We start from the raw sequence: 144179 nt of genomic DNA, 5'->3' as shown, positions 1-144179 counted from the left end.
ATAGAATGTTGTGGAGATATCTGCACCCCCATGTTGTAGCATGTTTATTATTTATAATAGCTGAGGCATTGAAATAACCTAAGCTTCCATTGACAGATGAATGAATAAAGAAGTTGTGATACACATACACACACCCAGGAATATTATTCAGCCATAAAAAAGAAGGAAATCCTACCATTTGTAACAACATGATATGCATCGAGAGTATTATGCAAAGTGAAATGAATCTGATAGAGAAAGACAAATACTATACAATCTCACTGATATGTAGAATCTTAAAACAAAACAAAACAACAAACTCACAAGAAAAAAGATCAGATGTGAGTGGCAGAGGCCAGGGATATGGGGTGAAGTAATTGGATGAAGGTGGTCAAAAGGTACAGACTTTCAGTTATAAGATGATTAAGTACTGGGATATCACATACAATATGAGGAATGTAGCTGACACTGATATATGATATTATATGATATTATATGATATATGATATATGAGAGTTATTAAGAGAGTAAATCCCAAGAGTTCTCACCACAAGGAAATAATTTTGTTTTTCCTGTTTTTTTCTATCTATACGAGACGATGGATGCTACCTAAACTCACCATGGTAATCATCTTACAATGCATATGAGTCAAGTCATTATGCTATACACCTTAAACATAAAAACAATTCTATTTGGGGGGAAAATATGTATGATTATAGGACTATGTGCTTTAACTTTTTTACAGCCTATGAACATTTCATTCTCATTTCACTGAGTATGATCAAAGGGTCACAATTATTGGGATATTTGATTAAACACACCAAGCGCAAAATGTCGGCCTCGAGTAATTTTATCTGAATAGTCTGCGTTACCTTACTGGTCAAATTAACTGGATACTTGCCAAATTTATGCCATTTAGAGATAGACCCTCTGCGAGAGGAGTAATATTTTGGCATTAATTTTTATAAGTAGGTAGTTGCTGATTTTTCTAAAGATATTTAAAAACTGTTGAATTTGTGCCTAGATAGTATAAAAAAAATCCCTTTCTTTGCTGTTACCTATCCCACCTTACAGATAGTCGTTAAAATAAAAAAAAAAATGAAAGAGTATAAAAGTCTTGGAAAATTTTCCGTGTGTGTGTGTGTGTGTGTGTGTGTATACACTTTTCTATTTTGAACAGATTTGATTTCTGTTCTGCATCCCATATCAACAGGAGTGTTGGAGTCCCTGTCACCAATGCTTTCCTTTTTGTTTGTTTGCAGTCACCTGGGCAGCCTCGTTACCGTTCTCTCCAGGCAGCATATGCGGTGGCTGTGGGACATCAGCGGACGGAAGCCATTTTGGATAGGCAAGTGTCTGCGCTGAGGAGGGAGGCAAGAACATGAAGGAGGCGTCTCCCTCCCATGGGCCAAATAATTGTGGTTTACAGTAACAGGCAACAGTTCGATGATTGGACAGTCTGTTTTTTCTTTTTTGGAGGGGGCACCCAGTGGATGGTCTGCCTTTTAAAACTCATTTTAGTTACACAATGCTTTCATTTTTGGACATCTATCTCAAAGAAATAATAAGGGATGTGGCTTGGATTATAGGTAAGAGAATTCAACAAATGGTATTTCTAAAAGTAAAAAAATTAGAAGCACTTGTCAATAGGGGATGGTTAAATAAATTATAGTATAGCCACAAGAAGGAGTATTTAATATTTAATGCTTTTGTAAGGCATAAAATATTAAAGACATAACAAAGTGCTTTATGTTTATTATTTCATTCAAGAAATACACGTTGGAAACATATTACATATAAAATACATAACGTATTGCATTTGTGGCAGGTGCTAAGTAAAAAAGCAGAGTCCACAGCGATATGAAGCAGAAAATAATTATGAGAAAAAATTTATATACATGTGATATATATATGCATATATGGTATATACATATGCATATATAAAGAAATACGTTAAAGAATTAGAAATGTTTGCAGCTATTGACAAGTATAGGCGATCTTAATTTTATCCTTTGTTTTCTGAAGTTTTAACATCTTCTTCAATTTTAACAAGAATACAAATCTCTTCAGATTCTATTTTTAGAAGTAGAATTCTCAGGGTGCTTCAAAGTCAGTATTTTCACCCTCTGACCTTGAAGGTATTGGATTTCAGGGAACTGTACTAAACCCAATCTTGGCTTCTCCGAATCTCTGTAATACTTAGTACATCTCGAAATTCTGAAATTTTCTGAGGGTATTAAGTTAAAGCTAGAGGAGACATTTTCTTCACTTCCACAATGACTGATTTCAAGGCTCTGTTCCCACAGAATACTTAGGCATAGCATCTTCTGATCAAAGATGCAAGGAAACAATCCGGAAGGAGATAGTTCATTTTATTCTACCCCAAAATATTGAGGGAGGCTCACTCAGGAGGTGATAGGTTATGCAGCTAAGACTATTTTCATGGTTAAATTTGGTTGGGAGATGTCAGATCATGGTGTTACAGGGGATTCTTTTCTGATTTTATTCTCTCTATTTCTATTATGAAGGAGAGTGAGGAGGAGGAATGTTTCTTTAAGAAAAATTACAAAAGCTTTGCAACACTGAAGTGTAATTTGTAAAATTGCCAGTGGGAGTAGAGAGGCAAGTTGAGAAAAGCTGCTTTTTGTTGGAATTATAGCAGACTGAAAAAAAATCTTACGTTCCAGACTAAAAATAATATCTAGTTAAGCTACTCTCGAATATGAAAACCAAGAGATTTAAATAGCAAAGAAGAAGAACTATAGACAAGAGTGTAACCTGTTTCCCTGGGATAGGAGTTCTGCCTGTGGAATAATACGAATAATAATTGCCATTTATTAAACATGCATGTGTGCTGTGAAACGTACATGCATTATCTTATTTCATACTGAAAATGGCCCTCGATATACTATTTTTATTCCCATTTCTTAGATGAGGAAACTAAAACTCAAAGTGGTTAAGTAACCTGCCCGAAGATGCTCAACTAGCAAGTGGTAGATCGAGGATTTGGATTCGGATCGGCCAAACGTTCTCAACTGTGTCTTAGGATTCCCAGATCCTATTCTGTGTTTCAGAATGTAGGCTCATGTTTGTACATGATTGCTGAGATTAGAGCAAGAGACTGATGTGATATACCCAAGCATAAATGTAATAAAATAATTTGGCACATTCTTTGGTTCACATCAGGTTTGAATGACCAAGTGCATGCTGGCCACTGGGAGTGGATTGGTGGTGAACCTGTCGTCTTCACCAACTGGAGGAAGGGCCCCCCTCCACGTTCAAAGCCTGGGAAGAACTGTGTTTTGGCTCAAAGACAAGGGAAATGGCAAACGCAGGACTGTAGCAAGAGCAAACCGCACAGTTACGTGTGCTCCAGGAAACTCGAAATGTAACTAGCCTTACAGGTGCCCACTTGGAATTTCTCACCTATTTATTTACAGGATTTGTACATGTTGTTCAATAGAAGACAAGGTGTCATGATTGACTGGGTACATTTTTTTTTTAAATCATAGTTTATGAGTGATTCTATCTGGTAAAAAAGGAACATAGAAGAAGAGTTCCAGGAAGATCGATCAATGAATATTTCTTTAGGGAAGACAGACAATTCTTGGATTTCAATACATTTCAGAATAAATGCCTGAAGTATTATATGGTCCAAGATTTGCTGATTCCAGGAGACTCCCATCCTGACCCCACTCCATATCTGAGTCAGTACCAATTTCATGGTCCTTGGATTTTTTTTTTTAATCCCAATATCTCAAATGAGCCCATTCCAAAATCTGTATTGCTGGTGCTTCTCCCACTTCAGTCTGAGTAAAAGAAATTCTACCGGTTCCTTAAATCACAGTTGAGGTGCCATCGTTGCTTTGCCCCTTTGGAGGTCTTTCACATGTGAAACCTAAGATAAGAGGCTGTGGATAAAAAGAGTATTGTCCGTGGTGGAAAAGGAAGGCTTTACATGGGAGAATCTCACAGATGGAAACTCATTTGCAAAGCTCTAGTTCAAGTGAGAATTCAGAGGCTACCTGTACCCCAGAGGTCTACCCATCACCACTCGTGAGACAGATTGCTTTCTTCAATGAAAATGTTGGCCTTGTACCATTCCAAAGCCAATCATTCCATTTCCCTGGCCTTACGGATTCATGAGAAATCTGAAGCCACACGAACCTCTCTTTTCATTTGTGTGTGTAGTACGCGGTGACATTTCTCAAGGACGTTTGAAATAGAGTATATGTGAATGAGGGTTACAAGTTGGGAGAAAAACGCTGCTTCCTCAGAAGTGTCCCAATGAACTATGTTGATGAACAAAGAAAAATAATACTGAAAACAGAGCCCTTGAAAACCTATATTCTCAGGAAGGATTTTGATATAATTTTGAGCCCTGAAGTCTTTAATATTTGTAGAAATGACACGCTAAGTTGATTCGCTAACATAAAGGTACCTTATTAATTTATAATATCAGCAGAACAAAACATTTTTGTACCAGTGAGACGTGTTGCAGCCTTACAAGAACTCCCATCTGAAATCAAGGTTTAATTACAGGAAATTAGAAATTTACTTCTGAAGCGTTCGCTCTAAATTTTCCTCTTCACAATCACTGAAAAGAACGGTTGTGCCAAATGTAACTTTCTCTCTGAGCACCGGTGTAATTTCAGCATCAAAATGGGGTTCCCAAGTAGACGAAAGCTGTGGTGCAGGTTTTATTATAATAACATGTTCAGTAAAACTAAAATAAACTGAAGAGATTCAGTCCGGTTTCTGGATATAACGCATGACCAGCTTGTCTTATTTCTGCTCATTTATCAAGATTTTAGTTATTAGAAGTATTTACAAAGAGCAGCTGGGATAAAGTTTAGGCATTAATGGCATCGCGGAGTCAGAAGGCTCCTTACCTTCGGTATCACGAGTAGTCTGGACTGATACAACATCCAGATCTCTTGTATGACACAAGCATTCTCTGGTATTTAACCAAAAGATTCAAAACCCACCCTCCATACCAGCTCCCATCCTTTCTGGTCCACGGGCCTCTGTAGTGCGGGCAGGTGAGATGCCAGTTAAAGAAACGAAGAGTTGTTTACCTAAAGAGGTCCATCCTAGGAGGGAAAGTAAAAGTTCAAGAAATGGAGAACTCAGGGGCCACTTCTTCCTACTAAAACCCTAGGACTATGTTAACTAGTCAAAACTGGGAATCCAGAACCATGGCTGTTGAGTAGAACCTGGTCAGTGCGGTAGATTTTATCATACTTTTCTGAAATGACAATGATATGTAAGTGTAATTGCAAATGTTAGCACAAGGAGAGGGTGTTTTGATTTGTATAGCAACTAGAAATACGAGAATAATATTTTTAAGTATTCCTGCTTGTGAAGGCAGCAATCAGGTTGTAATAGCCAAGTAATTGAAAGAAGATAACAAACAAGCATTTGGACAAGTTGGGGAGCTGGGCAATATTTATCATGAACTTATTCCTTTCTCATATTCCTTTCTCCATTCCCCTTTGACTCAGGGGGGAAAAAGAAGTAAATGATTGTCATCTGAAAAATAAACAGACAGACAGACACACACACACACACACACACACACACACAAGCAAAAAAAGGAGCGGGGGGCACCTAACTGGCTCGGTCGATGGAATGTGCAACACTTCATCTTGGTGTTGTGAGTTTGAGCCCCAGGTCGGATGTAGAGACTACTTAAAATCTTAAAAAAAATTTTTTTAATGTTTATTTTTGAGAGAGAGAAAGAGAGAGAGAGCACGAGTGAGGGAGAGGCAGAGAGAGAGGGAGACACAGAATCTGAAGCAGGCTCCAGGTTCTGAGCTGTCAGCCCAGAGCCCAACACGGGGCTCAAACCCACAAACTGCGAGATCATGACCTGAGCTAAAGTGGATGCTGAATCGACTGAGCCACCCAGGTACCCCAAAAAATAAAAGCTTAAAAAAAAGTAAATTATCGTCATGTTCTCTCTGCCAAGATCGGTCATTGTCACCTGTCAGGTTCTGGTGGGAGCAGGAAGGAAGGAAATGGTGTAATGGTAGAACAGAGAGGGGAGATTATAGGAGAAAGGAGAGAAGGGTTGAGCAGAAGAGATGGGACAGGTGGTAGCTAAGAAGGAGAGCATCAGAAAGAAAGACTTACGTGCCACCCGGCTCTTCTCCCCAGATTCGAGTACCTTAGGAAAAGTCCCCTCTACCCAAGAGCATCAACCCAGCTAAACAGTGTGTAGCTTTTCAGTATCCTGTGATGTTTGCTTTTTAACCAAAGCATACATATATATACATATATATGTATGGCATATATTTTGCTAAACATAAACTTAAAAACAGATGATAATTATTTCATCTCCTTCCAAGGAATGGTAAAAATGAACCAGGTGACCTTTATTTACATTTCCATTTTTGTATATTTTTAATACAGTCAAAAAGAACACGCACATGTTTTTTCATTAACACTATGGTTCTGTATAATTCAAACCAAGAACTGGTGCTGATTAATTTTTGCAACCAAGCCGCATGTTCAATGTACTGTTTCTAGCATTGTATCAAAATTAATAAAATGATCTTATTTCTACTTCTGAACCACTGTTGCTTTAATTTTTAACATTTTATATTTATTATTTCATTAAGTTTATTTATTTTGGGAAAGACAGAGGAAGTGTGAGTAGGGGAGTGGCAGACAAAGGGGGGGGGGGAGAGAAAATCCTAAGCAGGCTCTGCACGGTCAGCACAGAGCCCGAGGCTGGGCTCAACTCACAAAACTGAGATCATGACCTGAACCGAAATTCACTCAGACGCTTAACTGACTGAGCCACCCAGGAGCCCCTAACGTTTTGTATTTACTCTATCCACGGTAAGAAGGGATGGGAAAGAAAACTCAGCATGTCTTTTTTATCCTTACTGTTTAAAGCAAACTTTAGTTACATGGCTTTCATCCATCTACTCAGCCACCCATCCACTCATCCATCTACCATTTAGTCAACAAATATGGAATATTACGTGCCAATCCTACTAGAGATATTATTGTGAATGAGATAGGAAAATAAAAATATAAAAGTATAGCGTATACATGCAAATTTCTTTTTTTTTTAAGCGTGAAACTTTATCAGGGAGGAAGTCACAGTGAAAACCATTGATTACATTATCCCTTTTCAGAATTGAAGGGAAACACACCCCCATATGGAGAGTTCAGGCTGTCTTTTGTAATATTTCTCTCCTGATTAAGAAATTGGTATTACTTCCTGAGCTTATAATCAGGTCAAAGTGTTACGGAGAGCAGCTGTCCCAAATTTCCTGCCTCCAGATCAAGTTAGGAACTAAAGTTTTCAAATCTAGCCGATTGATCTTTGCAACAAGACAAGCAGTATGTGTCTCTGTGTCTTTAAGTTACTCAGAGGAACAGGATAAAGAGAGAACAATCATATCATCTCACCTAGTATCTTTATTGTAGAGCAGAGAACACTGAAGCCTTTAGAAGTTAAAGTGAGAGGGGCGCCTGGATGGCTTCTTCCGTTGAGCATCTGACTTTGGCTCAGGTCTTGATCTCGTGGTTTGTGTTCGAGCCCCGCGTCAGGCTCACTTTGGATCCTCTGTCCCCCTCTCGCGCTCTCTCAAAAATAAATAAAAGCATTATTTAAAAAAAAAAGATGAAGTGGGGAGAGATTAGCACTAGAACTAGAGATTTGCAAATTGTAGGCTGAATCTTTTCCAATTATTCAACCTATTCTAATTATTGCCACTCTGAACAAATGGTTTGCTTAAATTCAAGTACAATACCTTTGAATGATGAGTATTTTTGACATATGCTTGACAACATAACTTTAAGTAAAAGAAGATGGACAGGAAAGGTCTGTGTACTGCATGATCCATTCATATGAAATGTCCAAAGTAGGCATATTTATAAAGACAGAAAAGGAGCTTGGTGGTTGCTCGGGGGTGGGGGAGGGGGAAACTGAAACTAACTGCTGATGGGTACAGAGGCTCTTTTTGAGGGTATGGAATGATCTGGAATTAGTGGTGGTGGTGGCAGAACATAGTGAATATGCTAAAAACCACTCAAGCGTGCACTTTAAAATGTTGAGTGTTATGTTATAGGAAGTATATCTCTCAAGAACAGTGCTATTAAAGTCACCATGTAAAAATTTATTTTAGAAAGCTATAAAGGGGTTGATATATTTGCTGTGTGTTTATCTGATTCATCCAAGATACTTTTTCCAGTCTTTGCCTCATGTCTCACCCAGTTTTTTGTTTATTTATATAGTTGGTTAAGGGGAAGAGAATGTTGATTGGACATACTTTGTAACTTACAGTACGGCTTTATTGATCTTCCTCCTTTCTCTCCATTAATCACGGAGGGCTGTTACTGATGGCGGAGTGTGTCTGGATATGTGTAATGTCCAGAATGCCCTGATTTTCTAAAAATAATTCTACAAGTCTTTAGAACAGGATCATGCAGGAAATGAATATACCCTCCTCGTAACTTACACACATAACTGTTCATTTTGAACAGTTTTTATAGGTCTTATAGTCTCCTAGGCAATAAAGCCTAGTTTATCTTAAGACAGAAAGGAACAAAAATCAACCAACACTTCCATTAAGGGCCTTATGGTAACCCGCAATACTTTTTCCAAGCAACGAAGTATGAGTTCACCTTTTGCTTCTATCCCCATCTGTATTTTTGCTTCCCAAAGGCAATCAATCCCAACTTACTCTACAGAAGAAAAATGAAAAAATATATACTATCCCAAAACTAGTCAAAAGCAAGCTGAAGCAGATATATTAATAGAGTAGATTTTAGATCAGAATATCATCAAGGTTAAAGGAGCCTATTTTATCATTTAGGGGGTTAATACATCAAGAGGACATAATAATTCTAAATATTTATGCATCTAATAACCATGTTTAAAAATACACAAACAAAAACTGATAGAAATAAACAAATCTACAATTATATTAAAAATGTTAATACCCTTCTCAATAATTAATAGAACAAGTAGGCAGGAAATCAATAAAGATTGAGAAATGTGGATACTGTTAACCAAATTAATCTAACTGACATTGCTAGAACATTCCACCCAACAGCAGCAGAATAGATATTTTTTTCAAGTGCACAGGAAACATTGCTGGGATGAACCATATTCTGGGACATAAAATGAGTCTCAATAAATTCAAAAGGACTTAAGTTATACAAAATATGTTCTCTGATCATAATGGAGTTAAATTAAAAATCAATAACAAAGATATCCCTGGAAAACCCCTATGTGTTTGGAAACTAAATTAGAAACTTCTTCAACTCATGGGTTAAAGAAGAAATCAAAGGGAAGTTTAAAAAGTATGGTGAACTGAATAAAAACGAAAACACAGCGTATCAAAGATTGTGGGATGCATTTCTCAAGGCATTACTTAGGAGGAAATTTTATCACACTAGATGTATTAGAAAGAAGAAAGGTCTTAACTTTAGCTTCCACCTTAAGAAAGTAGAAAAAGAAGAGAGCAGAAATAAGGAAATAGAAAATATCAGAGTGGAAATCAATGAAATGGGAAAAAGAAACACAGAGAAAATCAATGAAACCAAAAGCTTGTTTTTTTCAGAATATTGATAAAATTGACAAATCTCTACCTGGACCAATCAGAAAAAAATGAGAGAGAACACAGATTACTAAGGCCCAGATAGCTTCACTATTGAATTTTACAAATATTTAAGGAAGAAATGGCACCAAGTCTACAAAACTCATCCAGAAAATCGCAAAAGAATACCTTCTGACTCATTCATTCTGAGGCCAGGATTGCTCTAATACCAAACCATTAAAAATATTATAAGGAAACTACAGACCAATATCCCCCGTGAATATAGATAGAAAACCTTTAAACAAAAATTTACCAATTCAAAGCCAACAATATATACGAAAGGATAATACATCTTGATCAAGCCACGGTTAAGAAAATGACAGGCCACAGTCTGGGAGAAAATATTTACTATGCATTTCTCTGATAAAGAACTTATATCCAGACTATATAAAAGAAACCCTCAAAAATCAATAAGAGTTTTATTTTATTAATTAATTTATTTATAATGATTTTTAGAGTTTCTTTACTAATTTTGAGAGAGTTAGAACTTGAGCAGGGGAGGGGTTGTCTCTCTCCTTGTCAGCACAGAGCCTGATGTGGACCTTGAACCCACAAGCTGTGAGATCATGACCTGAGCTGAAATCAAGAGTTGGATGCTTAAAGTGAGCCGCTCAGGTACCCCCACTAATAAACAAATTTTTAAATGGGCAGAAGATTTGAACGGATACATTACAAGAAGATCTATATAGATGGCAAATAAGTAAATGCAAATATGTCACCATATTAGTCATTAGTCATTAGGAATTGTAAATTAGGACACCCGGGTGGCACAGTTGGTTAAGCGTCTTGACTTTGGCTCAGGTCATGATCTCACAGTTTGTGGACTCCGGCCCCATGTTGGGCTCTGCACTGACGGTGTAGAGCCTGCTTGCGATTCTCTCTCTCTCTGTCCCAACCGTGCTTGTGTGTTCTCTCTCAAAATAAATAAAAATAAGACTTAAAAAAAAAAAAAGAAATTTTAAATTAAAGCCACAGTGAGATACACACCTGTTAGAATGACTCAAATTATGAAGACTGACCATACCAAGTGTTGGGGAGGATGTGAAGAAATTACAACTGTTATGCACGCTGGTGAAATATAAAATAGTCCAACCACACCGGAAAACAAGGTGGTGATTTCTTAAAAAGTTGAACACATGCCTACCATGTGATCCAGCTATTTCACTCTTAGGTATTTACCCAAGAGAATGGAGTGAATATTACCATTCACAGAATTATCTATGAATGTTCATAGCATCTTTATTTGTAACAGTCAAATAATGTCCATTATTGTGTGAGTGTATAAACAAATTATAGTATATCCTTGCAATGAAATCTCTCTCGAAATAAAAACAAATGAGATATTGCTACAACATAGATGATTCTCAAAATAATTACGCTGAGTGAAAAGAGATTGACAAGAAAGAACACATAGTGTATATGTACTTCATTTATAGAAATTTCTAGAAAGTGCAGACTTCATAGTAACAGGAAGCAAATTGGATGTTACCTGGGAATGGGAGAGGAGGATAGGAAAAGGCAGGGGAAAGGACTGAAAGGGGACAGAAGAAAACTTTTAGGGGTGATGGACATATTCACTATCTTTTTTTTTTTTTTTTTTTAGAGAGAAAATAAGCAGGTGATAGGGGCAGAAGGAGACAGAGAGTGAGAGAGAGAGAGAAAGAGAATCTCAAGCAGGCTCCCATGCTCAGCATGGAGCCTGATGACCCAGGGCCCAATCCCACAACCCTGGGATCATGACCTCAACCGAAATCAAGAATCAGATACTCAACCGACTGAGCCACCCAGGTGCACCCATATTCACCATCTCAATTATAGTAATAATCTCACAGATATACATATATATGTCTAAATCTATCAAATTGTACACTTTACATGTTTATTGTATGTCAATTATATTTCAATAAAGCTGTTTAAAGAAAGAAACAGTAAAGTAATTTCTACCACATGGAAATTTTTCAAACGGAAAGAGAGCTATAAACATAACGATATCTTTCTTTCAGGGCAATAAAATATTAGAGTAAAATTATATGACTTAAATATCCAATGACAGAAGAATGCTTAATGGAAGAGTATATTGTCTCCATTAAAGTGATAATTCTATCACATAATGTTACTTTAAAGTAGCAGAATATAAAATAATGTGGGCACCATTTTAATGGCTGCATTGAAAAAAGCAAGCTGACATGAAGGAAAAACATGAGGTGGGTTTATATCATAGTTCTATCATTTACTTGCTATGTACCTGAAATTCTTTAAACTTAGATTTCTCATCTATAAAATGGGGACAGGGGCACCTGAGTGGCTCAGTTTTGGCTGAGGTCATGATCTTACAGTTTTGTGAGTTCGATCTCTGCATCAGGCTCTGTGCTGATGGTGCGGAGCCTGCTTGGGATTCTCTGTCTCTCCCTCTCTCTGCCCCTCCCCGGCTTGTGCTATGTCTCTCTCAAAAATAAATAACTTAGGAAAAAATGGGGGGGGGGCACCTGGGTGGCTCAGTCAGTTAAGCGTCCGACTTCGGCTCAGGTCCTGATCTGTCAGTCTGTGGGTTCGAGCCCTGTGCCGGGCTCTGTGCTGACAGCTCAGAGCCTGGAGCCTGCTTCGGATTCTGTGTCTCCCTCTCCCTCTCTGCTCCCCTGCTCACACTGTCTCTCTCTCTCTCAAAAATAAACATAAAAATTAAAAAAAAAAAAAAAGATAAAATGGGACAACAATAACTTCCTGGAAAAATTGTTGTGAGAGAGAGAGAAAGAGAGAGAGATTCAAAGTACCTGGGAGAGAGTGACTATTTTAAGCAGTGCTTGTGCTTACCAGTAAACAGGGAAGGAGGATCTGGGGGTGGGAAACTTGGGGTTTTAAAGTTCCATATGACAAGTGAGAACTCTCCCACATGTTAGGACATTTGTGTTGAACATGGAAATGTTTCCAGTTTTTGGAGAAATCCAGATGACCAGGGAAGCCCTTTTTAAAACCCCAATATGCTTTGCTTTCAGACATGATCTATGATACACAAATCTCATTATAAAGAGTGACACGTTAGCAGATGGTTTTTCGCATGACAGAAAGAATTGTTTGTTGCTAAGGACTTGAGGGATAGTTATTTTCTAAGAATGGCTCCTCCATGGGAGCCACATTTTCAAAATTTCCTTTTGCATTCAGCATTTAAGGAACACACTTGTTGTATGTATGGAGGATCCATCATGCCCCCCAAAGAGCACATGAAAAATTAAATGGTGCTGAATGGAGAGAAAGGTGGTTCAGGTCATATGGGAGTCAGGAAGGATTTGGACCGGAAGTTAACGGACAGAAAAAAAACCCAGCAGAAACTGGCTCCCCTCCCAGGAAATCTCCTTGCCTACAGATTCCCTACCCACCAGAATCCTTGGGTCATTTTAGTGGCCAGCCTCAAATAACAAGCTTCCTGGAGTTTCAGATTTGAACGGAGGATTGAACTTCTGCAGTTGTGACTGAGGCCCGCCCAGCTCTATGGCCAAGTTGGGCCCAGGGTCAGGTACGCCACAGAAAGCAAGTCTTACTGGAGAGTTCTGCTTTGCCTTTGCATTTTATTGTCATGATTTTTCACAGTTTGTCTCATGTCACCTTGTTGCTTAATTCCCACACCTCGAAGGGAAAAATGTGTAATATTCTAATATTTATGTTACAGATACTTAACATTATGTTTCCGCATAGGTATTGCCAAGATAGTCAAGCCAACCTTTATTTATGGAGGGTAGAAAATATAAATCTGTCTAAAATCTTTCACAAAATGAAGGTCTTAATATTTCCAGAGTTGATTTTGGTGCCTACTCTTGGAGAGTCTTAGGAAAGGGTTGTCAATACAAGGTGTCATTGTTTTAGGTTTCCTATCCACGAGTTGCTTTTTTTTCCCCCCAACTTCCCTCTCTTTTGGCAACTTCTCCTAGCATTCTGTCCCACATTTGGCCCCGAGTCAGTTGAAAGCTTTGCAAGTTGATTTTCCATTCCCATCTGAATTTTAGCTTAGCTGTGGAACTGTTTTCCATGTGTTTTTAATCATTTGTCCATGTGTTATGAGCTTATAGGGACAATATGGTTCCCCCAAGCTGCCTGCATTGTATAAGCAGAAACTGGCAAGGTAGCCAGGAGGGAAACGGTTTTCAACAGATGCCCCCTACACTCATTTCTGTTGGTGACATACCACCCCCATCTTCCAACTGGAGGAAAACAATTTACAAGCTGCGTAAGTCACCTAACACAGAGTCCTCTGGCATGAGCTACCTTTTCTGGGAGTGTCATTATCCTCCAGGAGAAACTTGCCGGGAAAGTATGGCTGGTCTGATGAAGTTCAAAGGCCTCCTCAGAGGCTGTGGCCAGGCTGGGAAATAAAGAAAGTTTTCTTCTGAGTCTTCCCAGATTCCGTGGAAATTTGATTTTAAAATAGAGTCCGAGTGCAGAGAATGAAGGATAAGTTCTCCAGGACAAAGAGATACCTCTGAGAAAGTAAAGCCCAGCAAGGTCCTGTGTCAGAAGACTCTGTCCACCTTTTTATTGGATTCGGTAGATTAAAACAAACATCCATTAACCTCTTAGGTGTAGAACGAGGGGCCAGGAACAGAGAGGAAACAGAAAAACGCATTTAGCAAAATCCCTGTTCCCAAAGTCGCCATCTCAATGCCATCTCCAGCAAACATAGACCTTGCCTCCGAGGAACCTTCTCTCCCTGGCTAGGACACATGTGCACCGAAATCAAGCCAGGTCTGAAGAACTGCTAAATGGCCGAGTAAAGAAGCAACCTGGCTTCCAGAATCCCAAAGAAAGTCTGGTGGTCTGGATGAGATGGCTTTTTGTCAATGTTCCACCCCCCAGGGAGCTGGGTAGCCACTGGATGGCAGTTCTCTAACACTTAAAGCTTCAGGGTTTTCATAGCTGCTTTGCCCGCCCTGACCTCCCTTTCTCCATTTTATTTAGGACCAAATTTATGAGAAAGAGCTAAATGTTGCAGAGAATTTCAACAGCTGTGAGGAGGCCTGGGTGATCCTGGAAAGGAGGATTTAAGGATGTGCTGAATCAGAAGTCTGACTACAGCAGCTTGACGTGCAAGGGGACGTGAGAACGTTGAGACTGGGTTTGCACACTTCTTTCCCAAATTTGCCCGTGAAGGCAGGAGACAGCACCAAAGTGCAGAACCTGAAAACTTTTAAGAAACCAAGGGATGCTTTTAAAAGATTCAAAATAAGCAAAGATTGTATAAATGTAAGTGGGAGGCGGCCGGTGGCGTAGAGGAAGGTTGCTGATAGAGGGGGAGAATCTTCACTACAGTGGGTTGGAAAGAATGACATCCATGAGCAGCGTGGAAAGGAGGAATGAATCGGTATGGTATGGAGGGCAGATGGGAGGGAACGCCCCTACCTGGTGGCAGAAGAAGGGCTGAGATCATTTGCTGAAAATGATGGAAGAGGTAGAGCCATCAGAGGCTTGAGATAATTAGGGAAATTTTTAAGGAATCTATAGGGAAAATGAAGGCAGAGTTGAGTAATAAGAGAGATTGCTGGGCATAATTGAGGGTTAAGAAGGGAGGTAGTTACTGTCCAAGGAATCAACATTTGCTGCCACTCTGTCATGGTTTCTGCCAGCATTCCACAACCCAAATGTGGCCCGGGGAAGGTGACAGCTGGATGTTTCCAGAGTTGGAACGTTACTAGATAGGTATAAGAGGACAGAGGGGCTGGGAGGTTGGGAATATTGCAAAAGTTTGAAGTGATGAGCCGTGAATCCAACCTGGATAGGGAAGGAAGTGAAGACCAGAGAGCTTAGAGATAGTCATTCATTCATTTTTCTTTTAAGTTTATTTACTTTTGAGAGAGAGCAAGAGAGAGCACAAGCAGGGGAGGGGCAGAGAGAGAGGGAAACAGAGAATCCCGGGTAGGCTCTGAGCTGTCAGCACAGAGCCAGACACGGGGCTCGAACTCACAAAACCACGAGATCATGACCTCAGCCGAAACCAAGAGTCTGACGCTTAACCAACTGAGCCACCCAGGAGCCCCTCATTCATTCATTTTTACACCAGTATTTTTGAGCACCTACCATGTGGAAGGAACTGTTCTAAGGCCTGAGACGGTGATTACAAAAGACCTAGCCCTACTTTCATGGGCTTTAAAATCTAAAGTGGAGACAAATGTTAAACAAAATGGTCACAGAAGTCATCATTTAACTACAACTGTGGTGGTACGATCATGAAGACAAAGAAGAAAACAGGGAACAACTGTGTAGACCGGAAACAACAGAATGTTGTCATGAGAGTGGAATGTGAAATTCACCATCCCTGATCATAACAGCAGTCAACATGTAAGGGGGATGGGGAAGCCAGTCGAACTGGGGTCATCAGATTTCAGTCCAGGTATTGAATGGGACATCATATAATGCCAATGTCCTGTTGTTGGTCTGTTGTGTCCACATGGACACTGAAGTTACCCACGGTGAAAAGAAAGACAATGAGCCAGATGAGGAAGGAAGGGCTTTGCCCATGGCAAGATTTAGGAACCTGGAGGACCTGAGATTCTGTAGCTTACAAGCTGTAAGGCAGAATCAGGAATCAGATAAAGGTTTTCTGGCTTCCAGTCCAGAGTAACTTCTGCTTCTGTTACTCTCTGAGAGCAGCTCTCTGCAGAAGGAAAAGTGATCAAGGTAAATTCTAAGGATGGGGAAGAGGAGCATGACAGAGGCTTAGCATCAGTGAAGGCATCCTGGCCTGGCTGGCAATGGGGACGGGTGTGTGGGGGATGGGGGGTCACACGGTGAAGTTGCCTCAGCCCCCTTGACCTCCTTCTAGATTTGCAGGTGCTCTGTCTACAATCTGGGTAAGTGGATGATCACTCACACTGTCTATGACTTGTGCACGGTGATAGATACATCCCCGGTTGCAAAATAAATTTAAAAAATGCTTTTTTCATGGGGGCAGGAGTGTTTGGGACAGAGAGCAACAGATCACTGAAACTGCAAACGGAATAATCTGACCCTAAAAAGTAACTCGGGATCAGTGGGAAGGGGGAATTTTGTGGCATGTGACATCATTTGATATTTACCCCTTTGTATTGGCTACACGTTTCGTTCTCTTTGAATGTTGTATTAGTTTGCTGGGTGGGGGGGGGGGGGGGGGGGGGTACATAACGAAGTTCCACAGACTGGGTGGCTTAAACAACAGAGACTTATTTTCTCACAGTTCTGGAGGCTGGAAGTTCCAAATCTGGATGTTGGTAAACCTGTTTCCTTCTGGGCGTTCTCTCCTCGGCTTGCAGAGCGTTATCTCTATGTGTCTTTGCCTTCATCTCCTTTTCTTACAAGGACACCGGTCTTATTGGATTAGGGCCCACACCCTAATGGCTTCATTTTAAAATGGCTTCATTTTAAAAGCCTTATCTTCAAATATGGTCATCTTCTGAGGTACAAGGACATTGAGTCTATAGCATGTAAATTTGGGGGCAGGGGACTCAATTCAGCCCATAACAGATGAAATTTTATTTTATTTTTAAAAAATATTTATTTATTGAGAGAAAGAGAGAGAGAGAGAGAGAGAGAGAGAGTGACCATAAAAGCACTCCACTGAGAGCACGGAGTCTGTAGTGGGGCTCGATCTCCCAAACTGTGAGATCATAACCTGAGCTGAAATCAGTAGTCAGAAGCTTAACTGACTGAGCCACCCAGGCACCCCAACAGGTGACAATTTTAGAAGATGCAATATAGATAAGTTGCACACAGTGATTGCCTCTATGGCAGGACAGGAAGCCTGGGAAGGCATGGGAAGATTTCTCTTTAGTTGTACAATTTTTTGTCTAATTTGAGTGTTGTTACTACAGATATTCATGACGTCATCAGAAACAAAAGAGAACGAGTGCACATGTATTGCACATCCTTGCACTCAACACCTGTTTGTTGAATAAAATGAACATAAACACAGTGTGCCAGTCCACGGTGCCTTTGGAATTTGGATCCACTTGGAAGTCCTTGATTAGTACAGGAGTGGTGCCTGCCAAGGTTTTCCTTCTGTAACTTATCTTGATAAGCTAGTCTTTCCCCAACAGATTGCAAACTCCAGTGGGCCTGGGCAAGGACACCCTCACCATTTTATCCCCAGGACCTCATGCAGACTTGCTGCTCAAAAGATACGCCGTATGAATGAATGCATCAGTGACTCCAATGAGCAGAGCATCTTTGGGGAATGAGGTTCTTCCTATTGTCTTCTTTCCACAGAAAGTGGCAGGGAGGGGCGTGCAGGGCGGGGGGTGGGGGGGAGGTCTATGCTTTGAATAATTTAGTGAACTAAATCAAGATAAGGTTTAAGCAGAAACCACTTACCCTAATTTTCCCTATTCCCTGTTCTTTGGGGAAAAAAAAGAGGAAGATTCTGCCTTGTTTTGAGTTCTTTGAAAATAACCTAACTGCCCGCAACCCTATTGCTTTTCCATATTTTGGAAAGAGAGGTAGCTAGGAGACAGTGGCATGCACCCTAAGCAGATTTCTTTCTCTGATCCATCCACCCAAATTCCCTTTTTTGCCTCGCGGTTTACCTCCAATGCCCATCTGTGACCCAGCACTGCCTCTCACCTCTTGTTGTAGGTCTGGGGTTTTCAGGAAAGAACTTAGCCTCTTTGTTTCCTCTCAGAGGGCACTAGACCGTTCTCCCTTCTGAGAGTCTGTAAGAGGGACAGAAAAACGTGGCTGCTGTGTCCTCTCAGGCACGCTGGGATCTCCACCTTCCTGAAGGCATCGTAGTGCCCAGGAAGACTAGGTCAAGTTGAAAGCAGAGTTCAGATGATGTTGAGCACTGAGCTGCAAATTAGAACGAATGAATGATGAGATTAGCCTCTCTGACTCTCATGCGGGCCTGAGGTTGTCCCGGGAAGTGGACTTCGCAGGCGGGGGCCCGTGTAAGCTCAGGCCTGCCTCTCACTGCGGCCTTTGGTCCAAAGTACACCAACCACCTCTGGTGCTCTCTCCACACTACTGCTTCCTGCTGAGTCTGGAGGCCCCCTCCAGACCTACCTCCACTTGGCTCCATCCAGACTGGGAGGTGACCAGATGCCTGTATCACTGAATCCCCACAGAGGCGGTGTATTTTTGTTAAAAGCTACAAAATGTTTATGGTCTCAAGAGTGAGCTACAATGTATCACATACGTAGTTTTAGAATTGACCGAAGGACACAGAGGTCAAAGGCGAATGTCATCTCTGCCCTTAGCTGTGAAAGATAGGAGTTGAAGACAGACTTATGCTCTCACCACAGAAGGCTTTATTTTGCGAGCTTTATCCTTCAAGATATGTGTACATCTTCTCAACAGGTATGACAGAACAGCAAAAGCAAATTCTGCATGAGTACTATTCAAATGACCGAATACCAAAATTAGGACCAGAAGAAGAGGGGGTTAGGACTACAGGAAGGTTAAAAATGGATAACTGACATCACTACAGCTAATGTAATTAGATTACAGAATGCACAATACCACTAGACTCTCCTACCTGCTTGAAGGCAGGAACCAAGTTCTTACCACTTTGTCTTCTGCTCGTATCTAACATGATGTTTAGCCCGTAAAGTAAATCTTCCACAAATTTTTTTTAACGTTTATTTATTTTTGAGACGGAGAGAGACAGAGCATGAACAGGGGAGGGTCAGAGAGAGAGGGAGACACAGAATCTGAAACAGGCTCCAGGCTCTGAGCTGTCAGCACAGAGCCCGCCGCGGGGCTCGGACCCATGGACCGCGAGATCATGACCTGAGCCGAAGTCAGCCACTCAACAGACTGAGCCACCCAGGCGCCCCGAATCTTCCACAAATTTTAATGCAATTGTAATTATGTGAATTGTATCCTACGTGCAGAGCTGGGCAGTCTGAGATCTCTGAGTGTGATCTCTGACCTCTGTTTGGGGAAATGCCAGCCACTGTGATTGATGGCCTTGGAACTTCAGGCGCCAAAAAGTAAAGTTTAAAAGAAATCAGGAAACATAGCTGGCTTCCAGACTATATTTATAATTGGGGCTGAATGGCTAGCTCTGGAAAGCCTATTTCATTGGATAGCTGAGGGGAATCAAGAAATTCAAACAGCAGGCAACTTTTAAAAATACTTTAAAAGAAATGGCAAATACCAATGTTCATTTAGTATGGATCAGTTGTACCTTAATTAATACTAGCCCAGTGGAGGTTTGGTATAGGCAAGAGATATCTCTTCTGAGAGAATTCGGAAAAATGATGGTCCATTTAAAAATAGTTCATTATTGTGAATAAAAGAACTTCCTTTAGGCTTTACGCCACAGAAATCAGGCATGGCTATTAAAAGGAACACAAATGTCTGGAAAAAAGATCCTAACGGGTCACTTCTTGGAAACAAAGCTTCATCAGTACGGAAATGGGGACAATGTTCCAGGATGAGGTGTGTTACTAAAAGCAAGGAATATAGTAATTAAGTTAAAAGGGAAGAAATACAAGCAAGTATGGGATTCATTTCCAATGGAAATACTGTTCAAATGGTGCACAGGGTCAACTGGATGCAATTTTGGGGCTTCAGTGTTGTGGATCTGTTTCTTTCCCATACCCTTGCGTGATTCATACAAGTTTTGAATGATAGGCATCTAGCAACTTTTCCTTTGATTCCTGAAGATGCGTGTTTGTCTCCATCTGCATTTTACCTGCTCGTCAATTACTGTAGCATAAGGAAGACGATGTGGATTCTGTAAAGTAAAGAAGTGACGAGCCAGCTTCAGGCCCAGAGCTATCAAACCTGGTTCTCAGAATCCACGTTCTCAAGTCTGGCTCTTTGTTTAGCGAAAGAAAAACAATCAATAGGGTGGCTGGAGGGAGACACTTCCTCGTCTTCACTGAAGACTGGTGAGCAGTCAGGCTATTCCAGTGGACCCTGTTGAGAAGTTTGTGAACAATTGAAAAGTTTATCTGACGGCTGACGGCTGACCCGTTGTGAAATTTGGCATCGAGTGTCTGATTCTGCAAGTGAGGGGATTAATTTGGGAACTGTGAGTTTCCTCGAGTGGAAAAGGAGCATGTGTTCCTTCTACTCGGTTATTGTATGAAAATCAATAACCCCAACCACATCTAAATCAGAGGGAGAGTCCTCTGCTCATCAAAGTTAACATCTTTCTTTCTTCCTTTTCCTTCCTTATAATTTTGCTATACTTCTTTGGTTGCCTGTGTGTGTGTGTGTGTGTGTGTGTGTGAAGCCTAAAGGCTTGGGCTTTTACTAAATGTATGCCTTTAATTTTTATCTGATATACTTCTGTCATAAAACCATGTCTTGTCCTCTCTGTCCCTGTACAAAGCAGATGCACCACAGATGTTCATCGACTCTGGTCCTTCTTCTAATAACAGTGGTGGGAAATCCGGCGCGGTTGGGGAGGGGGGTTGGGGAAAGAATGTGTTGATTTCAGGAATAACTGCTCTGTAAATCAAGTGCCAGCTAATTACCCCCTGGGTCCCAGGCTTTCACTGGGGCCTTCTAAAACACACACAACTAAAGAGAAGGCAGGACACCATTAGCACTACATAATTCGAGCAAACAGTAAATGTGTTTACTCTGCCTGGCTCCTGACCACCTGCCTTTCCATCCCACAAGGCAGGTATCTATATATAGGCTCTCCTTGTTTGTTCCTGCAGAGAGTGAACCTTTCCTTTAGACCTCACCATCTGCGCATCTGAGAGAAGCTTGGGCCTTCCCAGCATGGGTCTCCTCTTCCTTCGGCTGCTGGTGCTCCTGCCTCTAGGGAAGGCTGCGCCACACCGGGATGGCCGCCAGAGTCAGACTTCTGTTTCCCCCGCCCTCCTAGAAAGGAGTCGCAGAGAGCTCCCCGTGGGCAACCACGAGGAAGCTGAGGAGAAGCCGGATCTTTTCGTTGCAGTGCCACACCTGATAGGTGCCGGGGAAGGCCAGAGGCAGAGGGAGAAGATGCTGTCCAGGTTTGGCAGGTTCTGGAAGAAGCCCGAGCGAGAAGCGCCCCCATCCCAGGACTCGGTCAGTGGGCCCTTCCTGTCTGGGACCCGGGCCCTCGCCCAGCCCAGAGACGGGATGCAAATGGAGAAATCTCCTCTTCGGGAAGAAGCCAAGAGATTCTGGCACCACTTCATGTTCAGAACGGGCCCAGCTTCTCAGGGGATCATCCTGCCCATCAAAAGCCATGAAGTACATCAGGAGACGTGTAGGACAGTGCCCTTCAGCCAGGTATCTGTTCTGGAGGGGGCGGGGGGGGGGGGGATCGGAGCTTGCAAGAAAGGGGCAGGCAACTGGGACAGGTGGAAAGGAGGAGGGAAGGCTGCCAGGGCCTCACCTGACTCCCAGATTTGGCCCTTGGGCATTCATCAGAGGCATTGGCAAAGTATGATCATGCTCCCCAGATTTCCTTCCAACTTGCCATGGTTTCTTGGTATTCTGGAAACTCTGTAAGAGTGATACGATGGTGTTGCCAATCTCAGTAACCATTCATATTGATCGCACAGACCTTTTTTTTATGGGCTCTTTATTTTTATGCTGGCGGGGATCAATCCAGGGAGATAAGTAGGACTGGACCCTCGGTTAGGAAAAGTGGGAACGTAGAGAAGTAACCAGAGCTGGTCTCCAGCTGTTCCCGTAACACTCTTTTGGGATGCAGATGAGCTGCTCAACTCCGCCCACAGATAAGGTGGGAAACACTGGACTCCTCCCCAAACCCTCTCATTCATACTATCTCAGTCTTAATCCCCGTATTTCACACCAAACTACTTGATAGGCAGTCAGGCAGAAGTGGCCACATGGTTTCTAACGTTACCGCAGCAAAAAATGATTTAACTTATTTTCTCATAAGCTTTCAAACAACCGATATCAGCGTGAAATCACATTTGCTGCCCTCAGAAGCAACACCTCCTGCTTCGTGTTGTGTTGGCTGATTTGTGGTTATTATGATTGATTCTGCACTGTTGAGACAAAGGGGCATTCTCCTTATCCGCTGCTTCCAGTCAGTCCTGGCAAGCCCCACACTCCAAATGTTACATGAAATCGAGAAACTGCATCAAGCCCTTAAACATGACGATACTGAACCAAAAGCAACGCAGGGTAGAGTAAAATTTTACGGTCCAATAATGCTACCCAATTAAGCAGGCAGTATTATAAGGTAATTGACTGTGTCAGGCAGTTAAGTATTCTGCCTGAAAAGGCAAGGATATGTAGCAGTAAGTCCATTATCAAATAATAACGACGGCTTTGTTGGCCACGTGCAATTACAAAATTGCTCCTAAGAATTGTGCAGTCAGATTTCCTTTGAAACTCTCATTTTAAATTCTAGGGCTAATTAAATTAAAATTCAGGTGTTTGACCCATATACCTTACAGGGCACACAAAGCCAGGCGAATGGGGTTAGAGGAGGCAAAGGTGATGTTAGATGGGGTTAGAGGAGGCAAAGGATGATTTGCAGACATAGATGCCATCACGAGGCCACGTGCAACTTCGTAGGTTTGAATGTACCACAGGCACTGCAAAATAGAATAGAATTAATGATGTTCTGGTCTGTTCTATGAACAACCGAACCAACACGGATGGAGGGTCTATTGGGCGTAATGCATTGTGAGAAGTAGAAAGATAAGGCACATTGCTTATATAGGAAGTTAGCCATTAGAGTTTTTTCAACTGCTAACATCCAATTAGACAAAATTCCTTAAAGTTTGACATTTAAGATGCAAAGCATTTTCTTTTTAACTTAGGGATTTCCTAAAGGCTAATGTATCAATATACTCAACACAAGAAATTTAGTTACGGTGGCTTTATACTTTTGTAGATTTTTTAATGTTTATTTTTGAGAGAGAGAGAAAGAGAGAGAGATTGAGAGTGGGGGAAGGACAGAGAAAGGGAGGCAGAAGATCTGAAGGAGGCTCTGTGCTGACAACAGAGAGCCTGATGCAGGGCTCGAACTCACAGACTGTAAGATCATGACCTGAGCCGAAGTCAGAACGCTTAACTGACTGAGGCACCCGGGTGCCCCTGCCCTTATAGATTAACCATCACTTGGATATTGTAAAATATCCAAAATTGGAAAGTTTTTGACATTTTAGTCTGAATTATCTTCAGGCTTACAGTCTATCGCTTCTGTATCGCGGATGTTAATGAGATGACTCATGATAACTTAATGGAGATGTTTGCCTTTTAGACGATCACCCATGAAGACTGTGAGAAAGTAGTCGTGCAGAACAACCTCTGCTTTGGGAAATGTGGGTCTGTTCGTTTTCCTGGAGCTGCGCAGCACCCCCACACGTTCTGTTCCCACTGCTCGCCTGCCAAGTTCACCACGATGCACTTGCAGCTGAACTGCACTGGCCTTTCCCCCGTGGTCAAGGTGGTGATGCTGGTGGAGGAGTGCCAGTGCAAGACGAAGACCGAGCATGAGCATGAACCCCTCCTCCAGGCAGGCTCCCAGGCGGAGTTCCATGCGCAGGATCCCTTCATCCCAGGATTTTCCACTTAAAAAGAGATCCCACTAGGACCTTTGAAAAGCAAAACCACCATAGTAAAGGTGCTGGTTATTCAGTGTGCAACTGGTTAGTGGGTGCATACTATTTTAAGGGAAAGGAGGTTTAAAAAGTAGTGAGATAGAACAATCTCGAGGAAATGGTATTCATCTAGTTATTGGTACCTATTCGGGTTCTAGTCTTGGCTCTGCCACGCTGGCAGGAGGGTGTTAAGGACTTGTAGAAGCTTTCTGCACCTTGAGGGCTTCATCTCTATATGACGGACTTGAACCGTCCATTCAAGAGGTTTGCCAGAGGCCTTTCCTCTACTGAGAGTCCATGATCTTGTGTCTTCCAGTTCTGGTGAAAGCCCTCCATCCGAAGTAGGAAAAGAAAGAAGGTAGACCATAAAAATTGGCTTCTTGAATAGCTTGTCAAAGCACCACCAGAAACATGTACGTAGTGTTTGTGGGAAGGATTCTTCATACTTGTAGGCAGATTTTGCATCTCAGACGGTGTTTTATTTGTCTTCTTCTAGCAAATGCATATTTTAGTTCCATAGATTTAAGGAGTAGCTTGCTCGGCTGCCTCTTTATTTTCGATACTCCCCATACAAAGTTCTTAATGTCAGGTCTCTGGCTTTGAAGAAGGAAGAGCAATGTTACTTTTAGTGGTTTACGTAGGGACATGGAACAATCATTGGTAGCTATGCAAGTGCCTAAATTACGGGGAAATAAAAATATACAACCAGTACCAGGCTTAAAGGTCAATCCAGAGATGCTAATGAAAGTAACCAAGGAATTCCAGTAGATGGCAAATTAAATAAACGGCAAAGGATTAAAAATGGAAACAGTTTACTGGTGAAATCCTTTATCCACGTGCATTTAGGATTAGGTAGTAAGTTAAAGTTCTGTGTCTGGATGACTGTTTTTTTTGTTTTGTTTTGTTTTTTGGGGGTTTTTGCTGCTGTATAAAAACTTCATATTATAAATTTTGTTCTGTAAATGCCACACTTGCAATTTCTGAAAATATTCTGAGTATTTTGATGTATTAAATTTTAGTGTGTGAAGCATTCTGGGAAAGCTCGTGGCATTCAATCATCTTAAATGTTATCCTTAATGGTTTTTTTCTGTCCCATTATTTAAGGGCGCTATCTGGAGATTACCTGCATAGGAGCATTTCTGAAATGGCTTCAGGGGCTAATGACAATGGCTCAAGCGTTTTTTCTGACACTTCCAGCAGTTTTCTGTTTACATAAAATCACTGTCTTTAGTGATTCCATTTCTCCTTCGGTATTTATTTGTATACATACCGTGTACGGACCTGGCATTCCCTAGTCGTATTTCTTTTCCTATAATCATTCTTTTAAAAACTCATCTTCAAATTATTTCAATTATTTGAATCCTATTACTTTCAGTACCACAAAAAAAGCGTTTCCTAGAATATTGATTTTTTAAAAGAAATCAATCTACATTTTAATTCTAGTTCTCTTTAGTCACACCATCTAACCTGGTGTTTCAAAGACGCGGATGCATTTATATTTAGTGTATATTCTACATTAAAGTGGTAGAATGTGTGGTATACGGATACACATGTGGCATTTACATCAGAATATATTATACCCTTCGGTGGTCAAAGACAGCCTAATTGGCCAAGATATGGTCATAAGGATGAAACTGTTAAGCATTAATGATATCCCAGCTGGTCAATATATTTTTGGTGCCAAAAGCTATTGAGCAGCTGTCTGGTTTGCAATTGCCTAACCCTGATTATGTAAACCTATCTCTGCCAATTGGACTGTCCTTCTCCTCCTTACTCGCTTGCAAATCCCTTTTATTTATCCTTGCAAATAGACTCTCAAGCCCAGGCCCCAAACAATCATCAGTCTTATTCAAACTCTGCTCTGCTCTTCCCTCGTGTGAATTCAAGATGAGACAGCGGATAGTGGTATCCGAGCTTACGTTCAGAGTCATAGTGTGAATCTCATGAAATTGGCCGCATTCGTCCATTTTTACTGGCAAAAACAAAACAACGCAGTTCTCAGTGGTTCAACATAACACATGGGAGCATAGGAAACCCAGAGGAAACACACAAATATCGAACATCTTAAGTGCCAGATACTATGCTGGGTCTCTTGCATAAATTATAAATTATGCAATTTATGTAATACGTATATACATGTGTTATACAATCCTCACAAAAATTTTATGAGGTGGGTAAATACCCTATTTTACAGATAAGGAAAATAAGCCTTAAAAAGTTGAAGCAACTAGGGGCGCCTGGGGGCTCAGTCGGTTAAGTTTCCGACTTCAGCCTAGGTCATGATCTCATGGTTTGTGGGTTCGAGCCCATGTCAGGCTCTGGGCTGACAGCTCGGAGCCTGGAGCCTGCCTCGGATTCTGTGCCTCCCTCTCTCTCTCTGCTCCTCCCCCACACGCTCTCCCTCTCTCTCTCTCTCACAAATAAATAAACATTAAAACTTTTTTTTAAAAAAAATTGAAGCGACTAGCCTAAGGTCATTTGGATCCTATTCTCTATTTGTATTAAAATATGGGGGCGCCTGGGTGGCTTGGTCGGTTAAGCATTTGACTTCGGCTCAGGTCATGATCTCACGGTCCGTGAGTTCGAGCCCCGCGTCGGGCTCGGTGCTGACAGCTCAGAGCCTGGAGCCTGTTTCAGATTCTGTGTCTCCCTCTCTCTCTGCCCCTCCCCTGTTCATGCTCTGTCTCTCTCTGTCTCAAAAATAAATAAACGTTAAAAAAAATTAAAAAAAAAAGGAAAAAAATATGATTAAAATATGTACTCATTCATTGCCCATCAGTTTAGATTGATCTCTTTGAGGGCTCTTGCCTATAGGCCTCACAACTCATTTCTTTTACCTCTTGCCCAGCTCTCATATTGAAGGACATTGATGTTACCACTTGAGAGAGAAATCATCCCTAGATCAGGTTCTCAGCCAAGCACTGCCCTAACTTGAGAGGTGGTCATGGTAACTCCCTGCTCAATCTTGGTTTCATTTTCTGCCCAGAAAAAATGAGGGTGATGATAGTTACTTCATAATTATTGTGATGATCAAGTGTAGGTAGCAACACATCAGAGAGCTTTAGATCCTGTAAAACTCTAAGGGTTTAGTTCACTCTTCTCCATTCAGAGGTTCTTTCTTTCTTTCTTCCTTTCTTTTTTTCTTTCTTTCCTTCTTTCTTTCTTTCTAACTGTTGAGAAATTTAAACACATAGAAAAGCACAAAGAATATTACAGCAAGCACTCAAATTCTCACCACCAGAATATTTAACATTTTGCCATCTCATGCTTGTTTATTTTTGCTAAAGAAGTAAACCATTTCACATATAAGTAAAGCGCCCCCCCAACCACCATGCTGTCTTATCCGCCACACCCCTGACTCCTCAAGAACCAGCCCCCCCCAAGATTCTCATTTCTACTTCCAATATCCTGTTCTATTTTTGCAAAGATACATATACATCCATAAATAATAAATAGCATTATTTGTCTATATATGTTCCTTTATTCAGCAGGTATGTATGTGTCTACCAGCTGTATGCAAGATACAGGTCTGAGTGCTGTGACTGTAGCAAGAAAATAAGTCAGACAAGATCCCTGCTCCCGTAGAGCTTGTAGTCTAGTTGAGGGAGACAAGTAACTTGAGAATCAGGCAGTTCATTAGCGAATCAACCACAGAGGCAAAATATCAGGTGGCTGTAAGTGGTAGGCAAAGAATTAACATAGGGAACTGTGCTAGAGGTTAGCTACCTTAGGCTGAATAGCCCCTGAAAGGGTGCCATGAAAGCTGTGAGGTTTTAATTATACGTGCGGTGTCCCGTATGAATTGTGCTACAGCGACTTTTCCTCCATACAGGGTTCTGCCTGGTTTTCACAACCGTTTTTAAAGGTTGTTTTTTTTTTTTTTTTTAATGTGTATCTTATGTTGATTCTAGAAACTTGGCATTAAGTATCCCCTAAAGAGAGTGGTTAACTTAGCTGTGATAACTTATTTTTTCAATGTACATAGTCTCTTTAAACTGTCAACATAACTCCTGGTTAAGGAAGTCGTGCATCTTCTTAATTTTTATAAGGAATTTATTCTATGCAAGACCCCGAGATAAGCAAAGATAAATAAGACACTTTTCCCATTGCCCTGGAGCTTACGACATAGTAGCAGGGATAATATGTGTAAATTATAAAGCAATAATGATAGTAATGATAATAAGAGCTACATATTATTGAGTCCTTACTATGTGTTCAAGTGCTTTCTATTCCTTATCTCCCTGAAATAGACATTTTATACACACTTTTTTTTTTTCTTGACAAAAAAAAATGAAGCTTTTCTGAAAGCTTCATTCATTCAATCCACCAACATTTATAGTTGTCTGTGATGACCCGGGTCACTGTGCTGGGTACAAAGAATATGAATAAAGGAATGCATGGTTATGTGACTATGATTCCTGACCGTAAAAAGTTTACAGTCCGGGAACAAGTAAATAAATGCATTTGTTTCTGCAAAGCTAGAGTAATGATCTTCCTACCACGTCCCCACCCCCAAATTGAAACTCCACATTCTCGGTGAAGCCTTCCTTAAGCCCTAGACAAAGTCAGCTTTGCCTCTTGCACAATTGCATGGTGCCTTATACCTTCACGTCTCAGCACGTGTTTCAGTTTATAATTATACCATTATTTGTGTCATCATTAGTCAATCATAAGCTCCATGAGAACAGGGATCATACTGGGTTTCTTTTACCATTATAATCAATACCTAGGAAAGTATCCAGCACATAGTAGGTATTCAATAAATATTTTTTTGTCTGCATAAAAGAAACATTATCAATAGATGCCATATGTTGAAGGTATATCATGTATCAGGCACGGGGCCAACCACTTCATATATACCCTTTCATTTAACCCTCATAAAACTCTACGAGGTAGGGAATATTGTATCATGTTGTGAATGAAGATGCTGAGGCTCATATAAGTAACTCTCCCAAAGCAGCCTTACTGAAGAGTAGCAGAAGGTGAACGACTCCAAAGTCCCAGATCTTTCCTACTATGCTATGGTGTTTCAAGGTAACAAAGATCAAAAATAAATTTTTGTGTATTTATATATGTACATATATACACATGCATATATATACACATATACATATATACATGTACGCATAGACTATATATGCATATATATGTGTATATATATACACATACACATATATACACATATACATATATACATGTACGCATAGACTATATACACATACACATACATACCGAGTTAAATTCCTGATTCATCCACTAGTCTATTCCTTTTCTGATTCCCAGAGCCCATTATCCATGCCTGTCTTAAGACACTTAATCAGTGAGGATGCTTTCAACTCATGTACCAGAAAATACAACTCAGAATGTATTAAATTATAAAGGGATTTAGTATTTCACTAACAAAAAGCATGGAAGGCAGCTAGTTTCCTGGTCGGTCAAGTTGGAAAGTCTACCATTCTGTCAAGGACGTGGATTCCTTCCATTTTTCTGCCCTGTCACCCTTAGTGTGTCCTCCACAAGCTAAAACTATTCTCAGTCACAACATGGCTGCTGCAGTTCCAGACATCACGTTTCATCACTCACGCACCAATGTCTATAGTCGACAAAAGGGATTATCTCCCACTTTGCATCCCTTCCAAGCTGCATAAAATCGGTTACACTGAGGATATTTAAACAATGGAATAAAACCTTTGCTCTGACAGCAAGGAATAAAGAGAAAATGACCCTCAAGTAGACAGCAGTGTCTGCCACAGCCTTTTGCCACTTTTTAACTTATGTTGTAATTATTTATTTACTTATCCTTACTTCTAAATTGTAAACTCCCTAATAACAAGTTATGTATATTTTACATCTTTGTTACCCCTCTGTTTCTGATATAATGTTCTATGTTTAATATAGTATATTATTTTAATATATTTTAAATACGTTGAGAAACTATTTTATATATATTACATACTTATATTTTAGTATTTGTATAAGTGCATATACATGTAAACATGAGCATATACATACAAGTAAAGTGTATAATTTTAATCTTTTATGTGAGATAAATGCTCAGTACATGTTAGCTAGAGGAATAGATTTTGGGAGCTGCTCTTGAAAATATACGTAGGTATAGATACTGTGGGGAGTTCTAATGACAGCCAACAAGTTTTAAGAACATATATGGTAGGCAATAGGGAGTTTTTGAAGGATTCTTATGGATTTAAAATAGTCACTCCAGAGGGGCTCACGAGCCCCCTGAAATGTGGCAGCCATGGACATTCTTCAGGGGAGAAGGTCCAGAATTCCAATGAGCTTCCCAAAGAGTTCCACGAGCCAGAAACCTTCACGGTGGGTATGACGAATTGGAATGGAAAGAAAGCACGGAGGGCTTCTAGAAACACTGGACAAGAAACCGTGGAAAGCATGTGCACAAACCTCATCCAACTAGAACTCAGGAAAGTCAGGTTTCCATCTTAAGAACAGAGGATGAATCTTAAATACACATCAGTGGGTCCTTCTCACCTGGCTTCAGAGAAAGCTCAGATTCAGGAGCTTGCAGTGGTGACATGTGTGACTAATAATACCTTAGCAATGGCATGGACTTTCCTGTAATACTAGTTTTCCAAAGCCAGGCCCCAATTATCCACCCACATTTCCAGGAGACAGCTCAGATTGTCATTTAGTCCCTGCCTCCCCCTGACTCATTTTGTTCCTATTCCTTTCCTCCAAAAGAAACAATCACCACTGATCCACCTGTGGGTGGAGACTCGGGTTAATATTTTTCAAAGAAATTATCACAACTTCCTCTTGTCTACCAGCTAAGGGAAACACACCCCTTTACGTCCAATATTTAAAGAACAAGAATTTCTAGTAAGCACTGTTTTGTAAGTCACAATTCTATTACTAAAAGGAACCCTGCATCCTTCCCAAAGGGTTCCCAAAGGAACCCTGCCCAAAACTCAGGCAAGAAATAGGTGAAAATTGAAATGGATAGATTTCACATCTTGCACCAGCTCAAGTAAGACACTCAAACGATACCCTCTTCGGGGGGCCTGGGATCCACAGGATTTAGTAGTGTCTTTGCATATAAGTGAATAATATTCTGGAGATTTTCAGGACTATAGGAACACAGCGAGAACCTATAAATGAAGAGGTTCCTGAATATGCAGATATCACACAAAGAGACTGTCTTCCCCCATTCTTCTGCTTGTCTGCAAATGAGCTTATGAGCCCAGACACAGCTCTAAGGAAAACTGGAAAACAGGTGGAATTTTCTTTGGTGTCTACTTTTCCTCCTTTCTGCCTATGATCTCTCTCTCTCTCTCTCTCTCTCTCTCTCATCTTCACTTCAGGATATTCAAATTATCTACAATTGACCAGAGCTCCTAATTCATGTCCATTTATCCATCGAGGCTGTCAATGTATTCATTCAACTAACATCTATTTAGAACCTATTAAGTGTAGGGGACTGTGCTGACCCCCCAGGGTATCAAGATGGCTATGAGAGTTTCCTGCACTTGAGACAGAATTTACCTGGCTGGAGAGTTTGGGCTTCAGCTTAACTTTGACTTGTGTGTTACAAGGATCTATGAACTTCTAAAATATAGGAATTCTGTTCCAGTGGGTGGTGGTAGGGGTCGGGGACAGCAGGCAATAGTTGATATATATAAAAGTATATTTATTCATTTTGAAAGAGAGAACATGAGTGGGGGGAGGGCAGAGAGAGAGGGAGAGAGAGAATCCCAAGCAGGCTCACGCTGTCAGTGCAGAGCCCAGAGTGGGACTGGAACTCATGAACTGGGAGATCATGACCTGAGCCGAAACCAAGAGTCGGATGCTCAACTGACTGAGCCACCCAGGGGCCCCACTGGTTGCTATAAATATTTTTAAAGCTCCACAGGTGGTTTTGCCAGCAGGCCAGATCATGACGAGGTGGGAGTCACTGAAGAATTCTGGTCACAGGAAGTCTGAGCATTTGCTCAGATCTCTTCCAGACGGAGAACATTACGCTGTTCTCCCAGCCCTTCTTCTAAGTTCTTTACATTTCATTTCTGTGCAACTCATGAGTCATATGGCTCTGGTCCAGTTAACAAAGCCTCATTTGTTGCTCAGAGGAAATAGAGGTGTTTAATTGAGTTGGTTTTTCTCCCCCCAAATAAATTGCTCTTTTTATCACATACCTATTGTACTTCTTCCTTCATTAGCATTTCGCACTATAATTCGATAACTCCTACATATCAGAACTTACTTCTGGTGCTCACAGGCAATGCTTTCTTGGTTCCACACCTAGGAAGTAGGATTCATTGGATTTGAGATAATCTTGGAAATCTGCATTTTAACATTTTTTCGTTATAAAAATTTCAGGAGTTCAAAAATACAAAAACGTTGAAAAAGCACCAAGAATACCTCCATCACTTCCACTTTAACTCAACAGTTGTTGACGTTTTTGCCTTATTTGTTTTACCTTTCAGTTTGTACAGATGTGTGTGTATGTGTATTCACTCCATAGTTTTAGACCGTTGAACCATTTGAAAGTAAATTGCAGATATTATGACCCTTCCCCCTTCGTACTTCAGCATGTATCCCTTAAGAATGAGGATATTCCAGGGTGCCTGTGTGGCTCACTTGGTTAAGTGTCTGACTTTGGCTCAGGCCATGATCTCACGGTTCGTGAGTTTGAGCCCTGCATTGGGTTCTCTGCTGTCAGCGCAGAGCCTGCTTGGGATCCTCTGTCTCCCTCCCTCTCTCTGCCCCTCCCCCATGCCTTTCTCTCACTCTCTCTTTCTCTCTCAGAAACAAAATAAACATTAAAAAAAAAAAAAAAGAAGAATGAGCATATTCCTACACAGTAAGGAGAATATCATCACTGCTAAGAAAATTAAAAGTATTTTCAAAATATCACCCAGTCGTTTGTACTTTAACAAACACCTTCTGGATGTAGTTCTCTGTGTCAAAATTATAGACGTGGAAGCTTCAGACATTACGGTAGGCTAACAGAGGATGCCTTTGGGGAGCAAGCAGGACTTATGGGACAGGCAAATAAGTCTGGAGTTAGTTCTGAGAGTTCACAAATCAGGGCAGACAAAAATGTCTCATCTTGCCAGGATATTTATTCTACTAGACACAGAGTTTACGAGAAGACAGACAGGTCATACAGCTGCGGGAATGAACCTCCACACACTAATTTTAACTATAAGGAAGCTGAAATATTCTTTCTTGCCCTGGGAAACTGCAAAAAAATCCTCTTGCTATCATTTTTTACGAAAAGAAAAGAAAAGAAAAATTCCTCTTGCTCTCATTTTTTACAATAGAAAGTTACATGGCGAGGGGCGCCTGGGTGGCGCAGTCGGTTAAGCGTCCGACTTCAGCCAGGTCACGATCTCGCGGTCCGTGAGTTCGAGCCCCGCGTCAGGCTCTGGGCTGATGGCTCGGAGCCTGGAGCATGTTTCCGATTCTGTGTCTCCCTCTCTCTCTGCCCCTCCCCCGTTCATGCTCTGTCTCTCTCTGTCCCAAAAATAAATAAAAAACGTTGAAAAAAAAATTAAAAAAAAAAAAAAAAAGAAAGTTACATGGCGAGTGTACAAAAAGGTATCTAAAGCATTAATGACGCACCTAGTTTAGAGGATAAGATTTGCCTCGGTGGAAATGATCAGCTGAATGATTCCCTGCTGTGACGAAAGAGTTAAAATTGTGGCCCTGCGTCCTGCTTCGGGAGAGGATCATGGGAGTTGTAGTGTGACACTTTTCCGTGCTTTCCAACGCTGTCTCCGTGAAACAGCATCAGCTGCGGTAGCACACGGTGTCATTTTAACATGATCTTTGAATATTTACACGGTGCCTGTAAAAGACTTCATGATGACAGTTGGTGATTCCCGTGGCAGTTAATGAATGACAGCACAAACGTGATCAGAGTGCTTTAGAAAAGAGTCTCTCAGAAGGCTGGCTTTCACAGATCCAGGCCTGGATCCCAAGTATGAGCTCGGGAGTGACATTTTTCCTTGTTAGGGTTACAGTGAAAGTTACTCCTTGACTGGGCACCTGGGTAGCTCAGTCCGACTTCAGCTCAGGTCATGATCTCAGGGTTCCTGAGTTCGAGCCCCACACCGGGCTCTGCACTGACAGCACGGAGCCTGCTTCAGATCCTCTGTCTCCGTCTCTGCCCCTCCCCAGCTCACACATGCTCTGCCTCAAAAATCAATATTTTTTAAAAAGTTACTTTTTTTAAAAAAAGAGAGCAAAGAAACAAAGATATCAAGAGAAATTAAGTGTGTGTGTGTGTGTCTTTGAGTTTGGTAGGCATCACTATGCAAAGCAGCACAGGTATTTAATAAACTCAAGAGATGGCTAGTGCATTCTAGGTAGCTGGTCAATTTTTCATCATTGCTTCCAGTGAATTCCTCAGTTATGTGTTTGCTTCCCCCATGCTGTTCTTCATCATGACCCTCTGAGCCTGTGGAATTTTCTCAGGCATCTTTATTTAGTGTTGCCAACCTCATTTTTACCAGCTAAGCCTGAGGAGGCTTCCTGCTGTGGCACCGCAGGGTGTCAAAGGATGAGATGTCAAGTGGCCTCCTTTTTTTTTCATCTACTGCATGGAGACACCATGAACCCAAAGCAGATCTGTTGAGTTAGCATATTCAGAAACCAACTCAAGTTAATTCTCCATAGTATTTTAGAGCCCTAAGGTATAGCAGAAAGTGCTATTTTTATTACCTCTGGTACCTGGGTTTTTCGAGAAGGACTCAGGTTATTTTATTTCGCTGGTCAACGTTACCACCACATGAGCCATGTGGACTGTCTCTTTCAGCAATCTTCGTCTCCTTTCCTGGTGCTGAACATGCCCCTCTGTCCTTTCCCTTTCTGAGAGCTCAGCACCTCTTGAAGCTGGAGGCCGCTGAATTTTGCTTCCCAGTTTCCCTTCTCTCCCCTTCAGAATATCCCTTTTGTGGGGTGCCTGGGTGGCTCAGTTGGTTAAGCATCCGACTCTTGATTTCAGCTCAGGTCATGATCTCACGGTTTGTGAGTTAAGCCATGTGCTGTCAGCTTAGAACTTGCTTGGGATTCTCTCTCTCTCTCTCTCTTTCAAAATAAATAAAATAAAATTTAAAAAATGCTGCAAAATATCCCACTTGCTCCCCCTCTGGCTCTTCTTTCGTTTCTGACTTTGAGAATTAAGTAACTATTTCTTCTCCTACCAAAGAGAAATCTCCTATTTAGACTCTTGATTTTACTGGCACCCCGGCCCCACACTTTATTTAAGCTCTAAATCCTTTTATTTTTCATTTTTTTCATTTTGTTTATTTAGTAATCTCTACACCCAATGTGGGGCTCGAACTCATGACCTTGGGATCAAGAGTCACATGTTCTTTTGACTGAACCAACCAGGCGCCCCTAAACTCTGAATTCTAACTTGTCTTCTTCTTCTCTATTTTTATGTCTTGGAGACAAACCCAGTTTCCTGCCCCCTCCACCCATCTCTTTTGCTCTTGTCTTTATAATAATAAAATCTCTCAATGAAAATCTCAATCTCTCGTCTTCATGCAATGAGGTCAGTATCATCAAAATGACCCTATTTTTGGGGCGCCTGGGTGGCTTGGTCGGTTAAGCGTCTGACTTCAGCTCAGGTCATGATCTCACGGTCCGTGAGTTCGAACCCCGCGTCGGGCTATGTGCTGACAGCTCAGAGCCTGGAGCCTGTTTCAGATTCTGTGTCTCCCTCTCTCTCTGCTCCTCACCTATTCATGCTCTTTTTCTCTCTGTCTCAAAAATAAATAAACGTTAAAAAAAATTTTAAAAAAATGACCCTATTTTTAATATGCTCTTTACATTGAACTAGGGCAGAACTTCTCATCACCTTTCTAGACCCGTTTTACTTCTCTCTTGGATCTCTGTTAAGCCCAGTTACCTTAGCTGTTTTCTAAAAAACACACTACTCACAAAAATGGATTTTAAAAGCACATTCTCCTTCTGCTTTCTACCTCAATCCACGTTTCTCCGAAAGATGAGGGATCAGGGTGACCCACTCAAAGCACCACTTCCCCTCGTGTTGGAAGAATCCACGTGTGAAACTGCTGAGTCTCGTTGCTGACAATGGCAGCTATTTGACTGCATTGACACAGAAGAGGAGACCTCTTTCCTGAAGAGCCCTGACTTTTGAAGCTCTGACAATGGACAGCTTTCATTATCAAATGGGTTGAATCTGAATCTGAAACTGAATCAGCTCAAGACTGCCAGGGACAAGCCCGTAGCCTGACAAAAATCAGATTTCTTGCCTTTCCAGGAGGGAGGGCCCTTCAAAGAAGTGCCATTAGACAAGTAGGAGGGGCGAGCTCAGTGTCAGTGGGTTTTCACTGGAGGATTTTGAAGATGGTCTAAGGGAAGCAGGGATCAGTTTGAGATTGGTTTTTGTTTTGAGGTGGGATTAGGAAAAGAGGGAATTCATTAGGAATTGGGTGCTGTCATGAGGTGAAGGTGGCCAAGAAATTGGGTGTCTCTAATAATAGACGAAAATAGCAAGTGGTCTAGGGCATTATTGGTCAGTAATCACCCAAAGAGGGGATCATTATAGTAATTTGCATCCACCGCATGACCTTGGCAGAAACGGTGTTTGTTATTAACTTTGCAGCTGGCTTTACCTGTGTCTCTCCTCCCAGCTTAATTAGTGGCTGGGCTTCTTCTCTCTTGTCAGGCCAAGTTGATTTTCATTCTTTTCATTCCAAATACATTTTAACTCTTGCAGCGTCCTGGATTCTAAATTCACTGAACACTCACCAGGATATGATTTCACACTGGCACTTAACCAACTGTAAGAATTTCGAGTTCATCTTGATTTAACGTAACAGAAACCTCCAGCACAAACACCAAGTGACCCTAAAAAGTTGAGATGAAGCCATGTGGCTTCGCTAATAGGTTCCAGTTTGGGACGTGTAGAACTTTTTCAAATGTTCTACCATTCTGCATTTTGATGATGCCACGGCACTCACGAATAAAGTCTGTCCAGGTTATCTTACTCCAAAAGCTTATTGGCTTCTCATTGGAAACAGCATGGGATTTGAAGCTCACCATGATTTGACTCCGTTCTACCTTTCCATTCTCTTCTCTATCTTTCCATGCATTTTACGTTTGAGCCACACCAGATGGATCACTGTACTTTCGCATCTCCGTGCCTTTGCATACACTTTCCCTTTCAACGGAGGGATCCTTTGTCCTGGTCAAAATCCTATTCTTATTTGGTTGATATAAGAACCTTTCTCCATGAAGCCACTCCTAAGCCCCTTTGTTGACACTACTAGCTGCTTCTTTAGCATTCCCATAGCACTTTGCTTGTAACTCTGCTTGGCATTGCTTTTGTTCCATCCCCTTAAGCACGTGATGGTTTTTAGAGTTATCTTTGATACTTGAAAAAAAAAAAAGAGTTTATTTTACCTACTCTCTGTATCCTACAGCAAATTCTTAACCTGGTTTTCGTGACTTCACTGGAGGCATGGGAAGGTGGGACAGCTTCTGGAACTTTATTTATAAATATATATGTACATGTTTCTACAATTACATGTGTGTGTGTGGGCATGCACTCTGTTGGGAAGAGGGTCCATAGCTTTCATTAGATGCTCAAAGGGATGTGTAACCCAAAAGAGGTGAAGAACAACTATTCGAATATTAGACTATTCTGGAATGGGCACTGTGCCACTCAAACAGATGGGGGAGATGACTATAAGCAACCAAGAAATCATGAATGTGCATCAAATGTGGGTGCTTAGGGCATGGTACCCAGCTGGGCAGGTGGAGAACGCCATCCACCCAAAGCTGCCAAGGGCTATTAGCCAGTGTTGATTAAACTCTGGACTGAGCTTGCACTGACTTTTGGAAATTGCAGTCAAATCCAGTCCTCCCCAGTCACGGCACAGAAGCACAGGAGTTGGCTGAGTTTATCCACATAAATGCCCTGACTGTGCCTTTGTTGAGAAGCTAAGTTGGCAGTGGCAGTAACGCTGCTTGTTCTTGTCTCGTTTTTCAATTCCCAGATAAATATTAGTTTGATTAATAATCATGTTCCAGTGAGTCATAGGAAGGATGAAATAGACTACAATTCTGGAAGGAGAATATGGTGTAGGACATATATCTTATCCCCATCCTTACAGGAAATAGAAAATCTCCTCAAAAAGATTACATGATGCCATATCTCCCTTACCATCTCATTATAACACAGGAGTCAAGTATGTGGGTTGCAATATGATACAGTCATGTTTATGAGGTGACCTTCAGCATAAGGGATAGATAGGCCCTTGATTATACTTCTTAAGTGCCCATGCTAAGAAGACTCATGATTTTGAGAATGCTTTTCCTGCCACTTCTCTCCTTCCATGTCTTTCTTTCTTTTTCTTCCTTCCTTCCTTCCTTCCTTCCTTTCTTTCTTTTCTCCTTTCTGTTCTTTCTTTCTTTCTTTCTTTTTCTTTCTTTCTTTCTTTCGAGTGCAAGTGAGCAAGGGGCAGAGAGAGAGGGAGAGAGAATCCCAGGAAAGGGCAGAAACGGGAGAGAGAGAGAAAGAGAGAAGCGGGGCTCGAGCTCACCTGACGCAGAGCTCAAGCTCTCGAACTGTGAGATCATGATCTGTGCCGAAGTCAGATGCTTAACTGACTGAGCCAGCCAGGTGCCCTCTCCTTCCATGTCTTTCTTAGAAAATCCTCCGTGGAATTGATTTGGCTGATAAGAGACAGGCTAACACGTGAAAAAAAAAAAAAGGGCACAAAAAATACATACACTTAACATTGTCACATGCATTTGCGTGCTGGTCAACTAATTCTCATTTTGGCGCTTGTTGAAATCATTTGTCGCATATTATTCCTCTCACAACAGAATACTAAAAGAGAGCAAAATAATAGGCAATTCATGTATTTGAATTGTGGAAGTAAAACCACATGTTTCCCCTTCTCCTGAAGTGACTAGTTATTTGTATTATTTCTTTTCAAACAAACCAAGTCACAAAAATCCTACTACATAAAATGCATTATGAAAATCAAAGACAATTCTTTCAAGAGCAATCGTCACAGCCTTCCAACCTTGCTATGCCTAAATGGAAGAGCCGGTTTCTTAATCTGAAAGGCGATAAAAACTTGCGTATAGTCAAATCAATCCCTACCACTGAGTTTCTTTGAGGGTAGAAGACACTATTCCAGGGCAGTAGTTCTAAAACTGGAGGGTGCATGAGAATCACCTGGAAGGCTCGTGAAACCAGATTGCTAGGCTTCACGCCTGCTAACGTTCCTAATACAGTAGATCTGGGATGGAGCTGGAGAATTTGGATCTCTCGCATTCCGGTGCTGGTGCCGGTGAGGACTTTGATAACAACTGATGTAGGTCTTGAAGGTCCTAAGGTGTTTGTAATCAATTCGCAAACCAGAACAGAACATGTGTAAAAATACCTAGCGATGCAAGGTCACCTGTTTCAAAACCCCTAGCGATAGAAGGTAACATAAGGGTCCAAAGCAGGATTCAGTGTGTGTGTGATCGAAGTGCGCTGGTGGGAGAGGTCTCTGGGCTGGCAGGATTTGAACTGACTCCCGAATCTAGATCAAGGTCATCAGAGAGAAGGATGAAGGGCATCCTAGGAAGGGTAAATGAACCAAGTTAGTTTGAGCTAGGGCTGGAGGGGTAAGCTTGTGAAGGGCTTTCAATACCATCCTGTAAAGAAGTTCGGATTTGATGCATCAAGTAATATTCTTCTATCCATACATTGTCTCTTCCTGTGGCATGCAGACACAAAGGCTTGGCTCTCTACATTACCGCAGGCATTGCAGTACTGCATCCCAAGTACTGTTTAGCTTAGGTGTGGGAAGAGAGGGGAGGTTCTAGTGTATGTCTGATGTTCGATAAGATACTAACAGACCGGGAGGTGGATTATTTACAATGTTGTGTCGACTTATTTTTCCTAGGTTGCAGGGGTGGGAAATCAGGCAACTTTTGAATGTCTCCTTACATACGGCGAAAAGCTTGTTTGGGTGTGGACTGAGGTCGCCCACAGGAATAGGAAACATCTTAGTTGGCTGGGGCAATTCCAGGTGTAGGAATCACCTGGAGATCTTGTTAAAATGCAGATACTGAGTCAGCAGATCCGAGGTTGTGCATTTCTAACAGGTTCCCAGAGGATGCAGGTGCTGCGGGCCGGGCCGCGCTTTGAAACAAGGTACCAGGGGACATCCAGAGCGCGTTAGGGGAAGAGAGGCCTGTTGACCATTATCCCTGAAGGAATGAGGATAGTTGCAATCCTTAAAGGGAGGCCTCTCTGCAGTTCCCCACATAGGGGGGACGGAGAGGGTGTGGGGACAAAGAGAAGGACGGCCAGGGCACAGCTGGGAAGGTGGCACCGGGGGAGGGCGGAGGCGGCGAGGTGCGTCAGGTACGAATGTTCCGGTGACGGCGGTCCCGCGGGGCAAGCGGCCTGGGGCCCGCGGCGCGCCTCCTCCCGGCCAAGGCGCGATTTCTGCTCTTTCGGCCCTCGGCGGCTCCCATCGCGGCTCCCGGGAGGGGAGCGGAGACCGCGACGGCGGCAGCCGGTGGCTCCGGCGCGCGGGCGGGCGCACACCCACCCCGCCGGCCCCGGCGCTCCGGCTCCCGGAAGCGGAAGGGGAGCGCGGCCCGGCCTGGGAGACGGCGGCGGCGCCGGAGGAGGAGGAGGAGGAGGGGGAAGAGCCGCTGGCGGCCGCGAGAGCACCGGCGGCGAGAGCCGAGCCCGCCGGCGCCGGTGAGTGTGTGCAGGCGCGGGGCCGACGCGGCTGCCCTCCCCCCCACGCCCCCCGCCTTCGCCCCGCAGGGCCCCGGCCGCCGCTGCCCGGCGCCCGCCGCCCTCACCTGGCCGCGCTCCCGCCCCGCGTCCAGCCCCTCCCCGCACCTGCCCCCCGCCCCGAACCCGGCTCGCCGCGGGCCCGGCGGGTCTCTCAGCAGCTGCAGCAGAGCCGCAGCCGCCCGCCAGCTCCCCCTCCCAGAACTGGTGGCAGGGGTAGGGGTGGGTTCCTGCTCCGGTCGAGGTGATTTGGGGTAGTATTTTTTTTTTTTTTTTTTTAATTTGTTAAATGTGTGTCCCGAGTTTATCGCCTGGAAACTACAGTTTTCCCTCTCTGCACCCCCGCCCAGAAACCTGCGCAGGGATCCCGGGTTTATTTATGCTACTACAGCCTTTCATTCATTTCCAGATCCCTGGTGTGGGGCTGCAGAGGACTAGCAGGAGCAGAAATAGTTTGCTCCTTTATTGACCTTCTGCCTCCCTCCCCCGGATCCAAGAGTGATTTTGAGAAAATGGCTCACGGATGGCAGCAGTTTGCGCTTGTTACCATTCGCTGTAATAAATAGGTCGCTGGATTTTAAGTGGGGAGTCCATTTAAAGTTGTGGTTTCTCAAGCTATATTTGGGTCACATCTTAAAATCCCTTGTGAGTCAGTCAGTGGAGGATGTCTGTATCTCTAGGGCTGAGAGAACCTGACCGGTTATTACTCGAAAATATTGCAGCATAGCAGTCCATAAAAGTACAAGGGGGGGGGGCGGGGAATCAAGGTCATTGTGGGTGGGTCATAAATCATAGTGTAAAGTTACAGCCTGAAAGACGACTGAGGATAATTAAGCACAAGTTGTGTCAAATGGATCCTCAGCCTAGGATGCTAATATGTAACCTTTAAAAAGAATTCACCAACTTCCTTGTGGTAGTAATAATAATAATAACAACGAATAATAATAGTTATCATTTGATGACCGCCTGGTATGTGCTGTCCCTGGCTTTTTTGTGTAATGTCTTGTTAAATCCTTCCATTTCGTTAGATTTTACAGATGAAGTCCAGAGCGGTGTTTTATTTTGCTTTAGTTGTGCAACCTCTTAATGGCCAAAAAGATTTTTGAAGAAGAGATGAGGTGAGAAATCAATGGGAAGGAAAGAACTAAATGAGATTTAGTGTAGTGGAAAGAAAAACGACATTCTAGTCCCATTGCTTGTCACAATCTAGCTCTGGGGTCATGGATAGGCCAGTGACCCATGCTGTTTTCTCAGCTATACAACTAAGGAGTTAGGCTAAATTCTTTAAGGCTTATTTTAGCTTTCCCATACTACTTGGCATATGCTACGTTTGTAATTAATTTAAAACCCTTTAACATGCATGTTAAAAGCACATTTTAAGCATATACCTGAAGAAGTATAGGTAAAATTATATCAAAATATAACTAAATATATATTTCCATACTTTTGGAATAGTACGTGGCCTAGTTCTAGAATTCCTCATTGGGGATGTAAAACAATGGGATTATATCAGGTCCCTTCTGTTAAACGTAACATACTTTAGAAGCTATAATTGGAATAAATGAAACAGAGCGTATTTTAAATGATGGTAACTGTCACACTGCCTATCTCTGGGGTATTTTATTTAATAAAATAAATGCATTTTAAGATGCATCCAAGTAACCACCGGCATAACAGGTAGATTCTAAAGAAGTAATAATCAGTGAATCACAAACTTTTTACTGATTTGCCCACTGCCCGATTTCTGTAACTCATAGGGATTGATTCCGAACCTCTGGATGAGTGCGTGGATAACATAACGTCACGTGTTAGTGAAGAAACTAATTGAGAAGTCTAGTATTGTCTCCATGGAGCTTTTTTCTGGGATCGAAATGGAGTGTGAGTCAATACAGCCTTTTTCAGCGTAGAACGCTTCATAGTCGTATCAGTATTAACAGGCATAACAGGGAAGGCGGAGGAAAAGCCATTTTTATTACCGGGGACTTGTTCCCCAAGCTCAGTTTTACTTTATATTAAGGCATAAAGGAATTTTATATTGCGTTAGTAAAACATTAGGGCTCAGATTCAGTTTTTCGAGTGCACTAAATATAAATGGCATTTTAACATCCAGTAGAATAATTAGTGCATTTATGCTTCTTATTGAAGTTGAAAATATTTGAACTGTTTTGAATCCGTGAAAAACACAGGTAAAAGACAAGAAAAGGTGGAAAACCCCCAGTTTTTCTTGTAGGCGGCATAGTGACTTTTTTGGTTCAGCATCTTGGGTAAATTGAATAAACCTAGTTATTCACAGATGTGCATACTCTCTCTGCACTGCTCTCTCTGGGTGTTATCTCCCCCAAAATACGTTAGTGTGATGGTAGTTTATTTACTTCTCTCCCTCTTTTGATGTACCCTAGGAAAAAGATGGGACTTTTCCAAAGTTTGTCGTTGGCCTTTTAGGTCTCCCATTTGTGCTTTTTCCCTCGGGTAGATTAACCTCATTTAAGAGCCTGAGCAGATATCTGCTCTCTCCATCTACCTGTTACCGCTTCCTCAAAAGGGCAGGTTAGGTAAAATTAGTATTTTACCACTCACTGATTAATTTTATTGTAGTTATAACTCAACACGCTCCGTGTGATCTCAACCAGGCTTCTGATTTTAAGCCTTTTATCCCATAATTATGGAATGAAACCTAACCTACTGCAGGGTGTTCAGCTTCAAGCAAGTCAGGAGTGATTTTTTTTTTTTTTCTCGTTTAGTGTTGTTATTTATTTATTTTTTTTAGTTTTGAGAGAGAGAAAAAGCGTGAGTGGGGGAGGGGCATAGAGAGAGGAGAGAGAGCGAGAATCCCAAGCAGGCTCCCCATCAGCAGTGAAGAACCTGATGTTGAGCTTAAACTCACAAACTGTGAGATTACGACCTGAGCCAAAGTTGGACACTTGACGAACTGAGCCACCCAGGCACTTGGTCTTTTAGTGTTATTCTTAAACTGAGCCTGCTTTGGTAAAGCTTGGTGTGAAAGACCTCTGATTTAGGGTTTTTTGTTTTTTTATCTTTTCAACCTATCTTGGTGTAGTGGGTGCTAGGGGTAAGTAGCTAGTTTCCCTTCCCCCTTGGAAGAACTTGCCAGGTTCATTTCTGGCTTTTACTGTATCCGAAGGGTTTCCTTGTGCCATGTTTGGAGCCAAAGCTTATCTGTTGTCTTCCGTCCCTGCTCTGCATTCAACTCCAATTCTTTTCTTGTCTTTCCTGACCCTCTCCCGCATCCCTGCCTTCCTACGTGAAGATTCCCATGCCGACATTTTGTACTGACTGAAGCAACGTTTGGTCTCTTTAATTCGTATCGTCCACACCTTCCGAGCTATTTGTACTTTCTGTTAGGAGATTCTGATGAAGTGTGTCCCTGTAGTGCAGTATTTTTAATAGAGATATTAACTTACCTTTATTTCTCACTCATGAAGCAGGTACACAGAGGAGTAATGGCTCATGTTCAGTTTTGCCTAGAATGGAGTGATTTGAAGACTTGTTCTAGAAGCGGGTTCGTGAGACCACTGGTGGCGCAAATGTGTTCTACTTTGACACCTCTGCCCACCACATTTTCACAGAGTCTTCTTGGAGAACTCAGCGTTGAGTCAAAGTTCCCGACTTCACTAACTCATTCTTCACCAATTCCTGAAATTGGGTCCTGATTTGCTCCCATGTTTCCGTCCTTAACTTACCAGCCCAAAGAGATTGGGTTTACAGGTTTTAGTTCAGTCTCTCTGTTTGAGATCAGATCTCTGTTTTTGGTTTTCTGCTTGAAGAGACCTCATGCCAACATGTGGAAAGAAAACTTCTCTCTATGCTTCTAGTACGATACCAGCTGAGCGGCTGGGTCTCCTGAGATTTCTCATCTTTGACAAGTGTTCCCAGATGTTAGCTTTAGAGGAAGTAGAGCTGGGGCGTGGTTAAGTTGTATCACGACTCGATGTTTAAAAATGGGGACCCAGAAACATCTGGAGTTTACAAGACTAGAAGTAAAACTTCTTTTTGTCTCTCTTCCTCTCCTATCCCCACTCCCCTTTCAAGTGACTATTTTGAGAGTTCCTTATCAGTTGTCAGGCAGTTTCTCGTTTAAGCGTGATGACAATTCCAGGAGTTATTTTTATCACCATTTTACAGATGGCTAAACTGAAGCTTGAGAAGAAACTGCAGCCTGGAGAGCTAATGAGCTGTGTGAGAATTTGAATGTGGCTCTCTTTTTCGTATCCCCACAGGGTTAATTTCCTACTCTGTTGGAATAAACTGAATACCTATGTGTATTTAAAAACTTGAATTACATCGTTGGCTAATTGTTAGAGACAGCTATAGTCTGATAGTCTAGGTAGAATTATTTAATGTGGCCAATTTTCAGAGTAGATAACATCAGAAGTTAAATGTCTGTATAAATACGTTTAAAAGTATATAGTTGTAACTTTATTTTCAGAAGCAGTTACAAGTTTAGGGGTGCCTGGGTGGCTCAGTCCGTTAAGCGTCTAACTTCGGCTCAGGTCATGATCTCACGGTTGGTGGATTCGAGCCCCGCATCAGGCACTGTGCTGACAGCTCAGAGCCTGGAGCCTGCTTCAGATTCTGTGTCTCCTTCTCTCTGTACCTCCCCTGCTTGCACTCTGCCTCTGTCTCTCTCAAAAATACATAGACATTAAAAGATGTTTTTAAATAAAAATTAAAAAAAAAGCAATTATAAGTTTAAATTTTATACTTTCACATATTAACCATCTCTCTTGGGAACTTTCTGTGGGAAGTTTTATTGTATTCTTTTAGAAATAGCAATGTTAAAAATATTTAATGACCCTTTATAGTTATGAAGCTTTGGTACGTTCTTTGTTACCCCAAAATTACCTGAAGTTTTAAGCCTCGCATTGTTTCTGTCCCACTTAGGTGAGATTTGATTCCGTGATGTCGGTGAGACTGTTGAATTAGATAAAATGTTTATCCCATTTGGATGCTATCTCTGGCTGCAGGGTGGCTGTAATAACTGTAAATGTAGGAGGTGTCCTGGAGTCTAAGCCAGTGAATGACTGCGGTTTGACTCATAGACGGTTGACTTGTGCTATTACCTAATAATACTGACAGGAAGTGCTGTTTTGCTGAAACATTAGGAAGCCACCCTAGAATCCGAGCCATAGCAGCATTATTGACTTAGGCCATGTTTCAGAACATTTTGTTGTGCCACATTTAATTCTGGGTGAGATTTTTCTCTAGAGGAAGATGAATACGTCCATTTGCTCTTAGAGTAGCAGCTCCTCTACTTTGTCATTCCATATTTTGTCTCTAAAAATCAAAGGTGCAGGCAAGGAAACCATTCTTAGCTTAGTTCAGAAAGTTAGAGTAGAAACAAATTATATCTGACCATCTGACAGTCATGGACCACAGAGTCATTGATGCTGGGAGAAAATACAGCTACAAAAATCTATACAGGGAATGGAAATGATAATGATTTTGGTGTATTTTTCACATCCTCAGTATGTAACAGTTTCCTTTTGCTTTGGTAAGCAGTATGCTTAACAAACTTGTAACTTGTTTATTTCCTGTCTTGGAGAATGGTACCACCCTTTACATAGTCCCTAAGCGGAAAACTTGGGAGCCATCCTACAGTCTGCCCTTTGATTCCAATTGATCACCAAGTTCTTTCAGTTTTACTTATTAAATTTTTTTAAGTTTATTTATTTTGAGAGAGAGAGAGAGAACATGCGAGCAGGGGAGGGGCAGAGAGGGAGAGAGAGAATCTCAAGCAGTCCCTGCTCTGTCAGCACAGAGCCTGACGCGGGGCTCGATCTCACGAATCATGGGATCAGGACCTGAGCCAAGATCAAGAGTTGGCTGCGTAACCAACTGAGCCACCCAGGTGCCCTAGTTTTACTCGTTAAATTCTTAATCTGCCCTTTTTCACATGCCCCCTGTCTTAAGTGTTCCTTCTTCACCCCCTCCTCTCCGCACCCCCCTTCTAAGTAACTGCTGTTGTGGCCTTATCATGTACCCTCCTTTCTCACCTGGGTGACCAGTAGCTTATTTTATATAGTCAGTTTTGGAGCACTATCCATCCGCCCAAGTCCATTCTTCATAGCATGGCTGTTCTTTCCAAGGTGCAGACTTTATCATGGTATTCTTCTCCCTGAAATCCTACAGTGATTTCCCACTCTGCTAAGTGCAAAGTCCAGACTCATTGGCATAGTTTAACAGTGTTTTTCACTGAGATCACTCGTTTCTTGTGGGTCATGAAATCACTTGAGTGGGCTGTGACTAGAATTATGTATGTATTTAAAATGAACTAGAATAAAATAGAAGAACAGTATCGGAGTACATCACGTATATTAAATAGACTTTTTCAATCATGTATTTCATATAATCAGAGTGTCAAACATTTATATTTCTGTGTGTACTGATGTTGTAATGAAATATATTTCTTGGAGTTGAGTGTGCTCAGAAGGTTAAACGTGTTTTACATCATTCTTCTATGTGCAATGACCAGGCATTTCACTTTACTAAGGTTTTCTCTGCCTGCTTTTGTACTTTTGCTTCTTTTGCTCCCGTGGTCAGAAGAGCCTCCGTTCTTTGACGAGCTAAGTCACAGGTTTACTCTCTCCAGAAACCTTTTCCTGATGGCAACTTACCATGAGAAATGCATTCTGTATTGCCACCTTGTATGCACGTAAATACTCGCACAACTGAAAAAAGTTCCATGAGCCAATACCCATCTTCTGTGAGATGCATTCTTGCCCTCTTGCCCCCTATCTTATGTTGTCTTACATGGTATCGATCTTGTCTGTTTACTAGTCCGTCTCCATTGAGGATGGGGCCCATCTCTTTTTTATCTGTATCCAGTGCAGAGGCATAATGTATAGTCAATAGATGTTAATTGAATTAGTGAAATACTGAATTGGTGTATGTATATTATCTAGAACTCTCTACAGTATTATTATTTAAGCTTGAACTATAGAAGCTAACTTTTATGGTTGATTCTCTTAACGGTTCATTATAGGAGGATAACTTTTCCTTACAGCATTTTAAACTAAAACTTGCTTCTATTTTAAACTCTTCATTTTATGTTTATCAGTTGCAATTGGATAGTTCTAGCCTCACATCTTGATAGACATTACATTGCATCTTGTCTCATGAGTGATCTCAGAATCTGTTGTCATTTTGTGCTTTGTGGTCAAGAGTTTGATGAAGCCCAAATGTTGGGCACAGGATACTAATTTGATTTTATGGGAACTGGGTGGTTTCAAAAGAGAGAACTTTCATGTATGATGGAAATCAAGTGCAGATTTTGGGGGGGATGGGGTGGGAAATGAAAACAAAGTCAGGTGAAATGGAGTTCTCTTACTTCTGACTTTAAAACCTTTGTAATTGACATTTTCACAGTCAGAATATTTTAGCGGCTTATAATTTTTATCTTTTGTGAGAGATCATTATTTGTTAAATCATTAATAGATTCTCATGGAGAACGGTTATTGAGGAGAGATCCATTTGTTGGGATGTAATTAACAAAAGAATGAATCAAGATAAAACCTCTAAATGCAAGTACCAGAAAAATTACAACACGTCTTGGTGAATTTCCAATTGGTAAGTCTACATTTAATTTTATGCGGGAATATGCTTCTGTATTATGTGTCTTAGTATCCTTAAAGTCTTATGTTTAGATACATTAAATAATTGTTCATTTCTAAAAATAACTGTAGTCACATTATGTTTATTTAAAACATTTCATATTAAATTTTAGACATTTTCTTAAATAAGAAATTTCTTTTTCCATGAGAAAAGTAATTTGTACATAATATGAATTTCAAAAACATTTTCTGAATTACAAATCTGATATGGCTTGCAGCTGATGCTTCTGCACTACATTTAAAAAAAATACTAATTTTAAAACCACTTAATATAAGGGTAATAAGTATAGTGATAACGAGAGACTTAAATATTTTGTGTATAAGGTTGTGGTGTCTAATCAGACTCCCTCAGCTTTCTTTATTTTTCAGTTGGTGGAAAAGAATTTATAAGTACATATGTTTATTAATAAACTTAGAAGAACCCATAATCCATACATAGAAAGTGAGAGCTTTCTTCTCACTACTGTGTCCTTCGTAAGCCCAGTGATAACCACTCGTGTTAACAGGTTGGTGGATGTGTTTTCTTCTATACTTTTTTACGTACACACACATGTTATTTTTTAAATAGTTTATTTATTTTGAGAGAGAGACAGGGAGAGACAGACAGACAGACAGACCCAAGAGGGCCCCATGCTGTCAGCGCAGAGCCCGATGCGGGGCTCAAACTCATGAACTGTGAGATCATGACCTGAGCCGGAATGAAGAGTCGGACGCTTAACTGCCTGAGCCACCCAGGCACCCCTATGTTTTTTTTGACAAAAAACAATAATGCCATACAAACTTTTCTGTAATTTGCTTTCCCCTGTAACATTTACATTTGAAAAATTTTAAACACAAGAGTTGAAAAAATTTTATAGTGTAACATCTGAATATCCCTCACCTAGATAATAACTAATGTTTTATTAAGCTTCGTCACATGCTCATCCATCTCTTGGTCCATCTGACAATCCACTTTATTATTTTTTTTTGGCTCCGTTTCATAGTAAATTGAAGATATCAGTACATTTCTTCCACTCCCTCCCCGATACTTCGGCCTGTGTATCATTAACTAGAATTCAGTATTGGTTTATAGGGTTTTTTAAAAGGTATATTTACATACCATGAAATGCACCAGTCTTAAGTGTACATTTGCTGACTTTTGACAGATTCATAACCTGTGTATCTCAGACTCCTATCAAGATAGAGATCTTTATGAGGGAACCAGAAAGTTCCCTTTGTGCCTTTTCTTGTCTATCATTCTCCTCCTCTCCTCCAGGAAACCCCTGTTAAGCTTTTTCTCATATAACTTGCATTCTTTCATTCAGCACTTTGTGGGGGTAGCCCTGTGCCGATCTAGATCTACCTCCTTTTCTCCTTTCTTTTTTTCTTATAAAATTGTGGTAGCTTGGGGGTACCTGGGTGGCTCAGTCGGTTAAGCATCCGACTTCGGCTCAGGTCACCATCTCACGGTTCGGGAGTTCGAGCCCTGCATCAGGCTCTCTGCTGTCAGCAAGAAGCCTGCCTCAGATCCTCTTTTCCCCCCTTCTCTCTGCCCCTCCCTTGCTCGCGCTCTCTCTCTCAAAAATAAACATAAAAAAAATTAAAATTGCAGTAGCTTGGAAATAGTCTACACCTTGGAGATCTCATAGTTTATTTGACCATCCCCCTCCCTCTTCGTGAACATCGAAGTTGTGCCATATCTTTACGATTACAAAAGGCACTGTGTACAACACCGCGAATGTATATCTACCTCTACACTCTGATGAGTACCTTGGTAGCTATGACTAGAAATAAACTACTGGGTCAAAGAGTTTGACATTTTAATAGAGACTGCTAAATTGCCCTCTGAAGATGATTGTATCAGTTTACATGCATACCAGCAATGGGTGAGAGTGTCCTCTTCTGTACTCTCTCTCAAGACTGGATAATCCGTCTTTCTAAAAGGTTTTGAATACAAGGGATGAAAAATAGGCCTAGTTATTTCACATTTTCCTCATCAGTAATGATAAGCGACTGAATTTTTTTCCTTTGTGAATTGCTTCTCTATGTATTTACTTCATATGCCTCTTACCAGTCATACGTTGTAATCTTTTTGTTTAATGTTTATTTATTTATTTTGAGAGAGTCAGAGAGAGATGGCACACACAGGGGAGGCGCAGAGAGAGAGAGGGGGAGAGAGAGAATCCCAAGCAGGCTCTGCACTATCAGTGCAGAGCCCCATGCAGGGCTCGAACTCCCGAACTGTGAGATCATAGCCTGAGCCGAAACCAAGAGTTGGATGGACAGTTAACTGACTGAGCCACCCAGGTGCCCTGTTGTAATGTTTTTTTAAAAGGGATGCTGTATCTTTTAACTTCGTCTTTGGTGTGTTTTAGGCTTCACAAATTTTAATCCTCATGTGGTTACGCTTCACTTATGGGTCTTGTTTGTGAAGGTCTTACTCATTCTGAGATTATAAAACCACTTGCTGTTTTCGTCTACTACTTTTGCTTTTTATTTGGCATTCGGAAGAGAAAAATCACCGTGAACTGAGGTGACAGGAAGAATTTCATAGGGAGAGTGAGATTCAAATTGACCTTGAATTATGACTTGAATTTAAATAGAAGTAAGCAAAATAATAGGGCCATTTCGGATAGGAAGAATGAGAGAAGGAATATTTTTTTCATATTCACGAACAGTCATAAGACCAGTGGCTGAGGCGGAGAGTCCTATAAAACTGGAAGTTTCGAGCTCACATTTCTAGATTTCCTGTAAATACTTTTGGCCAATTTTTATCATTTTCTGAAATGTGCATTTTGATGTTATCATTTTCTGTCATATAATAGTTTTCCAAATCCCTTTCTTTTCCAAGTGACTCGAATATTCTTCCCGAGGAAAATACATGGTAAAATTTAGTTGCCTGAAAAGGCAAGAAAAGAAAGGTGGTTTCCTACTAGAATGGCTTGAGTGTTGTAAATATTTGTGTAGTCTGGTTTATTAGAGTTGAATTATAATATCTTTTAAAAAAGTTTGTGCGGTAGTAATTTACATCATTATTGAAGTTAGTCACGGCACTCAAGTCGAGTTACCAGATAGCAATCTTCAAAAATGTTGAAGTACCAGTAGGTCTACTAAGTTACATCAAAGTTTGAGTCATGAGCTCACCATTTAATGTACCAATTAGCATGTTCGAATCTCTAGCTAATGAAAGTATTTTACAAATGCCACCCTGGAGACCGAACAGCAGCAGTGTGTTCAGTTCGGTTGTGGGTCAGGATGCGTAATAGTTTCTGTTCAGCCGGAAGCCACGCCTGGTGGATATTAAGCGAGTGGAGTGACCCTACAACTCTGCCAGTTACGTGTCTCTGGTTGTAACCTGATTTGGAGCTCTGGGAAGACTGCTGTTTGCTTCTGGACAGTCTAGGCTGTAAGGCTTATGTGGCACTAATTTTCGCTTATCAGGTATTTAAAAAAAACCCAAAACATTCACCATCTCATTCATTGTTTTCTTTGTCTATCCTTGGCTTACTTTTCCTTGGGGATGCTTATTCTTTTAGAGCTTGTTGTCTGTATCTTTTACATGCAGGAAGAAAAGACACATTTAACTATACTTTTCAGTATCTAGTATTTTCAGTTGTGAGAAATCTCTTGCAAGAAAAAATGTATTATTTTCTGGTAGAGGAGACTACAGACAGTTCAAAAAAATGAATGAGTAACAGTTCTGCTAGTTGTTTTGCTGGCTTGTCTGCTTTTCCGTTTCTAATATTAATACATTTAGAAATAAGTAATGAAAGGATCCTGTTCTCTGTAATTATTGGAATTCATGGTCTGTTTTCCAGTCCCGAATGGAACTGAAACATTGCAAGAAAGAAGGTACATGAAGTTAATAATATTGAACATGTTGAGAAACAGAGCCTTCTGTCATTTCTTTTAGCACTTGATGGTTGGCAAGACTTTAAAAATAAACATTGTTTTTAATGTTTCTCATTTTAACTACGTAGACAGCATACCATTTGTATTTGAGCTCCTTCGGTTTTTAAAATGATGATACCCAGTGTACTCTGTGACTTTCCTCACTTTAGTGATCCCGATAGGTCTTTTAATTTTCTAATTAAAAGGTAATGGGGTTCAACTTTTACTTTTTTAGGGCCTGGACACTTTTTCCTATTTTAGAATTCATACGTAAGGACCAGATCTGATTTAAACAGTTGGGTTGTGTTATATTTGAGTTCTTGCCTTTTTTTCTGTGGCTCCAGTATTTGCATGTTCTGAGGACGAGAGGATCAGGGTATTACTTTAAAATGAGCTAATCCTAAATCTTTTTTCCTAAAGAACATTGGCAAGACGTCTGAAGGGGTGGTACCCTGAGTCTCTTCATCTGATGATAGTAAGGGATGAAAATCTGGGAGTCATTCTGGACTCTCTCCTCTGTAACTCCTAATATCCATTCAATTAGTAAAACATACTGGGATGATTGTAACTGTTTTCTCACTTGATCTCTTCTCCAAACCTAATTTTGGCTTTTGCCCTTTCTTAGCCTCACTGATCTCTAATTTGATCCTCGACACTAGAGCGTCGATAATTTTTTTTTTAAGTATAAATGTCATTATGCTAACTTCCTTGCTTCAGTAGCTTTCCAGTGCCTAAGAATGAAGCGTCAGCATTGTAACATGGCGTCTTTATGCCATGATGTAGCCCCTTACTTCTCATCACTCACTCTCCACTGAGAGCTTTATGATTTGTGATGGCAGTTTGTAACACTGCCTACAGTTTTTGTCGTCTATACCTCCCGCTCTTCCTTCTGCTTGCAGTATTGTCACTTCTCTCTCTCTCTCTTTTTTAATTTTTAATTTAATTAATTTTTTGAGAGAGTGTAAAGTAGGTATGGGCAGAGAGAGAAGGGGACAGAGGATCCAAAGTGGGCTCTGCACTGACAGGCTGACAGCAGTGAGCCCGACCTGGGGCTTGAACTCACAAACCATGAGATCATGACCTGAGCCAAAGTCAGACACTCAACCAACTGAGTCACCTGGGGTCCCCTTAATTTTTTATTTGAGAGAGAGAGAGTGCGCGAGAGAGTGAGCAAGTATGGAAGGGGGGCAGAGGGAGAGAGAGAGAAGCCCAAGCAGGTTCCACACACTTAGTGTGGAGCCTGACGAGGGCTCAATCCCATGACCCTGAGATCAGGACCTGAGCCGAAATCAAGAGTCAAACGCTCAACCGTCTGAGCCACCCAGGGGCCCCTGAGTAACATTTACTCATCTTTTAAAACTGAACTCATATTTTACCAGTTACAGGAAGTCTTGCCCTAATTTACCTAGTCTCCATCCTCTATGCCTCTGGTGACATCTTGTCCACATCTCTGGAACTTAGCATGTTCTATTAAATCTTATGATTCTTTCCCCCACTAGGCTATTGGTTTCTTTAAGCAAAGACAATGTCTCGTTTATCACTGTACCTATAATAACTTGTATAGAGTGGAGGCTCCGTGAATAAATTTGTTGAACTGAGTTCAACTCCTTGCCCTAACGTTGAAGTCTTAGGGAAGCTTTTGGATCATCTGTTCCTCGAGATCGGTCAGCTCTATCAGAGACACCTGGGGAGCATTTTAAACCCTTTTATTGGTTTTTGAGCTTTACTCCATAGGAATTATGATTCAGTAGATCTGGAATGAGGCTTGTGAATAAGTATTTTTAAAAAGCTCCTCAGTTGATTCTGGTTTGTTTACAGGTTTGAGAAACATTGTCCTGGTTATTATTGTGTTATTCCATTGTATTTTCTATAAAAGGTGCCCCCTTGACCTTATATAGTAATTTATTGTTTAAGCTTATAAATTATATCTACTAAGGTAGGGATATATTTTACATCACTTTTTTGGTACCATAAATATTTTTAACACTCATATGAAAAAAGCCCCATTTAAATAGGGGTCTCTCTTTTTTTTTTTTTTTTTCCTTTTCAAATTTGTACTTAATTCTTGTTAGTTAACATACAGTGCAATATTGGTTTCAGGAGTAGAATTCAGTGGTTCATCACTTACATACAACACCCAGTGCTCATCCCAACAAGTGCCCCTTAATACCCATCCCCTCTCTAGCCCATCCCCCACCTATCTCCCTTATCAACCATCAGTTCTCTATCTCTAAGAGTCTCTTATGGTTTGTTGCCCTCTCTCTTCCCCACCCCCCTGCCCATGTTCCTTGGTTTTGTTTCTTAAATTCCACATAGGAGTGAAATCATATGGTATTTGTCTTTCTCTGGCTAACTTATTTCGCTTAACATGATACACTCTAGCTCTATCCATGTCGTAGCAAATGGCAAGGTTTCATTCTTTTTGATGGCTGAGTAACATTCCATTGTATATGTATGTACACCACATGTTTTTTATCTGTTCTTCAGTCGATGGACATTTTTGGGCTCCCTCCATCATTTGGCTGTTGTTGATAATGCTGCTATAAACATTGGGGTGCATGTACTCCCTTCGAATTTGTATTTTTGTATCCTTTAGGTAAATACCAAGTAGTGTAATTGCTGAATCATAGGGTAGTTCTATTTTTAACTTTTTGAGGAACCTCCATACTGTTCCCCAGAGTGTCTGCACCAGTTTGCGTTCCCACCAGTGGTGCAAGATGGTTCCCCTTTCTCCACATCCTTGCCAGCATTTTAAACAGGAGTCTTCTTGAGTTGATAGTAATAAGATTAGTTGGGCTTCGTTCCATGAATTTAAATATTTTTGGCAATTTGTAATTCCTTTTCGCTTTTCATTAAAATTTTTTAAAATGATTTTTTAAGCGTTATATTGTGACTTAAACTAAATTGCACAAATCTTAAGTGTACAGCTCCGTGAATTTTTACATGTGTATGTACCCTTGAAGCACCACCTAGGTCAAGATACAGAACATTACTAGCCCCTCAAAGTTTCCCTTATGTCCTTTTCTAGTTAGTAAACACCCCTCCCACCACAACATGACCACTATTTTGACTTGTGTGAGCATCTGTTAGTGTTACGATTAAAAGTTCTAAAAAATCTGGCACATATCTTTTGACCTGTGTCTCATTTGTCTTGAGTTAACCTGTGGAATTACGGGGTTCAGGACAGACTTGTGTTTAACTTCAGAAGGTATTGCCAGTTTACACTCCCATGATAGCCGATTCATAGTGGGAGCCAGAATTAAATTATGTGAAACTTATGGTGAAACTTGAATGTCTGAAAGTTCTCTGTTTTCCAGTGTGTTTCATTTTGTCAAAAATATGCAAAGAAAACTCCACGTCATTTTATAGTTGCCAGGAATGTAGTTTTGTTTTAGTCAAATGATTTTTTCTATATAAGTAATTTTTTTCTTTCTTACCTCTCCTTAGGGTCGTCTTCCTTGTGGGTTGGCAGGCAGTTGTAGGACTGCAAAATGGGTCTTCGGATTCACTTTGTTGTTGACCCACATGGTTGGTGCTGCATGGGTTTGATTGTCTTTGTCTGGTTATACAATATTGTCTTAATTCCCAAAATTGTCCTCTTTCCTCACTATGAAGAAGGACATATTCCAGGCATATTAATAATAAGTAAGTTTCTGATCTTTATTTCTTTTTATTATTAAAGAATTTTCTCATTGTGAATGTATTTGGAGTATAGTGCCACTATGATAACCTTTCTTTTAGTATTGGTGTTATTCATGTTATTTACTAAATTATGGAAGTTTTAAAAAGACTGGCTTTTCTCTATTTTTCAGGGTTAGATAAATGTGGTCATCTCCATATCTAACTCTGCAAAACATATGAAGTTCATTTTGTTTAAAATGAAACTGGCACATTACTGCTATTTTGTGTGTGTCTGTGTATTTTTAATGTGTTTCTATTATGTACTTATTTCAAATGTGGAAGGAGTTTTCATAATGAAGATGGTATATATTACAGAAACGAGAATTTCATGATGCAAAAATTATTACGATGTTGTTTATGATAACGCTTTGAACTTCTGGATAATGATTTTCTGCTCTAGTTCATTTAGTGCTGGCTTGCTTATGATTAAAAGAATAAGATTGAAAATGATATATTTTACATGTACATGGATGGCATTTACAGTTACCTCGTACATTATGTCATTTCGACCTCACAAGTGCTGTGGGTGATACGCTCTCTGTGGTACAAGGGATAAAACTGATCGGTACCATGCAGTCAGCCCTGGGGTTAGCGCTCAGGCCAAGTTTCCTATTACAGGTGCATTGCCTTCTCTTCACAGCCCCGCCCCCGCCTCCGCCAAATGCCTATTTTTTATTCATTTAAAAGGCAGAATTATAATGAATGGATCTATTTTTCCTTACTGCTATTTTTCTAGTTACTCTTAAAAACTCAAAATTTCTAGATTCTTTATTTTCACATTACGTAAATATTTTAAGATCTAGTGAAAGGAGCAATCGAATGTCACTAACTCAAGGTAATTTTGAAGCTAGCCAGTTGGAGGCATGAAAAAGTTTAATTGTAGGATAGGTTTTAAAATGCTGCTTTGATTCTGTCACATATAGTACATGTAGTAATTAAAAGGGAACCCATTCATTTATGCCATTATTGACAAGGAATTTGTTAATAAAAACATCTGATTTATAACAAGTTTGTCAGTTATTATGCAAAATAATATTTAAAGATAATACGTTTGAGAAAGTTCTCGTGGCAGTATTATTTGATGAATGAAATGAAATGGATCATTTAACTTTTCCATTTTAGTTTTTGAAAATTATCCTGATGGCATTAATGAAAATACACATTTAAACTTTAAATATGCTTCTTGATAAAATGTTTTGAAGAATAAATGCCTCATTTACTTACTTAACTTTCTTATTTATTTCAAAGTATTCTATGGCATTGCCATATTTTGTCTGGTTGCTTTAGTGAGGGCCTCAATAACTGACCCAGGAAGACTCCCTGAGAACCCTAAGATTCCACATGGAGGTACGATACTCTTCAGATTTATCAATTTGACTATACCTGCATTATTATCTTTGTGAATGCATTTTATAGCCTTTAGTATGTACTAATTACATATGTCCTCTACGAGCTCTCAAGTCTTTTCTCAACTGTCTCCGTTCTAGATTTCTTTCTTTATAGTTGTAAATGCCAGCTGACTCCTGTATCCCCTACTCTCTGACTCTTCTGTGTAGTTTACTTGTTTGCTTGTTTTTCTCTCCTCCCACACTACATCTGTATAGCCTGTGTGAGGGTGTAGATTTGTTATTTCGTTTTCTTCCTCGGTTCGGTGCTGTATCCTTAGTGCCCGTCTCTGTCATTTGGTAGATGCTGGGTAAACACTGGTGAGTGATATATAATTACCTGATATATCCTTATTTCATAAAGGGATCTTTTTGATCGTGTCCCTCACTTCATGCATGATATTATAAATAGAATATTGCTTAGAGTCAATATTTGTGGTTTAATGATACTATTGCCTGTGTTTTTCCAAGTTCTAACAATTTAGTGAAAAATTTGACAGATTTTATTCTAGTGTCAGTTGAAGGTAATTTAGGATCAGCTTATTGCATGATAACTGTTCGAACCACAAAAATGAATTGAAAATGGTGTTGCTTGTTTTATTGCGTGCTAGGGATAGTGACCCTTGCTTACCTTCTTTCCTCAGTTTCACTCTTTGGTCATTTGCCATATGAGCTTTGAGAACTCTCTATACTTTCTTCTAATGAGAAATGTATAGGACTTTGTTCTACATTAGAGAGCCAGAATACTTTTTCTAGTACTTCGGGGATTTCCAAACTTGCTGCACATTAGAATCCGCAGGGGAGATTTTAAAAATTTCAATGTCCTGATCACCTATGTTAATTTAATCAGAATGTCTGGAGGTGGGAACCAGGTATCAATATTTTTCAAAGATCCCAGGTGATTGCAGTGTGTCAAAAATTGGGGAGCCTATTAATTCCTTCTGAAATTAGATTAGTGACAAGTCACTTAAAAAATCTTCCTGAAGTCCCTGGTTGTTGTTTTTTGTGGCCCGTCATTTAGGGACATACTTGGCTTTGCAAGTTTGATGATTAAATGGGAATGATATGACACTGACGTTTACATAGCTGTGAGAGTTTCTGAGAACTGTGTCAAATATTTTGTTTCTATTAACTTATAGAAACAGTGTCACCATCAGGTTGGTCTGTGGGCACACATGCACACGTGCATGTGTGTTTGCGGGGGAGGGTGACAGTCGGCAGTTTGTACAGAACCTCTTTTCTCAACCAGCCCATACCGAAGGTTCTCTAACATCTTGATAAATGTGTTGCCTACTTCAACTCTAAAACCCACGGTTTCCAGAAAATTAGAGAAGCAGGTTTTTCCCAACCCATGACCCATTTCCTAGGAAATCTGTAATTTGCAGTGGTCACTCACACGCCTGCATGTATCAGGTACTGCAAATCAGAGAAAGGGGCCAAAAAGGAACTTGAAAATCTCATATCCACAGACAGCAGCCACTACTCAGCTACAGTGAAATTGTCACGTAGGCCCAGTATTCTTAGATCTTAGAATTTTAAAAGAGAAAACAGAGAATCTCGGTTTTTAAGAGAAATTTCAGGATTTGAAGACAATTGACAGCTAATTAAAAATTTAAAAAACACTGGTTTTAAAAGAGTGCTAAACAAACTATGTGAAACCACCGGGTTACCTTTAGCTGACAGGCCCCAGTGATGGAGGACTGCGTGGCATCCTGCTGCTGTTTGGATGTCTGCGTCCTATCTGGTCACGGTTGACGTGTGGCCTGTTTTTCTTCCCTGAGTTCCGAAGACTTATCTTTTCCCCAGTTGAAAAAAAATACATTCGTCATATTTCAGTGTTTCCAGAGTCTTTTCCTGTCTCCTCTCATCTGATCCTCGTGGCAATTTTATGAGGGAGGTAGACCGAATAATCAAGAGTGTAGACTGTCACACAGCAGGTTGTTAAAGAGCTACCGTGACATCCCAACACTTGTCTCCATCATCTTGTTTACCGTGTAACTATAGAGAGATGAATAATTTTAGCCCTTTATTCACCTTGGCTTTGATTCTGGGAAAAATTGAGGTTGTCATGTGCTTTGTGGTGATTTCCTGATTATTTTGTAAATCTGGTTTTAACTTACTAAAAAACACAGAATTTTAACAGTGAAAAAATAATATAGCATGACCAGCGAGTTGGGGCCATAAAAAGTGACATTTACTCATTGCTGTTTTAAGGTTGAGCAGTTTTATATAAATGGTTTCTTTAGGAAAGGAAATGTAAGCCCCAGAACTTTTACAGTTTTAACCATGTTTTAATTGAATTACTCCGAAATATTTTACATCCCTTTCTGTTTTTTTTTTTAAGTAGAATGAATTTAGTGTCAGTGTAACCCTCCAAATATATGAGGCAGTTTGAATATAAGAGAATGTTGCATTGTCTCTGCAAAGATTTCTCAGAATTTGATTCTTTTAAACTTTTTGGTGTGTAGATGAAATAGTCAAATGAAATCATTGTCAATTTCTATTACTTAAATTAATCACATGCATGTTTGAAATATATAAATATTGCTTTATATTACTTTCAGGTTTTATGAAATTATTTTATTCAATCTTTTTAAAAAACCGCTTTATTGAGTATGATTCACATGCCATGTGATTCACCCATTTAAAGTGTACAATTTAGTGGTTTTAATACGTCCACAGAGTTGTGGAACCATTACTAAACCAATTTTATGTATACATGTAAGTAAATAAATAAGTAAGCTCTATTCCCAATGTGGGGCTTGAACTCATAACCCAGACATCAACAGTTGCATGCTCTTCTGACTGAACCAACCAGGTGCCCCACCACAATCAATTTTAGAACAATTTTCTTTTAAAAAAACCTTTTTTTTTTTTTTTTTTAACGTTTTTTTATTTTTGAGAGACAGAGACAGAGAATGAGCAGGGGAGGTGAAGAGAGAGAAGGAGACACAGAATCCGAAGCAAGCTCCAGGCTCTGAGCTGTCAGCACAGAGCCCGATGCGGGGCTTGAACTCACAAACCCCAAGATCATGACCTGAGCTGAAGTCAGATGTTTAACCCAATGAGCCACCCAGTCGCCCCTCAAATGTTTTGATTGTCAAGTTCTTATCTTACATGTTTGACTTCAGTGTTTTTGTCGTTAGTAGAGCCACTTTGAGTAGAGCCGCCCTGTTACAGAGGAAAATCCTCTAAGTTTTACAAACTGTAGCACATTTAAAGTTTGTGTGATAATGTCCCTTGACATTTTACCCTGAGCTATAGGGATGCATATGCTATTAATGCTCAGGGTTATGAATTCACTTGTAGTTTTGCTCCCCTCGCATTTCTTCTATTGCTTTTTGAAGGAGCTCTGCAAGACACTTCCCGTCATTTCTTTTCTACTTTGGCAAGTGATTGTGTCAGGGAACCTCTGTGAAGAGCCAAATGTTGCATTGATTTTGGTAGTCTCAAGTTGTATTTTTTCTCCCTAAAACATTACTTTGTGGTTTGAAACGCATATTAGGCCCTCTCAATGACTGTAAGTCTTTTAAAAGGCTTAAATAGAAGGTTATTCCTCTCTCTGAGGGATAATTAAAACACCAAAAAAAACCCCTTCCTTTGTATTTATTCATGCATTTACAGCATTAAGGGGATCCCTGATAAACTGAGGGTTGCTGGAGGGGAGACGGGTGGGGGGATGGGCTAAATGGGTGGTGGGCATTAAGGAGGACACTTGTTGGGATGAGCACTGGGTGTTGTATGTAAGTGAGGAGTCACTATATTCTACCCCTAAAACCAATACTACACTGTATGTTAACTAACTTGCACTTAAGTAAATAACAAAAAATAATAAACGGACATACACACACGCACACACACACACACACACGAGGATCCATGCAAAACAATGTGATAATGTTCACTTAGGTTACTTAGGTTTACTCATTTTCTTTAATTTGTTTTATGTTTTGATTTTTCTCTCCTTAAAAAAGTCACTTCCAATTTTTTTTCCTTTAAACATTTCCTTTAAGAAAAAAATCAGTTTTTAATTTTTCTGTAGCTACCATAAATTAGCAACTGGATTCTCTCTCCTATAGGCTTTTTTTTTTAATTAAAAATTTTTATTTTCATCACTTACAAATTGTATTTTGCCTTCTGATTCTTTCCCATAGGCTTTTATTTTATATTAGATGGCTAGTGCAAAAGTCTTCAGACCTTAGAATATATCAGTCACCAAGGTCACATTTGAACATGAATAAACCTTAAAGAAGGAAAGTGAGAAGATCAAGAAATGGTTTATAGATATGTAGGATAGGTTAAGGTGGATAGATTTTTTTTTCCCTTGCCATACAAGGCCAAAACCTAGATGATACTTTAATTAAATTTCTAGATATTTACAGTAGTGCGTTTTTTTCCTTTGTTCCCCTCACACATAGGTGTGTATATGTGTGACGATGAGTTTTTCAAAGATATTTCTGACTTTAGATACTTATATAGTTTCTTAAATTTAACCAATTTAGCTCAACTCTTTAAGCAAATGTATGATCCAGACCATAGATTGGCAAACTCTTCTTTACTGTAAAGGGCCAGATAGTAAATATTTTGAGCTTTATAGACCATACAGCCCCTTAGCTCTGCTACTGTAGCCCAAAAGCCGCTATAGATAATGTGTCAATGAATGGGCTTAGCTGTGTTCAAATAAAACTTTATGTATGGACACTGGAATTCAAATGTCATGTGTTTTACATTTCACAAGTTCTTCTTGTTCTTTTCGATCACTGAAAATTGTAAAAACCGTTCTTAGCTCATGATTTGCCTGTGGACTGTAGCTTGCCAACCGGTGGTCTGGACTGCAGAATTACAGGCTTTCTCGGACTATAGCCAAATGCTGTCTTCTTTTCTGAGGTTACAACATTTCAATTATGAAAGAATTTTACTAAAGTATCAGATGCTGAAATGACCAATAATGAATACACCATATTTATATTTTAAGGCACTGGTTTAAGACATAATGTTTTTATGTTGTCTTTTAATGACAATCGGCTCATCAGGGAGGGTCTACTTTCTGACTCTAATCTTTGCAATATGTGAATTCAGGGTTTTTTAATATTAGGATGTTTGGCTGTTTCAGCGGCTAAGTGGGAAAAGAGGGATCTGCTTGTGATATTATATAAATTAGTTTTCATTTCACTCACAAAGAATACTAGTGTATCTAAATTAAACTTTAGTGTTGCTCTCTCGCATAAGTTTTCATTAAAATAAGAACTGTAAGTAAGAAGTGAAAAGATTTTATTTTAAAATGAAATTTTTGATGCAAAAGATACTTTCTCAACTTCAATAGTATTGGAACAATTAATTTGATACTATTATTATTGATGTCTTCTATAGCAGAATTTTTCATAATACTTCACTATATAAAATTATTGTATATTGATTTTACTCTTGTCATTAAACTAAAATAATGAAATTAAAATAGGATATCTTTTTAGAAAATTGAATACTACCTGGTATTATCTTCTTTTACTCATATTTAAAATGTTTCGTTTTTAAACATTTAAACTTTATACTTGAGCAGGTATTTAGTCATATGTGTGCTTGTCATACTTTGCATATACTGATAATTCATTCTGAATATTTGGAGTCAGGCTAATTTTACTATGCCCAGGCTTTTAACAAGGTTAGAGTGTAGTATAAACATAGGGTTGGAAAAAAATGAACCTAAGTGTTAAAAAAGGTTTAAGAATTCTGTAAAATTCCCTTTTAACAAATATTAAATAGATACATTCTGTGTCATAAAGCATTTGTCTTGGTAGATGACTTTCCTATAGTTCTTATAGATCTCATTAGAAAGACATATGCTGAAAACAAATGACTTTTCTCTTTATTTCTGTAAACCTAATGTTTTTAGCACAAAACTTAAATGTGTGCTCTTTAATTACAACTTAAAAGAAATTGCTACTTGATTGTAGGAAAGAGTTTTGTAAAGAACTCCCTTATTTCCATTAAATAGTAATTATCTTATAATCTTCTTTACTTCTGAAATCATTCTAATACCTCCAACCCTCTCCTATAAACACTCCCAAATGAATTTATTGATATTAAAGTATAGAAAGTTTGGGAGGTAGGAATGCTATCTCTGTTTTTCTAATGAGTTAATAGGATTAATTTTGATTTCTTAGTCTATGAAACCAGGATTCAGCATTATTTCTTTTTTAGTTAATAAAATTTCTAGAAATAAATTTGTTTACATAAAATTCTGTTTAACTATAATGATTTGCTGGGGTGCCTGGGTGGCTTAGTCGGTTAAGTGTTCGACTTCAGCTTAGGTCATGATCGCGCGGTTCGTGAGTTTGAGCCCCGTGTTGGGCTCTGCGCTGACAGCTCAGAGGCCGGAGCCTGCTTGGGATTCTGTCTCTCCCTCTCTCTCTCTGCCCCTCCCCCGCTTGCTGTCTCTCTCTCAAAAATAAACAAACATTAAGAAAAATAAATGAAATAGAATAACTGGTTATACTTGAGGGTTTTGTCATTAAATTTTACTGCTAGCAATTTATCCGAAACCCAGATGCATTACTTTCTATCATTTAGTTTGACTACTAATAGTGTCTTACTATTATAGTGTTTAAAATTAGAAGTGTACAGAATAAGACTTTAATAGAGTAGAGCAGCAATATTTATGTCAAACTCTCTTACAGTGAAGATGTAGAAGAATATTTTCTTGGATTTATCTTCCTATCTATCTATCTATCTATCTATCTATCTATGAAAGAGAGAGAGAGGGAGGACTTCCTATAAAGTCTTCTAAACTGTTGTTGCTAAATTTCAGCAGTACTCTTTTGCCTTTAGTAAATGGATTTTAATTTCCTTCTCTAGAACGGGAGTTCTGGGAATTATGTAACAAATGTAATTTGATGAGACCAAAGCGATCCCATCACTGTAGCCGCTGTGGCCACTGCGTGAGGAGAATGGATCATCACTGTCCGTGGTAAGAAATGGATAATTTACTTTTAGGAAGAAAAAAGAAAGAAACAGTGAAAAATAAATCTTAGGACTTAGCATATTTAAACAAAAGTTATATTAAAGTTATGCAGTTAAACAAAAGTTATATTAAAGTTAGGCAGTTTAAAAAAAAAAACCCTTTAGTGAGGACAATAAGGATACCTTTTTCTATCAGGTTCTATCAACTCTCAAAGTCCTTGTTGCACATTTTGCACATTTTGCACATTACATGCATGCTGGATATGTACAAGTGGTAGTTCACTGCTTCTGCTGAACTGCCAACATTTTTGGTCAATAGGGGGCTCTCTTGTAATATTTTAAAAAACGGTTCAGTTGAGAACTAGCGTTTTGAAAACAAATGCTGTGAGAATTCTGCATTGTATCTCATTTCAAAGCTGTCACAAAAATCTGTGAGCAAGATATTGTATTTAATTCTGTTTTCCTAGCATGGGATCTCTGTATAAATATTTAAACTAGTATAGCGTAGCACTTTGTAAATATATCTAAATACATATATATTTATGTTTGTACACTCATACATGCATATATACAAAGTTAACTGCACAATGGGCTTTTGAAATTTATAACTGCATTTATCTATAGTTGACTTAAGGGTGGAGTTTAGCTTTGACAATGCTGATCAATTTAGAGTTCCCCATATTTTTTGATAACTTACTTTGATAGCATCATTTAAGGTTGGTTACCAAGCTTTTAGTGAAAATTTGGTTTTTACTATAAATCTATTATTTAAATAGAAAGTATTTCCTGAGATTAGGGAAAAAATAAAAGCATTTTTTAAAAAAAGCATTTTAGATAGAAGCACTTGGTTACTATATAAAAAGGCTTAAAATTGTCTGATTCCATTGACGGGATAGTGTAGTATATTAATATATAGTTGATGTTTAAAAAATATGCTTTGAATTTAAACAGATTAATTCTCAAGTGAATTTCTAAACCTCTGTGATCTGTTTACAACTATAATAGTAATAGACTAAAAAGAAAAGGCTAGGTAAAACATGTATTATTGGGTAAGTGGTAATCACACTGAAAAACTCAACTGCATACCCTTTTTTAGAGTACTGTTTCTGATTAACTAATTAAATATGTAATAAATGTTCAAATTACAGCTGGATATTGATCCTTCCTTTGAAAGGAATGCATTATTTTAAGCTTTAAAATAATCAACCAGGAGATGTTTTGGTCCTGTAGAGATTAGCGATATTCCTTATTTTAAGGAATAAAGATTAACTTGGTGACAAAAAAAATGTGCTATTAACCTAAATTTTGAGATTGGGGTGAGCTGTCTGTCAGTTTCTTCTGTGGTTTTCGTCAGCTTCTCAGAGTCCTGGTGGGAAGAAGAGTGGAAGTAGAAAGAGTTGGAGGTAGGAAAGGAGGGCAGACCAGTGGCTTTAAAAAGACTGAGGGACTTTCCTGATTGAATTCCTTAGTAGAGCATTGCTGAGATAGTCAGAGGGTAAGGGCAGTGGACAGTGTAAATTGGAAGCAAAGAGAATTTTTGATATTTTCAGAAACTGCATTATCGTAACTGCCTAAGAGCTTTAGATTTGGAGGTCAGTTCTCAGGTCACCTTGAGATTTTCTCTGTTTCAGGCTCTGATTACTCTTTCTGAATAGCTTGTTACTGAAAGGACTCTTACATATAGACTGAGTACCTCAGTGTTTCTTAAAGCTCTCCGGTTAAGAAGAATGCCATCATCATAGCAGTTATGTCTTGAATTTGGGCAGGACGAGGAGAATGGGGTGAGCAGAAGTCATGGAAGCAACAGCTGGTGAAGAGTGTGTTTGAGATCACACATAAGCACGCTTCCCGCTTGTGAAAGAAAGCCCTGCTTGCGAGTAGCACAACCCAGGCATTTTCGTGTTTACAAAGCATGAGATCTTAAGTTTAGGAAATGCTTCTGCAGGTTTTCCATTTCATTCTATGTCTGATTTTAAAAAGTAGTTTCAATGATACACCTTTAAAACAACAATTTGTTAGGAACTGAACCTGTTGTATCTCCCCCCCACCCCCCAAACAATGGCAGTATAATGCTATAGTGAAATGAAAACATTTGTAAAAGTAAATTATAGTTTTGGACTAGGGTTTTTTGCTGGAGTTGTAAAATATTTTGAAAATTGGGGTATGATAAATAAATTTGGAACAATAAAATATTGAGTTTGCATTAGCCTTGAAAATGTTAGGATGATAACATTAATTATTTTTCCTGGTTATGGTTCACTATTGTCCTGGTGGAAGTGTAGCTCTGAGAATTTGTAAATACTTTTGGATATGTGTTTATTTCCAGCAACCAAGGGTGGATTTTAAAAGTAAGAAAAATTGCGAATGCTTAGCAGTAATGTCAAAGCGGCAGGTTTTAAGTTCTTTTGCTTCCAATCGTTCGAATTGCTCTCCACAGCTGGAATGCTGGAATGGAAGAGCGATATATAGAAGGCTCTTGTTTTCTTGGCTACTGTCTCTTCCTCTGGCAAGTGTCTTAACTCCTTTGTTCCTGCTCCCCTATCAGTGAAACGGGGAGACTGCCATCTGCTCTTCCTGCCACACTGGGTGGTTGTGACTTGAAGGCAGATCATCTCCACGGACTTCCTTTTTGTCAAGTAGAAAGTGCTTTACAAATGTGAGGAGGCATATTTGTAGTGTAGCTTTTCCTATGCACGGTTTGCTTTTAGGCTTAGGTGATGTTAGCATATCTCCGGGAAGTCCAGCATAATATGAAGTTGTTTGTGTTTATTTTTACCAGCCCCAAGATTAACATTTTATTAAAGTTTAAAATATTGTTTCTGTTTTCATTTTTTTCTTCAGGATTAACAATTGTGTTGGCGAAGATAATCATTGGCTTTTTCTGCAGTTGTGTTTCTACACAGAACTTCTTACTTCCTACGCACTGATGTTTTCTTTCTGCCACTATTATTACTTTCTTCCACTAAAAAAGCGTAACTTGGTAAGAAATGTTCATGTTCACTGATGTTAGAACAGCTGTAGCATACAGTTATTAACGTTCCTTTAAGTGCAGAGGATTGGAAACAAAAAACAACAAAAATATACTCCAAACTTGGTGAATTTGAGAATGTATTGGGGTTGAGAAAGTAGACTCTAATCTGACATTCCCTTTTAACCAAATCCATTTATGATTATTTATTAGTGTTGAGTGACTTTCTTTAAAAAGCAACATACGAGGTCTTTCAATATGTATGTTTTGGTTTAAGAATATCTACGATAATGAGGGAGAAAGTGAAAAATGTTAACTTCTCATTTCTTTTCAGGAATAAAAACAGACTTAATTTTTTAAAGTTTCTCAAGGGAATGTTAAGTTTTTGAGAAAAAGGACCTTTTTTCCCTTTGGCTTTAAACAATTATGATGAGCATTTGCAAGGTTCTGTAAAAAGTTATTGTCGTATATACCATCGGAAGGAGTGCTTTTCCCATTGTATACAGGAATAACGATAGATCTTAGTAAGACTTGCCCCAAATAGTGCTGCTTGGGGTGGTTAGCAGCAACACGGTTTAAGTACTTGACCGAGTACCAACACCATGCAGTGGGCATGTTGTTCCAATTCTCACTTTAATGCACAAAACAACCACGTGAGGTGGGTACAGTTTCCCCCAGTTTTGTAGATGAGCAAACAGACTAATAGAGATTAATTAAGTAGTTACTGAAGGCACAAAGCTAGTAAGTGAGTATTCAGCTGGTTTTAGTTGTAGAACTGGGATTTGAATCTGATCTTGTGTTTTTGAATCTTACCCTCTGTGTTTTGTGTATACGGTTGGTATTGAAGCCTGATCTTGTGCATAATTTGGACTCGGATTGTGTTTTGAAATTGTGTGTGTGTATGTGTGTGTGTGTGTGTGAGAGAGGGAGATACACACACACACACACACACACACACACACACACACACACACACCAGACCGAGAAAGAGGCAGACAGGTAGACAGAACAGAACGACAGCATGCACAAGGGTGTGGGTGCACGTGCACACGTGAAGAAGGAAGGTAGGGTAGAAGAAAGAGGAGAAAGACTACAGTCCTTGATGGAGAAGGGGAATTTTTCTTTCCTGTTCATGTCATTTCATACTGCTTGAATCTTTTGTATTAAATAATAACAATTTCAGTGGTGGTACATTTAATTAAGTTTTAGAATAAGGGAGTGGGAGGTCTTTCTAAAGAATAAGGTCTTTAAGTTCTGCGTATTTAGATAATGTTAGTATAGATGATCATTTTGTATAACTAAAAGGATATTTGCTATTGTTGCTTGGCTGTGTATGTTAGTGGGGCCTTGTGATTATGTGTATTTCCTATAGATTGAACAACTAAAATTAGATACTAACTGAAAAAAGTTCAAAAGGGAGAACTTTATGGGTGTTTGACTTTTTCACACTGAGAATTTAGTGCATGCCAGTACTGTAGTTTTAGACATGTTTCATCTTATTTATAGATTGATTTCTGGTATAATTGGCATTATAGTTAGACTATGTAAAAGGTTGAACGTATTCCTCCAAGAGTGACCTATCTCAAATAATTGAGCCTCGTAAGAAAAGCATTAAAATAAAATTTCCCAGTGAGGGGTGCCTGGGTGGCTCAGTCGATTAAGCATCTGACTTCAGCTCAGGTCATGATCTTGGGGTTCATGAGTTCAAGCTCCGCATCAGGCTGTGTGCTGACAGCTCAGAGCCTAGAGCCTGCCTCGGGATCCTGTGTCCCGCTCTCTCTCTGCCCCACTCCCGCTTACACTCTGTCTTTCTCTCTCAAAAATAAACAAACATTAAAAAGAATTTTGTTTTAGTTTCTCAGTGAGATTAGGGTCATACTTTTTTAAAGAGAGATAAAATTTAGTGGTGTTAATGAAAACCCAATAGGGGTTTTGCATTGTAGGAAAGTGGAGGGGATTGGCAAACTATGGACCTTGAGTTAAATTTGACCCTTCACCTGTTTTTATTAATAACGTTTTACTGAAACACACCTATTTACATTTGTTTCCATATTGTCTACATTTGCTTTTGGGCTACAACAGCAGAGTTGGGTAGTTGTGACAGAGACATTTGGCCCAAAAAACCTGAAATGTTAACTCTTTGGCTCTTTATATTGAGTTTGCCAACCCCTGGTAGTAGAATGATCTTGGCTTTGTGAGCAGACACACTTCAGATCAAAGCCTGACTTTTCTTACTTTATGTATAACCTTTGACACCATGTTTAGCTTTTCTGAATTGCAGCGTTCTCTTCTGGAAAATGTGAATAATAAGGAGATTAAATGAGATAACACATGTGAAAGTATGACATATAATAGACATTCAGTTTATGTTATGTTTGACTTCATAAAAGCTCTCAAAAAGAGGGAACAGCTTTTCTTTGGCCTGTTAAATTTTATGAAAATTTTACAGACCATTTAACAGTATTACTGGGAGACCAATGATAGACTAAAGAAATTTCGATAATCAAGAATATAATGGTAATGTTTAACGGAAGGATTAAGACATTTGAAATTACAAACTGATTTCCCTCTCCAGATGAAAGGTAGAAACTTTGGAAAATTTCTGCCAATTAGAGAAAGAATCACTTTTTTAAATGGGAAAACCGGTTATAGGCATTAATATTTGAATCCTTAGATATATATAAATATTATAGGTTACATGATTTTATTAAATAAATATTTAAATGCATACTGAATGTTGACAAAAGACCAGCAGAATAGTAAATGTTTGTTAGGAGATACAAAATGTAGGAAGAAAGTAGAAAAAGTAAAGAGAAGCTGAGTTGTGTATAAGATTAGAGGTATGGCTTCATTCTTTGCATGTGGCTGTCCAGTTTTCCCAGCACCGTTTACTGAAGAGATAGTCCTTTCCCCATTGACTATTCTTGGCCCCTTTGTCAAAAATTAATTGACCATATATGCATGGGTTTATTTCTCGGTTCTCTGTTTTGTTCCATTGATTTATGTGTCTGTTTTTACACCAGTGTCATACTGTTTTGACTACTAAAGCTTTTTAATATATTTTAAAATCAGAAAGTGATGCCTCCAGCCTTTTTTTTATTTCTCAGGATTGGTTATTCAGAGTTTTTTGTTATTCTGTACAAATTTTAGGATGGTTCTGTTTCTGTGAAAAAAATGCCATTGGGATTTTGGTCGGGTTTGCATTGAAATCTATCCATTGCTTGGGTAGTAGACATTTTAAGAATATTTCATTCTTCCAATCCATGAGCACAGAATAGCTTTCCATTTTGTTAGTGTTTTCTTCAATTTTTTTCATTGGTGTCTTGGTTTTTACTGTTTTTACAGATTTTTTACTTCATTAGTTACATTTATTCCAAGGTATTTTTTGATGCAGTTATAAATGGGATTATTTTCTTAAATCTCTTTCTGATAGTTATTAGTTTACAGAAACACAACCGATATTTGTATATTGATTTTGTATCCTGCGACTTTACTGAGTTCATTTAGTAGTTCTAACAGATTTTGGTGGAGTGTTTAGGTTTTCTATATACATCATGTCAGATGCAAAGAGAGAAAGTTTTACTTCTTTTCTAATTTGGATGACTTTTTGTTCTTGCTTAATTGCTCTAACTTGCAGTACTAAGTTGAATAAGTGGTAACAGTGGATATCCTTGTCTTTGATCTTAGAGCAAAAGCTTTCAGCTTTTCATTATTGAATATGATGTTCCTCTGGGCTAGTCATATGTGGCCTTTATTATGTTGAGATATGTTCCTTCTACACCTGATTTTAAGACTTTTTATCATGAATGGATGTTGAGTTTTGTAGAATGCTTTTTTTCTGCATTATTAAGATCATCGTGATTTTTTTTTTTTCATTCTGTTAATGTGGTGTATCATGCTGTTTTGCAGATGTTGAACCATCCTTGTATTCCTGGAATAAATTCCACTTGATCATGGTGTATGATTTTTTTAATGTATTGATGAATTCACTTTGCTTATGTTTCGTGGAGGATTTTTGCATCTATGTTCATCAGGGATTTTGTTGTGTGATTTTCTTTTTAAAAAAATTTTTTTGTTTAATGTTTGTTTATTTTTGAGAGAGAGAGAGAGAGAAAGAGATAGATCAGGGATCAGGGGAGGGAGGGAGAGAGAGAGAGGGAGACACAGAATATGAAGCAGGCTCCAAGCTGTCAGCACTGAGCTGGACGTGGGGCTGGAACTGGTGAACCACGAGATCATGACCTGGGCTGAAGTCAGGTGCTTAACTGCCTGAGCCACCCAGGTGCCCCTGCTTTTCTTTTCTTCTAATGTTGTCTGATTTTGGTAGCAGGTTAATGCAGGCCTTGTAGAGTGATTTTTGAAAGTATGCCCTCTTCAGGTTTTGTAATAGTTTGAGAAGGATTGCAATAGTTTGAGAATTCTTCTTTGAGTGTTTGGTAGAATTCACCAGTGAAGCTGTCTGGTCTTGGACTTTTCTTTGTTGAGTGGCTTTTGATTACTGATTCAGTTTCCTTACTAGTAATTGGTCTGTTCAGACTTTCTGTTTCTTCATGATTCAGTTCTGGTAGGTTGTATGTTTCTAGGAATTTATCTGTTTTCTTCTCGGTTGTCCCATTTATTGCTATATCATTTTTATAGTATAGTAGTCTCTCATGATTCTTATGTTTGTATGGTGTCAGTTGTAATGTCTCCTCTTTCGTTTCTGATTTGATTTGAGTCCTGTTTTTCTTTTTTAAGTGTGTCTAGCTGAAGATTAATCCATTTTCTTTATCTTTTCAAAGAATCTGCTTTTAGTTTCCTTAATCTTCTCTATTGTCTTTTTAGTCCCTATTTCATTTATTTCTGCTCTTATTTTCATGATTTCTTTCCTTCTCCTAACTTTTGGCTTAGTTTCTTCTTTTTCTAGTGCCTCAAGGTATTAAGTTAGGTGGTTTCAGATCTTTCTTTTTTCCTAATTTAGGAATTTGTTGCTGTGAACTTCTTTCAGAACTGCTTTTGCTGTGTCTCCTAAGTTGTAGTGTGTTCAGTTTCTATTTTCATTTTCCTCAAGATGTTTTCTTAATTTCTGTTTTGATTTCTTCTCTGACACATTGGTTGTTCAGTAGTATGTTGTTTCATCTCCACGTATTTGTGAATTTTCCAGTTTTCTTCTTGTAATTGATTTCTAGTTTCATACCATTGTGGTTGGAGAAGATGTTTGATATATTTCAGTCAACTTTATGAAGACTTGTTTTGTGGCCTAACATGTGATCTGCCCTGGAGAATGTTCTGTGTATGTTTGAGAAGACTATATATTCTGCTGCTGTCGGGTGGGATGGTCTATAAATGTCTGTCTGCTCTAATGTGTAGTTTCAGTCCAGTGTTTTCTTAATTTCCTGTCTGGATGTTCTATCCGTTGTTGAAACTGGAGTATTGAAGTCCCTGCCATTATTGTATTGCTGTCTGTTTCTCCCTTCAGGTCTGTTGATATTTGCTTTATGTATTTAGGTATTCCTATGTTGTGTGCATAAATATTTACAAATATTATATCCTGTTGTTGAATTAATCTCTTTATCATTATATTGACCTTCCTTGTCTCTTAATATAGTCTTTGGCTTAAAGTCTGTTTTTTGTCGGATATAAAAGTATAGCTACTTCTGCTTACTTTTGGTTTCCATTTACATCAAGTATCTTTTTCCATCTCTTTACTTGCAGTCTGTGTGTCCTTAAAGCCAAAGTGAGTCACTTATAGGCACCATATTGTTGAGCTTTTTTTTTTTTTTTTTGTGAAATCTATTCAGCCATTCTTTATCTTTTGATTGGAGTATTTAGTCCATTTACATTTAAAGTAATTATTAATAGGTATGCAGTTACTTTTTCCCTATTGTTAATTGTTTTCTATTTTATAATTCCTTTGTTCCCTTCTTCTCTTGCTCTCTTTGTGATTTGATGATTTTCTGTAGTTGTGTTGTATACTGTTGTGTAGGAATTGCTCAGCTAGTTTCTGGGTTTCTTTCAAAGAGAATTGTTCCATGTGTAGCAGTAGATCCAGTGTGTCTGTGAAAAGAGTTGAGTTCAGAAGCCTCACATGTCACCACCTTGGACTGGCACTCCCTTCTTTTTTGGTCTTTGTATTTCAGTTATTCTGTATTGTGCTTCACTGTCTTCTTTGCATCTTTCCTATTTGAGAGTTTATGTAATTTCTTGAAACTCTGGCTTGATGTCTTTCTTAAGTTACAGACCTTTCTTTGCCAGTATCACTTCAAATGTTGCTTCTGCCAAACTTTGCTTTTACGTTTCTGATTTTCTCATTTTGTGTACATGAGGTCTCACTGCACTGCATACCTTTCACAGTCTTTTTTGTATTTTATTTTTTTCTCTGTGTTTCAGATGGCTGTTTTCTACTGACCTTTATTCTGGTTTACTGATCAGCTCTTCTGCTCTGTCAAACCCCTCCACTGAGTTATTCATTCACTTAGAATTTTTCACTTTCAAAATTTTCATTCATCCCTTTTTCATAGATCACTAGTTTGGTGAAATTCTCCTATTTATCTTCTATACTTGTGCACATTTTAATTAAAGTTATTTTAATGTCTACGTCTGACAATTTCAATATTGAGATCTACTTGTGGGTCTGTTTCTGTTGACTTTCTTTTTCTGTCTCTCTTAGTTTCTAATTATTTGGTCCTTTCTTCTGGCATATCTGATAAATTTTGTTGGATGCCAGCCATTTTATATGACAAACTGTAGAAGATCTGTTTTATTTATTTATTTATTTTTTCAAGATAGGATATGCTCACTTTTTTTGGACAGGCAGTAAGAGAAGGCTCATCTTGGTCCAACGAAGGGTTTGTATGACAGATATTTCTAAGACTACATACTAGAACATTGGTCTTAATACAGCAGTTCTTTTGAAGATAACATTGCATTTATTGAAGTTTTGTAAGGATTTATAATTGCTGGGTTTGGTCTTTGCGAAGGACTACTTTCAGTTTGCCTTCTCTCTTACGATGTAGCCCTTCAGGAGTCTCAGTTGAAAACCTTAGGTGTTTACTGTGGATTGTACCTTTTCCTTGTTCTTTCCCCAAATGTTTTCCCTCACGGGTGTCATTGGCAGTAGCATTTTGTTTAAAAATTTCTTCCCAAGTGATTCTTATCAGTGTTGTCTGCGCGACTCCAGGAGATAACGCTCACATCCTAGTCTATGTGAAAGGTGTCCTATGGGGTTGTACAGAACAGTGCTGCTCTAGCCGCTGTGCTCTAGCACTGTTGTACTGTGGGGAATGAGACTTGGGATGGGCTTTCAGCATAGGTAGAGATTAACCAGACGAGGACATGAAGGAAGTCCTTGTTGAATGAGAGGACAACTAAAGGCAATAATGGAAACAATTGGTTTTAAGGTCAAATCTGCTCTAAAATACTAATAATACTGTACAGCAAACGTTTCTAAGGCTAAATAATAGAACCTTGTTCTTGCTACAACGCTTCTTTTAATGATGACATTTATTGTATTTTTTTTTTAATAAAGGTAGGAAAAATACCAGTAATTTCAGTGCAAAAGTCATCATTATTATCATTGACATTTAAAAAAAAAAAATAACGTTTTGTAGTGGACTATTTTTCGGACAATGCTGCCCCATCAATTTTTTTCTAAGTTTTTGCTGTGTCTTTTTTTAAAATTTTATTTATTTTTTATTTTTTTCAACATATGAAATTTATCGTCAAATTGGTTTCCATACAACACCCAGCGCTCATCCCAAAAGGTGCCCTCCTCAATACCCATCACCCACCCTCCCCTCCCTCCCACCCCCCATCAACCCTCAGTTTGTTCTCAGTTTTTAAGAGTCTCTTATGCTTTGGCTCTCTCCCACTCGAACCTCTTTTTTTTTTTTTTTTCCTTCCCCTCCCCCATGGGTCTTTTTGATTTTTCTCTAAAGCAAACGAACCAAACTATATCCAGCTCTTCACTTGGTGTGTAAAGCTGGCCAGATAGTGTCAGAAACCTGGTTAATTCACATTGTGACCCTTTCAGTTATTTGAGATGTGGAATAAACGTCCCCCAGTGTCCCTAATTATCTTTGGAGCTTGTATTAATGATCACTGTGTATCGTTCTTGTGGAAATATTAGCACAATTAAGGCATGCCATAGCCTTTGACCCTGTATTCTGTCAGCCAAAGAAGTGAAAGCTTTAGTCTGTGTTCTTCTTTATACCCTTTCGGGTTGGTAGATGGCAGCATCGTATCTTTGCCAGCCAAATTCTAAAGCTGAGTGCTGGTTCTCTGGGTGGGACAAGAAAGTGTTAACGACTCTTCCTTCGGTTTTTGTTTCGTTTGTTTGTTTTTAAGACGAGAGTGTTTATTAATTAAACAAAAGAAGAAATGAATTGTCATTTCAACTTTGTTGTAATGGCACTCCACCTGTATTCAGTAGAAAATTGGTACTGTTTTGGTGAAGCTCAAGGAAGAGAGCCTTGAGAGAGAAAGCATGCTGTTCACAAACTCTGGGAAGTGAAGGGCTTGGAACCCTGGTTTTCTTCCATTTCTCTTCTAGTAACCTCCTCCTGTCAAGAGAGTTCTTTCTGTGCTGGATTGTTTTAACTGCTTTGCATTTGCCCTGTTGTTTTTTTAGAGTAACAGTGCTTTTTGGGTTTCTTCTTAATCTTTAATTTTAAAATATCCACCTGTCATGAACTTTAAAAAATGTATATTTTTACTATGTGAAGCTTTGAGGAAATATTTCAATATATCCTTTAATGAGGGAAGGAGGTAGTAAGAACTTAAGGAGATAATTTATTCATCAGGAATCAATGCCCATAATAAGAATATATTTTTAAGCTGTAAATATTGATAAATATTCTAAGTTTTATACTAAAGAAGGCCTAAGAACCTAAAATGAATTAGTATTACTATTTTCTTTGTAAATCATAGCTAAAATAATCTCAAAATACTCTGGATAGACAAAAAATACATTTATCTGGAAAAACTGCAGAAACTTAATAGGTATCTTTCTAAATAAATGAAAATAAATTAAACATTTTGGTTAAAATCACAGAATCCAAAATCAATGAAGATCATAAGCTTTCATCTTAAACATTTTGGACAAGTTTTTCAAATGTTAGATGTCAAATTAGTTTGACCATCCTTTGCACTTATCATGCCAACATAATGTTAAATTTTACTTTTAAAACCCCTCTTGAAACTAATGTCTTACTTTAGTGATTGGGATGAAATCATTTTTAAAGATTTCAAAACCTGTAGATGAGGGGAATGATTTGGCATTTTAAATGCATACAGTAGATGGATGTTAAATTGAAATTTCTGTGACCAGTGTTCATATTTGACTTTTTCACATAGTTGTTTTTAATATAAGCACTTGTCATATGGTGTATTATTAAATTATAACAGTGTATTTCATTTTATTGTGTGTTAGCTTACCAAAACCAATATTAGAAAAATATAGCTTTATAATTAAATGTGAAGTATCACTATACTTAGTATGCTTTAAACAATTTATTATTCGTTGATTCATAAATATATCATTAGTCATATTTTTCATGAATTTTACGTGCTGTTATTCTGGAGCTGTAAGCATTTGATTAGTGGCAAATGTCAACTCCTTTAAAATATTCCTGCGAGGATAAGTAGCATGGTTCCCATTGCACCGATAAGGTGACTGAGATTCAGAGCAGTCTAAAACTTGTCCAGTCTGAGAGTTACCACTTGGCAGGTGTGATTTCAGCCCATTTCTTGCTGTCTCTAAGTCAGTATTCTTTCCAGGTGCTATTGTACTTTTTGTATTTTCCCCTAAGGGCATTTTTTTTGTCCTGACAATTTTATCGTAGCATTATTAATTTAAAAATGTACAGATTAAAAAATGCTGGAGTGTCACAAAATCTATTCTATGGAGAAAGCTCATTGAAATCTCCTGATTGGTGACTTCATATTTCGCTGTTTCATTTTTCATTGAGATATCCTATTTTTAATAGCTTATCTAATATGAGGACTGTCAAAATAGACCTTATTAAGGCATTTTAGTGGTTTAAATATTTTTAAAAATTTGTACCTACTTGCAGTCTCTTATTGTAGGCAATACTGTCTGCCTACGTGAGAAAATCAGAGGTTGTTTTCTTTTTGAAATAAAAAATTTGTAGCTATTCGTATAGAGATTTTGCAACTAATAATTTGTGTCATAACCACGTTAGTTCTAAGGTGACATCTTTTAAATTCTTTTTAGATGAAGTAGATTCACATAATTTCTAACTGGTTCTTTTATACCTATTTTTTTGCAAAGGCCCGAAACTAATCTATGAATTACATTCAAGGCTATGTATGGGGAGAGTGACAGAAGGGGGAAGGAAGGGAGAGAATTTCAAAAAGTGAATGCTTCCAATATTCAGAGAAGGAAAATAAATAATGTTTAGCAGTCCAGCTAACTCTTCGAGGAAGATACATTATTATTATTCCAATTAGCTCATATCTAGTAGCGTTGCTAAGGATTTGATGTCAGGTATAACAATGCCACAGGATTATTTGCCTAGCTTTTGGCTAACAAAGAATAGAAATAGCCAGAAGATTAGATTGCAGGTAGCTTCGAATATTGGTTAACCTCTTTGTAGTTTATCTTTCTATATAACCAATCTTAAAGTGTCCTGAATACTTTATTGCTATTTAAAAAATATTTTAGAATTTGCCCCATAACCTTTGTTTTTTGATGTCTATAAAGTCATATGGTCACTTTGGAATGGATAAAATTGCTGAAATATGTATTTAACTTTTTGGATTTGGGGGAAAATAGTTGAGAATAGCCAAGAATACTTTGGAATTCAGGATACAGTGAAATGAAAATGACTTTTAATGCTAATATGATGGTAATTGGCATTTTTGTTCATGGACCCTGAAATGGTAGTGGAGATCTCATCCCTTGGTAATTTTTTTTTTTTTTTTTTTTTTGGCTTGGAAGTTATAGTGGCAGATATACAATTAGTTTATATTTGTAGGGGGAACAAAAAGACAGTTTAAGAATGCCACGTCATCCTAACAGTTGTCAGTTCTGTGTGTCAGTATAGCCCTGTGCGTTTAGTGTTACGTGGAACACAGAAACCTTCTAATATATCTCGACCTTGCCCTGCAATACCCGGTCTACTGAATATATATCCTCAGGAAATTTGTTTTATACAGCTCATTATTTATGAAGATTATAGCATTTAGTAGAAGATTTAACCCTTTTTTATTTCTGTCTAAGACTGGTTCAGTCACTTTGAGTTTAAATGGTCACAGCCTGGCAGCAGCTTTATTGTCTTGTTCATCTTTGAAATCGTAAGTTAAGTGGTAAATGTAGCAAGAAAATAGGGTCTCTTGTGTTGTTTTTTATTAAATTGCTCCAGTTTTTCTGGAATTTTTACTGTCAAAATATGGGAAGGCAGATAAAATGTTTTTCTAAATTATTTTACCCTCAGCCATGAACCTGACAGGTACCAGTGCAGTTTGCTCCCTAACAAAACTGCAGTTATATCTTAATGTGTAATCCTGAATGCTCAGTGATAGCCATTAGTTATGTGTGAATAACGATTTTTTTCCTTTAGATATTAATTTCCATTAGGATTTAACAAAACTGAAAAGATGCATATTACTTGGGGGCTGGAGGTGAGAGAGGGATGTACAGAACAGTCCTGTAACTTCTTTGCCTGCATTTTGGAATATAATGGTAAAACTTAAGCCAAAGCTTATTCCAAAAAGTGCTGATGACCATTCAGATGTAACAGGATTTTGTTTTATACAAGAGTAATTGCCACATGAACCCGACTTCAGCATGTGAAATTGGTTATGAAGCCATTTTGAAAATTCAAGTCTGTATGCTTTAGATATCCCAGTTGTGTTCTAAGCCATTTTCATTTTTGGAAAATGGGAAAAACCAAGTCCCTTCGAGCAGTATAGTGGGCGAAGGAGGGAGATTTTGTCCTCCAGAGAACATTCGTTGGATAGGTCAGGAGACATTTTGGGTTGTGACAGATTGCTTCAGGCATCTAGTGGGTGGAGGCCAGCGATGCTGCTAAAACTCCTACAATGCATAGGACAGTCCCCTCTAACAAAGAGTGATTTGGCCCAAAGGATCACCTGTGCTGAGGTTGAGAAACTTTTTCGTAGGAGGAAGGTCATAAATACCTCAAATATTGTTCATTTTCAGACTGGTCTCATAAAAACACAGAAAACTACTTAAAATAATAGCCTATAAATAAAAATTGCTTCCTACTGATTGATATAAAAATTTATCGTTTTATAATGTAAAATTGTATCTGTATAGCATAGATGTTCATTTTCAAAAATTATGAAGAACACTCGTTTAGTCATTTAACAGATATTTGTTGAGTGTCTTCTGTGCACACTGGCCCCTGATCTAGGCTCTGACGATGCAGTGAATAAAACAAAGTTCTTGCATTAAGGAGCTTATATTCTAATTGGTGGAGCTAGGCAGTGAACAAATACATGCTATGCAAAATAAATATTCTGATGTAGAATAAAGTTGGGTAAGGGATAGACATTAATGATTGATAATACAGTCAGAGAAGTCCTTTCTCAATAGTGACACTTGAGCAGAGACCTGGAACGCAAGCAAGTCACTGATACTGGGAGGAAGAACATTCCAGGGAGAGGAGAGAACCATGCCAAGTCCCCCTGGGGTGGGAGCACATTTGACCTTTCCAAGGAACAGTCAGAAGGCCACTGTATCTTGAGTGGAGCCAATTGGGGAGAGGGTAGGAGGAGCCGAATTGAGAGCAGTGAGGGATGGAGTTGGATGTTGGAGGTGTTTTGTTGTCAGGATGTTTGGTGGTCGGGACTTTGGAAACGACTGAAGGGTCTTGAGCCTGGTTGCACAAAGGCGTTTACATATTAGAAAGAAAACTGATTGCTAGGAAGAATAGATTGAGGGAGCACAAGGATAGTAGCAGGAGGACTAGTTGCGAGACGATCAGAGTATAGTTCAAACATGAGATGATTACAGGAGTGGTGGAACGGTTGAGAAGTGGGCCAGTATAGTTTGGTAGTTGGGTCAACAGAGTGAGGCCCCACTGAGGTTGAGGATTTGTTAGCATTGACGCCTACAGGGAGTTGGGCATGAAAGATGGGAGGTGGTTTTCGGAGTGTGCCGTGCTTGAATTTGCATTTATGTTACGGGTACAGTTATGGGAAAGGATGTGATGCGGATTTAATTATAGAATTTGGATTGAGACTAGATTAGGATAGAAGATAAGATTATTGGAAGAAATGAGTTCAGGGAACTCACAGACCAAATATTAGAAGACTTATGCTAGATCATAAGTGGCCGAATCTGAGTCTTGGCTTATTTTCAGATAACTTGCATCAAGAGGCGATGCCCCCACTACCTTCTAGTTTTGTTAACATTTTGAAAGTTTACATGATATCATTACAAAAGATTACCAGATAGGAATATAGGAGTATTAGTTCATGTAAGTGCCCCTGTCTTCTGCCTCTGTTGGTTTTTGTGACATGTGTGTCTGTGTACTTGTTGCCTGTGTGTTTCTTTTTCTGTGTTTATCTCTGCTATTGGATGTGTGTAACAGTCTCTGTAAGTGGTACTCTGCCTCTTCATGTGTTGAGGGAGGAAATTCTGCTCTTTTGTCAGCTTTCTTCCTCATTTTCATTTATTCATTCAATAAATACTCATTGAGTACCTGCTGTGAGCTAGAGCTGGGTCTGGGTTCCAGGGACTCCTCATTGAACAACAAAAAGGGCAAAAGTCCCTATCCTCAAGAAATGTACATACTACTGAGAGAGACAGGCAGTATGTAAAGAAATAGATATATATCAGATGGAGCTAAGTACTAATGGAAAAAAATAAAATATATGAAGGAGATAGGGAATGCTGGGATTTTCTGTAGTTTGGGCAAGGAAAAACAAGCAAATAGGCCCTGGTTAAAAAAAAAAAAAAAAAAATCGTAGGGGTCTCTATCAAATAAGGTGATGTTTAGGGAGAGACCCGAAGACAGTGAGGCAGTAAACATGGATATCTGGGGAAAGAGTTTTCCAGGAAGGACAAGTGTTAACAGCCCTGATACGGGAGTTTGCTTGATGTGTTTGAGGAATAGCAGGGAGATCAGTCTGGTTGGATCAGAGTGAAGAAAGTGGTGGATGAGATCAGGGAGCCAGTCTGACTGCTGCTCTCTCCCTTTCCCCTTCTGTCTCCTAATACATCCTTTTCTAGAACTTACTTGACATTTTTTTGTGTCTCCTTTTACAGGCCATATTGTAACCAAATTTTATTTTACATTTTATTGTATGTATTTTAAAAGTTTTGTTTCTGTTTCTAAAATTAAGAAAGTATTTTTATAATATTTTTATGTTACGTATTTCATGATCACAACTTTCTGTATTCCAAAATACACATATAGAGGAATACACAAAAATAAAAACATACAGCTCACTGAATTATCACAAAGCCTCTTTGAGCAATGCTTATAAGATTTGTTCTTTTTGTTACATTAGATACAGTTCATTTTCATTGCAGTGAATATCGCTATAAATATTCATGGTGCAGTTGACCCTTGAACAATGCAGGGTTAGGGGAGCCCATCCCCTGCACAGTCGAAAATTCATATATAACTTTGACTCCCCCAAAACTTAGCTCCTAATAGTCTACTGTTGACAGGCAGCCTTACCGATAATATAGTCGATTAACCTGTATCCTGTATATGTATTACATACTCTATTCTTACAATGAAATAAGCTAGACAAAAGAAAATATTATTAATAAAGGCCTAAGGAAAAGAAAATACATTTACAATGTAGTAAAAACAAAATCTGGGTTAAGTAGACTGGTCCAGTTCAAACCAATGTTCAAGGGTCAACTGTATTTCATTTCCTATAGGACAACTTATTTGTCCATTCTATTGAAGGACATTTACGTTATTTCCAGTTCGAGGCTGTTACAAATAATGGTGCGGGAAAACATCCTTGTTCATGTCTCTTGCATGTGTGTGTCTTTCCCTTGGACTTATGGCTAGGAGTGGTAGTGTTCAAAGGATATATCCACGGTCCTTGAAATACCGTTAAACAGTTTTCCAAAGCGGCTCTATGAATTTAAACCCCCACTAGTAGAGAATGTAAGTTCAGGGTCCTTCACAGGCTCACTAATGCTTGTTCAGATCTTCCTGAAGTTAGTTAGCCATTTTGGCGGAGATGGTGCGGAACTTGATTGTGTTCTAATTTGCGTTTCTCCAATGACTAATGATATTGAGCCCCTTTTCACATGCTAACTGACTGCCTATTTTGTGCAGTGTGCCTGTTTAAGTGTTTTGCCTATTTGGTGGTTGGGGTTATTTGACTTTTTTTTTTTTGTAGGGCATTTTAGATTTGAGCTCTTTGTTGAGTATGTGTGTTGTAAATCTCTTCTGCCTTGTAGCTTGCCTTTTCTCTGTTGATGGTATTTTTTGATGAACAGAAGTTTTTAATTTTCATGTACTCCAACATCAATCTTTTCCTTTTTGGTTAGTGTTTTTTGGGTTCCATTTAAAAAGTCGTCTTCTATCCCCAGATCATCAATATAATTCTCCTACGTTGTCTTCCAAGTATCGTATTTTTTATATTTCCACCTGGAATTGATTTTTGTATTTCTCATGAAGTATGAGTCAGGGTTTCATTTTTTTCACAGATGGATAGCCAATTGATTTAGCACCATTTATTAAAAAGAAAATTCTTTCCACTCTGCTCTGCGGTGCCACCTTTTTCATAAACCAAGCTGTGTGTGTGTGTGTGTCTGTTTCTGGTTCTTTTCTAGTCCATCGGTGTATTTGTCCTTGTGATTGTACCGCTGTCATAACTATAGTTTTATAACAAATCTTGTTATCCAGTGATGACTCCTCTTTTTTCATTATTTTTGCTCCCTCAGGAGCCTTTTATGACATTTTCTCCACTTCCCTCTATGAAATCACATACTAAGGAATAAGATTTTGTCAGGTAGGATAGATTTGTGTATGGCCACAAAACTATTGAAATAAGGCGATCCTCCCCCCTGCAAGAACCAATTTTCTCCCTCCTTGGGGGCAATATGACCTATATTGAGAATGTATGCAGTCAACCAAACCCTCCCACCTTCCACTTTCTATATAGGAGTGGTATGGGATTCGTTGTGTTTTGTTTGTTCCTGTGAAATTTAGAAACAGCTTACTTAGTAATTTGTACAGATCAAAACAAAATTTTTAAAAAGCTGCCACCAGTAGACTATGTGCTCTGCTGGTGAGGATTTTTATTGGGATCGTATTAATTTTATACATCGGTTTGGATAGTTGACACCTTTAACAGTACTGAGTTTCCTGATTATAAGCATAGTATAGCTCTAAGAAGAAAATTGCTTTGAGAAGAAATGGGAAACAGGGGGAGTTCTATAACCATGAGTGAGTAGTTAAAACTTTTGCAAAGAATATTCACAGATTTACCAGTGAGTTCCAGCTCTGTCAAATATGAAGGGAAACAATAATTCCAGTCTTACACCAACTCTTTTAAAAGAGGAAACTCTCCCCAACTCATTTTATGTGGGTAACATATGTTGAATACAGAACGTAGCAAGGACAATAAAGAAAGAAAATAATAGGCTAGTCTGATTATGACCATAGGTGAACAACTTCTACACAAAATATTAGCAAACTGAATCTGATTCTGTGTAACAAGCCTGATCAAGTTGGGTTTATCTTAAAAATGAAAGGTAGTTTTACATTAGAAAATCAGTCAGTATTTTCGTTACATTAACAGATTAGAAAAAAAATCATGTGTATGCAGATAATCCTTTAGACAATGAAATTAATGCAAAATCATTAATAATAGAATCGAGAAACTGGAAGTTCCCAAATTAAATATGACCAAAAAAGTACAAGACCTCTAGGGGGAAAATTAGGAAGCTTAATGGAGACAATATATGTGTGTCTGTGTGTGATTGTGTATTGTAACTTGAAAAACTAATTTAAAAAATTTTCTGGAAATACAGATTATCTAGAATAACCGAGACATTTTTGAAAAAGAACAAGAAGGGATGGCTTGGTCCATTAGGTATGGAGACTTAGATAGCCATGGGAACTAAAATGTGCGGCACTGGTACAGGGACAAACAAAACGAGAGACCAGAATAGAGAGGCCACGGCAGACGCCTGCATGTATGGACACTTGACCTCTGATCACTGAGGAAGGGAGAGTTTTTTAAATAAATAAACCATCCTGGCACAATTGGATATTCATATAGTAAAAGTAAATTCAGACCCCTGTATTTCACTGTGCACAAAAGAATAAACATCAAGTGATTAGCGACCTAAATGTGAAAGGCAAGACTATAAAGCTTTAAGGCTTTGGATGATAATATAGGAGAATGTCATTATGACCTTGGGGTTGGGAAAGGCTTCTTAAACAGGGAATAAAAAGCACTAAAGGGAAAGACTGATAAATTGGACTAAATTGAAGCACTTGGAGTTACCAAAACACGCCATAAAGAAAGTGAAAAGGTGGACTCAGAGTAGAAGAAGATATGTGCACTCTACAACTAAAACATGGTAGTATCCAAATGGTATGAAGAGTGAGTCCGTAAACTTGACCTTCAGGGTAGGGATGAGGGAGAGAATGTGACGGGGAAGGAATGCGTAGATGAAAGCTCTGTATGGTTTCAAATGTCCTCTTTCCTGAGAGGGTGCTCTTACCTTTCTCTAAACTGAACTTACACCTTGGGCGTTTTCTGGATCTAGCCACATTTCTTAACAAAAAAAATGGGAGAAATGAAAACAATTAACAAACACAGTTACTATATCAGTTTGCTAGGGCTACCATAACAAAACCCCACAGAATGTCATTTTCTCACAGTTCTGGAGGCTAGAAGTCGAAGAGCAAGAAGTCAGCAAGTTTGGGGTCTCTGGAGGCCTCTCTCTTTGGCTTGCAGATGGACCATCTTGTCACTATGTCCTCACATGGTCTTTCCTCTGTGCTCAGGCGTTCCCTAGTGTGTGTCCGGGTTTCTATATTTCCTCTTATGAGGACACCAGTCAGATTGGATTAGTGTCTAGTGTAAGGGACTTGTTTTAACTTAGTCACCTCTTTAAAGGCTCTGTCTCCAAATACTGTCCTGTTCTGAGGCACTAGGGATTAGGACTTCAGGATAGGAATTTGGGGGGAGACCTATTCAGCCATAACACTGACCGTGTAGTAAAGGTCTTGAATAGCAGATGGGCTCTTGTGATTTGGATAAAGTTTCCTAAGCCAATTTTTAAATCTCAGAAGTGCTTCATCAAAAAAAAAAAAACAAAAAAAAAACAAAAAACAAAAAAACTAAGTAAAGATGTTGTGTTCTGAAGAACTGTGCTAAATGACTACGATCTGGGTTTAGTACTGAAGATGTTAATTACGTGTATGTAAACTTAGAATGCTATTGTATTTTGAAAATGTTAAGAGTGCTAAAAAGAAATTTCTCCAAATATCTTACTGTTTCACACAGATACTCTTAAATGTAAGTGTGCAATGAAGTGAGTAGTAAATGTAATGTTAGAATTACATCTTTCAGTTTCATCATCCCCAACATTTATCAATTGTAGTTGGCTGGCATTTTTTAAAAGCTCACTTTACTGTGCAGAAGTATACAATGGAGACCAAAAGGCTTATGGGAAAATGGAGGCACAGCCCCCAGAAACTTTGTCAGTGACACTCAAAAGGGTCAGAGCCTGATAAAAACAGCAGCACAGTTTCACACACATTAAATAGTTAAGAAATACGTAAGTACTATGTTGAACATGGCAAGGTCCCTTTTAAGGACCTGCCATGTTGTTGTGGAGGTGGGCATCAGTACTGACAGAAGGGGAATCATCTGGAGTTGGAGGGAAAGTTGTAACACCGGATGTGGATGAATGTGGCCCGTAACACAAACAACTGAGGTAGATGGTAGGTGTTCGGGTGTGCGCGTGTATTTTGTGTGTTCCCATATGCCGTGATTTAGCTGGGTGCAGTTTTCCTGCTCATCTAGGGGTTCCTCCCAGATGAAATCACACATAAGCAAAACCAGAATTCTTGCTGCGCTCTCGTTGTTGCTTCATGTATCAACCGTGTTGGAACAAATTTGTGTTTTCAAACAGCATTATAGCAGAATTCACTGCACTTAACGTTTTTAGATCTTGCATAGCTCTACCTTTTCATCTTTGTCTGTTTTGTAAGGACTCTACATGAGGCTTTTTTCACCGTGCTTTTGAAATGACTGCCTAACATGTGACTGCTACACGGCACCTAAAATGTCTTGGTGAATTTAAGTTTCTCCAGGCTAATGAGTTAAATGGTTTGGGTGTGGAATCAGACTTTTGCTTGAGTCTGGTGGGTGGTCACTGTGATGCACAGAAAAGCATCAGTTCTTTTGTGTCAAGCAAGCTCGTTACGTTTGGTGACCTCCCTGTTTTTGATGTTGCTACCAGGATACCTTTAAGCCTTAACCTGAAGCAGGTTTTAAAAAGCACGTGGGTATAGGTTTTGGGGGTCCTTCCATTCTTCTGTTGCTTCTATCCACTGTGACAGTATTATACCAGAGCTTAGCAGCAGCAGTAGGTTTCTAGAAGTCTTTGTTCCTTCGCTCCCTTTCACTCCTCTGGTCTGTCTGCTTGGTATCAGAGTGCATGAAATGCTTCTTGTTTTCCTGTCTTTCCACCACTTTCTTGGGTTCACCCTTATTTTATGCCCTGAGCCAGAAAATCCATGGTCCCTCACAGCATTTCCATTTCTCCTTTCTGTCTAGACATTGCAAGGTGTTTCTGTAGTCTTCTGCATGCACCCCCGTTATAGCATGTATCACATTGCTTTGGAATTTTGCAAAGTTGGGTTCTGTCTCTAAATAAGCTGCAGCTTCTTCCGGGCACGGACCTATCTTTCTCATTTTGGCTTTTCTATTACACAGTGCATTGCTCGGCAGTGGGGGTCGGGTGAATGGATGGATGAATGAATGAAGTGGGCTTAAGAGCTGGTCCACATGATCCTATCACTTGTGTTTCCCCTTATTTTGCCTAAGTGACATCACCTCTAGGTGTCTTGGTCACTTGAATTTTAATACTATGAATCAGGCTTGTGCATTCAAGCTTTTTAGCAGTATAATAATAACATTTTCTTTTGTATAACCAAAGATTGTACAACATGGTTTTGTGTTTTTTTGCTGCAAATAGTAAATGAGTGTGACTAATTTGCAACTTTAGGTTTGAGGTTTTTTGACACAAGAGTAGTAAAAATCCTATTTTTTTCAACTTGCTACTATGAGTTAAAACAATTATTTTTGAAATTTTCAAATATTTATATAGAAAGTGGAATAAACTCAGGGGAGAATATTGTTAAGATAATAAGTTAATTCGTTGTTAATTCTTGACTGTTACTGCAACAATAAATAACTTTTCAATTTGTTTTTAAGGCTTCCTTTTTTCTTCTTCCTATAGGACCTCTTTGTGGTTAGGCATGAATTGGCCATAATGAGACTAGCTGCCTTTATGGGCATTACTATGTTAGTTGGAATAACTGGACTTTTTTATACTCAACTAATTGGCATCATCACAGTAAGTATCTATTTTTTAATGTAATGTATTTATGAACATATTCCCTACTTATGAACTTAATTCCAAGAAGCTACAAAAAGTTTAGCAATTAAAGGAGAAAATTACTCACAGTCATTTATATGTTTTCATTTCCATATGCCTATGTAATTTTAAAGTAGTTACAATCAGTCTGTAGAGGACATATGCAATTTGTATCCTGGTTTTAAAAATTAACGTATTTCTGTGTGGCTACAGACTTCGTGTTTATTGTTTTTAGTAGTTGGATATACTCTGTTTAGTGAATATACAATATTTTAATGAATAGTTTTCCTGTTGGTCAGCATCTAGTGTATGATCATTTTTTTCTGTATTACAAACATTCCTTTGAACATTTCTTTTCCTCTTCAAACTATTTATTTACGGTAAATTCCAAAAAATGGAGTTGCTGGTAGAAACATTTTATTAATAATTAAGTCTTATTTTTTTACATGCATTGATTAACCGTATAGGATTTATCACAGCAGAAAAGTTCAAAAAGTGAGAAAAATTATATTGAGTAAGGATTTAAGTTTGGTAATACACTGTATTGTAGAAGATGTGGGTTAAGGTTTTCTCATACATTGTTGGTGGTGATGTAAATTCGTGTAACCTTTTTGAAAGGTAAATTGTCATTGTGTATCATACTTTAAAATGCATAGTCCTTTTGATCAACCTCTACATGTTTATTTTGTAGAAGCTATTTTATTCATATGTGTGTACATAAACATGTATGTTAAAAAGATCTCCTTAATACTATGTGTAATAAACATGTATGTTAAAAAAGATCTCCATTATGCATAACATATGTATTGTGTATGAAAAGTGTTTACCAGATATGTTCAGTGAAAAAAATGTATAGTAAAAAAAATGTATCAAGACTTACTATAAAGTAACAGTAATCAAGAAACTGTGGTCCTGGCACGAGGATACACATATAGATAAATGACATAGAATTGAGAGACCAGAGCTGTATATCTGTGGTCACTTGATTATCAAGAAGGGTGCCAAAACTATTCAGTGAGGAAAGGAAAAGTCTTTTGAACAAATGCTGCTGGGATAATTAGATATCCACATGCAAAAGCATAAAGTTGGACCCTTACCTCATATACATATATATGCATATACATATACATATATTAGTTCAAAATGGGATATAGACCTAAATAGTAAGATCTAAAATTATAGAACACTTAGGAGAAAACATAGGAGGAAATTTTGGAATAGGAAATAGTATCTTAGACATGATATCAAAAGTGCAGACAACCAAAGAAAAAAATGGATAAATAAAAAACCATAAACTTTTCTGCTTCAAAGGACACTATGAAAAAAGTGAAAAGGCAGGTCATAGAATGGGAGAAAATAATTTATAAATCATCTATCTGCTAAGGGGGTTTTATATCTAGAATAAAGAGCTCCTATAAATAATAAAAAGCCTAATTAAAACATGGTGAAAGGTTGTGAATGGAGATTTATTCAAAGAAGTTATCCAGTGGACAACAAATACATGAAAAGATGCTCAACATCATTAGTCATCAGGGAAATTAAAATCAGAACCATAACGAGGTACCACTTCACACACACTAGGATGGCTATAATAAAAAAGGAGGGGTGCCTAAGTGGTTCAGTCCGTTAAGCGTCCGACTTCAGCTCAGGTCATAGTCTCACGGTTCATGGGTTTGAGCCCCGCGTCGGGCTTTGTGCTGACAGCTTGGAGCCTGGTTCGGATTCTGTTTCTCTCAATCTCTCTCAATCTATCTCTCTATCTCTCTCTCTCTCTCTCTCTCTCTCTCTGCCCCTCCCCTGCTTGTGCTCTCTTTCTTTCTCAAAAATAGATAAATTGACATTAAAGAAAATAAGGTTGGTAAGGATGTGGAGGAATCAGAACCCTCACACACTGCTAGTGGGGATGTGAAACAGTGCAGATAACAGTCTGATAGTTGTTTTAAAAGTTAAACACAGAGTTATCATTTCTCTTATCATTCCACTCCTAGGTATATACCCAAGAGAAATGAAATCTATGTCCATGCAAAAAATTATAGGTGAATATTCATAGCAACATTATTCATAGTAGCCCCAACCAAAAGCAATTCAGGTATCTATTGCTAATAACATTTTGTATATCCATACAGTGGATATTATTTAGCCATAAAAAGAAGTCAAGTGCTGATACATGATATAACATGGATGAGCCTTGAAAACACTATGTGAAGTGAAAGAGACCAGTCACAAAAGGCCATGTATTTGTATAATTCCATTTATATGAACTGTCCAGAATGAACAAGTCCGTAGAGATGAAAGGAGATTAGTGGTTACCTGGGGGTGGAGAGCTAGTGGGGCTGGAGATGATAGCTAAACGGTTCAGGGTTTCTTGTACGGGATGATGAACATGTTCTAAAATTGATTGTGGTGATGGCTGCATGACTCTATGAACATACTAAAAAAAAAAAGTTGAAATGTACACTTTAAATGGGTCAGCTGTATAGTGTGTGAATTATATGTCAATATAGCTCTTTCCAAAAAAAGCCTATTTCTAGCATAAGTTAAATGTTAATTTTATTCATTTTGTATATGGTTTGTTGATGTCCTTTGTTTTCTTAAGGTGTCCTTTTCTCACTGATCGCTAAGAAAGGTTAATAAAAAAGTTAACTTTCAAAAAAAAGAAATAGTGCAGGAGATCGCTGTCTCTCTCTGTCCTACTGGCTGTATTCAGACTCCTTTGGAAAGGCACATTAGATAGCAGTTCTGGTAGTGGCCTCTGAACGGGAAGGATGCAGTCAGATATGGAAGGAAAACATTTACTGTATAACCTGTGTTTGCGTATTTTATAAGGTACTCATAGTAACCTTTTTTCCCTGGGTTTTATAGGAAACATTTTTAATTTTTTTTTTTAACATTTATTTATTTTTGAGACAGAGAGAGACAGAGCATGAGCGGGGGAGGGGCAGAGAGAGAGGGAGACACAGAATCGGAAGCAGGCTCCAGGCTCCGAGCCATCAGCCCAGAGCCCGACGCGGGGCTCGAACTCACGGACCGTGAGATCGTGACCTGAGCTGAAGTCGGACGCTTAACCGACTGAGCCACCCAGGCGCCCCTATAGGAAACATTTTTAAACACACGGGAACTTCTAAGGAATTTTACAGTGAATACCCAACCACAATTAACATGTTAGAATACTTTACCTCATTTCATACCATCTGTCAATCTGTTATATGTTTTAATACATATCCGAATAAATCACTGGCATCAAATTGTTCACCATGCAAATCATCCACTAGAGCTCAATGCTTGTTTACATGTTTTTCCTATGAGGCCAAATTTCCATACAGTGAGCAGCATACAGTAAGTGTTACTATTCGATGAGCACTGACAGAGGCGCACAGCGCAACCCAAAGCCTTTTTACAACGCAGAATATTACCATCACCTCACAGGAGTTCCCTCCTGCCTCACATCAGTAAGTCCGCAGAGGCACCACTGATGTTATTTTGTTCCCCACCATAGATTAGTACTGGTTGGAGAATTTCATATGTATCCATTTATGTAGATCTTCTTGTGCTCAAAATAATACTGTTTTCATCCATACTGTTGCATGTGTTGGTAATTCCTTTTTGTTGCTGAGTAGTATTCCACTGTATGACTAGGCCACGAGTTGTCTCTCTATTCTATTGAAAGAGGGCTGGCTTGCTTCTAGATTGTGGCAGTTACGAATAAGGCTCTGAATATTTTTGCTCAAGTCTTTTTGTGGAAACCTATTTCATTTTCTTGGGTCAGTGTCTGGGAGAAGAACGGCTTTGTCACTTAGGAGAGGCTTACCTTTTATTTCATAAACAACGGCCAGATCTTTTCCCCAAGTACCAGTTGCCCTCTCCCCAACAATATATGAGAATTCTGGTTGTTCCACATCCTTGTCAACATTTGTTGTCATCAGTCTTTAACTGCAGCCATTCTGGTAGGTTTTAATAGCATCTTGTGTTCATTTATATTTCCCTGACGACTGATGATACTGAACACTTCTTCCTGTGCTTATTGGTTGTTCATGGATCGTGTAATGTCTGTTTAAACATATTTTTACTATTATTCAGCTTGAAATATTTTCTAATACCTCTTGTGATTTTTCTAATGATGATGATAAATAACATGGTATTAATAACAGTGGTGAGGATGAAAGTAGGTCTTTGCCTAAATTCTTTTTTCTCTACTTTTATATTAATTCCCAATTACTTTATAGTCTGTTCATCAGTCACGTCAGAATTGCCAGATTGTACGTGCATTGTTTGAATTTTCACTTTTGGATTTACCGAAATCACTGGTGTATATTTTTATCCCCTGGAAGGAGAATTCTCAGATTTTTCCAATTTCTTATGATGAATGACTGAAAATGGACATTTGGGACATTGCTGCTAAGAGTACAAGCTACTTATGAGGGCCGTCAGGGGTTTATAGCCGAGGGCAGCAATTTCTTTCTTACCTAGCAGCCCCAGAAGCTTCAGAGGGGAGGGTTTGGCAGCAAAGCCTTCAAAATCTTTTAAGAATCCCTACTTTAAAATTTTAGCGTTCACTTCTGAGTTGGCCATAAAGTTATTTACTGAATTTGTTGGTGTTTGAAGGATGTGTAATATCAAATTCTGTTCTGACTCTGTTCTGTATTGCTGACATGTTAATGTTTTTCAAATTGTATGATTTTTTTCTTTTGCTATAATACTGAACAACATTGTCTTTAGAGAGGTTGGTTCTGATGTGATGTTTCTAAAACTAAGTAGAAACCACGGTGGTTTTTTTTTGTTGTTTTTTTTTTTTTATATATAATGCTTCCTCCAAAAGTTTCATTTCTTTCTGTATATGTATAGTACCCTCTCAGAATACTCTGTACTGGACAGTTCTGATGTCTGTAGAAGTTCGACATTTGTGAAACATTCAAAAAAGAATGCAGCGTTAAGAGAATACACTGTATTTGCTAGTCTAGTCTTTACTCACCACTCACTGTACCTCCTCTTGAATCCCAGTACTTTAAACAATTACAGTAAATTTTAACTCCATTTACCTGGGCTTTCATAGTGAACTTCTAGCATCACTGTTTTTGGATGAAAAACATTTTTTTTTTTTTTTTAAGGTTTCCAGAATGCACTCCTCCTCACATTGATTTAAGGCTCTTTAAGGCTTCATAATTTAAGGTCATTTAACCTCAGTATTCATTTTAAATCTAATGAATAATTAGTATTTAAATAAAGTAGAATCTAATATTTTAATTAAAGTTAACATACAGAGATCATGCTTACTTTTTAAAATACAGTATGCTTGCTGTTTTCATCTTATGAAAAATTTGAGACTACCCACAGGAAATGTCACACCTGGGTGTTTTTGTCGTAATTTGAATCCGTGCATCTCTCACAATGGGAAAGAAGGTGATGAATTTGTCAAGTAGTATAAGAAAGAAGAGGAGGAGGAGAAGTTACAGTAAATTTAATCCTTCCGCTAAAGTCTTCCTCCTTCCCCTATTCCTGCACCCCAGAGACCAAGAGGCATTTTGGGAAAACACTGGTAGGAGTATTATTTCGTCATATGAACTGTCATTACGTAGCTTGAACGTAGGCCTGTTGGACAACAAATACACAAGACATATGCTATCTTTTTGAGGTTTAGGTTGAGATTTTCAGGAAGCGGTACCTCAGTTTTCAGTAATTTTTTTCCCATTATTTGTTCTTACTTGGAATAAATACATCATTTCTCTCCATGTAAGAGGGAAAATCCTGTCTTCTTATTGACAGTAGAAGGTAACAGGATAATCACAGTAATGATAATCTGATGTCATGTTAGATTTAGCAAGAGCAGATTATCTGTGACCCAGATAAAATAACTAGAAATTAAATTTAAAAACAGTGGGTTTCTAATCTCATTTCCAAGGTTAAAAGATCTCAACACAACCAGTTGTTTCTGTGGAATAGACTAATCTTAAACCCAATTTTAAGGGATTACCTTTGATTATTTTTAGATTTAACTGTAGGCATATGTTTATAAGTTGGTAAATTTTTAGTAAAATCAATATTGAAATTAAACCGTTTTCAAAGCAATCTGCTTTGAAGCGTTCTTTATTTAGGGAACAGATTATTCTAATTATTCCTTACTTAGCCTGGTTAGCCTTTTTCTGTTTCTGTTTCCGAATGAAATGGATAGTGATGTTGTTATTAATGTAATTGATGTTGTCAGAATTTCTTATTGAGCAGTAGTTCGCACACAGCCAAGAATAATGTCCGTTCTGATGAGCACCAATCCTACCAGTGCTGGGTGATTGTGTCAGTCATGTTTTCAGTCACCGGGCTTGGAGAGAGTTCATCAAGAAACGCTAGAACAGCTGGTACAGCGCCTTCTGGTGAGGTTCTGACAGTGAGCTATTGTATACCGTGACACTGCTCTGACAGTTTATCTACATTTTGTATACAAGCATTTTTGTTTTCTGGGCACCGTGGAGTGTATATAATAGCTTAAGCTTTTGATGGCGTCTCTGGAGCATAGTGCTTTTCTCAGTTGCGGTGAGGGAAGATGTATTTAGCCGTGGTTTTGAGCTTTTAAACTCTCAAAGAAGAAAAAGTGAGCTCTTGCATTTGTTCGTAGGTACTCTTGTGGGACTCTACTTGAATTACTAGAGCTAGCTTAAAGGAAAGCTTTTCAAATTAAGAGGGAAAATGCTCCCCCACGCCCACCCCCCCCCACCCCAAATACTGACCCATGGTTCCTTAAATAAATACAGAAAGAATCACAAACGCAGGGTGATTTCAGTTTAACTGGGTTATCTTATGCAGTGAAAAGTATCTTATGTTCAAAATGTTAAATTAGTTTAAATGAGATTATCTATTAAATAGCATTCTCCTTAATCAGACAATTAGTGGGCTTACCTGCCTTTTACTATGTATCCAGAAATGTGTCCTGAGATTATTAATCCTTATAATTAAATTTTGCCAAGTATCCCACTGAATCAATGTGGTGAATTAGCGGCATTCAGTACAATCTGTGTACAAATTATGTTTGGTTTACTCAGCTCTAAATCAGCATTGCAAATATGGAAATTATTGCTAATTATGCAGAACCCAACTCACTTACATTTCTACAAAGGACGCTCTGTATAGCATTTTGTTTTCCTTTCTGAATTATATTTTTTGTTTAATAAAAACAAAGTGTATTTAATGGAATACCTCTACTTGTAATATTATATGACATATCTTCTCAGTAGCTTTAAAAACCTAGAAAAGTCATTACAATTTAAAATGTCATTTCTTTTATGCTTTTTAATATTACATACTAATATTGGCTAAGTATTATTTCTTTGAACTGGAATACATAGAAAACTCTAGAACCTGGGTTCCCCTGTGCCAAAGAATTAGTTTAAATACATACTAAGTCACATTGCATGGTATATAAAAAGCATTCTCTTAAAAAATGCCTGCTAGCATCAAAATTATTATGTGTGGAATTATATTGCTCTTTAGCATAATATGTTCCTGTGTGAAAAATGTATATATATTGCATCATCTGTCTGCTCAGTGTCATAACTTCCCTGTATATCTGATAACGTTAAAAGTAATTAAAACTATTTAAATCTATTTCTAGAATTTCTTCCATAGGAATACTGCATTTTAATTTTCTCAAAGCATTACTAATTGCTTGAGTGATTAACTCAATGCTTTTTTTTTTTTTTTTTTTTTTTTTTGGTGAAAAAGTTAAACATTTGTGAGTTTTCATTTTACTTGCAATTTTCCACGTTCACTTTATTTTCTCATGTTCTGAATCTACATGCATTTTTTAAAATCTGATTTAAAACATTACTGTAGAATTGGAGAAAACACTGAATCCTGTATTTACGGTTAATTTGTAGATCTTTTCCACAATGATTCATATGCTTCTGTCACATTCTGTCAATACGTTAGTTACTCCCTAAATCTCAGCCAGAGAGGCCCATTACCATTAGCCCATCTTACTTATTATGCTGGTAACCAAAAATCTTTTTGAAAGTATAATTTTGTATTAAAAATGTAAGAGTAGTTGACAGGGAGTGTTGATTGCAAACATAGTTTCCAGCTGTTTCAAATATTCAGTTATAGAGCTTACTTATATAGTATGTTATTGCATATAACCGTTCTCTCTGGCATTCTCTGTATTTTCTTGTATAGTTATCCTGTATACTTGACCACTTTCACTAGACTGTCAAGCTCCTTGATGCTAAGGACCGTGTTGTAATAGGTCCTTAGTAGATTTTTGATAAATGGATAGATGAGTAAATGAGTCGTGGTGTATGTTACATAGTACTTATTTTCTCAGCTGGATTGTAAGCCCCTTGTGGACATTGGATTTTAGCTGTGTAAAATAGGCCCAGTCATTTTATTGTTTGTTATAAAACCCACTTTTTTTTTTTACTTAAATATGTTTTTTTAAGTTATATTCTGATGTAATTGAGATTATATCTCTAAGCCCTCTCAAAAACAGCATAGTAGGCAACATCAGTAAAAGGTAGGACTGCTGTTTATTGAGGAGTTAAGGGTTCTAACATATACCGACTCATTTAATCCCTACAAAAATCTATGAATAAGGAATTATTATTTGAAAATTACGATACTGAGTTTTAGTCACTTTCCTAAGGTTTTATACAGCCAGAAAGTAGCTTGATGAAGAGAAGTACAGGAATCCTATTGGAAAGAAATTTTCAGTGACTACACATGTAAGATCTACCACCTTCTCCTTTGGTTCCGTGATTGATTAAATGTTTCTGTGAACTTCAGATCTCTAATGAGAGATATAGCTGGTCCTCTCTTGGTGGATAAATGCTTAAAGTACCGGTTATTTCACATGAAGAATATAGTGAGTTCTGGCTTCACAGGAGGAGAGAGAGCTATGATTCACGGGAAATGTTCTCTCTTTGAATTCCAAAGGAAAAAACTAAGGAATCACGCTGTTTCTGTCCATGTTCAGTTAGTTTAGTGCTGGAAACATACATCGGGTACCCACTTGGAACCACGTATGCTGCTAGGTGCTGTGAAAGACGTGAAGTTAACTGAGCTCCTGTCCGTTCATTGATGAGAGGTGCTAGGAAGTCAAGCCAAAGTCTGTCTTAGAATTAGTAGTAGTAGTAATAGATAAAACAGGTATATAATCTCTCGTTGTGAAGAAAGTTCCTGAGTGGTTTTTAACTCCAGATTCAGTCAACAGTCATTGAATTAGGTATGTGCAGCAGACCAAAGGAAGAATAAAGTGTTCAGGTGATCATCGAGGTTACACTGAGCTGTCTTCACGTCTTTGTGATAGAATGCTCTTAACTTGCATCGAGTTGGCAGTTCGGCAGGTCTAGAAACTCCATTTTGGAAATGTTTCCAGAGTTAGGCCCAGAGATCGCGACTGTGCCTTCCAGACTCAAAAGCGTTGGTCATATAAACCAGATTGTTTGTTCCCTCATGTGGAATTGTCAGGCGTGCCAGAGGACTTTTGGCATATTCCTTGTCCTGCACAACAACGTACGTGGCAGCGTTGCTTGGTGAAAATGAACCCAAAGCAGGATGAGTCAGTTGAATGGATCGGATTGTCAAGCTGTCTGTTCCGAGAGGGCTAGTTGTCTGGTGATAAATTCTTGCTCTTTGTCCTCCACTCTTACTACTAATTTTTCCAACAGACAGTAAATACTTTCCTATCCCTTTCTGTTAGGAACCCCCCCCCCCCCCCCCCCCCCCCCCACATAATCTTACTAGTATCTTAGACTGAACCTGATCGTTAGGGTAACATCAGCCAGCAGGAGAAGATAAAGGATCGGTTGATGAAATAGGTAAGGTCCATAGAAGTCCTGCTGTTCCTAATTTATTCCTTTTTAGAAAATAAACTTTCAGTTTTTAAATATAGGAAAGCATTCTCATATGTCTCTTAGTTATGCAGACTGTTGGAAGTCTTAGATATTTAAAAAAAATTTTTTTTTAATGTTTATTTATTATTTTTGAGACAGAGAGAGACAAAGCATGAATGGGGGAGGGTCAGAGAGAGGGAGACACAGAATCCGAAACAGGCTCCAGGCTCTGAGCTGTCAGCACAGAGCCCGACGCGGGGCTCGAACTCATGGACCGCGAGATCATGACCTGAGCCGAAGTCGGCCGCTTAACCGACTGAGCCACCCAGGCGCCCCGAGTCTTAGATATTTTGATCATTAGACCATCAATGTGACATAAATATTTTTCTGAAGATAAGATATCCTGATTGAAGATGACCTACTATAAAAACTTGTGTCTTATCATTCCTTGAAGAATGAATTTTTCTGGATAGCTAGCTAGTTTTATAAAGCACTAAGAATTTATAAATTATACTCCTTGAAGATTATCTTACAGGTCATTGGCGATTTTCTTATTGGTCATTTCCTGATGGTCACTAAAGGTATTGAATCTTTTATATTGAATTAAACTGTCTGCACCAAAATCTATTTTAAATGCACTAAAAACGTTGGTTTTATTTCCCAGCTTCATAAAACAAAAAGTATATTAGGGGCATCTGGATCGCTGTCAGTTAAGCGTCTGACTCTTGCTTTCAGCTCAGGCCATGATCTCACTGTTGCTGAGGTTTTGCCCCGCTCGAAATCCACTGAGAGCGTGGAGCCTGCTTAGGGTTCTCTCTCTCTGCCCCTCCCCCACTCGTGCATGCCTGCTCGCTCTCAAAAATAAACCTAAAAGCTATATCAAACCTCATTTGGCACTTTTGGAAATAACTTACGGCTTCAGTGTTCCTGCCGGTAGTAACCTCTCTGCTCCTCTAAGTTTGCAGTTCCTGCTGTGTTTACGAATGTGATGGTGTGATAACTTGTGTTGTTCTGAGTACGCTCTAGAAGTGCCAGTGACATGTTTGTGACCTGTTTAGCTGTTCAAGTACAAATTGCACATTTTTCTTACAACCGTATGCTCGATAGCTGGGTTTCAGAGAGTTATGCATTTGCTATTTCTAGAGGGAAAAGAGTGGCCTTCTTTGTCTAGCCTCACAAATCCTATTGGAAAAGTCACGGCAAACGTCACATTCGTGGATAGAATGACCGTCTGTTTATGATCACTTAGGAGGTAGTATTCTACTTATTACTTGAACCAGTTTCTGGGAAGGTGTCAAAAGCACTTGCAAATAAAAGCTTTTCCCACATGAAGTCTAAATCCAGAATCTTTGAAGATGAATCTTTTATCGCCACAAATAAGTTCCTCGGAGTCTTAATCAAATTGTAAATTTATGCATAGTAAAAAATTTCATACAATACTAGCTATGGTAGTCTGACTTTGTAATTGCCTTCCCTCTCTCGAAATGGTTTTTAAGTATTATCCCTTTGCATCCGTTTATTTACCTGTCCTAAGAACCCTGACAGATTTCTGTCCGGTCGTTTCCTTTGCATTTTTGCACAAGTTGCCTTCAGTCTTTTGGGGCATCCCGTCACCCATCCGTGCCAGGAAACCGTTAGAATGACCGCCTTCACGTTCTCTACAGATGTGGAAGCGGAGGCCCAGCCTTCCTCTAAGCCCGTGATCAAGGTTCTCATATATTTGCAGACTGTGTTGTCACAAAGTAAAACATTATTTTGAGGAAATTATACAACAGAACTGAGAAAAGTTAGTTATAAATAGGCTTGTCATTGGATACCATGAATTTCAAAGCATGATAGGAAAACTGATGAATATGGAATATGTGGCTAATCTACCATCTTGTCACAAATCCCTGGGAAATATGGAAACGGAACACTGCTATTGGTTACTCTGTCATCTAAAAAAAAAATAGGTTCACTTTCTCGTATGTGGGCCAACCGTAGTTCTTCAACGGTTCATACGTTAAGGACTTAATATTGTGAGATGTTGATGTAACTTCTACAAAGAGATTTTTAAAGTCAAAGTGTTTTTTTTACCAGTATCGTTGGGAGAGAGTTCTACAACTAGATGTTCCTGGAATTGGAGTTGCCGTCCCAGATTGTGCATGCATAGTGCTGCTTAATAACAGTCCAGTTCACCTGCCATATGTGAGCAAGCTATCAGAGGATAAGAGGGAAAGTTCGCTACCTCTTTTGCATATTTAAAAGAACATATTTCCTTTTGTACTACTTTGAAATGTGTCTGAAACATTATATTTGAAAGAAGATCATGTAATTTGTGTTCTGAGCATTTGGCTATTATTTATCGCAGTTTCTCAGTCTAGTGATAGGATTTCTGTATATATGAATGGAACCAGCATGTCTAGAAGCTCTCTTCTCTTTGTTGACTTCCTTTGCTTACATATTTGCAATATTAGATAATATGTAATACATATTTGTAATATTAGAGCTTTATGGAAAACATAGAATGAGAAATTGTATTATTAGGAAGATACTGGTTTTTCTGTTGAAAAAAAGAAATAGTTTCGCTTTACCTTTCAAGGTAATAGATGCCGTAATATGGCAAATGCATAGATTGCCTTGTTGAATTTGTGTTTGTTTATAGAAATCCAGACCCAGTAGCACTCTGGCTCTTGGCAGCTTTCTGTTTATTAAGTGCCTTTCATTTGTCACTTTGGTATTTATTTTGTAGCGCATATTCCCTGGCAGTTGAATTAAAAATAGATCGTAGACTTTTAAAAGAATTATCAAAGAAAGCAAATGTAATAGGTTATATTTTAATAAAGTGAGACTCCTACAATTTTTGTGAGGTTTTGTAACTGAATACATTTTTTTGGCACAATGTAATGTTCGTTCTGTTTTTGTCAAGGGAATTTCAGCAATGTATGCAGTTAATTTAAAATTCTTAGTACCCATATGTAAACTGTTGAAGTCTTCGGAATAGTCTCTGAATATGATGAAAAGCATCATAAAGTAGATACAGAATAGAGTCTTGATAACCTTGTTACATCTGAGTATAATTTTTCTTTAATTTTTAATAGGATACAACATCTATTGAAAAGATGTCAAACTGTTGTGAAGAAATGTAAGTATAAAAATGAAATCTGTAGTGCTCTTATTTAAAAATGGAAACAGCTGGCCACATTTGAAAAATGTGTGCATGTGATGGAAAGATAACATAATGATGGCTTTTTCTTGGTGCCTTGTCTAAGGCCTGAGCTAGACAAGCATAATCCAGTCTTACAGTAGGGGTCTTCAAGCCATGAGAGTTTCCCAACAAAATAAGTACTGGTCGTTCTTGTTCCTTGTCTCACTAAAGTAAGTTAAATTATTTGTCCCGAAAGTACATCAAAAGAGATTTGCTACTGTGTCGTTGACCCACGCTCTGTTAATCCTGAGATTCTCCTCTGCTTCAAAAGTTCCCCTAGGTTGATTGACGACACAGATACAATATCTGCTATCCAGAGTTAAAACTCAGCTGCATGCCATAATGAAAGAAAAGCTGTATTTGTGATGCTGGGACACAATTCATCAGAGTCCAGTAATGGATCCCCAGCCAACCTGCATTGTTTTAGCTGACTGAAGTGCACCATGGGAGTGCTGTCTTTCACTAATAATGCTGTCTTCTGTAGATCGAGGCCCCGAAAGCCATGGCAGCAGACCTTCTCAGAAGTTTTTGGCACTCGTTGGAAGATCCTGTGGTTTATTCCTTTCAGGCAGAGGCAACCACTGCGAGTTCCCTACCACTTTGCCAATCACGTCTAAACAGATGGATGGTGGGCACAGATGGGTCCTCCATGCTGGAAATGCGTTACAGGTTTTCTGATAATAGAACTATGACAGTCTTCAAGTCAATTAAAATCCACCCACCAATCTTAGGCGTCATAATGTGCCCCAGGCTTTATTTTAATAGTGATCTTGAATCCTGTTGTGGGACTAATACAAGATCTATATTTAAGTTTTAAAGCATGTTTACTTTCAAATTAGCTTTCCACGGGGATTTCTTGAAATGCTTTTGTTATTAAACCCAAAAGGCAGTGATTGAGATAAAATAATTGTACATAATTTTTTTTCTTTTTTTTTAGTACTGACAATGTTGCCGATTTTAATTTATGGGAAATTTCAGATGTTTATTTAAATTTTTCACTCTCAAACAGTACTAACCAAATCTGAATTTAATTCTTCAGGTTTATAAAAGTTGATACACCTTATAGTATATGCAAATTTTCTTTTTCAAATGCATAATAATTTAAATAATACTGCCTTTTTTATATGCTGCAGGATTTTTTTTTAATGCAGCATAGAATCGAACAATAAAACAACAACAGAAAAAGGGCAGTGTTTTCTTAGAAGTAGCTTTCTAATGTTTTCTGTTTTTCTCTTCACCAAAAGCAAAATAAAAACGCCACTAAAATAAAACACCCAACTACCTACCTTGTTTTTAAGGCAAGATTAATTTTTTTTCCATATTAACTTTTCCATTTCTTTTCCCTATACTGATGTAATTGTTGGTTGTTGTTCAAATAATTACTCCAAGGTGAAATTTTTGACCAAGCGGGCATGTATATTCTATTTTACCCTAAGATTTTGATGAGCAAAAGGGTAGAGAATTTGCAATAATTCCACAGACACCTTTTCTAGTACGGTTATATTACAATGCGTATGTTTTTAAAGTGCTAGTATAACTAGATAATATATAATGTACAGTATAAAGAGGAATATTGTGCTTTTGAAAAACAAATATATACTTTTTACTTTTACTTACCTACTAGTAGATCTAAAATGACACACTCAAGGTTTGTATGTAATAGATATTGGCCAACTAAGAATGAAATCTTCGTTATAGGAAGTTGCTAGTAAAAGTAAGTTAATTTTTGTGCACCTGTAATCACCCAAATTGCAATTGGCCAACTATAAGTTTGGATTGAGAGACCTTTTGTACTTAGTACCTAATGTTAGGAAATGACCTTAAAATAAGAAAACGTAATGATCTACATGATTAGCTTCTACAAATTTAAATTGCTAATGGTGATGGTCTCTTGGAGAGCATAGATTTGTGTGAAAAGACATTTTAGCATGCTTTGAGAAAAATTCAGCTTTTACACTTTTTTCCATTAGAATACTGCAAAATCCATATATCCTTGTCAACAATTTATGTCCTCACAGTCTTTCCCTTGAAGAGAAGATTAAAGGGGTCCGCTGTTCTTGGAACATACCAGTATTTTCCTTTTAGTTAGTGTTGAGAGGAAGGAGTCAAACCTGAGAAATCATGAAACAGAAGATTTCCATTGTCAGCCAGTGAACTCTACTGTAGTTAGTTCTTTCAGGAATTGTAAATATCTTCTAAAATAACTGAATAAGCTGTTCTCAGAGATACAAATACCATGTCTTTCATGTTCTGACTACAGTGCTTTATTATTTAAAAATTTGGAAATGGCAGATGAAAATATTTATTGGTGCTGATAAGATGCATAGTAAATGTAATATGAGGAGTATATTTATAGAGCTTAGTGAACCACAAAATTGGTATGTTTGTTTGTGTCCGGCACCTGGGTTGGGTTTTGTGCAAGCTAACATAGTGACCACGTTTGGTCTGTTGACAGAACTGTTAAAGGGAAGTAACGTGTAGATATGTAGATATATATCAGTCAAATGCCTCATGCTGTGTACATTTCTGTCAAATGAGAACCTTGAGAAAAAACGTAGCCAACTGTAGACCCGCTAAAGAGCTTTATGGATGTATTTACGCTTCACGTAGTAGCAGTAGCTGCCTTGAAAGGTATATACCTGGGAGATCCCCATTGCCGATCTCTGTCTCAGTAATGGGAGCCAGAGATGGTCCTTTCCCTGCCCTGAGGGTTTTTGTTTTTCTTAGATTTACCACTTCTGGGCACATTTTCCTCCCTCTTTTCTCTTTTAACCTCCCTGTCCTGTTCCCTCTACCTGATTGCTCACAGTCATTGGGGTACAAACTGATACACTAGGCAAGGCATATATTTATTTTGTTTGAATGGCAGAAATGCTACGTATCAATCTATATAAGAATCTATATTAAAGCCTATCTGTATACACTTTTGCTGTAATTTTCAGTGTGCTCAAGTCAGCACACCTAACTGTGTTTACAACTCTCGAGCGATGACTTGAAAGAAGCCAACCGGCAGTTTCCTGGGACGCATGGAGTCTAGTTGTGTTCTCTCTGCGCCCTCTTTTGGCTAACTAATGTAATTATACTGGTTCTAGAGATTTATTGCCCCACAGTTCATTATTTGTATGGCCTAATTCTGAGCATGCCAGAGGTGCAAACTTAGGGGAAGTGTTAAGTACAAAAACGTAAGAGTTTATGAAAACCAGTGCATTCCCGTTTATGATGGCAGTGTCTGGATCATACAAATATGATAACTGCTTTGCTTCATCTGTGTATTTTATTATACTTTTTTACTATCCATTAGAAATTTATATCAGATCAGGGTAAACAAATGTAAACCATTTCATGAATAATATTTTAAACCTTATTTCGGCGAATTAAGTGCTTAGAATTAGGAAGGCCATTACCTAAAATTACCAATTCATTACAAAACACAGAAACTTACTGTAGTTACATTGGCAAGCAAGTATCTAATGTGTTTTAATGAATATCTAAAAAAATACATTTAGATTTTTTAGTCTCAGTTTCAGAATGATTTTTTTTACTGATTTTATTGTATTCATAGAATAATAGATTAATAATTCTTTCTATACTTCATTCTTTTTAAGAGTATAAGTTATACTCTTATAACTCCCATTCAGAATTATAGCTATAACTTTAGTAGTCATCATATTATGGGTTTTGGATAACTGTGAAAATGACTAATGTTGAGCCTTATTAGAAAATAATTACAAGCAGTGAAATTACTGATATAATCTATTTCTTGGATGAAGTATTTCCTTATAAACATTCCATTTTGTTTTAAGCAAAATATATGTTAAAGGATGCTTTGCATCAGCAATTCTTAATTGGGCTCTGGAAGTGAAAGATTTTTAGCCAGATATTCTGAGTTACCAGTTATATTTGTTGTTGTTCTCTTCTGTAAACAAAAACGCTTATGGGCCCAAGATTGTAGGCAAAAATGGACTGAGTTCAGAATCCCCCAGACAGCAAGCCTCAGTTTAAAGAGCTTTTGGTACTTTGTAACCAAGACTTCTAGTTTAAAAATACAAAGTTAACTGGTGTTCCATTATAAGAAAAATACCGTTTTGCTTAAGAATTGTATTAAAAGTACTTCATGTAAGAGGTAACCATATTTAAAATTTTAGTTAACGTTCTAACCTCTTTTAACAGAAGAAAGCATAGTTTACTTTTAATAGTAATGGAAGTACGGAGCATAATCAGACATAATGCTCCATATGACAACTAAGTTAAAACTTCTGTCGGACTGAACAGCAGTGACTTTTTGCCGATGCTTGGAGGTATTTTTCTCTGCGGATGCTGGCTGATTATAGCTATTCATTGTCACACTTTTAAGTCACTTCCATAAAAGTTGAAGGTGTGATTCGCTCAAAAGGGTGTATTATTTCTGAATGCTAATCAGAAAGACTTAGGTTAGGAGGACACTTCCGACTGGGAAGTGTGAAGTCATTTAGAGTATGACCACACGGTTTCCTATGTATTAGATCACAGGGCAGTTCGTGTGTTCTCGCGTGTGTTGCTGTAAAATCGCGGTGTGTCCGGCCCTGGTGTACAATGGCATTAATGTTAACAGAGCTGCTAGTCTCTCTCTGGACTTTTCTCTAGTCTCTAACTACTTCCCTCGTGCTTCATGTATGAATAGATTATCTAGCTCAAGTTTACTAAACGAGTGCTGCTTCATTAAACAAATTTTTGACATCACCTCAAATGTAAGTAGATATACCTAGAATTTATTTGGGAAAGCTTATACTTACAAACATCAGATAGTTTACTAATAGATACAAGGTTTAGCTTTTTTTTACCCAACCTGTTCTTGCTTTTGAAAATGTATGTATTGGCAGATGTAGTCATGCACATTTAGTATGTTCTATTTGCTAGTGTTATTAGCCATATAATTAACAGCTGAACGAGTGTATTATTTAATGTCATTTGTTACCTTCTACTCTAAGAATCATCCTCAGATTTTATCTATAAATCAACAATTGCACTGTGCTCTGAATTTAGCCATTTTCAATTGAATTCTAGAATATTCTGCAGTAGAATGTGAGAAAGTAATAGAAGCAACTTGTTTAAAGTATTTTGAACCCGTGTTGTTGTTTTATATATCAGTCAGTATTTAGCATTTCCGCTGCCTTTGAGATAATGATGGTTTAATTTCAGGAAAGTGTTTTCTCTGATGTCTCCTTTCATCATCATTGTGCAGTTTTTAACAACGAAATTTACTGCATTTTTGTCTGTTCTTCAGATGTTGTAATACTTCCTGCTAGTGCTAATTTGCAACAGAAATAACAGTGGCATTTATGGTTCTTAAGGTGTTGATATTACCAGTATTTTCCATTCTCACTATATATATTTTTACTATTATATGTCCTTTTCCCTCATCCACCATAGAGGGCAGATACAAATGAGCAGTGAGTAGCCAAAATTGGGTAAAGATATTAGGGAAACTTTCGAAGATGGGAAGAAGGCTAGACGGGACATGTATAAGCAGCATCTCAGCAACAGGGTTGACGGGAGATAGTCTCTGTGACATCAGGAAATCCCCAGCTGTAGTCATTTTAGCCTTATCTCTTGTTGATAATCATTTTAATGTAAGAGTTGTTAATGCATGGGAGCATTTAGTTAGAGTTATTTATATTGCTGATTCTCATGAGTTGGCCAGATGCCTTTGAAAAATTATTTTAAATTTTAAACATTATGATTATGTAGCGTATGCTAACCTGATGTGTTACGAATAATGTGAAAGCTACGGCTATTTAATGGAGACTTGGGAAATGAATAGGTTATTGAAAGTTTGATTGGAAAAATTGGGACCTTTTTTTTACAAGCCACCTATTGCAAATAAAGGATACAAAATATTATAGTAAATTTGCCACTAGAGGGAAAATTAGCAATTTGTGTATAAAAGGTGATTTTCACTTTAAAATTTGGGCTATTTTGGTCCCTCCAAGGTCACTATATCTATTGGTATTGTGAACACCTGTAACATGTAATGTAGCACTTGCCACAGTTGTTCGACACCTGGATCTTTTTGGTATCGATAGCTTTATATATGAGCAAAGGTATGGACAAAACAGCAACAACAAAAGTTATGCTTCTTTTTGTGGCTTCGCTTGCCTGTTTGACTTCGTACAGGGTTTCATTGCATAGGCTGTTAACTAAAGGGAAAGGTTGTCCGCATATCGCCAGCTCTGTGTTCTTGCCAGTGTGCACTGGGTGATCTTTCAACCTACTGGTGCCTGAAGTTAGTGTTTTACAGCCTCAACAGCTAAAACATACTGGTGCTACTCACTTTAGCATTGAGTGACATTTTTAATTCCTGTACCAAAGAATTATTTATTTAGGTTTTTTGTTTGTTTTTTTTTTTTTGGTTGACTGGGACTTTGCTTCTCTCATCCTTCTAAATAATGTCCCTAAGAACAATTCTGATGAACACATTTGAGTTTTTGCACACTTCTGCCTCAGTTTAATTGGTTTTAAATGTCTCTCCTTTGGACTTTTTTTTTTTTTTTTTTAGGCATATTAGTATGGTTTTTCAGTCTGTATTTTAATATAGATTGGCTACTTTAAAAGGTAGTTTAATAGGTTGAGGTTACAAAAGATAATTGAACACTTTTCACAAGATTGTATTTTATTTCTGCAGGAATAAATGAAAAATAATAAGAACTCCTTTTATTTCTATAAATGAGCTATACATCCTATTGAGCCCTTTTAGTGAATGCTGAAACAAAACGCTAAAATGAAAAGTTGTAATGGGCTCATTCTGATTATAAATGAAGAATTCTGCATCTGTCTATGTATGGGTGTGGGGGGATTATTTTCCAAATAAAAATACAATTAAAGAACACCTTTAAAAAATATATATATCTATACACACACACCACACACACACACGCGCACACGCGCTCCCCAAGAGGAAATGCAAATGTACCTTGATTTAAGCAAAACGATCATAGAAAATTGAACTTCACCAACACACACACACACCCACAAAAGGTGTCTGGATATTGCTACTCACTTTACATGAAACTTAGAGTAAGATTATTTTCAGAACTACTTCTGCTTAGTGATTCATTTTGCCAAAAAATGGGGGGAAATGCCCTTTCGAAATACTTGCAATTGTCCAAATGTAGTACGGCTGTCGGGGTACACTCTGCCGGTTCCCTGTTTTTTCTTTTTCCATAAATTTTCAAAATACTTATTTAGTGTCCTTAAAACTGCAACTGAAGTGGTTAAAATTTCTGGCAAGAAGATAACTGTTCGTGTATTGGAAAAGTTGACAATCACATTTGAGAATGTTTTACATTATTTTCAGTCAACCGAAATCAAATTTCTCCTTGAATGTAGATACAGTATATGGTTTTGCAGTGATTTCTGAATGGAAAAAAAGAGTCAAGTCTGAAACTTAAATGGAATATGACATAGGATCATTTGAATTATATATAGAAATACGGATGTACATGCCATTAGAGGTAACAGGGCAATTTACTTGTAATCAAAATGGGAAGAAGCAACATTGTGTCTCTAATTGTCAACAATATATTTCCCAGGTTCTGTTGCTGCAGTATCGGTTTTGAGTTATTTGGCTTGTTTATTATTTAAAGTACTGTGGGTGAATGCAGTTGCTTGTTCAAGTTATTGGTAGTGGATAGTTCACCACTATTTGTTGTCCTCCAGAGATGAACATTAAAAAGAAGTTCTTCTTTAGTGTAGGCAGAACGAAACAACTACGATGACCCGATAGGAAGAAATTCCTCCACAATCCGAGACCAGTAAGTTGCGAGTCTAACACAGGGGGTGCACGATAGCCGTTCGGAGGCCTGAGCACAGATAACCACGCTTGTATGAGCCGTGTGTCCCCGAAGCAGTCTTTTTAAAACTCTGACTGGCAAGTTGAATGGGCAAAATCTGTGACATTTTGGGGCTCCTAAAATTTTGTGTCCACCTCAAACTGTGTCTAATGTTCTATCCTTAAAATAAAAGTCTTTTAATAGTGGGGTGTTCCAAGTGCCATAAAGATCCTGTTTTCGAATGTGTCAGGCGTTTTTTCATTCAGTGCATATGTTTAAATCTGAGTGCTGTTTGGCTGCATTGTCTGTTTTACCTTGTCTGGTCCCTCAAGAGCATTTAAAGAAGATCTTCACTAACATTTCTAGTGCTAATGGTAATAGGGAAAATAATAGCTGAGAGCTGAGACCAGACTGAAAAGAGAGAGGAAGCCATGTATCTGAGATACGCTTGTTTAAGTGAAAGATCTACACTGGTTCTTAAAATGGAAAACCATGTATCTACCTTAAGAACAATGTTTTGTGGTTTTTTTTTTTTTAATTTATTTCAGTGATTTAGTTTTTATTCCTGTAATATTTGTTTTTCTTTGCAGATTGTTTTTAATTTAAATTGTGGAATTTTTACTTCTCTTGAAATGTATTATGTACTGTATTTTTAGAAATCTTATTTTTAAATAAATATTTTTCAAAAACATAAGACTGTTTTTCTCCCCCACCTCTTTATTTATTAAAATCAACCCAAATTCTAGATTTCAGGACCAAGAGATGATAGGCCACTTTTTTTAGTTTTACGCAATTTGGATGGTTACTCATGATTAGTAGCCTTTTTAGGACACTGTTCTACCGTAATCCCATAATTCATCACACATCAAGAAGAACTAGGTACACATACTAGGGTTGACATTGACAAACACAATATTTGCAGTCAGACATTTTTGTCTTAGAGATGACCCATATGGCTAGATTCAGTCCTCCAGTTTATTTCCCATTTATTGTGCCAGACACTTTTATAGAAATATTTTTTTTTGAGGAATAATTTACGTAAAATGCAGAATATTCAGGTATACAACTAGACATTTTAGAGCTAGGGATATTGAATTCCTTAAAGCCTTTGCTCTCATGGAGTTATATTCTAGGAGTTTCTGGATAGCTTTTTATTGACAAATTTCCAAAGTCTCAACTAACCGCTTTACTTGGCCATGCAAGAAGTCACAAAGGAGAAAGTATATTCGTGAATATAAATTGGTCAAAAATACCATCTGAAAATCCGTACGTCTTAGAAACCGTGAAGGACTATGAGCTGCCCTGAGATGGAAAGATACAGGCTTAACTTTAGTTTTAAAATTCTTAAGTTTTTATTGTCATAAAAATTATGTTGATAAATATCCTGGATTAACACTTAAATGACTTGGTAGAATTGTAGATAAAACTACAAACTTACTGCGTTGGTGAATGAAAGCAAGTTCAGTTGCATTCTGACCAACTGAAGGATTCTAAAACTTTAATCTTGTTTCATTTTGTTTCCTTTGCTCTGATTCTAGGCAACATTTACAATAATTGTACTTCCTTAGTGATGATCAATTACAATGATTCTATATCTCTTAGGTCATAGGACTCCTTTACATTCGTAAAAATTACTGCAGGCCCCAAAGAGTTTTTGCTTATTATGTAGGTCGTCTTAATTACTATTGGCTGTATTAAAAAATTAAAACTGAGAAGTATTTTAAATGCTTATTTATTCATTGGAATAGCAATAATAAGCTGATTGCATGTTAACATAAGTAATGTATTTTTATTTAGAGACTCAAGAGTTTTGGTTGTTTTTTTTTTTTTTGCAAAGTTCTAGTATCTACCTTCATAAAAGAAATTTGAAATCTCATACTGTTTCTGCATTTAATCTGTTGCATTGTTATTTTGGTTGAAGTATCTAGAGAAATCTGGTCTTATGCAAATAGTGTAGTTGTGAAAAAGAATAATGTTTTCAAGTGGCTGTTCATAATCTTTAATACTACACAAAAACTCAGCAAGTATTGGTTTCCTGAACTTGCAACGTGGAACCAGAAACAATACCAAGAAACGTTTTTAAAGTTTTTAATTTTAATTCCAGTTAGTTAACATGAAGTGTAATATTACTTGCAGGTGTACGATGCAAGGTGATTGAACACGTCCATACAACACGCCGTGTTCATCACAAGTGCACTCCTTAATGCCCATCACCTATTTAATCCATTCCCCCACTTACCTCCCCTCTGGTAACCAGCGGTGTGTTCTCCATAGTTAAAGGAGTCTGTTTCTTGATTTGCCTCTCTCTTTTCCTTTGTTCAGTTGTTTCTTAACATCATATGGTATTTGTCTTTCTCTGACTTGTTTCACTTAGCATTGTACTCTCTAGCTCCATCCATGTCGTCACAAATGGCAAGATTTCATTCTTTTTATAGCTGAATAATATTGCATGGTCTGTGTGTGTGTATGTATATGTGTACACACACACACACACACACACACACACACACATCCTCTTTTTTAAGTTTTTCTGAGAGCAAGCAGGGGAGGGGCAGAGAGAGGGAGAAACAGAATCCCAAGCGGGCTCTGTGCTGTCAGCGAGGAGCCCAAAGTGAGGCTTGAATTCACAAACCACGAGATCATGATCTGAGCCGAGATCAAGAGTTGGACGCTTACCTGACTGAGCCATCTAGATGCCCCTATACCACATCTTTATCTATTCACCAGTTGGTGGACACTTGAGCTGCTTAGCTATTGTAAATAATGCTGTTATAAACATAGGGGTGCATGGATCCCTTTGAATTAGTGTACTTGTATTTTTTGGGTAAATACCCAGTAGTGCGATTATTGGATCATAGGGTAGTTCTATTTTTAACTCTTTGAGGCCTTCCATAGCTTTTCCACAGTGGCTGCGGCAGTTTGCATTCCCACCAACAGTGCAAGGAGGCTCCTTTTTCTCCATGTCCTCGCCAACACCTATTGTTTTTTTGTACTGTTGATTTTCACCATTCTGACAGGTGTGATATCTCATTGTAGTTTTGATTTGCATTTCTCTGATGATAAGTGATGTTGAGCATCTTTTCATGTGTGTATTCGCGGTCTTCTTTGGAGAAATGTCTGTTCATGTCTTCTGTTCATTTTGAACTGGATTATTTTTTGAGTGTTTTATAACTCCTTTATGTACTTTGGATACTAATCCTTTATCAGGTATGTCATTTGCAAATATTTTCTCCCATTCTGTCGGTTGCCTTTTAGCTTTGTTGATTATTTTCTTTGCTGTGCAGAAGCTTTTTATTTAATAGTTCATTTTTGTTTGTGTTTCCCAGGCTCTGGAGACATAACTAGAAAAATGTTGCTATGGCTGATGTCAGAGAAGTTACTGCCTATACTCTCCTCTAGGATTTTTATGGCTTCAGGTCTCACATTTAGGTCTTTAATCCATTTTGAATTTATTTTTGTGTATGGTGTAAGAAAGTGGTCCAGTTTCATTCTTTTGCAAGTTGTCTCTACTTTTTCCGACACCATTTGTTGTAGAGACAGTCTTTTTCCCATAGGATATTCTTTCCTGCTTTGTTGAAGGTTAATTGACCATATAATTGTGGGTTTATTTCTGAGTTTTCTGTTCTGTTCTATTGTTCTATGTGTCTTTTTCTGTGCTAGTCCTATACTGTTTTGATTACTACCGCTTGGTAATATAACATGAAGTCTGGAATTGTGTGTGATGCCTCCAGCTTTGCCTTTCTTTTTCAAGATTGCTTTGGCTATTAGGGGTCTTCTGTGGTTTCGTACAAATTGTTCTAGTTCTGTGAAAAATGCGGTTGGTATTTGATAGGGATTGCATTAAATGTGCCGGTTGTTTTGAGTAGTATAGATATTCAACAATATTTGTTCTGCCAATCTGTGAGCATGGAATGTCTTTCCATTCCTTTGTTTCATCTTTAGTTTCTTTCATTAGTGTTTCATAATTTTCAGAGTATAGGTCTTTCACCTCTTTGGTTAGGTTTGTTCTCAGCATCTTACTATTTTTGGTGCAGCTGTAATTGGGATTTTTTTTTTTTAATTTCTCTTTCTAATGCTTCATTATTGGTGCATACAAATGGAAGAGACATTGATTTTGTATCCTGCGACTTTACTGAATTAATTTATTCTAGCAGTTTTTTGGTGGAGTCTTTTGGGTTTTCTCTACAGAGTGTCATGTCATCTGCAAATAGTGAATATTTTACTTCTTCCTTACTGGATTGGATGCCTTTTATTTCTTTTTGTTGTCTTCTTTCTGTAGCTAGGACTCCCAGTACTATGTTGAATAAAAGTGAGAGTGGACATTCTTACCTTATTCCTGACCTTAGGTAAAAATCTCTCTCAGTTTTTCCACATTAAGGATGATATTAGTTGTAGATTTTTCCTATATGGCCTTTATTATGTTGAGGTATGTTTCCTCTAAACCTACTTTGTTGAGGGTTTTTATCAAGAGTGGATGTTGTACTTTGTCAAATGCTTTTTTGGCATCTATTGAAATAATCATATGGTTCTTATCCTTTGCTTATTGATGTGAGGTATCACATTGATTGATTTTTGTATATTGAACCACCCTTGCAACCCAGGAATAAATCCCACTTGATTGTGATGAATTGTTTTTTAAAATGTATTGTTGTATTCAGTTTGCTAGTATTTTGTTGAGGATTTTTGCATCCATGTTCATAAAAGATATTGTCCTGTAGTTCTCATTCTCTCTCTCTCGTTCTCTCTCTCTCGTTCTCTCTCTCTCTCTCTCTCTCTCTTTTGCTTTTGTGGTGTTTTTTTATCTGGTTTTGGTATCAGGGTAATGCTGGCTTCATAGAATTAACTTGGAAGTTGTCCTTCTCTTCTGTTTTTTGGAATAGTTTGAGAAGAATATGTATTAACTCTTCTTTAAATGTTTGGTAAAACTTGCCTGTGAAGCCATCTGATCCTGGGCTTTTGTTTGTTGGGAGTTTTTTGATTACTGAATCAATTTGTTTGCTGGTTCTCAGTGTGTTCAAATTTTCTTTTTCTTCCTGTTTCCATTTTGGTAGTTTATATGTTGCTAGGAATTTATCCATTTATTCTAGGTTGTCTAATTTTTGGTATACAGTTTTTCATAATCTCTTATAATTGTTGTATTTCTGTAGTGTTGATTGTTTTTCCTCCTCTCATTTGTGATTTTATTTGAGTCCTTTCTTTTTTTCTCCTGATAAATCTGGCTAAAGGATTATCAAATTTATGGATTTTTTTCAAAGAACTAGCCCCTGGTTTCATTGATTTTTTTTTTTAACTTCCTATATCATTTATTTCTGCTCTAATCTTTTTATTTCCTTCCTTCTTCTTTTTTGTCTTTTTAGGTTTTGTTCTTTTTCTAGCTCCTTTATGTGTAAGGTCAGGTTGTTTACTGAGATTTTTCTTGATTCTTGACGTAAGCCTGTATTGCTATAAATTTCCCTCTTAGAACCATTTTTGTTGCATCCCAAAGGTTTTCAACCATTGTATTTTCATTTTCATTTGTTTCCATGTAATTTTTTATTTCTTTTATTTCCTGATTGACCCATTGATTGTTTAGTAGCATGGTATTTAACCTCCATGTATTTGTGGTCTTTGAGGTTTTTTTCTTGTGGTTGACTTCTGGTTTCAAAGTGTTATGGTAAGAAGAGATGCACGCTATGATTTTGATCCTTTTGAGTTTGTTGAGGCTTGTTTTGTGGGCTAATATGTGGTCTATTCTGGAGAATGTTCCATATGTACTTGAAAAGAATGTGCATTCTGCTTTAGGATGGAATGTTCTGATTATAACTGTTAAGTCCATCTGATCCAGTATGTCATTAAAAGTCATTGTTTCCTTGTTGGTTTTCTGCTTGTGTGATCTCTCTACTAATGTAAGTGGGGTGTTAAAGCCCCCTACTCTTATTGTATTATTATTGATTAGTTCCTTTATGAATATTAACTGTTTTATGTATTTGGGTGTTTTCATGTTGGGTGCATAAATATTTACAATTGTTATATCCTCTTGTTGGATTGTTGGATTGTTCCTCTTGTTATATATTGTCCTTTCTTGTCTCTTGTTACAGCTTTTGTTTTAAAGTCTAGTTTGTCCGGGGCACACTAACTGTGTGCTCAGTCAGTTAAGTGTCCGACTTCATTCAGCTCAGGTCATGATTTCATGGTTCATGAGTTCGAGCCCCCACACCAGGTTCTGCACTGGTGGTGTGGAGTCTGTTTGGGATTCTCTCCCTCTCCCTCTGTCTTTCCTTTGTTCCTTCCTCACTTGTGCGCGCTCTCTCTCTCTCTCTCTCTCTCTCTCTCTCAAATGAGTAAACTTTAAAAAAATGAAGTCTAGTTTGTCCAATATAAGTATTGCTACTCCAGCTTTTTTCTTTTTTTTTTTTTTAAGTTTGTTTGTTTTGAGAGAGAGCAAGAGTGAACATGAGTGGAGGAGAGGCAGAGAGAGAGAGAGAGAGAGAGAGAGAGAGAGAGAGAGAGAGAATGAATCCCAAGCAGGCTCTGCACCATCAGCACAGAGCCCCACGTGGGGCTTGAACTCACAAATAGTGAGATCATGACCCGAGCCCAAATCAGGAGTCAGTCACTTATCCAACTGAGCCACCCAGGTGCCCATCCAGCTTTCTTTTGACATCCACTTACATAAAAATGTTTCTCCAACCCTTCATTTTCAATGTGCAGGTGTCTTCATATCTAAAATGAGTCCCTTGTAAGTAGCCTATGGATGGTTCTTGCTTTTTTAATCCATTCTGATGCCCTGTATCTTTTGACTGGAGCATTTAGTCCATTTAAATTCAAGGTAATTATTGATAGATAGGTATTTACTGCCATTTTATTACCTGTTACACATTGTGGTTGTTCCTGAAGATTTTCTCTGATTCCTTTGTCTTTCTCTCTTTCACGTTTTGCTGGTTTGCTTTAGCGATACATTTGGATTTCTTTCTCTTTATTCTTTGTATATTTATTAGTGGTTTTTGTTCTGTGGTTATCACTAGGTTTGCGTATAACCTCTTCTGCAAATAGCAGTCTATATTAAGTTGATGGTCATTTAAGTTTGAACCGATTCTTCTTTCCTTTTAGCTTTTTGGTTTAGGTTTTTGGTTTTAGGTATTTGGTGCCATATTTTACATCCTTTTATTTTGTGAGTTTTTGACTGATATTTTCAAAGAGTCCTTTTTAGTATTTCTTGCAGGGCTTATTTAGTGGCCCTGAACTCCTCTAGCTTTTGTTTGTCTGGGAAACTCTTTATCTCTCCTTCTATTGTGTAGACAGCCTTGCTGGATAGAGTATTCTTGGCTGCAGATTTTCCCCATTTAGCACTTTGAATATATCATGCCACTTCCTTCTGGCTTGTAAGTTTCTGCTGAAAAATTCACTGATAGACTTATGGAGTTTCCCTTTATTGTAACTGTATTTTTTTTTTGTTTTTGTCTTACTACTTTTCAGATTTTGTCTTTAATTTTCCATTTTAATTGGATCTGTTTTTTGTTGATTTTGTTCGGGGTTCTCTGTGCCTCCTGGATCTGGATATCTGTTTCTTTCCCCATATTAGGGAAGTTTTCAGCTATTATCACTTAAAATAAATTCTCTGTCCCCTTTCCTTTCCTCTTCTTCTGGTACTCCTGTAATGCAAATGTAACTACATTTGATGGAGTCATTTGTTCCCTAAGTCTATTCTTGTTTTGCATAATTATTTTTTCTCTCTTTTGTTCAACTTATTTTCTATTACTCTGTCTTCTGGGTCATTAATATGTTCCTTTGCCTCTTCCAGCCTGCTGTTCATTGCATCAAGCATGTTTTTCATTTAGTACATTGAGCCCTTTATTTCTGCTATGTTATTCCTTATCTCTCTTTTAAGGGTCTCACTCATGTTTCTGCTCTTCTCAAATCCAATGAGTATCTTTATGATCATTACTTTAAATTCTTTATCGGACATGTTATTTACATCTGCTTCTCTTAGATCTCTGGCCATGCCCTTGTCCTGTTCTTTCATTTAGGACAGATTCATCTGTCTTTCCATTTTGTCTTAGTCTCTGTGCCTGTTTCCATTTGTGAAGAAAGTCAGCAGCATCTCTCATTCTTGAGGGTAATGGCCTTATGAAGTGTCCTGAAGTGTCCTGAGTGTAGTATCTCCTGTTCCCCAGGACCTGGCACTTATGGGAGTGTCTCCAATGTGCACAGCGTGTGCTCTGCTGTTGTGTCCTGGCCACATTATCCTTCAGGCCAGTTGTCTGCAGGGGCTCTTTTTGCCTGTTACGAGCAGTGTTTGGTTCCTGGCCTGAATGTGGTGTGTTTTAATTAGGTGTACCCTGGTCCGCTTATGAAATGGGAACTGTTGCAACTGCCACTGGAACTAAAGCTCTGCAGAGCTTCCAGGTCAGGGGATGTGGTGTGGGCAGGGGTTTGGGCTGGTCTTCTGAGGGGTCTGCCGTATCGGGACTGAGGCAAACATAACTGGGAAGGGAAGTTCTTTGGGAGTTTGTGGGCGGGGGGGGGGGGGGGGGGGGGCTTGGTAAAGCCAGTTAGGTAGTGAGTGCCTACACTGCCCTGGTTACTGAAGTGGTTCTCAGCTTATGCTGAGGAGCAGGGCAGAGAAGTAGCACCTGCCATTTTCTTTGTTCTCTGCGAATGCTGCCTCTCTGGGACAGGCTCCGAGATGAACAAATAACCTCCCCATTGGGTGCCCAAGGAACTTTCAGATGGCTGTTTCCACGCTGTATGTCTGCAGGCTGTTGCCCTGCCTTCTGTCCAAGAGCAGCCCCAATGCTCTTGGGGCTCTACCCAAGCCAAGCCCACTGACTTTAAAACTCCAGGCTTTAAGCCCCATTGGTTATGAGAACTCAACAAAATTCAGCCTCTCTCGTTTTCTAAGCCAATTTCTATGGGAACTCATTTTCTCTGTGCACTCCCGTGTGTCAGTCTGTCTCTTGTCCTTCTCCATGGCCACAGCTACCTCCCTACCACAGCAGCCACAGTCTGTTTCTCTCCCAAACTGAGTCTCTGCATTTTCTGCCTTCTTCAGTGTGGCCTGTTCTTTACCTTTAGTTGTGGAGTTTGTTCTGCCGGTCTTCAGGTTGATGATCTGGGGTATTTAGGATGATTTGATAGTTAACCTAGTTGTATTCATTGGAGGAGGCAAGCCTAGCATCCTCCTACTACACCTCGATCTTCCAGACTCTCCCCAAAGAACTTCTCATGTTTTGTTACATTGAAATCCACTGGTCTCTTTTTTCCCTTTGGAAAGTTCTCTTTTTTTTTAAATTTTTTTATAAATTTTTTTTTTAACGTTTATTTATTTTTGAGACAGAGAGAGACAGAGCATGAATGGGGGAGGGTCAGAGAGAGGGAGACACAGAATCTGAAACAGGCTCCGGGCTCTGAGCTGTCAGCACAGGGGCCCGATGCGGGGCTCGAACTCACGGACCGCGAGATCGTGACCCGAGCCGAAGTTGGCACTCAACCGACTGAGCCACCCAGGCGCCCCTGAAAAGTTCTCTTAACTACTACATGATTTTGTGACAGCATCCATTGGTCATTTGGAAAATATTGGAATAACACAGATCTTCTAAGTGTTGATACATTTAACTCTATAAAATTAAATTAAATTAAAATAATTTAAAAACTTAACTTCTCTGACAAGGTCAGTAGTAATGTTCAGTACTAGAAAGCTGTTAAACTCATAATACATTACATTTTTCAAAATTCTGGTTTTTACTTGAAAACTTGAATTTTATCATTGGTAACCACATACTGTCAGTAGTTTTCCTTGAGGTGAGAGGAATGCTTCACTTACTTTTGAAAAAAAAATGGTCAGATACCTACATCTGAAAAGCCATAGTTGGTCAGTTACTCTTTTAATAAAAAATAGTGTTTCATGAAAAACATGGCTAGTTCAGCTTGCAACTCAAACAGGTACAACCTGTGCTTTTCCTCAAGAATAATCATATTTGGGATTGCAGGTGAAATCCTTTATGTGTACTTCCCATATTGTCAAGCAGAACATTAGAAATGCACTCCAAGATCAAGATTTAATAAAATTAATTATTTTTACTGATACATCAAGGGCACTATTAGGTGAAGCTGGCTTATTCTCTTTTTTGAGCTAAAGTTTATTTGAATCTACTCAATTTGGCTCTTTTTAGGGAAAAAAAAGCAATGGAGGAAGATAGGGCAGAACATTATGTGTTTGAGACTCAAGTTCATTTATTCTGTATCTGATAAGTGAAAAGGAATGTTAGCTGCTTAAACAGTTTGCATTTGTATATTCCTGCTTTTGAAGCACTTAAAATATAGCATCCTTAAAGATTTACATCTATTTAGTCTTGTTACAAAGAGACAAAAACTAAAAATGCATGATAGTATTATAATACTGCAAAACCATTTGAGAAGCTGCCAGATACTGTAGATGAACAAATCCATACAAATGCTGCTCTAGGCTGACCAATTACCCATATGAACAGCAATTATATTAGCGTGCAAGGGCAATTGGAGGGAAAATTGGACCCTGTGGACATCCAGCTGAGCAAACAGGACTGAGGAGGGAAGGATAGAGGATGTGTGTTAGTTCGAAAGAAGAAAATACATCTAAGCTGACTTAAAATATGTGTATCAGTTGCAGCATATTCTTTAAATGTCCTCTGGTTGCTTAGTATTTTTCAAATTAGCCCTCTTCTCCCAAACAAACAAACAAACAAACAAAATGCCTCTGCTTAGGTCAAACGCCCCAATAGCAATGTGTTTTGCATGTAAAAAATACCAGAGTAATTCAGGAAATAGAGAACTTGAAATCTACAAATCCAAACATTCAGATGCTACCATACATATGCACTGAAGTGTGTCATTAGTAGTTTAATTGTGGCACGGTCTGGATTGTATTTATCCTTCTTAGTACTGAAACTTCCTATTTTTATAACTAAAAGTGTTCCCTACTTCTTAACTTATGATTCCTGGCAAAAACTGATTAAGGATCTAACATGATATGGAGCTTTTATAGTTCCATACTGACACTATGGATGACTAATCCATAATGAGTGAATAATGACCATCAAGCTAATGAAATTTGTTCTATAAATTGTATAAGCTATGTAACTGTAGGCCAGATATAGCCTGATTCCCTTGAGCAGGTTCATATTTTCATGGCAACTAGAAGTAACTGATAGCAAAGTTTTTTGGGTGATCTATACTTCTTATAACTTGATTTTTGATGTAGAGAGTTCTTGAATGTTTGAAAGCATTTCAAATATTCTTCATATGGAAAAGTATCCACAATACGGAAAATATAAATCCATCCAAAGTGCTCTAATTTTTGCTATCCATTTTCCATGTGTAAGGGCACAGCAGTTTTTTCTGTTTTATAGTGTCTGAGGCCTCAGCTAGAAAAACTTGAAGACTATGAAGGAGTCCGTCACTGGAGACTGCAATTAGCTAACGTTTCATTTACTCCCATGTCTGATGGTTGATACTGGCTGTCAACTGGGACCTAGCTGGGCTGTCATCAAGAACAGCTCTTTCCAGGGGCCCCTGAGAGGCTCAGTCAGTTGAGTGTCCGACTTCAGCTCCAGTCATGATCTCACGGTTCATGGGTTCGAGTCCCACGTTGGTGTCTCACTCACTGCTGTCAGCGTGGAGCCTGCCTCGGATCCTCTGCCCGCACCACCCACCCACCTCTGCCCCTACCCCGCTCACACACACTCTCTCTCTGTCTCTCTCAGAGGTAAATAGACATTAAAAAAAGAAAAAAAAAGAACACCTCTTTCTATATGTTTCTTTGGGCTTCCTCACAGCATGGTGGCAAGGTTCCAGAAGAGAGTGGCCCAACAGAATCAGACAGAAGCTATATCACTTTTTGTGACCTAACCTCAAAAGTAATAAAGCCTGCTGAGATTCAGTGAAAGAGAATGTAGACTGTAGTTATTGGGCAGAGTGTCAAAGTCACATGTCACAGGAAAAGTATGTTAGCTGAGATGTCCTCCTCTTGAGGACATCTATGGAAAACAAAATTTGCCACAATCATTGTCTTATGGAAGAAGTAAATTACCTTTAATCATATTCCTTAAGATTTCTGGGTTTTATCTTGTGTTTTAAAAAGTCTTTCCTAAATGAAGGTTATGTATTTTAAAAAAAAAACTTTGATTATGTTGCTCCTTTGTATTATGCTACTAAGTTCATTTAGAGTTTATGAACATAAACTCCAATTAATTTTAATTTTTGTAAACTTCAAAGTTTTTCGTATACTTCTATAAGCTTTTATTTTTGTAATAAGTGTGTAGTGGGAGACTAAGTTTAAGTTTTTTAGGTGTACAAAGTATCACCAACACAATTTTGTTTCACATAGCTTATTTTTTCATATCACTTGTGTTCTTGGAGGTATGTTGCATGCATTTAAGTCTTCTAATTATTATTGCTAAACATTTCAGAAGCATTCACCTATGTTTTTATAATTGTTAACTTCATGTAAGAAATGGTATTTTTAAATACCCCCACCCATTTGAAACAGAAGCCTTTCATGTTTTTGTTTTCCAAAATTTCACATAAATAGAATTATACATTTACAGTGTGTCTTCTTTTTTTTGTTAGACTTCTGCTCAGCATGTTTTTGAGATTTATTCATGTTGTATCAATGTTGTTGTTGTTATTCTTTTGTATGAATACTCCTTAATTTGTTATCTATTCTACTTCCTGAAACAGTTATGAATGATTGGTGTTATTTCTTTAAATATTTGATAAATTTCAGCAGTGTAGATAAATGGACCCGAGTTTTTCTTTTCTTATTATAGGTCTATTCAGGTTTTTCCATTTCTTCTTAAGTCTGGGGAATTTATGTCTTTCTAGGAATTTGTTTCATCCAGATTGTCTAATTTGTTGGCACAAGGGTGTTCATAGTATTCCCTTAGAAACCTTTTAATGTCTGTAGTGTCAGTAGTGATGTCCCCTTTTTCATTCCTAATTCTGCTAATACGTCTTCCTTCTTTTGTTAGTCTACTTAAAGGTTTGGCAATATTGTGATCTTTTTAAACACGTTTAAAGTTATTTTTAAAAAATTTATTATTTATTTTTGAGGGAAAGAGAGAGAGTGTGTGTATGCAAGCCAGAGAGGGGCAGAGAAAGAGGGAGGGAGAAAATCCCAAGCAGGCTCCATGTTGTCAGCACATAGTCCAGTCTCACGAACTGTGAGATCATGACCAGAGCTGAAATCAAGAGTAGGATGCTTAACCAACTGAGCCAGTGATCTTTTTAAGTGACATACTTTTGATTTCATCAATTTTCTCTAATTTTGTTTTTTATTTTATTGATTTATACTAAAATTTCTTATTTCCTCCTTATTTCTTCTGCCCACTTTGAGTTTTCTAGTTGCTTTTCTTTTTGTAGTTTCTCTTTTAAAATTTTTTTTTTAATGTTTATTTATTTTTGAGACACAGAGAGACATAGCATGAATGGGGGAGGGCCAGAGAGAGGGAGACACAGAATCTGAAGCAGGCTGCAGGCTCCGAGCTGTCAGCACAGAGCCCGACGTGGGGCTTGAACTCGTGGACTGCGAGATCATGACCTGAGCCGAAGTCGGCCGCTCAACCGACTGAGCCACCCAAGCGCCCCTCTTTTTGTAGTTTCTTAAGGTGAAAGAAAAATTATTGACTTTAAACTTTTATTGTTTTCTAACTTCTGATTTTTCAAAGGTATAAATTGCCTTCTTACTACTGCCTTAGCTGAATCCCATAAGTTTGACCTGTTGTGTTTTTGCTTTCATTCAACTCAAAATACCAGTGAAACCTTAGTTTGCAAGCATAATTCATTCCGGAAATATGCTCGTAATTCAAAATGCTTGTATATGAAAATGAATTTCAAGAACCATTGGCTCAGTTGTGATCATGTGATATTCGGCATCACGTACTACTTGTATTGGAAGACATTGCTCGTTTATCAAGTTAAAATTTATTAGAAATGTTTGCTTGTCTTGTGGAACACACAACAAGTTACTCACAATCCAAGGTTTTGCTATAGTTTCATTTCTCTTAAGATTTTTGACCATGGATTACTTACAAGCATGTTGCTTAATTTGCAAGAATTTAGAAATTTCTCAAATGTATTTCTACTTTTGATTTCTAATTTAATTCCATTATTGTTAGAAAATACAGTTTCTCGATTATTTTAATTTACTGAGATTTATGTTATGTCCTAGCATATGATGTCTCTTAAAGAATCTTACAAGTGTATGTGAAGAGAATGTGTATCCTGCTGGTTTGGGGTACAGTGTTCTTTAACTATCAGTTATGGCAAGTTGGCTAATATGGTTTCTCAAATCTTCTATATCAATAGTGGTTTTCTGTCTAGTTCTCTTAGTTTTTGAAATTAGGGTATTGAAATCTCTAGATATTGTTGAATTGTGTATTCTTTTAATTCTTTAAGTTTTTGCTTCATGTATTTAGGGCTCTGTTGGATGAATGTAGATTTATAATTGCTAGAGCTTTCTGGTTGTATACCATACTGTCTGGTTTATTACAAAGATTTTATATGTACAAAATATATAGAATATATATATGTACATGTATATATACATGCACACACAATAGCACAAAGGAAGAGAGGAAATGAACCTATATTGGGATAAAGTTTCTGTATTTTGCTGGAATTAAGTTAGTGTTAATTCACAGTAGATTGTAGTGAGTTACAATGGAGATTCTAATCACTGGAATAACCACTAAGAAAATAATCTAATAAAATACAATTTAAAATCAGTAGAGGAATTAAAATGGTACACTAAAAATATATGTTTAAGACAAAAGGCAGTAGGAGAGGAATAGAAGGGGAAAAGGATTTAAGATGTAAGATATAGAACACAAACAGTAAAATAGTTTTTATAAGTCCAATCATATCAATAATCACTTAAATATAGAATAAAAGCTCCAATCAAAATGTACAGATGGCCAGACCGGATAAAACAGCAAGATTCAACTATACACTGTCTATAAGAGACATAAGTAGACTGACAATAAAAGGATTGTAAAAGATAGACCATGCAAACAATAATCATAAGAGAGCTAGAATAGCTATAACGATATTGGGCAAAAGAGATTTTATACCAAGAAACGTTACTAGAGACAAAGAAGAGTGTTTTATAAAAGAGGTATACTGAAGGATCATGGTTTAATAATATCAATAGTTTTTACTGCTTCATGAAGGTTTCTTCAGACCTTGTTTTCTTTCAGATTTAACGAGGATGAACAATACAATGATTACTAATACAGTGGGATGTTCTGTCTTGATTTCTGCTAAAAGGCCATAAAGTATGGTTTTAGAACTGCTGAATTAGGTCATTTTCACTTAACATAATTATCATTATGGTTGTGTTAAGTCTAACATCTTGCTAGTTTTAAATGACTTGTCCTATCCTTTTTCTGTTTTCCTGCCTGTTTTGGATTTAGTATTGCTTTAATACTCCATTTTATCCCCGCTATTGGCTTATTAACTGTACCCCTTTTAATGTTTTAATCATTTCTTTCAGAACTACAATATGCCTCTAACTTACTGGCCTATTTTCAGATATTATTATTATTCCACTTCATGTATAATGCAAAAATCATACAACATTTTGTTTCCATTTCCCTCTTCTTTCCTTTTGAACGTTGATGTCATATATTTACTGGTACATGTTTTATAAAGCTCACAATAACATTATTATTACTTTTCTCTTACCAGTAAATTATCTTTTAAAGAAATTTAAAAGTAGCAAAAATATTTTTAAAATTTGCCCATCTGCTTACCATTTCTGGTGCTTTCAATCCTTTTTTTAGATCTTGGTTTTATGTATATCTTTTTCCTTCTGTCTGAGAATTTTCTTTTACATTTCTTGTGATTCAGGCCTGCTGGTAATGAATTCATTCAACTTTTGTTTGTCTGGAAAAGTTTAATTCACCTTCATCTTTGAAGGACATTTTTGTTGAATATAGAATTCTAGGGTTGGTGGGATTTCTTACCCCACTTTAAGCCTCTTCCATTCCATTGTTTTCTGACATGCATATTTTCTGGTGAGAAGTTTGTTGTAGTTTTTTTCCCCTTCTACTCAATGTATCATTTTTTTTTTCCCTCTCTCTCTCTCATTTAATAGCCCCCTTTTCTGTGTTTTTTGGCACTTTAATTATGACATGTCTTGGTATGGTTCTCTTTGTGGTTTTCCTGTGTGGGATTATTGAACACCTTGAATCTATGAGTTTATTCTTTTCATAAAAAATTTTAAAACTTTGGCCATTATATGTTCAAATATTTTGTCCACCCCATCACTTGTAAACACGTTGTAACACTTGATATTGTTCCAGAGGTTACTGAAGCTCTGTGTTGTTTGTTCATTTGTTTGTTTCAGTATTCTTTCCATCTGTCCTTCTGTTTGAAAGTTTCTATTTTGATGTTTCAAGTGTTTGGTCTTTTCTTCCATAGTTAATCTACAGTTAATCCCATGAAGTGAATTTTTCATTTTAAACTTATTTTTTTTTGTTTCTAGAATTATATTTAGTCCTTTATATCATTAATGTCTCTTTTTACCAGGTACATGTTTTCCTTTAAATATTTAAACACAGTTGTAACAGTAATGTTTTAAATTGTGTTTAGATGTGTCTATTAATTCCATCATTTCTGACATTTTTGCATCTTTTTTTATTGACTAACTTTTCTCATTATGAGTTACATGTTCTTGCTTTACCCTATGTCTAGTAGTGTTTGGTTAGATGTTGGACTTTCTGAATTTGACATTTTTGAGGGGTAGATACTGTTATCTTTCTTTCTTTTTTTATTTTTTTTAACGTTTTATTTATTTTTGAGACAGAGACAGAGCATGAACAGGGGAGGGGCAGAGAGAGAGGGAGACACAGAATCGGAAGCAGGCTCCAGGCTCTGAGCCATCAGCCCAGAGCCCGACACGGGGCTCGAACTCATGGACTGCGAGTTCGTGACCTGAGCCGAAGTCGGACGCCCAACCGACTGAGCCACCCAGGCGCCCCTGTTATCTTTCTTTAAGAGTCTTAGATTTTGTTCTCATAGGCAGTTAAATTACTTGCTTACCAGTTTGATCCTTTCAAGGCCCAACTTCACCGTCCTTTCCCATTCACTTCTCAGAGCCCAAGAAACACATTAGATACTCAGTTGGCTTGGTGCCTCTCCAACTTTCAGAGAAAAAAATTATTAATCTTTTGGTTTATTAAAAATGGGGTGCTGGAAACCCTCAAATTTAGCTAGAATTTCTTTTAGGATCTCCCTCTCTTAGTTTCAAGGAGAGAAAAAGTTGGGTATCCTCCCCCATGGGGAAGGGAGGGTCAATATAGCCTCTTTCTCAGAATATTCCCTCAGAGGCCACACTTACCTGCCCATTCTTCCTTTGTGTTAATTGGGGATACTGGGGCTTGAGGTGGGGAAGACTGAAGCAGGCACCTCTCAGGAAACCTAGGACATTGTGTGCCATTCCTGTCTTCATTTGTTATGAGTCCAGAACAACGGAGAAACTTCTGTCTTACAGTGACAACAGTAGTAACCATGAAGCTGTGCTATGAATAGCTAACAATTGTGGGATGCTTTCTTTGTGCCCCCGATGGCGCTGAGAGCTTTCCTGGCATTATCTTCTCTACCCCTCAGAACAAGCCTATGCAATTGTCTTCATGATCTCATTTTTACGGGTGAGAATATGAAGTCACTCAGCTAGGAGATGGCAGGGCCAAAATTCAGATCTGGAGTCTGCATTTTCTAACCTCTAATGCTATTTTTTGCGCCCACATTGTGTGCATTTGGCTGTCGGTCTTGGTGACGCTGTTGAAAGGCTCCATCTTTGGCTGTATCTTCGTAGGTTTCAGTCGGAGAGACTGCAGAAAAGTGCCGGTGCTATTAGCAGCCGTTTTCAACCAAACCTCTCATCCTCCCTTTGGAATCTTCTTGACTTTAGGCTTCTGTGATTTGGGCATAAATAATAAATCTGGTGTAGTAGAGGGTAATAAAACACTCATTGACTTACTGCCAACTTTACTCTAGGTCCTAGTTTCTTTGATTCTCTTAGGGAATAACTACCTCTTTGGGAATTCATTTCCCCGTGTGGATGTGAATTAATTCCCTCAGGCCACAGAATTGTAATCTGGGAGAGTTCATTTAGCAAATGGCACCCAGCTTTTCTCACCCTGGTTTGCCAAAGACAGTGTGAGGCTTTGTTTGAACACAGGCAACAGTTCTGGACAGCAGATGTTTGCAAATACCATTTGTTTAATTGCTCGGGCACTTGATAATATATTTTTCTCCTAAGCTGTGGGAAACACATCCTTTATCAGCTTTAAAACAGAGTGCAACTTTGGAGGGCCATTCTGTCTGTCTTTTTTCCTTGTGCATTGGTCCAGACAGATTGAGTGAACAAAAAGAAGAGAAAGGGGAAGCTGTTGGCAGTTACCCCTCAACTTTGCCTCTTATTGCCAGCAGCAGCAATATAGAAATGAGTACCCTTTCCCATCCCACTCCCCACCCCCTGAAATAAACCCAGCCACCAGAAAGGCCCTCACAACTCACAAGCTGAAAAGACAGTCAAGGAGAAGAAGGGTCACGTGGCAGCAGCCAGCCCTCCCTCGCAGCACATCTTGCCGCATCTGCAGTTAGTAGGCGTCTGGGTTCTGGGAATTCCCCAGGGACCTGGCATTGCCTTATGGCTGGCACAAGCTGTAATGGGACATGTATGTTGGCCCCGCAAGAGTGCCCGGCATGGCCTTTTGTTCTGTGTGCAGTGACTTCAGTCTCTTACGCGGGCTGTGGACGCTTTGACAGTTGCACCTTAGAGGACGTGGGCGTGTGGTAAGTTGGTGTAGGTTTCAGACGCATTGCTGGTCTTAGACGAGGCCCACAATAGGAACCGGGGCTCTCCAGAGCCTTCTTCCATGACGTCTTGTAGGCACAGGCTCTTTCCTGCCCTAGATGAGCGTGCCAAGCCTTAGCACCATTCTGTTCCACCCTTAAAGAATTCCCAGTGATGCCCCCAAAACTACACACAGCCAGACCTCACTTGGAGAGTTTGATTCCATCTGTCTTGATCTGGATTTGGGAATCTGCATCCATGTATCAATCTGTAGGCGATTCAGATGTGCAGCTACTATTGAGAATCACTACCTTAGCTACCTTAGCGCTTTCCAAAATGGGACCCTAAATGTATCATTTGTGTGTAACAGTTACAAGAAGATCTGTACAGCCAAGAATCTTGTCCTAGCTCTGGCACTTATTTGTTGTGTGATCTCGAACGGTTAACCTCTCTGTGCCTTCTTTTCATAATCTCTGTTATGGGGATGATAATTGTACCTACCACATACGGTGGTTTGAGAATCAGATAAATCAGCATATGTAAAACACTTAGAATCCAGTAGTCTCTCAGCAAGTTGTTGTAAGTGTAAACTTATTTAGAAGAAAGAAAAAAAAAATGGCCATCTATTTGCTTTCAGGCTTTTTTTATTTGAATCTGGTAAGAAAACAGGAAATTGCTTCGTTCTGCATCTGTCTAGCCATTATGGTATCTGGGCATAGAGAGAGCTATGGAGATGTGGAGCTATTTTGTGGGGCCAGATTTTCCTTTTAATTCGTGCTGTAATTTCTGTCTCAAAAACTTTTTTACAGAATGCAGTTTTAATGAAGAGTTAATTATATATTTTTAAATCTCTTAACGGGATTACTTCTGCCTTCTCCAGGAGTCAGCCCATTAGCCAGATAAGGTACTCATCCCCTGTGACAAATACACATATTCTGGGTACATACTCAGTATTTTTTAAAATGTAATTTATCGTCAAGTTAGCTAACATGCAGTGAATACAGTGTGCTCTTGGCGTCAGGAGTAGATTCCCGTGATTCATCGCTTAATGTAACACCCAGTGCTCATCCCAACAAGTGCCGTCCTCAATGCCCATCACCCACTTTCCCCTCTCCCCTGCCCTGCCCCATCAACCCTCAGTTTGTTCTCTGTATTTGAGTCTTCTTATGGTTTGCCTCCCTCTCTATTTGACACTATTTTTTCCCTTCCCTTCCCCCATGGTCTTCTGTTAAGTTTCTCAAATTCCACATATGAGTGAAAACATTTGACACCTGTCTTTCTTTAGCTGACTTATTTCACTTAGTATAATACCCTCCAGTTCCATCCACATTGCTGCAAATGGCAGGATTTCATTCTTTCTCATTGCCAAGTAGTATTCCATCGTATATATAAACCACATCTTCTTTGTCCATTCATCAGTTGATGGGCATTTGGGCTCTTTCCATATTTTGGCTATTGTTGACAGTGCTGCTGTAAATATCGGGGCACATGTGCCCCTATGAATCGGCACTTCTGGATCCTAGAAATACCCTACGACCCAGCAATCGCACTACTCAGTATTTTTTAAGTTCAGTTCACTTCAACAAATATTCGCTAAGTTTATCCTAGGCGTGAGGCACTTCTGGGAGAGGGAGGCAATGAAGGAATCTGACATTTATTGAGCAGCTGGTTTATACCAAATATACTAAGAACTTTATAGTCACCTTATTTAGTATCTGTGACTGACCACTATATCTTACAGATGAGGAAACTGAGACTTATAGGATTCGTTGTCCTGGTACTTTAGAAAATCCAAGGCTCTACCCTTTCTACTTTGTCATACCATCTCAGGAGGTTCAAAGGTGAAGATGGAGAGGGTCATACCGTATTTATTTAGCATGTCATTATTTATAGTCACGTGCACACCTACACTATATGTGGGGACGTAGGTCCAGAGCTGCTGGCTGTCCTGTATTCCACATGACTTCTCTAGAACTGATAATAACCTGCGTTTGGGGGGCCTTGACCTAAGGGAGTGCCGTTGTCTTATCCCCCAGGATTATTGCAACAACCCCATGAAGGAATTAACGACCGTCGTAATGACTCATGGGCAATATTTAGTAAGCACTTATCATCCAGGTCAGCCTGTCTCCGAAGCCCAAGGTCTTACTTAATCACTGTTACACTATGTCATTATCTACATTTTATGAATGAGGACAGCGAGGCTCAAAGGGGCTATGGACTTACCCTTGGTGTGACCGAATCAAGCCCCTTCTCTTCCGATGATATGTTTCTGATCAATGTAGTAAAGAGGACAAGCAAGTATACAAACAAATATACTACAAGGCAGATAAGGAAAGGAAATAGGAAAATGGCAGGCGTGTGGTCCGGTGGGATAGGAAGGAAGTGAACTAGGTCTAATAGGATGAATAAGATTTCTAGAAACAGAAATAACCAGGAAGAATATTTGAGATGAAGGCAAGAGAATGAGTAAAAGTATAAAACATGGAACATTCAGAAAACAACAGACACACTGCTATAAATTCACTGTGGCGTGGGGTGCTCATAAGGGGTTGGGAGACTGGGTTAGAAATCTATGTGTGCTTGAGTGCAAGGAAGGTTTTCTCGTACTGTGTTGGAGAATGGGAGCCATTGAACGTGCATGAATGAGCATGGAATGTGCTGTGATCAAAGCCACACTTTAAGATAATTGTGGTAGAGAACACTGAGACCAGGGAGAGGCCATTGCAGTAGTTCTTAGGATAAAAGGAGGATCTGAACCAGTGTCAGAGTGTGGGAAGGGAGAATTCAAAAAACCATTGCCATGGAGAGTTTGCAGAACCTCCTAACTGTCTAGGTGTTGGGGTCACAGAGAAGGAGGTAGCAAATATAGTTCTGTGTTGGAGCCTAGGTCCTTAAAAGAATTGTATCATTATAAATAAAAATAAGGAATTAAGAGGGGGTACCTGGGTGGCTGAGTTGGTTAGGTGTCTTGACTTTGGCTCAGTTCATGACCTCACAGTTCATGAGTTCGAGCCCTGCATTGGGCTCTGCACTGACACTGTGGAGCCTAGTTAGGATTCTCTCTCTCTCTGTCTCTCAAAAGTAAATAAACAAACTTAAAAAAAATAGGGAATTGAGAAAGAAGAACTAATGGGGGGGGGGCAGAGGCATCTCAGTTTGAAATAGGGCAGCTTTGAAGTGCAGGCAAGTTGTTAACGTTGAAGTACATCAACCTGAGTGGAAAGTGATGCAGCCAAATTTTAGTTCAGGTGAAGGTGATCATGGGTTAGGCCATGGAAGGAGCAGGCACAAAAAGAGAGACAAGGCATAACCTTTGGAAATTCCTACATTTGGAAGACAAATAGGTGATGAGCTCTTAAAGCAGGTAAGGAAATACAAGACCATGGAAACCAAAGAAGAGAGTATTTAGGAAAAAAGATATGCCTAACAGTAGGGAATAGGACAGTCAAGGAAGCCGAAATCAGAGAAAGATCCTGAGAGCAAGTTTGATTCCAGAGTAGTGATGAGTAGGGAGGGGTTGGTGGTAGGAGAGCCTAGGTAACAGGGGCTACAGAGTGAGTACACAGGGTCAGGCAGAATGAATGGGCTGCTGACTCTCCCAAGAAATCTGTCAATGAAAGTCAAGAGACAGGATCAATTCCCTCCTGTTTTGGAACGTCACATGGCATAACACATACAAGTCAAGGAGGGGTGGTGATTAGTAATTCTTTTTATATATGAATCTGCATTTTCAGGGGATCTGGAGAAAATTTTTTTTAGAGAGTCTTGGGAAGCAACATGAAAGAAAGTTCTAAAGCAGTTCTTCTAAAGAGGATGGATAAAACATATAATACCACAGGCTGGAAATGAACTTGCAACTTAAGAGATCACGATTTTGGCTTTTAGACAACATTCCACTAATAATTAGAGGAGAGAAAAACTATAGCCTCTGGGAGAAAAAAATATTGAAGTCACTTCCAACCGAGACACCGAGTTTCTGGAACCTGCTATTAATGCACCTGGCTACACATGGCCCTTATCTTGTAGATAAACAAGACAGCTTCCTCAAAGAGACACAGTATTCAGTGTTCTCTTACTGAGAGCTTCATTTCAAAGCATTCGCCTCATATCTTCCAACAGATTACAACAAAAGGACAACATTCTTTTGTTTTCCCTTATTATTTTTTGCAAGCTGCTGTCTCCGCACCGTGTTACGGTGATGGTCAGATTAAAATGAGCCCTTTTAAAAACATTCAGTCGGTGAGTATTTGAAGAAGCTACACAAACTTCCAGCTCATATGCTGTGTGGATGTAATAACTCTATCATATGCTCTGGAATAAAACCAAGTTATGCAAAGAAGGGTGACGATTCCAGATGGCCCATACTTACCTCTGACCGCAAAAGACACACACACACACACACACACACACACACACACACACGAAAGCTAAAATAGTACAGTTAGTGAATCACCCCCAGTTTTCCAGTCGAGATACCAAGACCTACTCTTCTTGGGGGAAATAGAAGGCTCATGTGTAAAATAGTTTTGGCACATGGCTGCCTTTGTCTTCCTGTATATATAACTAAGAGGCAGGAAACCAGGAAAATACTCATTGCTTACTTACTCTCTACCTCAAGCCCTTATAACTTGAGAGACCCTATTTGCTGTATTCTTTTCTTCTCTTTTCTTTTCTTTTCTTCTCTTCTTTTCTTTTTTCTTTTTCTTTTCTTTTCTTTTCTTTTCTTTTCTTTCTTTCTTTTTCTTCCTTCCTTCCTTCCTTCCTTCTTTCCTTCCTTTTCTTTCTTTCTTTCTTTCTTTCTTTCTTTCTTTCTTTCTTTCTTTAAGTGTTCAGCTCTTTATTGAAAAGATTATAGAAAACAGGTTTAGTCAAAAAGACCAAAGCCCATGTCATCATCAGACTCCTTTGATTCTTCTTTCTTGGCTCCCACTTTCTTCTCTTCAGCTCGGCAGCCATGATGGAAATGGAGGACCTCCTGCTGCTGCAGTGCCAGAGGCCAGCTGGCCCACCAGCCCCTACACTGCAGATGAGTCTCCTGATGTCGACGCTGGCCAGGGCCTTTGCAGACAAGCCTGGCCAGAAAGGTTCAAGACTTACATCTGCTGTTTTAATGAGGGCATTGATCTTATTCTCGGTGACCATCACATCGTCGCTGTACAGGATGGGGCCAGAGCAGAGGCTGATGAGCTCCCAGACCGAGGCCACGATGCGGGGGAGTGTTGAATGGTGCTGCCGGGCACAGATGAAGTGAGGGGCTCACCCCAGAGTGGCCTTAGCTTCCTCGGAGGGACCAGCACCTTTCCAGCAGCTGAGGAAAGGGGCTGCCCCCTACTCATAAGTGCCCCCTACTCACACTTCTTATGAGTAGTGCCGCCTACTCATAAGCTTCTCTTTAGGAGCTTACAGAATTGAAACGGCCACTGCATTAATTTTAATGTTATTTTATTTTCATAAAATTGCACTGCAGAAGATCCAAAAAACCAAAAACATTGCCTGTAACCATATTCTAAGACCACAATCTTTATTTTGATACATGTCCATCAGTCTTTTTTGCTTTGCGTATTTATGACGGAATTGTATTACAATACAGTTTTGCATTTTCTTCATGTAATTTCATGTCTGAAGCACCCATTCAGCATCCATGCCTCATCCCAGGCACTAACGCAGAGATTCCCTACCTTGTCAAGTAAAACTACAAGGAGACTGCTGTTGACTAATTCTTGTCTCTTGAGGGAGACACATTAGTTGGTTAGATCTTAATCCAACTGTATGCTGTTCACAGTGTGTTTAGCTCCTTAAAAACAAAGAGACTACATCACTATCCAGAAGGCCTACCTGCCTCTCCGTCAACAATGTGATGGTTCTAGGGGTGTCTGGGTGGCTCAGTCAGTTAAGCATCTGACCATGATCCCTGAGTCTGGCTCTGTGTTGACAGCTTAGAGCCTGGGGCCTGCTTCGGATTCTGTGTCTCCCTCTCTCTTTGACCCTCCCCTGTTTGTAGCCTGTCTCTCTCTCTCTTTCTCTCTCTCAAAAATAAATAAACATTAAAAAAAAATTAAAAAAAACAAAACAATGTGATAGTTCTTTCACGTTGGGGAAATCTGAAGAAAAGTATGCTCTCACTTTTTTGAAAGCATCAATTGCCTGCTTACCAGACTCATTATCCTGCACTTGCTAAAAACTGCTTTGAAATTGGGATTATCACTGACTTCAACATTAGCCTAGAATCATGGTTTCTTTCTCCCTCCCTTCCTTCCTCCCTCCCCTCCCCTCCCCTCCCCTTCCCTTTCCTCTCAAGCTAGTTAACATACAGTGTCGTCTTGGCTTCGGGAGTAGATTCCCACGATTCATCACTTATATACAACACCCAGCTCTCGTCCCAACAAGTGCCCTCCTCAATGCCAATCACCCATTTTCCCCACCACCACCCCCAACAGTCCTCAGTTTGTTCTCTGGATTTAAGTCTTCTTATGGTTTGCCTCCCTCTCTGTTTCTGTCTTATTTTTCCTTCCCTTCCCCTGTGATGATGATCTGTTAAGTTTCTCAGATTCCACATATGAGTGAAATCATGTGATACTTGTCGTTCTCTGACTGACTTGTTTCACTTAGCATAATACCCTTCAGTTCCATCCATGTTGTCACAAATGCCAAGATACCATTTTTTTTTGCCTTCCCTTCAAGAGAGATTTTCTTAAAGCCTACTATATGCCATGTATTCTGCATTAACCATGTGATATATTCCTCATAGCAACCCCAGGAAACAGATAGCATCTCCCTGTGTGGGCAGTACAGGAGGGAAAAAGTGAGGTATTCACCTAAAATCAGAAGTTAGGGAAACAAAATAGCCTCAGAGGGTTAGGCTGTGAAACCAACACAAAATGGAATGCAGAGAAGGAACTTAAAACTTTATGCTAAAGATATTTGTCAGGTTGGCTCCCAAGGATAGCAATATGGTCGTTTGGCAATAACCGTATCTAATGATTAAGCGTATTTTAAAGATTTGATTAATAATGGAAGCATAGATGAGTGGGTGTCACCGAGTCAAATATATATAGGCTGTGCATTCCCAAGCAGGACTATTGAGTTACTAGTATTCAGGAAACGTTTATTGAATGTCTCCTGTGGGCCATGCATTGTACTGGATGCTGGACATGCAAAGATAAGTAAGATATAGTATTTGCCATCAAGAAGCTCAAAGTTTATTGGAGTTTAATAGACACAAAACAGAGGCACCTGGATGGCTCAGTCGGTTGAGCATCCAACTCTTGATTTCGGCTCAGGTCATGACCCCGGGGTCATGGGATTAAAAGCCCATGTCAGGTTCTGCACTGAGGATGGAGCCTGCTTAAGATTCTCTCTCACTCCCTCTGCCCCTCTCCCTGCTTGAGTTCTCTCTCTCTCTCTCTCTCTCTCTCTAAAATAATAATAAGAAGAAATAGACCCATAAGCAGATAATTAAAACAAGTGCATGAGGGGAGAGATTTTCTTGGAAGTATAGAGGAGAAACACTCACCTCATCTGGGAGGCAATGGCGAGGTTTCCTGGAGGAGGTGATCTTTGAAATGAGTTCGAAGTCAGCTTCTCGAACTATCCATATTTAAGGGCTAATCTTTTTCTCTTTTTCATTTCCAATTTGCTATGTAAATACAATGAAAATGGACGACGAGACCAGTCACATTCAAAAGTACAAACCCAATTTTGTTCTTAGAGTACGCCGATATGTAATGGCTCTGGCTTATTACTATAAAAGTTTCTAAATGCTTGCTTTTCACTTCTAGACTCACCTCATTTCACCCTAAAAAACTCAACAGGATGGTTGAGAGCCAGCACCGATGCTTAGAGCACACTTTGCAAGTGGCCTTGTGTTGAAGGATGAGGAGGCATCAGCCATGAGCAGGGAAGGGATGGATGGGGCGGTGGGGAGGGCAGCCTCAGCAGGGACGTGGCCAAGTGCAGGGAATGGGGGCTGGGGGTGGAAGCACTGGGAAAATTCTTTGGGCCTCTCCAGTGACTCTTCCTTACTCCTGTTCTGTGCGGGCTCTGCTTGCCAACTTCTCCCAGCCCTGTGCCTTCCATCTCTTTCCTTCTCTTGGATACATTTTTCTCCTTCAGGCCCTGCATTCTCCTCATATCCTTCCAAACCTGTAATGACGACTTTTCTGGGACCAAGAGACAAAAGGGAAGAGGGGAAGTTGTGATTAGGGGAACTGCCCCATTTGTCTTCCTCTCCCTTTGGTCTGAGAACATTTCAAATTCTTTTATTTAGCATTAAAATTTTTTTAAATGTTTATTTCTTTTTGAGAGAGACAGAGAGACAGAGAGAGAGACAGAGAGTGAGCAGGGGAGGAACAGAGAGAGAAAGAGAGGGAGATGCAGAATCCAAAGCAGGCTTCACGCTCTGAGCTGCCAGCACAGAGCCTGAAGCGGGGCTCAAACTCACGAACCGTGAGATCATGACCTGAGACAAACGCGGACTGACCTGAGTCTTAACCAACTGAGCCACCCGGGCACCCTGAGAACACTTCAAATTCTTACTCTAACATTCCCAAGCTTGCAAAGTATGTTAGGAGTCAACAGAGAAAGGAACTGAAGAACTCGAATTTGTTAAATTCAATTTTATGAGTTAATGGAGGAAGGGGTCAGTCTCACATTTTCATTTTCTGAACCTAAAACCTGGAAAGGAGAAAGGGAGTAGAATTTTTTTTAAGTTACATGAACTTAAAAAAAAGGGGGGAGAGCTTTGTAACATGTAATTTTTTGGTTGTCCCAGCATCATTCATGCTCATTACAGAATTTTGTCATAGCCTCAATTAGAATTATTTCTAATTCAGAACTTGAGAATTGGCTTCAGTTAAGCTTCTGGGTATTGTTTGGATGAACTGGCTTCCCTGGTTTCAGAAGGCTGTTTATTTGAATGATAAACTAAATATAATTGGCGTTAAACCTAGTTATAAACAGAGCAAATGATGCTTGTGTCGAACTACCCCGGGCACTCAAAGCAACACATGGTTGGGCAGAAGAAACCACGAGGGAAAATCTACAGATTCAACTCTATCTTTAAAATGAAAACTTTTCTATTATATTAAAGACATCAAAGCCAAAACGAAACGGAAAACCACTGGGAAAAAGATGTATAACTACACTGACAAAGGACTAATATCTATGTTATACAAATAGTTTATCTACATGAATGAGAAAACCACCGAGCAGAACATACAGTAGATAAATGTGTAAGAGGGTGTGAGAACCTAGAACAGACCCAAGATAAAAATGGAAGTAGTGAAGTAAAGATGTGTTTAAATGTGAATAAAATTAAATTAGAAAGAAATTCTAATCTCTAACGACGATCTTAGCCGTGGAAACACTGGAGGGAGTTGAAAGCCATTTGCCAGTTCTAAGCCCTGTAACACATGCCTGCGTGACTGTTTATGGCCAATAGACAGTTTATGTTTGGAGATGTTTTCCAAAAGGAAGAATACGTACTATGCACACAAGATACCATTGTAGCATTGATTAGAAAGCCAAAATGTTCAATAACAAGAGAATGAGGTATTAAATTATGGCATGTTGACTGGATGAAATAGAAGTATAAGCCCCTAAAAATAACTATGAAGACAGTAATTCACCAACTTCGTACTCTCATCACAGAAAAATAGCATGTGGCTTAAAATATCACAGAATAAATCAATATAAATTTTTATTCTTCTATGATTGGACGCTATCAAATGGATATGCCTAAGACTAATAACTGGAAGAGAAAATAGAAGGCTGAAAGAAGTAGCTGTTTCGCTGTAGTGCAACACTTTTTAAATCTCCTCTTTCCTTCCTTTCTTGCCCCCCGAACCCCCACCTGCTTTCTTTCATGTTTGACATAATATGTTGGTGTGACTTTTCAAAAGCAGGCTTCCATTTGTCCCGATTTCTACACTGATTTCTTTGATAGCTAGTCACGTTAAATTGTTTTTAGGAACAAAGCTAATTGTAAATTGATAAATGAAAAAATTAATGAAATAGTGAATAATAAAGACTTGTCTTACGAATGGGCTATAACTTGACCTCCACTCCCCACACGTGGGAATGTCCTCTGTGTGTGGCACCCTAAGTAAAGATTTCCTGCTGACCTCAGGAAACATAAAGCCTAGCAAGAAAGGAGGATGGACAGTCAAGCAGATAAAATGTGTCCTCTTCACTGTATTCATTCAGGAACGTTTCAGTAAACTACTCCTGTGAACGACAATCGTGTAAAAACCGGTAAAGCAGGGCCATGAACGTGCTTGCCAGATGGAGACGGCTTTAAAGAGAGGACGTTTAAGGGGGTTTTGTTTACTTAAAAAAAAAGAATGAATTTTTATTTTAACAATGCAGTGCATGTCTACAGTGCAATGTGCCTAGTAGTTTTACCAAGTTTTTCATGACCTCAGACACGCCCTGCTCTCTCCTCCCTGGAGTCCCACAACTAAGAGGCAATAACTTCCAGCACTCTTCAGAGGCTTTCCTACTCCTGGAGAGTAGCCTTTCCAGGATGAAACCTCAGGGCTTCTGGGTGGAGAGGGTATTTACCCGGCTGTGTAGGGAGGGTAAGTAATTCCAGGGAGCAGCAACTTCTTGTACATTTTTCAGGGGCTCCTGCTCTGTCTTCCATGGCATCCAGCCCCCCTGGTTCCTGAATCCCCTCGGTTCTGCATTGAGACCCACTTTGTCACTTGGCTCCCCATCCTTGCTGCAGGCGCTCAGCCACTTCTGGCCTGCTAAGTTGGGCATTGTACATCTGCTTTCCACATTCCAAAGTTTTGTTGAAATACTTCATCACCTGTCAGCTTCTCTCTGCTTTGCCCTTGGGGGTTTACGCATCTTTATTAAAAAATCCTTTTTATACTCTTTTACTAAGTTTTCAGGAGGGAGCAGGGAAAATGCATCTTCAATTGGCCCCTTCTGACTCGGAGCCGTAAGTCATACTTTAAAGAGAAATTTAAGGGTGAAGACACGGGGGGACGAGAAGGGCATTTTAGGTCAAGGAAAGCAAGTCCGCGAACAGATTTCTGAAAGGCTGTGGCATCGTGTTTGGGAAATGAGGATCACAGTTGGCTGGGGTGTAGGGTGTACTGGATGGGGGGCCAGAGGCAGGTAGACAAGTCCCCCGTGGTAGACTGGCAAAGATGGCCCAACTTATTTTTCTCCTTGGACGCACACAGTCCTTGCAATGTGACTTTGTAGCTTCCTCCAACAAAGGGGGAGAATCTGCCCCATCTCCTGGAATCCAGGTTGGCCTTGTGGCGGCTTCAGTCAATAGAATGTGGCAGCAGTGACGAGGTACGGTTCACACTAGGCCACCAGCGGCCTTGTGTCTTCCACTGACCATCTTGGAACCTGGCCAGGTGCCATGAGAACAAGCTCAGCCTGCTGGAGGATGAGAGACATGTGACCCACCTCACGTCACCCCAGCTAACAGCCATCCAGTCCCCAAAGCAGCCACCCAACTGACTGGTAGCTGGCTATGTGGACAAGGGAGCCCAGCTGAGGCCAGAAAAAGCATCTGGGCAGGTTCTAAGATGGTGACCAGAAAAAGCACCCAACGGAGACATTGTCTAAGTGTCCAACAACTTAATTGTAGAATTCTGAGGTAAATGTTGTTTTTATTTTTTTAATTTTTTAAAAAGATTTATTTATTTTTGAAAGAGAGAGAGAGAGAGAGACAGAGTGCGAGCAGGGGAGAGGCAGAGAGAGAGGGAGACACAGAATCCAAGGCTCTGAGCTGTCAGCACGGGGCCCATTGCGGGGCTCGAACTCACGAACTGCGAGATCATGACCTGAGCGGAAGTTGGCGCTTAACTGACTGAGCCACCCAGGCTCCCCATAAGTGTGGTTGTTTTTAAGTGGTGATGTTTTGGGGTGGTTTGTGACTCAACTAGAGCTAACCAGTATGCCCAACAGAAATTGGCAGAGGCATTGTGAGGCCAGGGAAAAACTACTGCTTAGAATTACAGGATCAGGTTCTAGTTCTTCCGTTGCTACCAACAGGTCATGTGTCCTTGGGCCAGTCACTTAACCTGAGCCCTGCCATCTAATTAAAGATGCTGGATGGTGGACCACATAAGTGGTTTTCAAGCTTCTTGGCCAAGTAAGCCACCTAGGAGCTTGTTAAAAATAGCCATTCTGTCCCCAGTCTTACAAGATTGAAAAAAAACTGTAGTTTATTTCCTGGTGACTCGGATGCAGCCAGGCCAGCAGGCATCTCAGACACCAGTGTTCGAGAACATGAGGGTGTCTTCCAGGTTGAAAATCCAGCGAGCTTCCCTCCATTCAGTAGGTTTTGCTGTGGCTTTAGATGCTTGTCCACCAAGGTGCCTGGGTTTCTTCCTCCCATGGGGCGGCATCTCTTCACCTTCCTGCCCTCTAGCCCTCTCTACTCCCCCAGGCTCAGGTGGCTATTTATGACTCCCAGGCTCACCACCTCAGCAGCCATCCATTTCTTAGCTCTCCCAAAACTCTTTAAAAAAAATTTTTTTTTTAATGTTTATTTATTTTTGAGAGAGAAAGAGACAGAGTAAGAGCCAGGGAGGGGCAGAGAGAGAGGGAGTCACAGAATCTGAGCTGTCAGCACAGAGCCCGACGACGCAGGGCTCGAACCCACGAACTGTGAGATCATGACTTGAGCCGAAGTCGGATGCTTGACCAACTGAGCCACCCAGGCACCCCTCTCCAAAAACTCTTAATTCTTCAAGAAAATGGTCATTCCACAGTCTTCCATGGCCTTAACCCTTACTCTTAAACGGGAACCCATTCAGCTTTCTCATGTCCTTCCAATCACTGCTTCCATGGTCCTTTGGATTCTCTGATAGACAAGTGCAGGTTTCCAGTGTTCGGTGGCTGGCGGCCCATGAAGCACCACACCTTGTCCAACCGAGGGTTTTCTTAGGCTCTGTGAACCAGTGTTTTATTTATTTATTTATTTTTATTTTTTTATTTTTTTAGTGTTTATTTATTTTTGAGACAGAGAGAGACACAGCATGAGCAGGGAAGGGGCAGAGAGAGAGGGAGACACAGAATGTGAAGCAGGCTCCACGCTCTGAGCCGTCAGCACAGAGCCCGACGCGGGGCTCAAACTCACGAACTGTGAGATCACGACCTGAGCCGAAGTCGGACGCTTAACCGACTGAGCCACCCAGGCGCCCCAATGAACCAGTGTTTTAAAAAGACCTGTCTCCTGCCTCTTGACATCACTCGTTTCCCATCTGGAGTGCTCTTCCCGCAGGCCCACGTCTCCCAAACTAGGGTGTCTCCTGGGTAACAGTTTTGCTATGGATACCAGTGGTTCTATCTCTCAAATTGAATAGCAAGCCTTGGTCTAAGCCTTCCTGTCATTTACTCTCAAATCACATTTCCTGTGTGTGGCTGGGGGAGGGGGAAGGAGGAGGAAGACTTTCCATAAACTGCATCCATACTGTATACTCCCTGTCCTATACCAGAAAAAAATTAATAAATAAATGACCTCAGGACATCAGACAAAGGCAGTAAGGCACATGGCAAAACCAAAGTCATTCCCACCAGCCTTATGACAGTGGTTGGGGTTTGCAGGAGGCAGGCCTCCTGGGGGCTCAGGTAGAAGAGACACCCTCTGTCATCCTGGGTGACCCTATAGTCTGACCCCATCTGACACTAAATGCTCTCTTCTCTCTAGATTCCCCTCTGCACTGGGAGTCAGTTCCTCGAGGGGACGCTAATTAGCAAAGCTGAACAATTTGCAGATAGGTTCTACATCCTGTTTAGGATTCTTTTTAATTTACATTTTTTTTTTTTTCTTGAGAGGGAGAGAGAGAACACAAGTGGGAGAGGGGCAGAGGGAGAGGCAGGGAGAGAATCCCAAGCAGATTCCACGCCCGACTTGGAGCCTGATTCGGGGCTTGATCCCATGACTGCGAGATCATGGCCTGAGCCAAAATCAAGAGTCAGATGCTTAATGGGCGGAGCCACCCTGGGACCCCAGGTTCTGTTAAGGATATAAAAAGTAGGTTTTAAAAATTCGTGTGGGTCAATAATGTTAATTTATTTATTTTTTAAATTTTTTTTAACATTTATTTATTTTTGAGACAGAGACAGAACATGAATGGGGGAGGGGCAGAGAGAGAGGGAGACACAGAATTGGAAGCAGGCTCCAGGCTCTGGGCCATCAGCCCAGAGCCTGACGCGGGGCTCGAACTCATGGACCGCGAGATCGTGACCTGAGCTGAAGTCGGACGCTCAACCGACTGAGCCACCCAGGCGCCCCTCAATAATGTTAATTTAATTCTTTTTATTACGAAGCCGGGGCAATTTATTAGATAACGCACACGTGGCATAATGCACTCAGAAGCCTAGAGCCACTTACTGTGTCCTCAGCCGGCGGTGATAAAATAAATAATCTCTTAACAACTTAATTTCCTTGAAAGGAAATTTTATAGCAATAAACTTGGCTCTTGTTCACACCTTAAACAACTCGGTTTCTTCGTTGTTTGGCCGTGAGTGAAGTTTCTGTCTTACCCATGGATCTTTGGGTAGATCTTTGCTAGCAATTTGAAGATAAGCCAGCCTTGTTGCAGACCGGATGGTCCTTTTCGTGGTCTCTTACATTCATCTTAGTATGGCCTCCAGACTCTGTCCCCCGCACACCGTCACCAGCTTCGTGGCGGTAGGGCACGTGGGCTCCCAGGGTCGACATGTGGTCCCACAGGATGAGCGCTGCCTCGTGTTGGGAGAATTGAGTTCCACACGGTGCTGGGCATTGACTGGGCTGAGTGACCAAGACCATCCTCCCAACCTCCCTGCCTCTCTGGTTCCTTATTCTATATAAAGGCACAGCAAAATTGGTCCCTATAGCTCTTTCAGTGCTGGCTCTGAGAACACATTTGTGATGACCATTTTAGTCCTTCAGTAGACTCGGAGAAAGCATCCAGAGTTCCTCACTGACTGATGGGGTCGGGGGTCGGTATCGGGTTTCCTTACCCTCCTATCAGCCCTGGGTACCATCTCTTACTTCAGAGGGGAATATTGAGACCTTTTGTTTTTGATTCAAAAGAAGCTCGGCACTAAATAACATTAACCGTTTATACTCTAAATGCCAGCATGAGCTTTGGAGTTCATTTTTCTCATCTGATCCTCACCCTATGAGGGAATCAGGACAATGGTTAGCATTTTTGTTTGACAGGAAAAGAAAATAAGGTCTTGCCACTCTAAGTCCCTGGTCCAGAGTCACGTGGCTAGTGATGTGGCCCGTGCCACCGAATTCAGGCTTCGCGCTTTTCACCAGAGCCCTTTACACGCTTTACTATCCCTTCAAAAATGAAGCCGCCCCTCAGAGAGCTGACACCCCCATTCTACCTGTGTTCTCAACCTTTCCCGCACAGATACGCCGCAGGACGTGGTCTGTAGTAATTATAAGGAATTATAACCGCATATTCAGTTTCAAATTTCTCTCTCCACGAATTGGAGCAGGGAGCTGAGGAGGGAGAGTGGAGAAGAACTGAAGGAAAAGCCCTGCAAAATGAAGAGCCCTTTATCCAGCCAGCCACACACCTTCCTCAGACAAACACAGGTGCCTCTCTGTGCCAGGCTGGGTGCTGGGAACATAATGTGATGCAGGCACGAGGGGCTTGGGGGCAAGGGTGAGAGTCGCAGAAATCTGTGCCATGTGAATCAGCTGCCTCAAGTTAGTTGTTCAGGCTTTAGGACCCTAAGTGCATTCTTCACTGGTTCTCTCCTCCATCTTGGTTTCTCCTTTATCCAATATCAAAAGAAAATTAGGTGAGAACAGCACTGCAGCTCTAAGTGTGTTCTCCAAGGTAGCGCGGTCCAAGGGAAATAAAAGGCGAGCCAATAGGTGTAATTTAAAAACTTTCCAGCAGTCACATTTTTTAAAAGGAAAGAAAGAAGCAGGTAAAATCAATGATATGTTTCATTTAACCCAATATATCCAAAATGTGGTCCTTTCAGCTTGCAATCAATACAAAAATTACTGAGACATTTTACATTCTTTTCTGTGCAATGGGGGGTATCTTTTAACTTTTCAGAGCGAGCCTCATTTCGGACCAGTCACTTCACCAGTCCTCAGTAGCCACCTTTGGCTGGTGGCCGCCATGTTGGACAGTGTGCACCAGTAGGTTTGCCTCAGAGAACAGACTGGTAAAGCAGCGGAGTGAGGCTCTCACCACCCTCGGTTGGGCGCCCCACTCCAAGGAGTCCTGAGGGACCTCTCCGACTCCTGCTCTGATTGTATTTGGGGGGGGAAGCTGCACCACCCTTCCCGTTGATGGTTGATCAGCCACAGGGAGCCCTCGGCCTCCTTCAGGTTCCAGCCCCCAGCAGGCCTCCTTTCCTTACCGTGAAACATGACCACCGCCAGAGCCGGCCTGCAGGCGCACTTCAGAGAAGCCCGCGTTTGCAGCCCTCATGAATTGCTCTTTCTTTTCCACCACACACAGAAACCATTTCCCCGACTCCTTTTACCCCCAACGCCCTGCGGGGGGAGCTACACAAGGCTCCCTTTGTTTCCCAGGTTGGAGTTCCACAATGTACCTGCTTTTGATAAAAGCCTTACCCTGAAAAGCCACATTTTTGTCCCTTTTCTTCCTTTCCCATTTTTACAGAACCAACGAGCAAACCTTCACTTTCAAC

The 144179-nt window shown here is 39.0% G+C and overlaps 3 protein-coding genes and 1 pseudogene across 12 annotated transcripts in view; 3 read left to right on the top strand and 1 right to left on the bottom strand.

The window, feature by feature from the left end:
- Positions 1–6543, top strand: part of FREM1 (FRAS1 related extracellular matrix 1) — a 137104-nt gene extending 130561 nt beyond the window's left edge. The window contains exons 35-36 of the mRNA XM_049635133.1: positions 1242–1327; positions 3166–6543. Of these exons, the coding sequence (XP_049491090.1) occupies positions 1242–1327; positions 3166–3371 (292 nt within the window). The 3' untranslated portion in view covers positions 3372–6543. The remainder of the gene's footprint in view (positions 1–1241; positions 1328–3165) is intronic.
- Positions 6544–21288: 14745 nt separating this feature from the next.
- On the top strand, positions 21289–24063 carry CER1 (cerberus 1, DAN family BMP antagonist). Its single transcript, XM_049635122.1, has 2 exons — positions 21289–21794; positions 23749–24063. Exons 1-2 carry the CDS (start codon positions 21297–21299, stop codon positions 24061–24063), a joined length of 813 nt encoding a protein of 270 aa, XP_049491079.1. The 5' UTR covers positions 21289–21296.
- Positions 24064–40481: 16418 nt separating this feature from the next.
- ZDHHC21 (zinc finger DHHC-type palmitoyltransferase 21) lies at positions 40482–106644 on the top strand. 10 transcript variants are annotated; one of them, XM_049635078.1, is made up of 10 exons: positions 40482–40811; positions 48306–48437; positions 48851–48987; positions 55799–55996; positions 57281–57379; positions 64270–64381; positions 67216–67354; positions 87768–87884; positions 100798–100841; positions 101389–106644. In XM_049635078.1, exons 4-10 carry the CDS (start codon positions 55843–55845, stop codon positions 101519–101521), a joined length of 798 nt encoding a protein of 265 aa, XP_049491035.1. In that variant the 5' UTR covers positions 40482–40811; positions 48306–48437; positions 48851–48987; positions 55799–55842; the 3' UTR covers positions 101522–106644. The 10 variants fall into 10 exon arrangements, with proteins under 10 accessions (XP_049491035.1, XP_049491022.1, XP_049491041.1 ...); XM_049635065.1 differs by having other exon boundaries at positions 41879–48437; XM_049635084.1 differs by lacking the exon at positions 40482–40811 and adding an exon at positions 40865–41968.
- A 25752-nt stretch (positions 106645–132396) lies between these two features.
- Positions 132397–142317, bottom strand: LOC125919813 (60S acidic ribosomal protein P1-like; annotated as a pseudogene).
- Positions 142318–144179: the final 1862 nt, after the last annotated feature.

Source organism: Panthera uncia, chromosome D4 (genome assembly GCF_023721935.1).
Source record: "Panthera uncia isolate 11264 chromosome D4, Puncia_PCG_1.0, whole genome shotgun sequence".
In the NCBI taxonomy this organism is placed as follows: Eukaryota; Metazoa; Chordata; class Mammalia; order Carnivora; family Felidae; genus Panthera; species Panthera uncia.
Note: the sequence above shows the minus strand (reverse complement) of the source record. Positions and strands in the feature narration are given on the sequence as shown.

What these genes read in the sequence shown, in the direction of transcription:
- CER1 (XM_049635122.1), top strand. Translation starts at nt 21,297, where the DNA reads ATGGGTCTCCTCTTCCTTCGGCTGCTGGTGCTCCTGCCTCTAGGGAAG. An exon ending in GGACAGTGCCCTTCAGCCAG is followed by an intron (nt 21,795 to 23,748) that starts GTATCTGTTCTG and finishes TTTGCCTTTTAG; the next exon opens with ACGATCACCCATGAAGACTG.
- ZDHHC21 (XM_049635078.1), top strand. Translation starts at nt 55,843, where the DNA reads ATGGGTCTTCGGATTCACTTTGTTGTTGACCCACATGGTTGGTGCTGC. An exon ending in CCCTAAGATTCCACATGGAG is followed by an intron (nt 57,380 to 64,269) that starts GTACGATACTCT and finishes TTCCTTCTCTAG; the next exon opens with AACGGGAGTTCTGGGAATTA. An exon ending in TCAAACTGTTGTGAAGAAAT is followed by an intron (nt 100,842 to 101,388) that starts GTAAGTATAAAA and finishes TGTCTTCTGTAG; the next exon opens with ATCGAGGCCCCGAAAGCCAT.